At 37.6% G+C, this 103,209-nt stretch overlaps 1 protein-coding gene across 1 annotated transcript; it reads left to right on the top strand.

The window, feature by feature from the left end:
• Positions 1–4,439: 4,439 nt before the first annotated feature.
• Positions 4,440–91,491, top strand: polrmt (polymerase (RNA) mitochondrial (DNA directed)). The gene is made up of 21 exons (XM_030132543.1): positions 4,440–4,614; positions 5,062–5,157; positions 6,780–7,615; positions 9,279–9,412; positions 18,779–18,965; positions 21,799–21,948; positions 23,398–23,565; positions 25,196–25,366; positions 28,202–28,441; positions 31,349–32,134; positions 33,396–33,518; positions 35,140–35,262; positions 35,960–36,139; positions 38,082–38,168; positions 40,602–40,715; positions 60,628–60,680; positions 69,039–69,137; positions 70,431–70,503; positions 75,458–75,549; positions 82,500–82,573; positions 90,670–91,491. Exons 1-21 carry the CDS (start codon positions 4,473–4,475, stop codon positions 90,717–90,719), a joined length of 3,978 nt encoding a protein of 1,325 aa, XP_029988403.1. The 5' UTR covers positions 4,440–4,472; the 3' UTR covers positions 90,720–91,491.
• The last annotated feature ends 11,718 nt before the right edge of the window (positions 91,492–103,209 follow it).

A 103,209-nucleotide genomic window follows, 5' to 3' on the forward strand; every position in this document is an offset into this window, starting at 1 on the left:
TGTATTTCTTTGTTAAGTGTTTTGACGTGTGCAGCCGTGCTATTTTACAGTATGCATCTTTGATGTCGAAGACTACAGACATACTGTGTCAAGGCAAGATCAAGGATTAATAAAGCCAAGTCAACATTGTTTGCAATTTTTTATATTACATCATCTTTACAGTTAATGGTAAAGACTAGAAGCATATACACATATTAAAGGTGATATATTGATTGTCCCTGATGCCTTATTTGTTGCTGTCTATATGTGTAAGTTCATGTACAAAAACTGTGGACACACAATGCCTCTGTTCATCTTGGAACAGAGATCCATCCTCTGTGGCTCTTTGTGGGGTTTCTCCCATTTTTATCTGCCCATTAAGGTTTTTTTTCACCGGGGGTCATCGGAAATAGGACGTTGTATATTGTCCACAATGTAAAACCCCTTGAGTCAAATTTGTGATTTGCGACATTGCACTGTATAACTAAAAGTGACTTGAATAGAGCTGTGTTGAGTTGTGTTGTAGGTGTGCCCCTGAGCTGAAAACACCGCTCTGTGGCACCCAAGGAGGATGTTCTCAAGTGAAGGAACCTAATCTTTCCCAGCAGGGATCCAAGCGGCTCTGTAAGTGTATGAATAGAGATAATATCTGTATAATGAGGCCTGTTTTGTACCATCAAAGTCTTCAAAAGGGTCTGAAACCTGACCTCCCTCTTAGCACTGACAATCCCTCAGTAATAGCTCCCTTTTATTAATTGTTTTTCCTGCTTGCTAAGTCTTTGTCTCTCCGTTTCCCTCTCTAGCTCTTGTAGTTGTGTTTTTGCTTGTCACCCTTGACCTAGTGCTTTTATGTGAGCTGACACACAGCCAGTTTGAAAAGAACAAACTATTTCCAGATATACCACAGTTTGCTTTTTTCAACAGTAGGTGCTAAAATGCAAAGAGTTTCAACACTTGCATACGGAAATTATCACATACATATTATTCACAAGCTGTGTATTCTGATAATTTCAGTGATTATACAGCTTATCGTGTCAGTGCGTCCAGCGTTGCCTGTTCTGTTGGTTCAGATTCAACACAGGTGTGCCTGTCTGCTTGATATTTTTTGAGCTGTCGACTGCGGTTGGCTGACAAACATCCGGACATGGTTGAGCAACTGACCAGACCACCGCAGCTCAACTCCACTGAGGACATGGCCCTTTGCATATCCTGCTTCCAGACCATTCTAGACCATTGTCTATTGACAGTGGCGTAATGATAAGTGGCTCCGTCTATCTGATCTGTAAAATGTTCTGAGAGATCCAGCGCCTCGGTTCAGGAGATCTGTCAGACTGATAACGCCAGATAAAACAAATGTGACATGCCAGGAGTGATCGGATATGTGCTACTGCTAATCTGATATATCATATAAGAGAGTAGACACTGAAAAAACAGGATGCTGAATGTGGAGGAAAAAAAAACCACTCGACTGACTCAGCAGGTTTTCACTAATCAGAGCAGAAAGTGCAAGCTTAATTCGATGTTAGCGCTGATTTACAAATTGCTCAAATCTGAAGGATGATTTTCCTTAACTGTATTATCCTTGTATCATTTTGCATAATTCTATTAACAGACACTTGGAAATAGCTGCATGATGCATCCTAAGACACTTTAACTGACTCACTAATCTAGTCCGTATTAAAAAACATTTACAAAGAAGCCCAGTAAGAGCTATGTGAGTCATGGAAGTCCAGGAAAGGCCTGTCCATAAGCCTGACAGGGTTTATTTTCTGTTGTCTGTCTCAATATAATGGACAGTAATGGACATTAATTGTGTGACATGGTGAGTCATATTTTGTAAGTAACGTTTTATCAGTTTTCTGGAAGTTCACTGTAAAATGTGCTTTTCATCTTTTTTTTTTAACCTTTCATTAACTAAGAGTGTGATTAAAAATGTAATTAGGCGTATTTTAATGTCTGAATTCAGCTTTCTATAGCATTTCTTTGATGTCTTAGAGGTCATGTATGTGGGAGCCCATGAGGAAGTTCCTTAAGAAACAGTTTTTCCACATGGGACAGGTCACTAATTCCATGTAAGTGGTGTAGACACACACAAAAGCCTCTCACACAAAACACGCGTCAAAGGCGTTTAGCAACACATGCATCGCACACAGAAGTATCTCCATCAAGTATCCCTGGCCAGGTGAAGCAGTTTCAAAAACAGCCCTCTCTCCATCTGTTAAACAAATAGGGAGCCCCCCTACAAAGGTGTGCAAAAGAATCCACATGATCAAAGTGTATGAGAATGGCAGCCTTGTCCTGGCCTGGCCATTATCAGGCCCCATGAATGCCTGTCTTCTCCTCTTTTGTCGGCCGAGGCATTGACAGTCACTCACCCGGCAATGACTGTCACACCAGCGCAAAGAGCCAGCCGCCGACAGGGGCCAACCACATCAAACGAGACTGTCAAGGGGCCCTGCTCGTGAACCGTGGCAACAAACACCTCCTGATCCTCACCTACAGCTCAGCAGCAGACACCCACCGCTGTGCTCTCAGCCACTGCCTCCACTGAGAAAAGATGTACTGCCTGGACCTCATTTCCCTCTGAGCTCCCCCTGCCCTCCCTTCTCTCTCTATTTCTCTGTCAAGTAGTGCTTGTGTTAACCTCCAGCCTGCCGAGACACAAAGGGCTGCTAAAGTGTTTAAGAATGCTTTATGGATGCATGACAAGGGGAGGCTGACACTGCTGGGGGTCAAAAAGTGTACAGGATGTGAATGAGATAAATTCAATTTTACACTGAGCTCAGAGCTGAGTCACACTTTCAACTGTATGATGGTTGAACTTCAAAAGCTCATTGACTGAATTACAGCACAATCTATTCCAACGGACCCTGAGCAGCTCGGTAAGTATTCCTCTGATTGAAGTCATAGAGATAAACCTCAATTCTCATGAAATTGCTGCACAAATCATTATTTTATATGGTGTGAACTGTTTCAATCCTTCCAATTGGTCATAATGTGTGGTTATAGATACAGAATCAAAATTAATTTATCTGCGTATTAAGTACAGGAGAAATCCTACACTGGAAAAGCTGAGATGGCAACATTCAACCTGATTTGTATCATACATAACCAGAAAAAAAAAGCAAATAATGTCACCTGATCTTTTAAAACATACATAAAATGATAAAGAAATTCAAAAAATAAAATAAAATAAAATAATAAGACAAAATAAAATTGATGCTATATCATTCTGACTTTAGAGTCACATCACCTGTCTGTTGTTTGACTGCCATGCACCTTTTCTTGACTGTAGTAAGACTGCCACCTGTAGGTCAAATAAAAAATAAATCGAAATTAAAAATAAAATAAAAGATCAGAGCTAAGTCATCGAATACAATGTGAGCTCTTCAACTTAATCGAATGAAAATGCAAAATGAAGTGCTAACTTATTCTGTGTTTAATCACAGACAGAATTACTGAAAATGAGCAAATCCTGTGCTTAAGGAATTCACCTTTCCATATTTATCTTAGAGATCATCCAGCATCATGAAATGCTTTAAAGTGGTCTCTTCTATTTTCAGTGACCCCTCGACGTTTTATCATTTTTAACAGGAATCAGGAATTTCAGACTAAATTCACCTTTTTACACCAAATTGGAGCCGGATCACTCCTCTGAGGAGTCAGAAACTACTCAACTGCACAGGAGGGCGAGTAAATAACTACAATTTCACAGTTTAATTAAGACATAATAATGTGCTTTACTACTTTTTTGCTTCGTAGATGACAATAATAATAATAATAATAATAATAATAATAATAATAATAATAATAATAATAATAATAATTATTATTATTATTATTATATTTTAGCATTTAAAATATCATTCCACCTGAAGAGCTTCCACATTCGGGTGTATTAATCATTACAGAAACATGCAAACAAAAATATTTGATTTAGTAATTATTAATGCTGATATAACAGGGCAGCTGTGGCATAATCTTTATACTTTATACTTCTTCCTACTACTTTTCGACCGTGCAAAATTCAGACCTGCACGTACTTTGAGATAGATTCAGTTCATTTAAATGTTATTTTGTTTTTGTCTTAATTTGCTTCGTTTTGTTTTGTTTTGTTTCTTTGCACGTTCGAAATAAATAAATAAAATAAAATAAAAATAAATAACTTTACATTGGATGATGGTCCAATAAAGTTTGTAAGCTCTGTATATGTACACTCAGTAAAATGATGCAAATGAACAATACCATGGGGGATTAACAACTATTTTAACTATTTTGTACAGATTGATATTGGCTTGATTCTCCTCACCTTTGTCCCAATTCATAAGGGAAAAAAAGGAAAAGGAGGAGAAGGAAATGCGAAACGTCGCTCGATTTATCTGCGATCTGCTGAGGTTGTCTTACCTGACGATTAGCTCTTCGTGTTGATTAGCTTGGTCTAAATCAAAATGGCCGCCTAGAGTGGAGGAGTAACGCGGTTATAACATGTCAACATGTCACTTCTCAGAGTATGTGCCTTTGCTAAATGTCTGAATCGTCGCAGTTTGTTGGATAAGTGTGCAGTTCGGGCCTCCTTTGCGGACTATTGTCAGCTGTGTGTCTTCACTAGAAATGGCGCAGTCGGGCGGATTTCAGGTGAGCTGAAGGATATTCTGTGTGCATCTCTTAACCAGGGCAGCAACGGCTGTGTCATGGACATGTTTATATTATACACAAAGGACTGAGTTTAATACACGTGTAGGTACTACTTGTTAATATAACCTTAGTGGTCAAGGAGGACTGGTGTTATACATGGGAAACATTTAACCAAAATGTTGCTGGCTCTAATCCCAGACCCTCTTGGTCAGTTTTCAAATGTCCTTAAGCGTCAGACTGAACCTTAACATGATGCTGTTGAGTATTTAGAGGGAATAATATCTCAGAATTAATGTAATGTAAGAGACATTGACTTTTGAACAGTAAGATCCCAGCTTTAGGTGTTTATTATTGTTGGAGTGGAGACAGGTTGTGGAGGACATGGTGACCCCTTATGAAGCATTTGTGATCTGTTATGCTTCATGAACTGTATGTATTTATTTTCAGACAAACCTCTGACCCTGCAAAGAAGAAATGCCTCATTTGTAATCCCAAAGACTGAAGATGTAAAGAAACGTGTATTGGGACAGTCCCTAGTTGATGGTAAGTGCTTCCAGTAGACAGGTTTGATGCTACTATGTTTTATTTAGTCCTCACAAAACAACACACCTGTACAATGTCTACAGCAGGTCCAATGTGATACCAAATAATGATACTTTTACAACATTTTTCAGTTCTGTCATATCTGTAGGACATGATGGGCAATCTGGTCAGAAGATATCATAGTGTTTCTGATCACAATCATGATCCACAGTATGATTAGATATGTTTACACAGATTAGAAGCAGGTAATTGACTTGGCATGATGTTGGCACTATAATATAGCATTACATTAAAGATTCTACTTTTTCCACTTTAGATAATACATTTATCGTAAAACTAATGATTAATGGTTATGTTGCTGTATAATTAACATGAAAGCATGGAATTGGCATTGGAGAATAAGTTAAAATATTATTATAATATCATTGAAGTACTTAAAAAAGCACAGAGCCATCCTGGTGCACACTTTGGACAGGACTGGAAAAATATTTGTGGCTTGGCTTTTCAGAGCACAGTTGAATGGTAAATGGGATCGTACCTTTCAATAAAAGTTAATACTTCAGTCACTTCTCTTTTCTGCATTTGTGACTTTGGTCATATTTCATAACTTCCTCAAATGGCCTACTCAGCATCAACTGTTACATTTTTAAAGATCTCTGTCAAGTATCAGGATTGTACTTACGAATCTGACTCCATTTCTCTATCCCCCGTGTTTGTTACCATGGTTATTACCTTGACCATAAAACACACCTGAAACATGATTTAAGAATACCAATGAATCAATCATTTAATGAGCATTAATTAAACTTACACAGAACTGTGGTCTCCCAAGGTTACAGACAATCAGATTCCCTGGCCAACAGATATGAAGTCTCAAAGCAGAAGACCCGTCTCTCTGACCCCGAATTAAATTTTTCCTGCTTCTTTATACTCTTCTATGAGGTGTTGTCTTCCTACTCTCAATACCTTTGCATATCACCCATGCTACACCTGACCGCTTCATTCTTACCCCCTGTCCTTGCACCCCAGGCTTCATAAACTCTTATCTTTATCTGTAGTCTAACAATGTAACATCATACTCTTCCCTTATCCATTCTAATCCAACAGTCTTGCTGTATTTTTTTGTTTTACCCTTTGATTCTTTTAAACCTTCTAATGTCAGTATGTCACACAACTCAGAACAAATCAGCAAAACACAGAAATCATAGCTATATCATAATACATTCCGATTACAAAACATAAAAATCATGGTTATAACATATTGCATTCTAATTATATAATGCTTAGGTCTTTATATGTTCTTCAACTGTATAATTCCAACACTAGCCAGTGGTGTTATTGACATCATGTCAGGGAACTCAGAGAGTGTGACCTTGTTCAATTATCAGAGCCCCATATTGGGTTTAATATGATTATAGTATAAAACTGGAAAAAATAGATAGATGGACTCATCAATACACCATGTACTGATAAGTCTGAAGTGTATTATATCATGGTCCATATCACAGACTTTCTGCTTTCCTTTAACCTTAAATGTCATAGGTCTTTCTAATCTTTAAGATCTCTGTTAAAGTATTACTATGAAAAAGCAACCCATTAATGTTTTTTTCTTCGTCTGTCAGTGCTTGAGGCCAGGATCCAGCAACTCCAATCTGACGTCATTGTAGATGTCCAGCATGCAAAGGTGGAATTCATTAAAGCCCCCTCTTCTGGAACAGGGGTTTCATCTCTTAAGGGTCCCAAACGTACACTTAAGGGAAAAACAGACATTCCTAAACCAGGAAAGCCTGTTGCTAAAGCAGGTTTTAAATCTCAGCCCAGCCGATGGATAGAAAAACTAAGTGAGGAGAAAAAGATCAAGCTCAAGAAACAGCAACACCTTCGACAAAAAATACAAAAGAGTGTCAACGACAAGCCAACAACAGCATCTGAACAGAGTAAAAGCAGCCAAATGCTTCCTGGTACGTCACATAAAACAATATCGACCACAGCTAAAAAGACTGATCCTTTGATTAGGACTAATACAGATCGCACCAAACTGTCTGATGAAATCCGTGCTGCAGTTTCTCCAACGGTTACTTCCACTACTGCAGCAGGGGCAGCAACGTTATTGCGTAAAGTATCTAAAGGAAAAAAAAAAGGCTCATTACCCAGTGAACAGAGTGTAAGTCATGTCGAAGCCCAAGCCAAGGAGTTGGCTGAGGTGGAGGAGCTGGAGAAGAGACTCAACCAGCAGTCGAATCAGTGGATGTCCTGTAGTAAGACAGAGACCCCGAAGGAGAACAGTGTGTGTGTCGACATTCAGCTTAGCATCCGCTCTTACCTCGAGGCGTGTGTGTTTGCCGGGGACATTGATCGGGGACACCGTTTCCTACTCAGCCAGCACAGAGTTAGGAGTCGACGTAAACACCTTTGTACAGACATCTACAACATCATGATGAGGGTTTGGGCAAAGAAGGTGAGTTCAGCATGTTAATAACATTTTACTTAATGATTCAATGCCTTAATTGTTTTGTTTTGTTTTTTTTCATTTTTTGGCACAAGTATAGTCTTAAGTGTATAGACGTACAGTACACCCAATGAAGAAGACGAGCCATTTATTGTTATTGAACACTGTAACACATCAATAAAAACTACAGGACTGTTCTTTTAGGATTTTTGTAAACAGAAATTGCACCGGGTAGATTTGACCCACATAACTTAACCTATAAAGACCCAGTGCTACTTTTGTGGCAATTCCCAAATTATTTTTTCTCCATCTGTAACCTTTCTTAAGTGATTCATAAGCATTTATTATAATATTATTCTCTGTATTTTGGATTTTTTAATGAAAATAGTGTATTTTCCTATATTTGATTTAGTGACTGTAGACATTCATAAAAACTCTGTTTAAAGGTTAGGTTTATTATATGAAAAACTGAGAAAACCGATCAAAAAGTGACTTTTTCAGCAAAGATATCAATAACTGAATGTAAAATCAAGTGTCTCCATCCAGTGTCATTGATCCAACTCCATGGGTTTTACTGGTGAATCAATGTTGTAGAAGATGACGGTGTTTCCATGTTCACAACAGAGCCTCTGAACATCCAAATGGGTCATATCTGACGACCATGAAAAGATGAAAAATTGGATTTTACACCAAATATTTCAATGTATTAATAGGTATAGTAGTTCAGAAGTTATTAGATATTTTAGATCAGTAGATGTTTTTGGTTACCGATGGCTGTTTAGGTCTTTATGGTTTAAAAGTAGAAAGCTTATTACTAAAATATACAAGGAAATTAAATGAAAGGTGGCAGTAAAAGTTCTGCAGCACCAACAGCAATTAAACAATGTCAGTCAAATCTCAAACAGTGAAAAATAGTATTTGTTAGTTTTATCCAATGGTTTTATTACTAGTGAAGGGAGATGGTTAGCATTGTTATGCAAAATGATCACTGTTCACTCAAATGACTGCATGAAGGTGACTAATTATTGTACAGGGTTTATGAACACCTAGATGTCATTTTGTACATCGGGGCTCCATTCATTTGGCCTGTTATAAGATAGAAAGTAGTTTAAAAGAGACTGATTTCTCAGGGTTTTCTGTCCTATTATAAGACCAATGTGTTTTTACACAACACCTAAGCAGATTCAACTGAAGCTCCAAAATGTGCCAAGATTTTTCTTCCAGCCTGAAGAGAAAATGTGTATAAGCTAATATAGACATGTTTTTCTTGATTTTTTTTTTTAAAGCTTTGTCCATTATTTTACTTAAATTTAGTTCTAATTTATGTCCACTCTCATGCAGAAAATGCAGTTTTAAGTCAAACAACAATAAAAAAAAAACATCACTTCACCTAAGCCCAACAAATATAGAAACCTTTGGAAAACCCTCTTCCTGTTTTACTTACTGTGTTTTCCTTTTTGTTTTGTTTTTTGCACTAACCCAACATTTGTTGTCTAACTTTCCAGCCGACCATAATTTTTCACTTTTTAATTCTTACTGTCTGGGAATGTGCAAATGTTTAAAATACAAACATTCACATGTTCTCTCACTCTCCAACAGTTCCTTGACAGTATCTTGGAGAGCCACATCTCTTTGTGTGTCTGTAACTGTTCTGCTCTGTTTGTCTGTGCAGGGGACATTGAATCAGATCGGCCGTTTGTTTATTCTGTTAGAAGAAGCAGGTCTGAAGCCCAACGTTGGATCCTACTGCGCAGCACTGGAGTGTATGGGCCGCAACCCCAAGTGCCAACCACATATCATAACAAGGTATGTAGAGCACAGCACCTGTCATCAGGATCACTGTCATTAATATGCGTGCTGAAATGTGCTATGTACTGTATTATGATGGAGCCGTTGGTTGGCATTGGTTAGTGTACAGCGACATTGCAGAGGTTTACCAGCAGGGGTCATGATTCACTTTTATTTACACTTCCACAACAGTCTTCACTTCTGGCTTGGACTTTTCCTTCATCACTGTCGGTATTATTTGTAGTATTTCTGCTGCCTTTCTCTTTCTATATTTCATTAAGAGGACAGATTTTTTTTTTTGTAACAATTTTTTTAACAATGAACAATTGAACAACATACATACATACATAATAATATTACACCAAAGTAGGATAAAAAAAAAGTCACACTTCACAAAATATTTTACATTTACAATATATAAATACAAATGTAGGTAAAATAAAAAATAAATCAAAATAAAATAAAAGAGCTCTAATTATAGAAATTGAAATTATATAAATTAAATAAGATTATATACTTGACATAGTCTTGTTTTACTCGATTTAGAATTTATAATATTATTCAAATTATCTAAATAATTGGAGAAAAGGGCTTTTAAAACTATAATGTTAGGACAATGGTGTGCAAATTTAATGCAACTGATGTGAAATTTGGCAAATATTACTAAAAGGTTGATAATATATCTTTTTTCTGGATTTATTTTATCAATTTGTGAAAGGCCAAATAAAACATGTTGAAAGTTTAATTTAAGATGAGAACTACAAGTGTTTGTTGACAGACACGTTGTATCTCATTTCCTGTTCCTTTAACTTTTTAACATCATTGAATCCATAGAAACATCTTTGCACAATCATCTGTCAATTGTGTGTTTCCAGTTTTCCACTTAACACATCTCAACAAATCATTTACAATGTTACCATGACATCCAAGGCAAGTGGTTAGATTAAATGAATCCACTGACACACATTGTGCCATAGCGTATTTAACCCTTTCATGCATGAATTATGGGAACCTTAGTCAATAATTTTTTCTTGAGTGATTTTTTTCCTCTTTAAGCATGTGAAAAAAAAAAATGCAATTGAGATTTTTTTAATGAACCTATTTTTCATGGAGTTACATAAATGTCCACTCAGATCCACACCATACGTTTAATTTTTGAAGCAAAGAAACATGTATTTTAACCCATCATCAGAAAGTGATATACTGTGTGAAAAATATGAAATAAAAACATTTTTAATGCTGCTAATCTGATGTTTTCTCACATTTTATCATACTCTAATACTAGTTATTACTCACTTCATGGAGATAATATGCAAAAAAACAACTTTTTGTTTAAGGAAACCGGTAATTACTGTCTAATAACAATTAATACTTGATTTCCACTCGAACATGTTAGTGTAGATCAGGTTTATATAGAACAGTAAAGTTACAGTAATGGTATAAATGTTAGTGTATTATTATGGGATGGTGCATAAGTGTCCATTGTGTTGGCTGATATGGAACTAAACCAACAAAACTCATGAATATACAAGAGAACAGCTGGACAAGAACTGTCCACTGGAGTAACTACTATGCATGAAAGGGTTAAATATTTAATTTTTTTCACAAACGACAACTTTCATAGTTTGTACCTTAGTTGTGGCTGAGTAGTTACAAGGTCATCCTGACAAATGACTTTTAAGTTTATTAATTGAGCCGTTGTTGTCAATAACTGTGTATCACCCTCATGCCTGGACTTATTGCTTGACTAACTGTGCACAGTTGACATCTTTAGGAGGGGAATAAATGTGTCACAGTGTGTGGGTTTGTGTGCACGGAGTTTCCTAAACATAGACAATGTTTATACAACCTGTAATTACATAAGAGGTAAAGTTGAGTTGTTTTTTTTTTATATAAATAAAGAGCATGTTTGTGTGTGTGTGTGTACATATATCTATCTATCTATCTATCTATCTATCTATATATATATATATATATATATATATATATATATATATATATATATATATATACACACATACAGGGTGGGGAAGCAAAATTTATAATATTTTGAGGTAGGGATTGAAAGACAGTGTATGACCAATTAGTTTATTGACAGTCATGAGAATTTATTTGCCACAAGAAAATTTACATAATAGAAAATGTTTTTATTCTATGTGTCCTCCTTCTTTCTCAATAACTGCCTTCACACGCTTCCTGAAACTTGCGCAAGTGTTCCTCAAATATTCGGGTGATAACTTCTCCCATTCTTCTTTAATAGTATCTTCCAGACTTTCTCGTAATAGTTTTGCTCATAGTCATTCTCTTCTTTACATTATAAACAGTCTTTATGGACACTCCAACTATTTTTGAAATCTCCTTTGGTGTGACGAGTGCATTCAGCAAATCACACACTCTTTGACGTTTGCTTTCCTGATTACTCATATGGGCAAAAGTTTCTGAAAAGGTATGGATAATAGTGTTAGGTATGATTATGACATCAATATATGTTTGGTTTCAAAACAATTGATGTAGTGCCTGCTGAGAAAAAACAACTAAATGTTGTAAATTTTGCTTCCCCACCCTGTACATATATATATAAATATAAATATAAATATACATATATATATATATATATATATATATATATATATATATATATATATATATATATATGTGTGTGTGTGTGTGTGTGTGTGTGTGTATATATATATGTATATATGTATATATATGTACACACACACTAGACACAGATAAAAACACACTTTTACATGAAGCATATTGTCTTTGAAATAGTGTTAATAAGCTGTGCTCCAGTTCTTCAACATGACGCATCGCACCTCCCAAGGATAGTCCCTCATTTGTCTGCAAGAGATAGGCCAATAGTTAATAGTCGGCTTCTAAACTGGAAAAACTGGCTTTAAGGGTAAATAATCACTCAAAAAGATTAAAATCACTACCACTTCCATGCACATTTATTGATTATCGGTGACTGCGATTGATTTATTTAGGCATTTACTTCTTTGACGAAGACATTCCACTCAACAGTTATACAGTTTCTAAGAACATTTAAGACATGCAAAATGCAATATCGAGTTTGCATGTTCTCCCTGTGTCTGTGTGGGTTCTCTCCGAGTACTCTGGCTTCCTCCCACCATCCAAAGACATGCACTGATAGGTTAATTGGTTTAGAGTTGATTTTAAAATTCTGCTATTTGCTTTTAAATGTTTGAATGGCCTTGCCCCCTCCTACCTGTCGGACCTGATCCACCCCTACGCCCCCTCTCATGCTCTCAGGTCAGCAGATCAGCTGCAGCTTGTGGTTCCAAAAACTAAAAAGAAGCTTCGCGGGGTCTGTGCTTTTTCTGTTGTTGCCCCAAAGCTGTGGAACCAGTTGCCCTTAGATGTTAGACAGGCTCAGTCTCTGCCTGTATTTAAATCAAGTCTAAAAACGCTCTTTTTCTCATTGGCTTTTAATCAATGAGTGAGATGCTGTTTTTATCAGATTTTAATTTGTCTTTGTTTGTATGATGTTTGTATTTTGTTGTTCTTAGCCCACCTTGCACCCTGCCTTATCACTGTTTTTACTTATTTATTTACTTATTTAATTCCTTGTTTTATGATTCGTATACAGCACTTTGGCCAGCTGTAAAGTTCTTAAACTGCTTTATAAATGAAGTTGGTATGGTATGGTATGGTATGGTATGGTATGGTATGGTATGGTATCTAAATTGCCCATAGGTGTGAATGTGAGAGTGATTGGTTGTTTGTCTCTATATGTCAGCCCTGCGATAAACTGGCAACTCATCCAGGGTGTACTCCGCCTTCACTCATAAGTAGCTGGGATAGGCTCCAGTGACCCCTGCGACCCTAGTGAGGATAAAGCGGGTTCAGGCAATGAATAAATAATGCAATATCATTGTAAAAATGTATATGAAAAATTCTATCCCCTGATCACATTGATCAAGGTTGTCAAACTCATTTTAGTTCAGGGGCCACATTCAGCCGAAAATTATCTCAAGTGGACCGGACCAGTAAAATATTAGAAGTGAAAAAAGTCAAATTACATTATGAAAATGTTTACGTCTATAAACTATCCTTAAAAAATGTGATAAACTGAACACCCTAAAATTTCTTAAGACAAATAAGTATAATTTTAATAATATTATGCTCCTGCTTATCATTAATACAAGCGTATTACACTTTATATGTCACACTTGATCTAAAAATGCACAAAAAATGTAATAACATGCAGAATATTGTTAAAATTGCACTTGCTTCTCTTAAGACACTTCAGGCTGTCCATATTTGTTCATAGTATTCACATTTTTTGTGAAAGGCTGGTTTGTAAATTTACACATTTTCATGTAATTTTACTTTTTTATACTAAAACAAAGAGAACAGTTTGGAGTTGTCCTTACTTATAGGTTATTATGATTGTATATCACTAGTCCAATCCACTTTAGACCCGAGTAGGGATTTATATGATCCCTAAAATAAAACAAGTGATTGTTATCTTCAGTTCAGTGTAATTTTGTATTTCACAAATTCATGGGCCAGATTGGACCCTTTGGCGGGCTGGTTTTGGCCCCCAGGCTGTATGTTTGACACCCCTGTCATACAAGATAAATAGATGTTCATTTCAGTTCAGATCTGTTGACTGTGGAGGCCATAGATGCATAGGAGTCACATCATTTTCTTTCCCATGGCAGGTAATGTGCAAGTCAGCATGTTTATCCATCTGTCAGTCAATCATGAGTTCATTTCTGGAGCTTAACTAAGAAACCGTTGAATATTTTCCTGCCAGACTTGCTTAGATTTTCTGTTATATGTTGAAGTTGCTCTCTTTGCTATTTTGCGTATGCTCCCTCCATCTTTTCTGTTTGCCATCGTCTGGTTTCCGCTGTCACAGAGATTACATTTTCTATATCGGTTGTTGACTGATTCACGGTCCCATTTTTGGAAACTACTTTTCACTTTTGCAAGAACCACTGGCATGTGTCATCCTCTGCTGACATGTGACATACAAAAATGTATTACTTTACATCGTGTTTGTGCGTCAAGTATCCAGTCAGTCACATTTGCAGAAGTCCGGTGGTTTAAGAACTAAACTACAGTGTTAGTTGTAAATGTGTATGTTTATGGCTGTATGTTATAAACAAGGCAAAACCATCAGCACAACTAATGTTATCTACAGATTTGGGGGAGTAACTTGTTATGTAAAACAGTTAAATATAACAATTGAAAAAAAAAAATTGTAATTAAATGACAGTTACGTAGTCAATATTTTGGTGATTTGAAAAGGATTTACATCTGAATTTGTTGTTTTGGGCAAAAAGCTTTTATATAGAACAAATGTATTGTGTTGCACCTTCTCTTTGCACATTTTTAAACAACATGCATCAGCAAAGCCAATGGAAAAAAATAGCAAGATATAGAGATAGAGCTATCTCTGTATAAGGGTGCTTCTATGAAACTGGTCCCTAAAAACAGGACAGAGGGGCTAAAAATTCAAACTAGATGTAGACTAATGTTATGAAGCAAGTTTGGAAGCACTATGGGTCTTTTAAAAAAAATAAATATCTCCTGAGATAAAAGAGAAACTATTTTTCAGATGAAACACATTTTTATAGTTTTTTCTATTATTCTTTATACAAAAATCCACTTGTAACATGGTGAAAAGGACACAAAAATTACACGCTACTATTTTTTCAAATATCTTTTTATTCTCTCACAGGTGCATTTTGGGAATCGAACTAATTATGCAAGGCAGAGTGTTTCACAAAAATGACCGCTGTTGCAAAATCACTTGTGATTTATTTGTGTTTAAATGGGCAAGTTCTGCATGTAACGTGAGTGGACACAATGGGTTACACACAAAAACCTGGAATGGGACTGCAATTCATGAAAAACCCACGTCTGGATTCAAAAAACCACTAGGATCATCAAATTTCACAGCGTCTTTATTTATAATGATATATAAGACCATTTCAAGCCATGTTTTCCAGATCAAATGCACTGACACCTAGGGAGCTTTTCATGTCCTGATTTTGGTCCTATTTTTGGCCCCAATATTTTATTAAAAATTCATTAATTTTGGGATTGCTCATAGCAAGAGTATAATTTTTTTTTGGCATTTATCTGAGGTCATCATTCGGTACATCCTGGGGGAAAATATGTCTAAATTTCTCTTTGATTATTGGGTCTAAAAAGCTGGAAAAGTGCCAGATACCAAAATGAACCTAGTTTCATAGAAGCACCCATATAGATGTGAATCAGTATACTTTGCTTGAAAGCAATAAAAAGTAAGTTACAACATTTAAAGTAATTTCCGTAAAATAGATACACTTATTATTTGTTAAATCTGCCTGGTAATCTGTAACCTATTATGGAGGGAAGCTTCTCAACAGTGATTACTATTAAATCTGCAACTTCTCAGTCACAAATATCACATCAAATTGCACTTAATTAACACTTCATGTGTTTTCAAGGACTGGAAGAATGTCTCATTTCTTTTGATCACCATACAGTGGGATCCATGAGAGTATTTTAGGTTTAGTCCACAACCTTGAGTCTTTTAGTTTTGTCCTTGATAGGGTGAGTCCTTTTAAAGGAGTCCTCCGGTGAATTAGGACATGGCCACAGATTTTAATCAGCTCATGTAAAACAGACCACTCCTGCATCACAAGTCTGTCGTCAAGTGATGAGATATCATCATTTCTCTCAAGTCACTGCTGCTGGCGGCGTGATTAGTCGTCTAAGAGCTCTATCAGCCTGGTCTCATTGAACACTGTCACACAAACCACACACACACACACACACATATAGAAAAACACACATGTACTCTCCTCCTGGACCCCGGGGATATCGCCCTATGCAGCTTGATCCAATAGCAGCACACGTGAGAGGGCAGTAGGGTTGGCGGTAGGTATCTGGTTGGTCCATCGATCACTGTAAGCTGATGCTCTTATGACATTGTTCTCCAGTGGTGTACTCCGGCTCAGTCTGAGGCCAAGCAACCCTTTTTCTTTTTTTTTCTGACCCTCTATTACCTCTTGTCCTCACTATCACCACTTTCTCTGTCACTCAATATGTTTGTTGTCTGGCTGTCTCTTTCCTCACTGTTTTTTTTATGACCTGACTCTTGTACTCTAATATCCCTCTTGCCTGTGAAGTCTCCCCTGCAGCATCCCAGGCCTCAGTGTACCAGTCTTTTCCTCTTTCGTCTTTCACACACATGCTCTTATCCCTTGAAGTTTTCCCTTTGTAAGTACTGTGTCCCCCAGAGCTCTGTCCTCTCTGGGGTGCAGCAGAGCAGTCACCAGGCTGATTATGCTCTATCTCTCAACCTCTTTGCCCTCTTTGTTCGTCTGGACCACACTGCCAGCGCCCAGACTAATCCTTTCTTTGTTCAAGCCTCTCTCATTTAACTCGGACCAAAATTGCACATTGCATCACATGCGACTCCAAGGCACGGCTGAAAATACTTCAAAATCAGATCTCTTTGGTTTTCTGCAGAAATATTTCCAAACATACGCTACACGACACATGCCAGAAAAACAATACAGCATCCCCACCATTATATTCATTCACTGTGTGCAGAACCCTGCTCGTGTCTGATTAGATTAGGTCTTTGGAAGTTGCTGAGCCAGGGTTTCCACCGAAATGTAATTAGCACGCTGTTATTTATAATTGTCTTGAGAAAAGGTGTGCTGAGTGAAGCTGAGCTCCCTCACTGCTCACTGTGTAGTGACAAATTGGTTTCCTCAGCTTCCTTAGACATGCAGCCCTGCTATTAACCTCTAGGGAGCAGTGTAACCAAACACGGTCAGCAGGCTATTCAGACTGATGAATAGGAGCATTTTACCTCTGAGTATGCAAGACATTAACAAGGATTTACCCGGTAGAAGCAAATTTATAATTAAAATATACTAAGTACATAGAATACTGCATAGTATTTGAAGAAAATTAGTAAAGCACAGTATTTGGGTTATATCAAAATTGCTATTATGGCTAACAACAAAAAGAAGAAATTAAAAAATGCTAAAATATGCAGTTCCATCCATCCATTATCTTCCACTTAATGTGCTCCAGTCTACGGCTCGCATTCCTCAGACGTACATACATGTTTGGTACAGACTTAATCATAAAATTGTTATGTTAATATTTTGTTTCAGTGAAAATGAAATGAAATGAACAATTACCATTAGTGTTAAAATCATGTCTTTCATCACCATTGGAATATGATTTTTTTTCCCATATTGTTGTGCTCCATCCAGCATTTTTCTGGGTCACTGAAAAGGAGACATGGTAAAGTCAATATGTATGTGTAATGAACAAACACAGCATTCCAAGCCGTGACAAATGAATACCAATACGTAACATTTTAGTCATTAGACCTTGTATAAAAAAAAAAAAAAAAGAAACCAGCATGATTGTCATCCTCGCAGATTTTTTTAGGTGTCACATACCAAATTGAGTTATAAAATAATCATGTTACCACACCTCTCATTTGTATTCCAGTGACTGGTTTGCACATTATCTGTATTCTGCAGTCAGGTCATGGAGACAGTGCTCCGTCTAGGAGATTTCTATTTAATAAATATTTTGCAGATGCTGTCACTGTCTATGTGGCTACAGATCACCCTCTCAGTCCGTGGTGGAAAGGTCTGTCAGTGCAAATACTTGACATTGATATTCTACAACTGTCCATCAGGCTAGTGAAGACGTATACCAATTTCCCACATGCAGGGAGCTGTTTTTTTAACACTTGAATTAATCAGGGATCCAGCAAGTGATATGATTAACTGAGCCCCATTCGCATATCATAAAGGAGGTCATAAGGTTGTGAACCCTGAACTTGTGCTCAGAATCCAAAGCCTGTTCCATCATATTGGCTATAATCTCTTATGCAAATGAAAATCGACTTTTAATGTTCTCACATTATGACCAGTGCTAAGTGAATGCTAAATATAAGCATGCTTTTAGCTAACTTTTATGGGAAGAGGTACTACATTAATTTCTGGATCAGAGTTAAAAATAGGTTATGATTATCTGCTTCTATTGACAGTGTATTTTAAAACTGAACAGCATGGACATTAAAAAAAAAAGCTTGTGTTCTTCCTTTTTGTTAACACCAGATACGTTGCACTCATGGGTTCAACTAGGCCAGGATGAGACTTGGAGCCAATAACTGATTCCCATTTGCAGTAAAAATGAAAGTCTTGTTTTGTGTAACCAATAGATAATCATAAGAAGGCACAGATAATTATACGGGGCAATAAACATTTTACCTCCATCATAGAATAATTTTTTAGTTGTTGTTACAATAATAAAGTGCTGTAACCTACAACATTATGGGTCAATAAAAATGTGTTGCATCTGTGTATGTCCCTGTACGTCCAGGTGCCTGAACCAGATGGAGGAGGACGGCCTGTCTGTGGAGGATCTGTTCAGCCAGTGTGTGTTCAGACGAGATGAGAGAGACATGGTACTGAAGGCCATACGCAGCGTCCAGGCCGACTATCAGCCCAGCGTTAACCTGGATGCAAGTCAGTGCTTACCGTCTCTGGTTCAGGACTACTACACCAAGGTAACCTCTACCTTTACATGTACATGTCTGTATGCTTAACCGTTAAAGAAGATGTGATCTAAACCAAGTTTTATACACGTGAACATCTTCGAGAGTTGTTTTGAAAAGTGACAACAGTATTTACAGATCAGAGACATAGACCTCCACCAAGGCCATGAGTCCACTCTTCTTGTTCCACAGTATTCCCTTTTTGTTTGTTAGTGTGTCTTAGAGCTGCACAATATATCGTTTGAGCATCATCATCGTGAAGACTTGGTGCCAAAAAGAAAAGCAACGTCAGTTATCTGGAGTTATTTCAGCTACAATAAGAATGATACTGAAACATGTGTTCTGTGGCAACAGTGTCTTCCACCCATTATCACAACGAGATTTAACACAACTAATTTTAGGCCATTTCTGTTGGCACCACGCAGCTGTTATATCCCCCTGGGCATTTTTTCATATCACAATATATTATCACAGGGTTTAAAAAATCGCAATGTCAGTTTTTTCCAACATAGTGCAGCCCTAGTGTGTCTATTAGTTTATTGGAATGGTTTCCATATTCTGTCCAAGGTACTGGTCTTGTGGTGCATGAGATAACTCAGAAAGTCCAGGAGTTTGTATTCCATTAACATCCTATGCCACCTTGCAACTGAGGGAGCTTTATCCGAAATCCAATGCTGTAAAATATTTTTTCTAGCACAGAATGCCATAACATTATACAGTTTTATCTGATATACATCAGGTATACTAGGAAGGCCCAGAAGCAGAGAAACCGGGTTGAGTTCAAGCTCAATTTTGATAACTTTTTGACAGTATTCCCTTTTAATGGACCCCATATAGTATTTCATCTATAGGATTCATCCTTGGCCCATATCCTGCTGTTCCAACAAGTTTGACTGTTGTTTGTTTGTTGTTTGACAGTAGAAGTGTGACTCTTCCCTGACCTCATGACTGGATTCTGTTATGATTCACTTGTTAATGATTCTTGATGCATCTCAACCTCAGTTTTCTATATTATTGGACCTGGCATCAATTAATACAATCAGCTATACAACAATACCAAGGAAATCTAACTCTAATCCTTTTGCAGTGCATAACAAATAGTGTATTCAATGCTCCCCCACCCTTTATGGATTTGATTACAATTGAGATGAGAAGTGTCCATGTGTCTAACAGACAGATAAACGCTCTGATCGCACAACGTTCTTGGCAAAGGTAATAAATGTTATTGCTAAGGCTGAGCCTTGTGTATGTTTTGTGAGTCAGAGCTCCAGAGAGCTGGGAAAGCTGTCAGAATGCTCCAGCGTGACTTCGAAAGATTTGATCACCCCTTCACAGCCAGACAGGCACTGGCCTATTTATAGTGAACCAACTCTGCTTTCTAATGGGTCCTCCGTTTGCCTTGTGTCTCTGTCTTTCACCTATCCTTGTTCTCTCCCACCTCCCAGCCTCCTAGTTCTCACATGATTCATTAACAGCTTTTTGTACATTCGCAATATTTTTAGACCCAAACCTTACACCTTATTCACTTTGGCCTTGGCACATTTTTGTTTTTTTATATCTGATTATTGGCCTGTATTTGTGATGTGAGCAGCAGGCCCTGTATTTGGTCAAAGTAGTGAAATGTAAAAAGGGGTCAAATGTGATCGCTTCATTACTCATGCCTCTGATTAAAAGACTGACTAACTAGTCGGCTGGTGATCTGACTATGACTATGACTGTGACGTGTTGGCAGGCCCATTTACCGGTTGGAAGGCTGTCCAAATAACTGGTCCACATGATAACGGAGTAGCAGACTGGATGGTCTCTGGAGGTTTTTAAATCACTGTTTGCAACAGACACACAATCTAATTAGAATACTGTTTGTTGTTGTGAGATGGAATTTGATTAAAATGTGGTTCGTACAAAATGCAGTTTGATCTAGCTTCAACTTGTCACTAGAGATTGCGTGGTTTTCTCTCATTTAACTTTTTTTCCGGCAGGAAGGAAGGCTGTCTGTCTGTTTGTTACATCACAAATGTTTTCAACAACAGAAATCCTCCAGAGTAGTTGACGGATGGTTATGTGTCTTGGTCAAACTGGTAGAAGTGAGACTGAACAAACATCTGTCTAACATCTGTATTACTACAGTTCTTCAAATAGCCTTTTCTTTCTCTCCCCTAAATCTGCATGTTTGGATGTGTTTTTTTTTTAATGATTCTATCAGCATATTTTCACTTGCTATCTATTGATTTCACCACCATCTACTTATAATGACGTGTTAAAAGTCAGCATTATTGTACCTCCCCTGGCTGCCGTCCATGATATGAATGTGATCTTTTCTGCTCTGTATAAAATTATGTGTCGTACTGTTGTATTACATCCACCCCTCTTGATTCTACAGTGTGAGTGTGAGAGAATTCAGCTTTTAGAGCAATTTTTAAATTATCTTATACAAGAAAGGTGGCGATGTTATCTGCTGCTGACTTGGCCACTTGGTCAGTCCAAACCACGCTTATATCTTACATCGCCACTATTGTGATGAAAGGAATGATATTGAGACAACGCTCAAGGCTTTAAAGCTCAGTTTAACACTCCCTTGGCTGCAGTCTGAGATGGGAGTATGATTGGCCTTTGCCCACTGGCCTGAAAAGCCAGTTTCTGTTTCTTGAATTGATCATAAAAGACATTATTTCAAGGTGGTGTAGCTAGCAGTGAAATGGTTGTATTTAGGTTAGAGGGGCTTTAGCTTAAACCAAGGTTAAGACAAGTTTATCACAGGGTAGAGAAAATCTTACTGTTATTCCACAGAAATCAGTCATCATTTTTCTCTATCTGTCCTGTGTGTGTCTGTGCGTTCATGCTTCAGAGGGCAGGGCATCAATACCCCAAACTGGACTTTACTCAGGAGGAGCTCCAGGAGCGTTTCAGACAACAGCTCAGGATGGAACAAGCCTGCACCGTCACCATCGACTCTGTGGAGGCTGCCAAACCCGTCACTGAAAACATGGCCAAGATGGTAAACAAACAGTTCAGACTGCTGGAATTTTTAATTTATACTATAGTGAGTTTCAGAACAAAAGACCAAACTGTCATTGCTGACCCAGGTGTGCTCTAAGATCTACAGGTGGGTCACCCAAAACATTTGCATTTCAAAATAACTTTGAACAGTAATGGTTTTGATATTAGTGAATGTTCCTGTTGTTCAGATAATTATACTTAAAAGGTTGAATCTACTATGAAAGGCTTGTTTTACTCATGAGATGAAAAAAAAAAAAAAGATTGGCCCAACACTGAGTTTTACCAAATGTACTTCGCTTCACTGAGGCTGGCTTATAAATAAAAAATGATTAGTAACATTCCTTTATGGCCAAATTCACTTAATTTCATAATTTATAGCTTTATTATAATTTGGGTTGTGTTGTGTTGTCACATCTAAAAAGTAGGTCTGCTGTACTAGAGCATATATACATAATTATACATAATTATCAATGTGATGAAATGTGCAGTTGATTCTTGCTTCATCTGTGCTAGAGCAACACTAGCATGTTTCTAGTTTTTTATATGAAGTAGTAACTTGCTCCATAAGATTTTTTTTTATCCCAGTGGAAATGCTTGTACCAGATGTTCCTCAAATTGATTATAACATAAGAACATTACATACTGAAGGTAGTGAATGTTGGACCATTGCCTCGTAGCATAGCAATCAAAGTGCATCATGTATTGATATTGACAAAAATAAGCAAACTAACAGAGAAAGGCTGAATCTAGTTAGAGGAGAAGTATCAGATATCCTGCAAAAACCGATGCGTAGGCACATAATGTAAACTACAGACAGTGAAAGCTGCATCTCATCTGTTTTCACATTCCATTTCAGCCTTTACCTATGTGACGATATCGTAAAATATTTCACATAACCAAACATACCCTCTGTTATGTATTGGATTTTTTTTCCCTTCTAATGCAAACTTTGAAATAACACGCAGGATAAAGGCCTGACAGAACAGGAGAGGAGGAAACATTATATTCCCGCAGTGTGCCTCCTTTCTAACTCTGGCATTTACAGTCCGGCCTGGATCGTCTGCCTCTGCAGATGGGCTACGTGGGAAGCGAGCAGGCTGAGAGTCCCTGGTGGTCAGGAAGCATTTACAGACAGGCAGGCCAGAATAATAATGTATTGTAATGGAGGCCTCTGGAGAGAACGCAGTCACCTCTCCATCCACAATCCAGACTGTGTCTCTGCTTCAGTCAGATTGAAAACACATCTTCAACTAAAGAGAAAACATTAAAAAATGCACAGCCCACACAGAAATACAGGAGCTGCAGGTGCACATGTCACCTTAGTATGCAGTCACTATGAAAAAAAGCAAAACTCCATCCAGAATCTGATGAATGAGGATTGTTTTGGGGTTGCTGTTTTTGGATTTAGTGTTGAGGTGGAATATTGACAGTACTGTTGTCCTTTCAGAGGGAGATGCTGGCCGAGCAGCGGGCTCACTGGAGAAAGACCCTCCTCCAGGCCCTAAGGGACAGTAAGATGATCCTGGCTAACACCAACACCAAGGACTACAAGCTTAACCTTTATCCTTACCTCTGTTTGCTGGAGGATAACGAGTATGTTGACATCATGATACAGGTAATACAACCCACCTGACCCGGGCCATGAGTCTGGGAGATAACAAGGACTTCAAAGTGTTTTAACTGATGGCAGCTTTATTTAACTAGGACATTAAAATGAACATATCTAGTAAGGTCTGTCATATCTGTGTTTTGATTTCTTGACATTGCTACAGTGTAATATGACCCAACCAATCTAAGAAATGACAAAACAGAAGTATGACAATGGCACCAGCTGGAAAGTGTCAGAGTATCGGCAACAAATGGAGCTTTGATCAACTTTATTTATTTACTTACTTACTTACCTTTATTTAACCAGATGGTCCTATTGAGAATAGAAATCTTTTTTGCAAGGGAGACTTGGCCAAGGTAGCAGCCCTACAAAATCAAAATTGTTTATTTGTTTGTTTATTTTCAATTTAAAACCAAAAAATGCCAGCTCCACAAAATAACTCATACACATCACTCATATCAAAATTAACCTCTGTCCATTCCTCCACAAGACACAAAACATTACTCGTATTAAAAATAAACTCTATAAACTATATAAAATGTACACATGATACACAATGAACAATAAAACAGAATAATAATTATTTAACCATAATGGCCTCTTAAGAAAAGCAGTGACATCCCTCCTTCTCTGCATTCTCCATGATACTTTTCAAACCATGAACAGAGATGAATGTTTGTAGTTTAAGAGTTATTTTGAAGATTATTCCATGACCACGGTGCATGTTTTGCCAAAGTCTGTCAGAACTCAGGGAGCAATCAAGAGCAACCACTGGGAGGCACGTAGATGGTAACTACTGACAGAAAGAGGTATTCTGGGAGTTTACCCAGCAGAGCTTTATAGATGAGGGCTGTTTATGGATAATGTTGAATTGATAAATATGCTGCAATTATTGAAGAAAATTGTGGAACTGTTGAGTCTGTTTGTATGACTGTGCTGCCATGATCATATTGTTGTGTATAATTCAGTTACTGCATTATGTCTAAGTTGTGGCTGAATGCTAAAATGAGGAAAAAGGTATTGTTTGATTCTTGTATTAAGTTAGTGATAAAGGTGTAAAAGCAGTTGAGGGGTAGGATTAAATAAGTTAAACTTCTTCCTACTCCTTTTCGACCGTGCAAAATTCAGACTTGCACGTGCTTGAAGATAGATTCTGTTCATTTTGTTTTTGTCTTATTTTGCTTTGTTTTATTTTGTTTCTTTGCATGTTTGAAATAAATAAATAAATAAATAAATAGACATACCAGTGCTGTCTACAAATAGTTAATGATATCCAAGCCACTAAATCATAGAGAATGCAGTGGTGAGTGTGGGATTTTGCATTTGAAATTAAACATAAAGAAGCATAATACACTGAATCAAGACTCTTTAAAGTCGAGGTCGCTGCATGCCTGTACAGTATATCACTGTAATCAATTACAGACAGAAAGGTGGCTTCCACAAGTTTTTTTCTTTTCTGAGAATGTGATGCCTTTGGTTACAACATACTCAGGATATGGAGCTAATTCTGAAGGATTTTTTTTTTCTTTGATTCCTCCTGTGACTGAAAAATTTGGGTTTTCATTCAGCTTAAACACACCTTTGATGCTTTTTGTTACTGAAAATGTCACACATGTTTTGTCCTCCTCTTGTCCAGAGTGTTGCCAATCTACCTCCCACTGGAGAATCACTAAAGATTTTGGCCAGAGAACTGGGCGGCAGGGTCTACACCAAGTACTCTGTGCAACAGAAGTACCAGAATCAAATGGTGGAAAAGCTGAGCAACATTTACAACTCCTACTCAGAGGTTTTGGCCAAAGACACAAAGGTAGAGCAAACATATTCACTCTGTGTGCCCATCTTAATAGTTTTTATTTTTGGATATATATGTATATTCAGTAGAGAATTAAAGTGTCAGAATGTGAATCTAAGCTACACATTTATATTCATATCTCCATTAAGCCCACTCTCAGATGACTTACTCGAAATATGAATATAAATGTGTTGGCCAGACCTAGTGTTGGAGAAAATGCAGATATGCAGAATTAGAGTTAACATGAAACCACTCGGAGAGCACAGACCTCCACCAAAGCAGCTAAAGCCCCCACAGCAACATACCAACGCAAATATCACACTGGCTTGATGGAAATAATGATTCACAACAGTCTCCATACACTACCCTAACTCAGAGCACATAAACCTATTGATCCAGTACGTACAAATGTGAGCAAATTTGAGCAAGAAGTTAGTTTGCATGTTGGAAAACAATGACCAAAGATATGTCAGGTAAGATTTTAAAGAAATTTATGTACAAAATCTTCATCTATCAAGGTCAAACTTATTATGGCACTAGATTTTGATGCTATACCTCTCTCTATATATATGTTTACACACACACACACACACACACACACACACACACACTATCTGGACAAATGTATTGAGACACATTGAATTCGGGTGTTTCATTGCTCACAGGTCTGGGCTCCAAAATTATATAATTTTATATGAGGGAAAATATCATTGTAATAAACTTTTTTTTTTTTTTCATCTTTAAGTCTTCATCTTTTTACACTTTCATCTACACTTTGAAAGGCTTCTAAGTATGTTATTAATTAGTTTTCCTCATTGTTGATTTTTTTTTTTAGTGCTGGAATTGTTCTACGTTGAGATTTCTGGAATTTTTGCCATATTTTGACCATCAGTAATCATTGTCAACCATTTTTTATTAGAGAGGAAACATCAGCCTTTAAGAAGAAAAAAAGAAAAGAAAAATGTATATATACATATATAAATGCTGATTTGACAGTTTTATCATGATGATTATCAACAAAAACTGGCATGAACATTTTTTTCACGATAAAATTTCAAATTGGCAGAAATTGGAAGTTCTACAAGCTGTAGGTGTGACGTGGCCCAGTATTTTTGTCCATAAACTGTATGTGGTAAATTTAAATTAGAAATCAGGACTTTTATTCATTATATGACTTTTTTTTTTTTTAATTTGCCATATGTTAACTAATGTGAATGTTTGATATTGTGGGAATGTAATCTTCAGTCACCGTCATTAGGAACTTGCACAGAAAAATCAAAACACTTTGTCCGAAATGCAGAATGAAAGACTAATGACAGACATACACACAACTGTAAAAGCTATCCTTGTGGTAATAAAAGTGAAAGATGAATAGTGAATATGGAATGTGGAGTGGACATTACACAGCCCACTTGCATTAACTACACTGCACTTCACTGTAATGATGTGAACACACAGTCAAACCATGCTTTGTTTTACCTCTGTATGACAGTGCAGCTTGTTGCACTGAAAACCTGTCTTCACTGTTTGTCATCATGTAGTTTTGTCTTAAATTACAAATGGTTTCTGTTGTGAGTATTTTGCTGCACAGAAACCACAATGAATGAGCCACTGTTTTACTCTGAAGTGTTAAAATAAATACATTTTCTGTGGTCTAGAATGGAGTACAATAAAAAAATATATATATATTTACCCGAGAAGAAAACTTTGCAAAATTCCCTTGCAACTTTTCTTTTCTGGTGTTTTCTCAGACAATCCCACTGACTCAGTGTTCTGCCAGTGTTTTTGATGCTTTGGTACACTAGGGAAACACTAATGTCATCAAAAATAATGAGCGAGACCTCATTATACTCAGTAGCTTGTTCTAATAGAAGTTACTTAAGGTGTTTGTTTTTATGGTATTTTATGTGCCGCCTTTGTAGTTAAAAATTGAGCCTATTATCATGTTTTCTGTTGCTGTCATTAACATGGAATATTCATTTTAGTTACCACATACTTAACCGAGTTTTCCACATTTTTATGCCTCCATTTTTTAAAGACTGCACATGCAGTTCTGGTCAGGTTTATGCTTAGACCAGGGTTCCTATGCAGGTATGGAAAGCATGGAAAAGTATGGAATTTAATTCTATAAATTTCCAGGTCTGGAAAAGTATGGAAAAGGGGAACAAATGTATGGAAAAATATTTATGTTTCCAAGACTCTTACCACTGTTCTATTTTCTAAAACATAAAATTTTGAATATCTAAAAAAAAGAAATGAGAGATTTTTTTTTTAAGGCGCTTGCTAGTGCAGCTAAAATGTTTGTGTGAGAGCATATACAGAAGGCTACGCATCCCATAAAACATTTGGGCAGATTGATAACTTGAATGCCCAGACTTCTGTTCTTATCCTTCTCCAACCAATTTTAAGGCCCACCCAGATGTCGTCAAGTTTCACTGCTGCTTCAACAGACAGGTGATGTCCACACACTGTTTGTGAGCGAGCTATTCAACATGCCTTGTATGATCTTTGGCAGAACTCATAACGGGTAGATGTAAATTCTCTGACGACTGGCTCATAAATCTGAATTATAAAGATCAGTTGGCTGTTTGGAATTATTTTTACCAAGACACCTGGAAATTAAGGTCTGGAAAAAGTGTGGAATTTTGAGATTTCAAATGTGTAGGAACCCTGTTAGACAAGCATCTGACTGTCATCAGATTCTCCAAAGGACAAACAAAAGATCTTAAAAGTGCTGTTTACTTATTGTCTGTTTAGCTTTGTATAAAATAGCTGTATACAATCACACTCACAGAAATTCCTCTAAAACATTTAAATAGCAAAATAATCCTCCTTTTTTCCTCTCTGTAGGTGTATGATGTGCTGCCCAGAGAGCATTGGTGTAATCTGGAGAATGAGCAGACCTCAGGGCCCACTCTGCAGGGGGGCGAGTCCCACTGGCCGTACATTGTCACTTTGGAGCTGGGCACTTACCTTGTGGATATGATCGTCAAAAACCTAAAAATTAAGAGCAACATCCTGAACCCAGCCTACGAGAAGAAGCTCATTCCAATCCTCTACCACATGTACACCTTTCGCAGCACCCGTCAGGTACAGCAAATGTGCAAATCCTTCAGGTTTTTTCATTCAGTCAGTTCCACAGGGATTTCAAAGGAGCACACGATTTGCAGACCCAGAGTTGGTAATGATCCTGCTGCAGTGGGCTTCCCATACAGTGGGCTCTTTGCCCCCTAATAAAATTATTCGCATACAGGTATGAGAGAACTTGAATACCTTTGATCAGGTAACAGGATTCCTGAGCATTAATCCCCAGACCAAAGAAGATCATTTCAAGTGAGAATTACATGGAAAAAATTGCCAGGGATTAGACTTGAAGGGGTTTCTTGGAATCTAACATGAAGCAAAAGCATTCAGTTGAATTAAAAATAAAACTCTTAGCTGTTCTTTATGAGGATCCTCACTGTAAAGAATTGGCTACTACAGTGAATATCTGGGAAAAAAACTGTCAACAAAGTATTTTAAAACGGCTGAAGCTTACTGTAAAACTAGTAACACGCTATAACAGGACATCTTTAAATGTTTTTGACAGATAAAAGTTAAAAGAGTTTGTCATATTGCAGATATTATGACCGTGATTGAGGCAAGTTTATAGATGTAGAACTACTCAGTCTGAAAGGAGTCGTATGTAGGTTTGTGGCCAAAAGTGATACTGCAATCACATTCAAAATACTGTAGAGTGTGGTATCCCCTCCGCCTCCCTCCAGACTAGGGGTTGCCAGATCCAGCATGAGCATCTACTACAAGGAGCTACCATGGCAAGTAGAGATGCAAATTATCGATTAATCCATTAATCATTAGATGGTTTACCTTATCGATCGATTAACGATTAACTGATAAGCAGTGATTTTCCTGAGAACCTGAATTTCTCTTTCAATAGGGTCTATAATAATAAAAGCTAAATATTGTTTATATAGTTCATGAAAAAAGCATGTCATATTCCTTAATGATTGGTTTATTGTACCATTGGATACAGTACAGGCAATGACATTTATAGAGTAGAACTAAATAAATTCAAAAGAGAAATTCAATAAAATAAATGGAACTGAAGAGGGACAGAAGAAATGGGCATGTCTGACTTTGCATCACTGACACGATGAAGTGAGTCTCTTCTCCCGGGCTGGTGGTCTCTTCACCCGGGTCGCAGTCTCTTTTCCCGGGCCAGCGGTCTCTTCACTCGGGGCCAGGCCTCAGCCCGAACGCTACTGACTTCGAGATTGGGAGATGGATGATGGGTGAAGCATCAGACCAAAACACAAAATGACAACATAAACATTCCTTGTGGGCTGCCACTTGGCTTGTCAAATGTGAATATTCTGGCTGGACTACTACTGTCAGTGATATCAGTATTTCAAATGAACATGATTCCTTAATGTCTGGTAACGTTCAGGGCCATTTTATGATTACTTGGAACATAATTCTTACATACTTTAAGGTAAACATTAATCAAATTTGTAGTACAATATTTAAAAATGGGTTAAAAACATGCAGAAATATATGAAGCGCCTGAACACACTTGACCTTCACTGTGGACACTGTCACTCACTGTAAAGCCCGAGCTCCCTCCGATCCAGTGTGAGGAGTGAGAATTATAAAACCATTTCCCTCTGCGTGAATTGCCAGGGGGGCCGGTCGAGTAAGATGAATAGGTTCTAGGCTAATCCCTCTTTTAGTGTCCCTTTAATTGGCTCGCTGATTTACTGCCATGGGACTCAGTGGGAGAATGAGGGGACCATGTCAAGGGAGAAGGACAGAAAGACAGAGAAAGAAGTCTGGACTTTTGGATTTGATGCATTTTGACAGTGAGGTACTGTGTTGCTGAATTCAACAGTAGTGTATTTTATGTACACTACTGCATATAAAATATCCCTGTTTTCTTATTCTGTTTCTCTGAAGATTAGTCCAATCAGGGGTGCATACTAACGATTTTACAGCACAGCATGAGAGTATGCCTCATGGACGCATTGGTGAAGTGCTTTTATTTTTATGACACGTTACTTAACTGTTTCCTCAAGCTGTACTTTATGTTGTCTTTTGCATCACATATGTGCCAAGACTGAGGTAGAACACATTACTCATGCACATCATAGCCATAATATTGAACGTACTGTATGTGTTTGCTTGATTGATTAGTAAACAGACAGTTACTGTTATTAGTCAGGAATTACATAAGCCTCCCTCCACTTAGATGAATTAGTGTTTTTTTTCCATAACCAGCCTTTGAAAAGATAGGTTATCAACATTGAGCCCATTTACATGGACACTAATACTCTGATTATTACCCAATTTCTGGAGTTATGAGATTATTATATTAGATTATATATTATTACATTAGATAACAGTAGTTAGTGGTAGTGGTTCATAAAGCATCTTTAGTTTCACTTTGTATGGTTGTATGGTCTGCACATACTCATTGTGAGGGCCGTACGGCACAGAACGCACCTCCGTATAATCCCTGGACAGACCTGTCCGTAGACGTGCTACAACAGGGGTGGCAAACATACGGCCCGCAGGCCAAAACCGGCCCGCCAAAGGTTCTAATTTTGCCCACAGTATGAATTTGAAAAGTGCAAAAATTATACTAAAGTTAGTAAGAGTCAAAGGTGTTATACTTGTTTTAGTTCAGATTCCATATTCAGCCCAGTTGGGATCTAAAGTAAAATAATCGCATAATAACATATAAATAATGACTCCAGTGTGAAGTCCAAAGTGGAAGTTACATAGTCAAACTTGAGTGGAAAACTTTAACAGGAAGTTTGACTCTACCATCACGATTATCATATTTCTTAAGTGCATGTAAAGGTGTCAGATCTGATCCTTACAACCATCTGATTGCTCCCAGTTATTGGATTTTTATGGTCATGTAAACAGGCTCAGTGAAACTTTGTTCTCTGAAGCGTGAGCCTTTCATAATCAGGTTTCCCATGGTTTCCCCCTCAGGTCGGCTTCATCAAACCTCACCCGATCCTGACGCAGATGCAGCAGGAAGCAACGGAAACCAAACTGACTTTTGACTCCTATGTGATTCCCATGCTGTGCCCTCCCATCCCCTGGACCACTGCCAAGTTTGGAGCCTACCTGCTGACACCTGCCAAGCTGATGCGCACATTAGATGGGGCCACCCAGCATGAGGAGTTGTTGGAGAAAAGCCAGAACCTCTATGCAGTCATGGATTCCCTCAACCAACTGGGTAACTGTGCCTGGAGGATCAACAAACCCCTGCTGGACATTATAATCTCCATCTTTAATGACCGGGGTAGTGATAAACTAGACATTCCTCCTCCCATGTCAGAAGCCCCCAAAATACCCCACTTCAACCCCCAAGATCCGTCCTATACGGCAGCTGAGAAGGCCCACATGAAAAGGGAGGTGATCAGTGCTAAAAAGAAATGCGGTGAGATGAACAGCTTGCGTATGGATGCTCTCTATAAACTTTCCATTGCCAACTATATGCGGGATGAAGTCTTCTGGTTTCCTCATAACATGGACTTCAGAGGACGTACGTACCCCTGCCCCCCGTACTTTAACCACTTAGGAAGCGACGTTACGCGGGCGATCCTCGTGTTTGCAGAGGGGAAGCCCCTCGGTCCAAGGGGCTTGGACTGGCTGAAGATCCACCTCGTCAACCTGACAGGACTGAAGAAGAGGAGCTCACTAGAGGGGCGGCTGGAGTACGCGAACTCCATCATGGACGATATATTGGATTCTGCCGACAACCCTCTGAATGTCAGTATTCACCCCTTAACCAAGGAGTATTGCAATCATCTGTCTTTCTGTCTGTCTGTTAGTCTGTCCATTCAATGACATAATCACATTATCTGAGGAATGCATTGACATATTTGCTCCAAATTTATACTGTGGATGCATCTTGGCATGGAGCAGAAGCCTATTGAAAATAGGTGATCTTGACCTACTTTTTCAAGGTCAAATGGCCTTGTGCAGTTATAATATCTGAGTACTTTCAAACCGAAATATGTATGTAATAAGTTTTACACAAAGACAGTCTAATCCAGATTAGAGGGCAGTAACTTTCAACAGAATGTTACACTATATTTTGCCAAAGGGTATTAAAAGTGTGCAGCATGTTTTGTTTGTTTTGGTCTCTAGAGGTCATAGATAGGTAGGGCTGAATATGTTTTGGGCTTTTTCAGATACTGGGGTTAAAACAGTATCTGAATTGATCCTTAAAATCCAACAAAATGACCAAAAGGACAGTTTTTTTTATTGTTAGGGCAAATTTGTATCGTTAGCCTCATGGCATAATTTCCTAAGTCATACTTTTTTCATGTCATAGCCAATGATGAAAAATGTATTAGCAGTGTTAGATATCACAATTTGGCCAAAAATATGACTTAAGCAATTATGCTGCGAGGCTAATGATATATTAACTGTAGTCTGCTCTTAACACTCTACGACTACTATTGTACTACAGGCTGTTCTTCAGTCTCTTCAAACTTTGCTTTATTACCATATAACAGGTACAAGTGTTACCTTAACTGGCAAAGGCACATGCGGTGGTGCTTCTACTGCTTGTAACATTTGATTCAGAGCACCAGAAGGCAAATATTTCAATCACCAGCTCAGACATTCAGGTGGCGCTGAAATGTGGCACAGAACTCTGTAATACCATTTGGTTCAGTATGTACCAAATAAGAACTGATGCCATGTTGGCACTTGGCAGCAGGTTTAGTGCCCTTCACTACTGATTATGTTGTCCAACCTCAGTATCACAACATCATATAATACATCTTAGTTGTTGCTAATATCTTGTCAGAGAAAAAAATGCTGAAGCATGAACAATAACCTCCTAAAAATATAGACCCAGATACTATATTTAAAACAGAAGATAGAAAAATGCTGCCTTTCTCTCCCAGCTCAGTAACAACAGCTAAATAGGATATGAATGTCGGTCAAAACAAAGTAAAAATGCTTCTCTGGCTGATGTTTGTATGCGAGTGTGTTATGTGGTTGTGTTTGTCTTTCTCAGGGCAAGAAGTGGTGGATGAATGCAGATGAGCCCTGGCAAGCTCTGGCGTGCTGCATGGAGATAGTCAATGCAGTGAGATCTCCTGATCCGACACAGTTCATTTCTCATTTTCCTGTGCACCAGGTAACATGACATTCTTCAATTACATGTGTATTCGCAGTGGTTTAGAATGGTAAAATGCAAGGCAAGGCAGGTTTATTTATTTGGCACATTTCACGTACAAGACAATTAAAGTGCTTTACATAAAACATTAAAAGCATTAGAGCAGGGAAGCAACAAAAAGTATAGGCATGAGAAAAAAAGAAAAGAAAAAAACAAAAAAATGATAAATAGATCAAACAGATAAACAGATAAAACAGAACTTTAAGCTTAAAAGAAACAGTGCAGATCTGAACTGATGAATAAAAAGGGTAAAAAAAAAAATCATAGTTGATCTAATAATTTGAAAATGGTCTCAGTTTGAATGATGAAACACATTTTAGGGTGAAATTAAAAATGCCTAAATTAAGAAATTTGTATGGGCACATTGTATTTTTAGTGTGTATTTATATGCGAATCTGCACTTGTCTTAAAGCAAGTATTGCTCCTGTTTTCGGTCTTGTAAAATGGCACCACTCAGATTTTAATTTTATAGTGTTCACATCAAAGCTAATTAGGAAAGACCTCTTTAAGCTACAGGCCATTGTTGTTATCAGTCATAATCCTGTAGGCCTAAAGTTTCAGTGCACTTGAGACTCTGGCATTTCTAAGCACTAAGTGAAACAAGAAACAAGCCAAACTTCTACAGTAGTGTTGCTGTTTAAGACTTAATATGAGCCCGCCTGTCATAATGCTTGTGGTGATAAATCAAGCTTGAGGTAGAGAATAGAGTTCTTTCACATCCTATATAGGTGAAGTGAATTGAGTATTGTGGTTATGTTAGAAGAAAACATTGCATTTTGCAAGAGTATGGTCAGTGGCACCGAATTAACTGGGCCTTGTCCTCTGACTTTCAGTTAAATGGGCGGCTGTGGCTCAGTTGTTACAGCGGGTCGTCCAATGACCAACAATGATCGACATGTGGACAGTCGGCAGTTCGAATCCTGGCTCCGACTGACCACATGTCGAAGTGTCCACCAAACCCTAAATTGCTTTGTAAAGCGCTTTGGGCACCATGGAGGTGTAGAAAATGTGCTATATAAGTACAGTCCATTTGCCATTTAAACAGTGTAAACACCCAATTCCAACTAATCTCTTTCAAGGTGTTGTCAGACCTACATGTGTGGTGAGGGAAATGGGCTAATTACTTTTGATTCAGTGTGAATGATTTGAACTTTATATTATTGTTCACACTGAAAACATCTTTCCTTTGTCTGATACTAAATCCGTTCTTGGTGCTGAGCAATTACGCACTTAATTCAAGATGCCCATAAATGGTTTAATTGTCTGACATTAAGTTTTCATCTGTGGCCTCGGGCTGTGGGACAAAGCAGTATTTTGTTATGAATTAGGATTAAGTGCCTCAGTTATTTTCTCTCCTCTGCAGAGCTAATTCTAAGGTGATTCATTCATCTCTCGTTTCTGTATTATCTTTCTTTGTTGTACTTTCACACTCTTGAAGTCGCCCGCTCTGTTTTGTTCACCCCTCTCCATGTGCTGCCCTCTCACATTCTGCACTGATCCCCGTTCTTTTCTTTTCTCTGTTCACACTTCCTCCACATCACTTCTTTAATCTTTTCTTACCTTCTCTCCACCTCTCATCTAGGACGGCTCCTGTAATGGTCTGCAGCACTATGCCGCTCTAGGCAGAGATGTTATTGGTGCCACATCAGTCAACCTCATGCCCTGTGACGTGCCCCAGGACGTGTACAGTGGAGTCGCACAGCAGGTCAGAACCAGTGGGCTGGTTTTGATTGTCACTCTTTTATTCTCTTTTATTTGACCTGCCAAGACTTCACATTGGAGTTGATATAATTCAGACAGCGTGTTGTTAATACTCAGCCGTTAATATTCAGATGATTCACCAGATGCAATAGTTACTGACAGACTAGACTTTTAAAATGCATTTGAAGTTTCTCAATGCAGTATGTCTTGCATTTAATAGTGCTTAGTTGTTATGCCGTGCATCAAAATTCAGTCTTCCATATCCAAAAGCTCAAAGGGCAAGTGTACACACAGTGCAATCAAAGCAGTCAGCTTGCTGTGAACCAGTCTATTTATAGAGAGAGACAACGTGAAATTAATTGTGATGTACTGATATGTCAGCACTGGAGAAACAAAATGTGCCTACTCTGTTGGAGACCAGAACTTTCCAATGGCTGTAACTGTAAAACACTGTATAATCTCATGTTTTGCCTTAGGCCAGTGCACTTATTGTTGAATGATACTGTAGATTGTATCAGGCTTGTGAAATGGTAAACTTTCTGGATAAATATAGCTTGTTTACTCACAGGGGTTAGCTGTACAAGTGGTAATAATCTACAGATCTGCTGCAGAAATGAGAATGGATTGTGCAGTGTGTTATTTGAGGCTGTTCTACTGTTATAAAGTCTATGTGAATGTGTATGTGTGTCCACTTACTTCAGGTGGAGGAGCTCCGAGCACGGGATGCAAAGAACGGACTGAAGATAGCCCAGGTCCTAGAAGGCTTCATCAGTAGGAAGGTGGTCAAACAGACGGTGATGACTGTGGTTTATGGGGTCACACGCTACGGAGGGCGCCTCCAAATAGAGAAGAGACTGAAGGAGATTGATGAGTTCCCCAAGGTACAGCGGTGGTTGTGGTAGTGGGTGGGGGTTTGTCTCAGTAGGTGTTGTTTTATTTTTAGCATGGGATGACAGTTGGCTTGAAGCACAGGACTTGCTATAAGGGGGGTTCAGGTCTAGACGCATTTTTTTTCTATTATTACTCCATTGTGTTTTGCATGTATGTTCATTTATCATATTGCCAGTAGTGACACCATACACATGAGTGGCAAACCCAATGGGACCTCAGTAACTCTGACCTTCATATTAAGTGTCCCACCCCCCACATTGTCTCCAAATCAGCTGCTCGGAGCAAGAACAGAGGCTTCTAAGTTTATTTTTATTCATATTACAGTGAAATAAAATATTACACCAAAATATCAGGGGGGCAAGCAGTGTAAGACAACAATAGATATGTTTGATATCCTGCACTCACTTTTAAGAGTTTATATTTAGCTCAAAACCACAGCGCCCTTTTTGATGATTTGATGGACACACCCATCCTGTAGAATGACACCATGGTACAAATCAAAGCACTTAATCTTCCTGCAGCTCTGTAGTCTGTATTATCTGTCACATAGCTATATAGTTCCTTACAATAGCTGGTGGTAATCTCATTGTCTGTATAGATGGGATCAGATGGATCCTGCTGTCAGTGTATCTACTATCTCACAGCCACAGGATTGAGCTAAATGACTTCTGCATAATGTCCATAATTGTTTAAACAGGGAATTAGGAGGGAGTGTAATTGTGACTGATTATAGTGGGATAGGCGGGGAATGAGGCAGCTTCTGCTGTGGAGAAGATCATATCTGTGGACTAAATTAAGAATGCACCACTTACACTGCAAGCCTCTTTTTCTTTTACAAGTTTCATAATACATAATGTAACTTAAAGGAGTGATATTTTGCTTTTTTAAATGGAATTGTGCATTTTAAAACATTTCCCTGTGGTCTACATAAACTGTAAATGCTCTTGTTGGGTCTGAATTCTTCATTAATTCAACTCCACAGGTCCATCTTCAACCCTATTTCTGAGTATTGACACCAGAAAGGCCGTTTGAGCGCTGGCCCTTTAAATGCACATGAGCCAATTCAGGCCCCACCCCTTCCAGGTTGTTGGTTGTGCTGCTCTGTCCCGTTCAACCAACAACTGAACAAAATTTATTAATTCGGCTGGAAGGTTGGACATATTTTCAGTATGAACTACAACCGCTGCTGCTGATAAACAATTATGTCATACTTGGAGAAATGTTCATTGGAAGTCTTGACTTTATATGTGCAAATGTTGTGACGTAACTAGTTATAGACATAACAAATGAAGCAGGAATTAAAAACAGGATGTAGAAATCCTCTTGATTTTTGCCAGAATGAATATAAACATAGCTTTGCAGCACCTGGATGGTTTAAATTCCAACTTTATGAACTATTAGTGTCCAAATACTCAAATAAATGTACCAAAGACTAATAAAAGTGGGTTTAGCAAAATATGACCCCTTTAAAATACCTTTTCTTTAATTTAAAATTAGTAAATACATTAAAAGTTAAGTGTTTAAGGTCTAATATTTATCTATTAGCAAAAATTGAATTTAGTATTTGTTATTGAATTTTTATTTGTGTTTTATCATACAAACATGAGGTTGTCTTTGTTACCTTAAAATAAACCATTTGTATCTGCAGAGGGGGCAGTAACTCAAAATGGAACTCCTTTATTTTTTCTACTTTATAGTCAGTGGCATCCAATGTTTAAGCTCCATTACTGTTTCCTTCCATATCTGAGTGCGGGCCAAAGTTAATATTCATATTTGCATTTTTAGCAGCCAGATGAAGGTGGGGGAAGGAGTATTGATTTTGTCGCTATCTGAAAACTCACTACTAGACACCACTGAGAATTTCACACTCTGTCTATGAAGAAATATGCAAATACAGAAGTCTAACAGTGCATTTATTGTGTATATTTCCAGGAGCATGTGTGGGATGCCTCCCATTACCTGGTGCGTCTGGTCTTTAGTGGCTTAAAGGAGATGTTTACGGGGACCAGAGAGATCCAGGTGGGTTGGTTACATAATTCATAATACAGTACATACATATATGCAGTTATGACATCCAATAATGGAATATACTGACCTTTGTTACCGTTGCATAATAGGAATGATTTTTAATAATAGTATTGTTTCAGTTACAGTTGTTTGCCCATAACAATGTGAACTTTAAACATACTTTAAACATTTACCTCATACAGGCAGTATAGACTCGCGCCAGTTTCTGAATCCTGACCTACTACTGAATGTAGGATATGATTTTATTTTTATTAATGACTAGTTTACTCCACTATTACCCTGGCAGCTGTACCCATTCATCACGTAGAGTCCATTTATAGATTTGGGATGTGCACCTGGTAGGAGACTGTACATTATCTCCCCAGACAGAGTGGAAACGGGCTAGCTAATTGAACCACCACCCACTGTCGGTGCACACCCTTTGGGGACTGTGTGGGGACAGCCCAGTCTAAAATGAAAAATCCCCTTCCCAGCATACCAGCCTGTGCTCCTGTTCATATGTGTGTGTGTGTGTGTGTGTGTGTGTGTGTGTGTGTGTGTGTGTGTGTGTGTGTGTAAGTGCGCTCACCTGCTGCTTTGAAATAGGTCACATCCTGTCTGCGTCTCAACAGTGACTTGAAGTATGAGCGAGACAGAGAAATCGGATGCATCCCCCAGTGCTGTCATATCTGACCTCTGCTACGTTCTCTATACATTTACCATTCATTCTGTCAAAGCTGCTACTCATTCGGCACTCACACTCTCTGTCCACCCCTCACTCTTCTGCTCTGTCTGCTTCTTATCAACCTTCTGATTGATTTGTCAGTCTGCTCTAGCTATCTGTCTAGTTAATCACTCACTCCCCTTTCTTTGATTTCAAGCTATCTTTATCTCATTGTGCCTGGGACTGGATGGTTGGAGAGGAGTAATGATGAATGGAGCAGCTTTAAGCTAGGCTGGTACCTCAGCTCACTAGGACATACGTATTTATCTTTGCAGCAGCTCTCTGTGTGCTTTTGTGTATGTGAGAAGATGCTTGTGGGACAATAACAATTCTGGTAGATAAACTGTGCCAGCCATTTATGCAAACAGCAGGGTTTTATCTAGAATTTATTAAGTAAGCAACAATTTCTCACCTGTTCCTGAGCAAGTTCGCAACAAATGTTTGCAGCTCTATGAAGTAGAACAGCAGACCTAAATACATACACTACATGGACAAAAGTATTCGGACCCATTGAATTCAGGTATTTCTTTTCTAAGGGCCTAGGATACAAAACAATAATGGCGATTAGTCATAATATAGTTTTATATTGTGATAAATATTATTACATTGTATTGGTTAGTTTTGTTAAAATTGTTATATTTGCTTCCAAAATGCCTCAGATGGTTTACTTAATTTCTCTCAAAATTGATTTTGTTTGTTTTTTTTATCCATGAATATGATTTTAAATGTTCTACCTCTAAAATTCTAAAACATTTTTCATACTGTAAACAATAATTTTCTGCCATGATTAAGCATCTACTTTTTTCACATCTCAATTACAAAGAAAAATCTCCCATTAAACTTTAAAGAAATGTTGATGTTTTTATCTCAAATCATCATGAACAGGGGATCTTATGAGCTGTAGCCATAATGTGTCCCAATATTTTTGTCCATATAGTTTATAAATATAAATATTTCCTTAAAGCAGCGTATAACGTTCATCCCCAATTTTTCATCAGATCTGTAAAACCTGAGTGATAGCCTAAGTATCAGGAATCCGTTTGTCTTTCCGTGATTACGGACTTGAATCACTTCCCTCATGGTGAACAACTTTGAAGTATGCTCTACCAAAAACAGTCCGTTTGTGTACATACCAAACCGAAACCAAACTGCCACTTGGGCCTTTTCGGAATTCCACGCAACAGCAAGGAGCAATGAAGCCGTTTCTGTGTTTGTTGCTGCTGCGGCCATACTGCGGCTGCGTGGAATTTCCATTCCCACAATGCACTTTGCAACAAAATTTCCAAAAAGCCTGAGTGACATATCAGTTTGGTATGTAAACAAATGGACTGCTTGTGATGAAGTACACTTTCAAGTTGTTCACCGTCAGGGACGTGATTCAGGTGCGTAATCATGGAAAGACTAACGGATTCATGATACTTAGGCTATCACTTAGGTTTTACAGATTTGATAAAAAAATTGGTGGCGAACGTCATATGCTGCTTTAAAGTTTAACTGGAGATGTTTCTTAGCCCAGACCCCTGAACTCAACATGTCCAAATACTTTTGTCCATATAGTGTAGATCATCTGCACCACAGTGCCTTTATATTTATAGCATAATTTACTGAATGTTCCAAATGATCATCAGCCAATAGAATGAGCTACTCAAACATGCATGCTAAGTGTGCTCTCGAATCCATTGTGCACTCATGTTACCTCTCCTGGTATCCTCCCTTTACAGGACTGGCTGACAGAGAGCGCCAGGCTCATCTCCAAGTCTGGCCACACTGTAGAGTGGGTGACGCCCCTGGGATTACCCGTAATTCAACCCTATCATCGCACACGCAACCAAGTGGTAAGTCTTACTCACAAACAAACATGACAGGGTTAACGATTTTATTTTTTTTTTGTCTTTTATCCCCCTAAAGATGTATTTTTTTCTGTGACTAAACTGGTACCATTCATGTTAAAATGAATCTTTTCTGTGCTGTCAGAAAGTCACATCCTGACCTTTCTGATGTTCTTCACCTGGATGTTTTGCTCCCCTTTGCCTCATCTTTTAAGAGCATTCTCAGAAATATCCACAACTGACCTTTAAAGCACCCAAAATAAACAATTAATGTTAGCTCACACAGTGCAAGCACACAGTCCTCATTAATGTCTCTTGTGGCAGAAACACAGACCTTTCCCTCTGCTAACTCAGCGCTGTCACATATTTGAGATTTTATTTTGTGTTGTGAATAAGATTTTCATGAAATAGTTATCTTGGCTCATCACTTTTACTATAATCATTGTTGTACTGTATTATTTCTTCTCATTATATTTCATTGGATTTTGATGGAATTTCTGATGAAGATGATAGTAATATGATGACAATAAGTCAGAGTAGTTGGTTTGGTGTTTAGAGGGAGGAGGGTGGATGGTTTTTATCTATGGGCACACAGTAGGCTGACCTGCAACAGCATTTACACATGAATACTATAAATACCAAGAATAGCATTTCCAAATAGTTATGAGTTTATCATTACATTTATTTGACGTAGTGCATATAAAATGTGAAGCCACATTGTCATCCTACACTTTCAGTTCCTCAGTATAACTTCACTCATTGTAGGTTAAAAGGTTTTGTCAGTATTTGCTGAACTGCGGTTTGATTAACATTTTTTTTTATTATTCAGTATCAAGTTCAGCAGTATCAAGTTAATCTCCAACTTAGCAATTATATTATATTATATATATTTTGCATTATTATTATTATATTATATTATTATTATATTATATTTTACACCCACTGAATCGTCAGTATCCTCATACACAGCTTTAAATTGCACCACTTATATTCCTGCACAGGTTGATATTGTAGCTTAAAGACATGAACTGAATAACCAGGGGTGTAAATATAGGACAAACAAAGGTTCAGATGGTTTCTGATTTGTCTTCAAAAAGCCTTTTGTTGTCATGTTGTTTTTTAAAAAAAAATGTGTACCCTCCCCTCCTGAGAGACACTGATGCATATATCTATCCTCCTTTTACTCTGACATATTCAGCAGTTTGACAGTTTTAATGTCAGCTACGAATCATTACATGCATTATGCACTTGGTGGGTGGGTCTGTGTTGGAGTTGGGTCTATGCATGGTTCCAGCCGTTTGTTGATGTTAACTAACTCTGTATCTAAGCTACCTACTGTCTTGGTTTCCTACATCCATAGTAACAGCCTGTGCACTGACACTGAGTCCTATGTAAGAAAAAAAAAAAAAAATCAGGTCATTTTTTTTCTTCCAAAATCTTTATTCTGGCTCCTGAGTTCTTCATTGCATCTCCTTCTTTTGCGGCAATGTTAATAAAAAGTGGCTCCCAGTATAACACACACTTCACATGAGCACACAAACACAAAAGCATTTTTAAAGGTGAAGCAAAATTTAGTTCAAACAGTCAACACTGCTTCTTATTTACTTACTCCTTCTCTTTTTTTCTTTTACTTTTTCTCCATGTGAAATAACATTTGTATAAGATTTGTCTCATGTCATATGAAGGACCACCAGCATATCACAAAGCTGGATGCCTTGTGAGTGGAATGTCCCAGCTGGGCTTTCCAAGTTGTGATAGGTTTGGTGTAGGGGGACGCCGCTGATGGTGTATTGTGATTGCTGTGAGTGGCCGAACTGTAATGGAGCTTAACAACATCACTAGAGTTCTCAGAGTTCTCCGGTCACTCTGGACATTGCGATAGTGGCATGTCTTAGAGATAACATGTCTGTGTACCAGCACGTCTACGGATAATGCGCCTTTGTTCGTGTGTGCACATAGAAAGATAAAGCCTTCATATGTGCATGTGTGTGATTATATAAAACCTGTTTGGACCTCTGACATCCAGGATCTCACAGACTAAGTGAAAGGAGGAGTCAAATGTAACGCCACAGGCACTGACAGATACTGGACCCATAGGCTGGCCCGGCATGTGGCCTGCTCTTTTGGTATGACATCAAGCAGAAGGTTGGCTTAGAGGGGGAGTGACACCTCATAAGCAGGTGCAAAAGAGCGAGGGTGACAGATGGTGGGTCCCCTGTGGGTACTGTAGGCTATGTCCCTTGATTTGATCTGCTTCTTTTAATGTACAGAGACAAGGGAGCTGATTAGCCGTGCCTTTCTCAAGGCCCTTCGATGAGTAAATAAGTGAATGAAGCGGTGACTTCATGGATCAGTTGTGGAGGTTTTAGCTCATGTTTCACAGATAACTTCATCCCCTGCTATAATTCTCTAATCCAGTTGCATCATTGGGCAACAAAAATTAAACTAACTTGCAGAAAGGTCACCTTTTCACTGTATGGTTGGATTAAATTCAATCTCCCAGTCTCCTCTCTGCCTCTTAAATCCAAGGCCACCGGATTTCTGGGGGTCGTTAGTAATTATACTTCAGAATGAACAGCAGGATGAAGTGTGTGAAGAAAACCAATAGGTGAGGAGAAAGTTGCTGAAGTGTCAGGTACAGTATCGGGTACAAATGTGCACCTGGGAGCATTTTCGTGTTTTGTTTGGTATTGGTTCTTTTCAGTTCCAGTAGGAGGAAGAGTACGAGTGTCACGCTGTGTAATGGAGTATTTTCCACATCCGATGGGAGCAGTGAGAATTAGAGTAGGATCGAGGAGCTGAAAGGAGCATAAACATACATCAGGGAGGCCGCCTAACAGGATTGGCAGATGCTAATCGGATCAGAGGTCACTCCAGCTCCCGTTTCTTGTTTATTTTCATCCTCCTCCATTGCAAGGTTACAGTGAGCTCTCACTCTCAGCGGACAGTGACACAAGGGAGTTATCAGTTGGATTGGCTGGATTTGAATGGATTTGCGAGTTTATAGTGTGACTAAAAGCTTGTGATATAATGTCCTCTGTGGGCTAAGAATCTGTTGGGTTATTTCAGGTTTTTAGTGGCAAGTACTGATTTCCCTCATTGGTCCAGCATTTTACATTATTACTTACCATTAGTGTAGAAATCACAATTCAGTATTTAAAAAACCCCACAAATTTAAAGGAAAAAGACAATCAAATAAGTCATAAAATTGCAAAACAAAAACCGGAAAAATACTGATTTTGAAGAAGTGCGAGTTTTTCTCTTAGGAAGTATTAACTCCTCCTGGTTGTATTTTTTTCCTTCAATGGCCCTAATATGTTGTCGTAGTTCCAAGCCATAAATTTAAAAAACATGCAGTACATCCTAACGACAAACTGGGTCAGTTTTCTGTTCCTCTTTGCAGTCCTGTGTCCCACCTCGCCAAACAAATGACACACTCGTCGCCTTTGTGCAGAGGCAGGATTAGAGCAGAGTTAGTGAAAGTCTCACAGAGCCTGTAAGATCACAATGAGTCGGCTTTTCAGTCTAATTTTAGGGAACTACATATCTCTAAATGTCGGCGTGATGCCCTCCATGCTTCCTTTTTGCCTCGGAACAAAAGCAGGCCGTTCCCAGGGGTAGCATGATGATTCGTTGATCTTGCAGAATCTTGTGGCATTTTGGGGTAAAATAATAAATGCAGTTTGAGTTTCAAGGACAACCCCCGAAAGGTAGAGAAAGAAAGTTTAGGAGAAAGAAGGTCTGGAAAAGGTCAGTGGAAGTGTGGAAAAGACTCCAGGGGCGAGTGTGTATGTGAGAGACCGTGAGTGTGCAGCTGTCCTCATCCTTCTTCGGGGGGAGGAAGCGAGGTGACCCGGAACACCAGAGGAGGGAGGCGTTGGGGTGTCACCGCTACCGCTTCAATGGGTGAGACAAGCGCCGTTAACCACTATGTGATGAATGGGGATTCCCCTCTTGGCAGTGGAGTTTCCTTCTATGAGGTTACTGATGGCTGTTGTATCTGCGGCCATCTGTACTGTAGCTCTCAGGTGTTCCACTCTGCAGGTTCCTATTCCCCACAGATCCTCCGTGGGGTCAGCCAAGGTCCCATTCATCACTGCCTCAGGGTTTGAGTCAGGTATCGTATACAGATCAGGCACGCATGAATAATAATGAACACGTTAGCGTGAGCACAGTGCACATCACTGACCTCATTTACAGTGTGGCAGTGTATTAATCACAACTAAGGTAACCTCCATTCCTATGACCTTCGACCCCTATTACATCACAGCTTCTGCTCTCCCTCTTTAGAACGTGTCCACTGGTGCACAAAGAGGGGATTTAAAAAGCAGATTGATGGACAGACTCGGGCCCAAAGTGCTCCTCCAGCAGTGATGGATGAGATAGAAACCATGGCAGAAACTAATGGGGTTTTACCCCCGTACACTTATATTTTAAATCCGTTTCTTGATAAGCGTGTGATTCTGTCATTAATCACACACTGACCTTCGAGCGGAACCACCAACCTGAAGATCACTGACTCCTTGATATACTTTCATCCTTGTGAAGTCACATCATTTAGCCCTTCTTCACTGTCAGGGCATATATTTTCTGTTAAAATACCGTCCAGTAGAAAATATTAATTACCAAGGTGATATATAGTATAATCAATGAAGCTTTTTGTTCTTGTTTTGTACTGTAGCTAGTGCAAAGACACACTGAAAGCACCATTTGGCATAAAATTGTAACTGAACTCAATGTGATGTGAGTAACAGAGAGGGGGTTTGTTTAGTACTATAAAACATCTAAAAGCAAATGATCAAAATTGTATCAAAATCTGCATTAATCACACTATAACAAAACCAAACCAATATTGGACCACTGGCCACAAATACAAACTGTGCAGCCACAGTCTCTTTCCTTACTTACAGCAGCTTTTATTAATAATAAGTTTAGAGGGTCTCTATTATGATTACCGTGGATAAAAAGTCTACACACCTCTGTTCAAATGCCAGGTTTTTGTGATGTAAAATAATGAGACCAAGATAAATAATTTCAAAAAATGTTCCACCATTAATTAGACCTATAACCTCTGCAACTCAATTGAAAAACAAACCGAAATCTTTTAAAGGGAAAAATAAAAAATAAAAAACTTACAATAACCTGACTGCATAAATATACACACCCTGAAACTAATACTTTGTTGCAGCTCTTTTGGCTTTTATTATTGCACTCAGTCTTTTTGGATAGGAATCTATCAACGTGGCACATCTTGATGTGGCCATATTTGCCCACTCATCTTTATAAAAATCTCCAAATTTGTCAGACTGTGGGGTCGTCTCCTGTGCACAGCCCTCTTCAGATCACCTCACAGATGTTCGATTGGACTCAGGTCTGAATTCTGGTGGGGCCATTCCAAAACCTTCATCTTCTTCTGGTGAAGCCATTCTTTTGTTGATTTGGATGTGGGCTTCGGGTCACTGTCGTGCTAAAATATGAAGTTCCTCTTCGTCTTCAGCTGTCTAGCAGAAGCCTGAAGGCTTTGTGCTAACACTGACTGGTATTTGGAACTGCTCAGAATTCCCTCCACCCTGACTAAGGCCCAGTTCCAAAGCATGATAGTGCCACCACCATGCTTCACTGTCGGTATGGTGTTCTTTTGGTGAGTAGCAGTGTTGTGTTTGCACCAAATATACCTTTTGGAATTATGGCTTTTTTATATCCACTGTAGCTGTATCTAATATAGATGGATGAGAATTCAACAAGGTCTGGATGGAGAACATTAATAGATCTTAACCCTTTTAAGACTGCCATTATAACAGACCGCCTAGGTGTCTTCATGTTTTCTTTGCAATAAAAGTGTCATAAAATGACTTTTTTACACCTTTGTTTTCAGGAAGAACTTAACTTTCAATATATGGCCATTAATTAACATTATTATAAATCATAAATGCTTAAAACAGCGTGTTTTAGTTAAAAAAATAAAATAAATAAAAATTAGCATATTTATTGTCAGAAACACCTGTAAATATCCATAATGAAACTTTTTGAGATTACAAAAATTAACTTTCAACTCTTTTCCATCTGCTCAGACATGTTTGGTCTTTAACATTCTGTATCCATATTAGAGTTTCATATTTTTTTGTTATTTCCAGGCATTTTTTTTTACCTCTGTGGAAGTCTCTGGAACAGTTCCTTTGTCCTTGTAGTATAGTCCCACATTGTGACGGGTCAGAAAACTTAGGATCTCAGCTTTCTGATGCTGTTTGAATTTTGTGGATAGCACAAACAGTTCAGGAGTTACAGTAATTTGAATGATGTAAAGTGCAAAATTCAGCGCTGGAGAGATTGCTGTTGTTAAAGGGTTAAGTTGTTTAAGGAAGATTTAGGATGTAACAGCAGAAATGGAATATAAAAATTATAATTATGTTTTCATTAGTGTATAATCACATAAAAATGAGAATTTTTGTGTTTTTGTTACCTTAGAATGAGCTGTTTATATCTACAGAGGGAGTGGGTTGCTATTTATAGTCTGCTGTGTTGCTTTGCCATTTCTACAGTTAGAAGAACAGACTTCTTCTTTCTTTCTATTTTATAGTGTGTTAGAGGCTATGTTTATGTGCATTAGTATCACTTACTATATTTAAGTGAGAATTTTTTTCCCATTAACTAAAAAGCCCGGAATGGACAAAACAAACCCTGACTCTGACAAGGCCCTACATGTCACTAAATATAACCCACCAAACCTTTAGATTTAACTTGCTGAATCCTACAGAAGCTATGGGCAAAAATCTCCTGTAATAAATCATAGACTTTGAAAAAGTAGAATTTATGCTATTTTTATACCATTGTGCAGATATGTTTTGTTTTTCACTCCTCACGTCGTTACTTTGCTTATACATCTAAGCAAAGGGTGTCAATCTCATTTAAGTTCAAGGGCTACATTCAGTCCAATCTGATCTGAAATGGACCAGACCAGTAAAATTATAACATAATAGCCTATAAGTAATGACAACTCCAAGTTTTTCTTTGTTTTAGTACAAAAAAAAAATGAAATTAGAAAAATATTTAAATTTACAAACAAAAATCTATTCACAAAAAAGATGTGAATATCCTGAAAAAATAAATAAGTGCTATTTTAACAATATTATGCTTCAATTTATCATTTATACATGTCCATTGCACACAATGTTACACAAACATTTAGTTACAGACAGAATATTATTAAAGTTGCACTTATAATTATTTACTTATTATCATTTACATATTTATTATTCACAATTTATTGTTTAAGGATAGTTTATAAATGTACATATTTTCAAAATACAATATTATTTTTTCCATATTAAACCAAGAAGAAAATTTGGAGTCATTATTTATAGGTTATTATGCTGTTATTATTTTACATGAGATCACATTTGTCTGTATGTGGAACCTGAACTAAAACACCCTTGACTGTTAATATCTTCAGTGTAATTTTTGCTTATCATAAATTCATCTCACAGGCTATATTGGACCCTTTGGCGGTCCGGTTTTGGGCCACGGGCCGTGTGTTTGTCACCCCTGATCTAAGCTTTGAGCAGTGACTTCATCTTTTAGTCCTTCTTTAAAACTGAACAAAGTGACTGTAATATTGAAGCCATATGGAGAGGCATGCCAGAGTTTCTTTGTGGAAACTAAACAATGGATCATTATCACACTCTGTAATTTTGCTGGGATATAAAGGCCTGCATTCACAGCTGAGGACTTGACATCAATTAAAAGTCACTTGGATATAATTTCTCAAACAAAGCATTAATTAACCCACAGCCTCTGTCAATATATCAGTGGACCAACTCCAATGAGTGCCACCTAAGACTGTTATAAATGAAAGGCCTGATGCCCCGATTTCAAGCTCTGTGTGTGTGTGTGTGTGTGTGTGTTTTATCAGTACAGACTTTACTCAAATCAATAAAATCATTGTAATAAGCTAGTATTCTCTCAAGGGTGCTTTTTTCCCCCTTCAAGCATGTGAAAGTATAGCGACCACAAAACATTTCACTCCTCCTAAAACCTCTACAGCACCCAAGAGAGAAAAGCCCAGTGAACTGTTTGGTTTCCATCTTTCCAGGAGGTCATTATAGACTCGTAAGGAGCATGAGGCTGAGTGGGGAGTAGTTAGAATTGCGGAGGGATGAACGCTTCAAAGAGTCTCTGTGTCCTCAGTGTTCATCCCGCAGAGAGGCGAGCAAGATCAAATAAAAGAGCTGTACATTAGCACCAAACACATGGTTATTAAAGCCTCCAAAGGCTGTCAGGATGACAGTGGTCATGCTGTGAGTCAGTTGTGCTCCTCCGGATGGGCAAAAAAGGCTGAACTGCAAAGGCACTATCCACCAACCAAATGAGAAAATTTGTCAGATTTTACAGTCAGTCAGGAGTAATTTAAAGTCAGTGGAATGAGTGCAGTATTGGCGAAACAAAACAAAATATGCAGGATGTAGCTTGGAGATGTTTCTAGTAAGCCTGTCAAAATTATTACATAATTGCCTTGTCATAACTATTGGATTAAACCATGATTATTTTGCATAATCATGATAAAACTTTCCATTCATCTTTTTAAAATAGCTGGATGAATGTGACTGAAATGCTATATTTAACCATTTCAACATAATTTTCTACTGTTTGAGATTTGACAGGCGCTCTCTTAATCCTCTCATTTCAACTCCTTTTGTGTTGAGCTGCTTAAGTTTGACTGAACTGACACATATCATTAGCATTTTTTTTTTATCATTATCATTTTTTCAGTAACAGGCTTTGTATATTTAAGTCACTACTATTTGTGTGTTTCATTAACAATCCCTAAAAGGTTGATAGAGTAAATCAATATTATTTCAGTCGCCAAAAATCACAAAAATCTCAAATATCTTTATTGTCACAGTCTTAGTTGCTAGTCTATAGTATCATGGTGAATGCAAATAACAACCAAATGACCTACAAAGCCCACACTGGAGGCTCCATTCTAACTACTGATTAACTATGCGCTCCAATATGAACTGATTTTTTTTTTATTTTCACTGTTTATGATGCAATCATGTGGATTTGACCTAAAAACAAGAAAATGAATGTAAATTTATTCTCGTGCAGGCCTGCTAATAACTGGGAATAAACAAATCCACAAACACTTTTTCTCATTTATATTATCGTGGTTAATTCTTGTTCTGAACGACCAATAATGATGTCTAATGATGGTTGTGAATCCAGACTTAAGTGTTTGCAAACTTCTGAATATAAGGAGAATCAGAAGTGCTTTCCATCAACACAAATAAGTTTAGACGTGTGTCGAGGCAGACTGATGGACTGATGGTGACGCTCTGATGCTTTAGAGAAGCCTGAGCGTAAGTTAAACAGACTAATGCAATGCGCTCGTGTTGTCGAGGAGCCGAATGCCTGATGCCATTCATATCTCTAGCTCGATAGCAGCCTGTCGTTCCCACCCAGGCACGGTTCCAAGGGTCAGGGAAACACTGCCCTGTCACAGAGGCCCAGCCTTGGCTGAGTGAACAGACCCTGCAGGCCTAGGAGATTAGAGCTCTAAGTCTTCCCTGCACGGGAAAAAGTATCAATAAAGGCTTTAGTCTGAATATGAAAAAGAAATCAACTCAGATCATCAGTAGGCATGTATACGGTGGCCCAGAGGTGCAACAGGCCAAAAAATTATCCACTAGACGAAAAAAATTATCTACTACAAGAAAAAAAAGAGAACAGCCTAAAAAAATTATCCACTAGATGAAAAAAATTATCTACTACAAGAAAAAAAAGAGAACAGCCTAAAAAAATTATCCACGAGATGAAAAAAATTATCTACTACAAGAAAAAAACAAAGAGAGAACAGCCCAAAAAAATTATCCACTATAAGGAAAAAAAAAAAAGAGAACAGCCTAAAAAAATTATCCACGAGATGAAAAAAATTATCTACTACAAGAAAAAAACAAAGAGAGAACAGCCCAAAAAAATTATCCACTATAAGGAAAAAAAAAAGAGAGAACAGCCTAAAAAAATTATGCACTAGACAAAAAACTTATCTACTGCAAGAAAAAAAGAGAACAGCCTAAAAAAATTATCCACTAGATGAAAAAAAAAATCCCCTATAAGAAAGAAAAGAGACCAGCCAAAAAAATTATCCACTAAAAGAAAAAAAAGAGAACAGGCAAAAAAAAAATATCTACTAGCCCAAAAAATTATTCACTATAAGAAAAAAAAAGAACAGGTGAAAAAAATTATCTACTGTGAGAAAAAAAAAAGAGAGCAGCCCAAAAAAATATCCACTATAAGAAAAAAAAAACATCATCCACCCTTTCAATTACGGGGGCGCTGTTTACCCGAAAGGTGCCTTGCTTTAAAATTAAGGCCACCACAAAAAATAAAAGGATAGGCTGAAAAATTTTAAGGCTTTCGGCTAATGTGGCTAATGCTAAGGAAGTACCCCACCGGAAGTGGAGGTCGTGCGCTAAAAAATAAAATTATTTTAAAATATAGATATTTACATTAATATAGTTTGCAAAGCAGTTAAATGATTAAATACGGTTCCAGTGTCTGCTCAAGGGTAGGCATGGGCGTTAAATGGTTAAGGTTAGGGTTAGGGTATGGTTGGGGTTAGTTTTCAGTGGTAAATGGCCCTTGTGTGCACTGTGTGAAGGTTCGTTGCTAAGCTAATGCTAACACGAAAAGTTGACGGCAACTTTGTGAACTACCAGTGCGAGTAAACAATTGTGTGATTATGGTGTTGAATTGTTCAACTGCCTGACATTCAATATCATTTTTGATGAATATTCGCTACAAGAAGTTCTAAAATTATTTTATTTTGAGAGGAGGAGAAGAGGAGCTTCCTGTGGAGCTCCACTATCATGGCATCGCCCATTTGTTGAGAGACAGCAAGTGCATATTGCGGCACCGACACCTGGTGCCGTGGCACCTCGGCTGGTGCCGCGACATACCGCGGTACCACGGCTCGGTGCCAGGTACCCCAGCACGGCACCGCGTACCATGGCTCGGTACCACAGCTCAGCTCGTTGCCAGGTGCCGAGGCACTGCGGTACCACGGCACACATCTTTATCTCCACAAAATGTCCTTCTTGATCTAGTGTTAGTGAAGACACTCCGTTTGAGTTGAGGAGGAGAGGTCTACCTGCAAACAAATGGGCAATGCCATGATAGTGGAGCTCCACAGGAAGCTCCTCTTCTGCTCCTCTCAAAATAAAATAACTCAAAGTTGCCGTCAACTTTTCGCGTTAGCATTAGCTTAGCAACGAACCTTCACACAGTGCACACAAGGGCCATTTACCACTGAAAACTAACCCCAACCATACCCTAACCCTAACCTTAACCATTTAACGCCCATGCCTACCCTTGAGCAGACACTGGAACCGTATTTAATCATTTAACTGCTTTGCAAACTATATTAATGTAAATATCTATATTTTAAAATAACTTTATTTTTTAGCGCACGACCTCCACTTCCGGTGGGGTACTTCCTTAGCATTAGCCACATTAGCCGAAAGCCTTAAAATTTTTCAGCCTATCCTTTTATTTTTTGTGGTGGTCTTAATTTTAAAGCAAGACACCTTTCGGGTAAACAGCGCCCCCGTAATTGAAAAGGTGGATGATGTTTTTTTTTTTCTTATAGTGGATATTTTTTTGGGCTGCTCTCTTTTTTTTCTCATAGTAGATAATTTTTTTCACCTGTTCTTTTTTTTTTTTTCTTATATTGAATAATTTTTTGGGCTAGTAGATAATTTTTTTTCCCTGTTCTCTTTTTTTTTTTCTTTTAGTGGATAATTTTTTTGGCTGGTCTCTTTTTTTTCTTATAGGGGATTTTTTTTTCATCTAGTGGATAATTTTTTTTAGGCTGTTCTCTTTTTTTTTCTTACAGTGGATAATTTTTTTGGGCTGTTCTCTTTTTTTTTTCTTACAGTGGATAATTTTTTTAGGCTGTCCTCTTTTTTTTTCATGTAGTAGATAATTTTTTTCATCTAGTGGATAATTTTTTTAGGCTGTTCTCTTTTTTTTCTTATAGTGGATAATTTTTTTGGGCTGTTCTCTTTTTTTCTTGTAGTAGATAATTTTTTTCATCTGGTGGATAATTTTTTTAGGCTGTTCTCTTTTTTTTTTCTTGTAGTAGATAATTTTTTTCATGTAGTGGATAATTTTTTTTAGGCTGTTCTCTTTTTTTCTTATAGTGGATAATTTTTTTGGGCTGTTCTCTTTTTTTTCTTGTAGTAGATAATTTTTTTCATCTAGTGGATAATTTTTTTAGGCTGTTCTCTTTTTTTTTCTTGTAGTAGATAATTTTTTTCGTCTAGTGGATAATTTTTTGGCCTGTTGCACCTCTGGGCCACCATACATGTACAGGCAGATAGCTTATTATGTTTATCTGTGTCTTTTTCTGCTGATGTTTTGTTATTAGCATTAACCCTTTAACCCCTGAGATATTATTTCAGGCAAACGTGCTGCTGTGAATTGGCGTCTGTTTCAGTGTCATAAAAGCTGCTGTGAGCATGTGCTTGTGTTCCTTTTTTTCAGTAGTTTTGCTTTACTGTGTTGTTTTAGGGTCCAAACAAGTAGATTAACAGAAAAAGACAAAGAGAGGAATTTAAGTTTGACAGGTTTTTACTAAATAAGGCACTCAGAATGTACATCAATAATAGATTTAGGATGTTGAACATGAACTGTGAACTGGAACACACTGAACAACAAGGATTTGAATTATGCTCCAGTAGTTTTTGTTTTGGGGCTCTTTTTTTCTAAATCAGTCCAGCTGCTTTTTGGAACCTGGTTGAACTCTAAAAAGCAGTTACATGGTCAAAACTCTGTAAAAACACAGCAAAAAAAAAAGAAAGGAAAATCAACTCAACTCTGCAAACAACAGCAAAAATGACAAGGAAGACAGTGTAAAACTAGAAAAGCACTTGGAGAGCGCAGATCTTTGCCAAGGTAGATCAGCCCCCCCCCCCCCAATCACCACCAAAATTTAATCATTTATTCCTTGTGCCAGTATCAACATTTCCTGAAAATTCCATCAAAATCCATCCATAACTTTTTGACTTATCATGCTAACAGACAAACAAAGCAACCCTGATGAAAACATAACCACCGCTGTTCTTGGCGGAGGTAAAAAAAAAAAAACAAAACACACAGGAAAGCATCCATGGAAAGCACAAGGTCTACTCTCTCACCACATTTTGAAATCTTTCTTATTGAGCAAACAGTTGAAGGAATATTTAAAATCAATCATGCATACAGAACGAGCCCCACAGACGCATTAGGGGTTAAAGGGTACTTGTAGTGAATTTTCATTGCTAGCTATCTCAGTAGATCATGTATAATACTAGTGGTTCTGTACGGTAACTTAAGTCATAGCCTTGTCAGCAACATGTTGCCTCCTTCACAGGCTGTTCCATCACTGGTAGTGACGATCTAATGTTGTATTGTCTGATTATCTGGGCTGCGATGTACTAGTCACATGACCCCGTACAGCAGACACCAGTGTAAGATGACACATTATCGGCCAGTGCTGGGTCACATCTCTAGGGCAATGGTGGAATACTAAGCTTATGGCCACACAAACAAGCGCGAACACATACTTTCCACTCAGTGTCGCTCACTGACTGCTGCTTGTTTACTCAATCACCTGGAATCAGCGACAGGTACGTCACTTACAGCCGGTAATGGCTGCTCTCCATAGGCTCTGCCCACACGTTTTGACTGAATTTGTACCTCTCTTGCTTATAAGTGATGCACAAAGCACAGTTAATGTCAAAAGCATGACCAGTACAGGTACACTTTAAGTCAGTAGCTGGCCTCTACTTGCTTTGTGAAGTTTTTGTGAAAGAAAGCAGCACTGAGGTATTAGTTTGTGTTAAAGCAGCTGGAGCCGAAATCAGGGGAAAAACACCAGAATTTGTCTCTGTCCAAATCGTAAGACTAAATTTAAATATAGATGACCTGATGCTGTTTCACACCGCTGTGGGGAAGTTAAGACACAGTTTTCAAGCTTCATTGTTGAATTGTAGTCGAGCAGCAGAGTCACGGTTGACCCAGTCTGAACAGCGATCAGTAATTACACCTGTCAATCACATATTTAACCCCCTACTTCTCTGGAAACACATGAGCAGACAAACCGTGTCATGGGGTAGAATTTCTCCAGCCTGAAAAAACCCAACCGGAGGTCTCATTTCCTCTCAGACCACTTTAGTTACAATATACAGAAAGGCAGTTATGTCATTTTTGCTTAGTGACACAAAAAAACCCTGTTGTTCAGTTTGACACACAAGCTCCTATTGTAAACTGTAACAGATCTTGAGATGTTCATGAATCACTGTTTTGATACTGTCCAGATATTCCTCAGGTGTCATTTTGACATACGCAGTGACTGTTGTGTGGGTTTGGTGTCATTTTCTTCTGCAGTATTACCCTGTCCCCTGTCACGTTCACTCTCCTCCTGAGTGTGAATATCTACACAAACCACCTGTCCAAGATGACAGTTCTTCACAATACACTAACTCTACATCTTGCTCCTCCTGTGTGTGAGCGTGTCATGTATTTTGAGTGAGTGTTTACGTATGACTGCCTACGTTTTTGTCTGTAAGAGTAATGTGAGTAAAGGTGACACCACGAAATAATGACTTCACTTCCTCTAAGTCAGGGGTATCAAACATATGGCCCGTGGGCAAAAAATTGGCCCACCAAAAGGTCTAATGCGGTCCTTGGGAGGAATTTGTGACATGCAAAAATTACACTGAAGATATTAACAATGAAGGATGTTGAATTTGAATTTGAAATCTTTATTTCGAACATGTAGACAGTGAAATCAAAACAAAACCAACCAACAAAATAGCAGTAGTGATACATAAAAATCTGATAAGTAAACCAAAGAGAAAAAATAAATAAATAAAAATAAATAAAATTAAACATACTTGAAAAGGAGCAGGAAGAAGTTAAAACTTATATACTCCTACCCCCAATCTCTTTTCCATATGATCTTTATATAAATAATAGCAATTATTATTTTATATGAATGAAATAATAATAATAATAATAATAATCATCATCATCATCATCATTTCTTGTGCCAGTATCAACATTTCCTGAAAATTTCATCAAAATCCTTTCATAAGCTTTTGAGTTATCTTGCTAACAGACAAACAAACAAACAAAAAATCCCACTGTAAAAAACAGAGAAACATTTGGTGTTGACAGTATTAATAGGTAATTATGTTATTATTTTACTGGTCCAGCCCGCTTGACATCATATTGGTCTGAATGTGGCCCCTGAACTAACATGGGTTTTGGTGTTATGTATTATTAAAAAGGTTTGTGGGGGAATGACTCAGAGTAACAAAATGACTATTGTCCTGAAGTGTAAACCAATATCATCAGTGGAGCAGAGACGGAAGGTGAGGTGGTATTTGTTTAAAAGCTGTTGTGGGCCTGTTGGCAGGTGTTCTGTTTACACTTACTTCTGCAGGATGAGGTCGACATTAAAGATTCATCGTTTTGTAGTGTGACGGTTTTCCTCAAAATGAGCTTGCTCCCGATTTCACGGACTCTATAAAGAAACCGGTGAAGTGACGAGGCCATTGAAATGCACACACACATTTATCACTGACCAAATAGAACCCTTTGTAGACGTGCTTCTTTAAACCCTTTATCGGGCAAGTGACTATTTTTAGTCATTTCTGCATACATTACAAGACAGTGACAACAACAGTTACAGTGAGTCAACAATCTCAGGTCTAATGTGGTCTACAGGGTCTGTGGGGTCCACCTCTGCATGAACAGTGAGTGGACCTGCTTTGTTAGGTACCATGAAGTAATGGTACTAATGTAAGGAATGATGTTCAAAGGGATAATGTGGATGTGGACAGGGGTCTGGATCAGCACTTATGTTGGTCTAATGTTCTAAAAGTGATGTTCTAATCAGGGTGCTTGTGCAGGTCTTGAAAGTCTTAAAAAGTATGGGATTTTGAAACAATGTTTTCCAGTCTTTGAAAGGTCTGGAATTTTGTGTGAAAGTCTTAATAAAGAATGGAAAAAGTTTCTCTCATAGTCGAATTTTAGCGTATGCTCAAAGGCACATAGTCTTCTAAGACAAGAAATGCACAAGGAAAGCATATTAGTTAGTTCCAAATATGTAACAAAACAAAGTAATCCTACTTTAGTCTGTAGAAATAACGCAGATTGTAAGAAAACAGGAAAAACTTATATGTATGTACGTGAAAACAAAATAAGACTTCATTCGCATATTCAAAAAGGAGTGGGAAGTATAATTCATGACACTTATAAAACATAAAAAAACTGGATACGATTTCACTAACTGGTCAGTACTGGAATGATTCTAGTGAAAGTTCTTTGTGTGATATCTACACACTTTGTTTTTTTCATATGTTTTGAAAAAATTTCTGTCAGTAAAACATAATGTTCTTTGAATTATGGATTCATTCATTCACACATTTATTAAAATTAACTTTTCTACTATACACAATCGGTACAATCTCAGTCAAAAAAGTAGGGACGCTAGTGGAGAAGTACATAAAGTCAAGGTCTGGGGGAAAGTAGCAGTTTTGAAAAAGTCTGTCTAATGTTCTGAAATACATATTCCTTTCATCTTACATGTTTATCTTGTATTTGTTTTATTTGGTTCTTTTTTTTGCCACTTACAGGTAAGGAACCAAATATGGTAACTTTATTGACCTTGATTTTTACATAATAATCCAACATTTGAAAAATAATACAAAAGTAATAAAGTCTTGTTAGGTCCTCCAATAACACACTAAGGTTGAAATGTTGAATTTCGGAGTATTCTGTGAGTGACCTATCAAGGGTTAATGTAAGATGCCAGATGAGCAGGCAGTGACACACTGCACACTCTGCACCTCATTTAAGCTGTTTTTTAGCTGAGATCTGTGTCTATTCCTGATGCTGAAATGTGCAGATGTCAGGTGCTGTGAAAACTATTGGGGTCGTCAGGAAAAAGTCGATTTAATGTCACAGCATTAATCCCTATGTGAAATGTACAGTGTCTATCAGGTCCTGTGTTAAATCCCTTCAAAACACCCTAAAAAAGATGACATGAACAGTTATTTTTAATATATATAAACTAGAGCTGAACCTTTGAAGCACAGTCAGATCTGTAGGAGTCAAGTGGCCTGCATCGGGTTTCCGTGTTGTCATCCGTGACCTGGATGAGCCGGTGGGGAAGGGATGCATGTATGGATAGTAAATAGAATGTCCAGTATGTAGGACGTGAATTTGTGTCACTGTGCATACAAATGAAGGAGGCTGAAGATCCACCATGAACAACTGTAGACCAGAACGAAGCATGAAGTAACTAGTGATGTCCCGATCTGGATTTTTTTGCTTCCAATCTGATCCGATTTTTTTTTTAGGATTAGTTTTCGCGATACCGATCTGATACCGATCTGATACCGACTTTTCCCAATAAAATTTTGATTTAAATTTGGAGTCATTATTTATAGGTTATTATGCTATTATTTTACTTTAGATCACAATTGGGCTGAATGCGGCACCTGAACTAAAACAACTATGACACATTTGACTCTTAATAATTTTAGTATAATTTTTGCACTTTCCAAATTCATATTGTGGGACAAATTAGAACCTTTGGCAAGCCAGTTTTGGCCCACTAGCCATGTGTTTGCCACTGCTGTAGCCGGTCTATGGACAGGTCCGTCCATGTATTATATGGGGGTGCATTCTGCACTGTACGTTAATAAGGAGCACATCATCGGGTTACTCGCACGTTGGGTTGAGAAGGGTCAAAAGAGTGTCAGTTTATTTGTGGGTCGGGTTGGGTTAGTCAAATAATTCTACAAAAGCCCCGCCGGATGAAAACACTGGATTTAATTTGACTTTGATTGTATTCCTTGAAGACCTAAACAGTCACCATCAGCCAAAAGCATCTACTGGTCTAGAATGTTTAATAAGATAAGATTTTATTTATTGTACCGTGGGGAAATTTCACAGTTAACAGTAGCAAGATACAACAATGACTTTTGATCCACTAATTCTAGCAATACATGTAAACAATTCAGGTAAAATGCAGTTTATCTGCATTTTATGGTCATCAGATTTGACCCATTTGGACATTCAGAGACTCCGTAGTGAAAGTGGAAACACTGTCATCCTCTGAAATACTGACTCACTACTAAAACCCATGTAATTTGACAAATGACAGTGGTTGTAGATGTTTGTTTTTATGTTCAGTTAATGGTATATTTGCTGGAAAAGTCAGTTTTTCCTCAGTTTTCATATAAACACCTTTGAATGTACTCTGAGCTTTTATGAAGCTCTAAATCATAAGTAAATTAAATATTGGAAAAGACCTGATTTTTACTGAAAAATGCAAGATGAAGACGATAATGTAGAGCAGAATTATTTTGGAAATCACCACAAAAATCCTCTAGGTCAGGGGTGTCAAACTCCTGTCCTCGAGGGTCAGTATCCTGCATCTTTTAGATATTTCCTTCTTCCATCACACCTGGAAGCCATTACATTGTTATCGGGCTTCTGCAGAGTGTGATGATGAGCTGATCATTAATTGAACCAGGTGTGCTGGAAGAGGGAAATATCTAAAACATGCGGGATACCAGCCCTCGAGGACCGGAGTTTGACACCCCTGCTCTAGGTTCTAAGTCTTAAAGGGGTCTTATTTTGCTAAACCCACTTTTATTAGTCTTTGGTACATTTATTTGTGTATTTGGACCCTAATAGTTCAAAAAGATTTAATTTGAACCCTCCAGGTGCTACAAAGCTAACTTTATATTAATTTTGGCAAAAATCAAGTGGATTTCTACAACCCGTTTCAATTCCTGCTTAATTTGTTACGTTTTATAACTAGATATGTCACGACATTTGCACATATAAGGTCAAGACTTCTGATGAACATTACTCCGAGTACGCCATAATTGTTTGTCAGCAGCAGCACTTGTAGCCCATACTGAAAACGTCGAGCCAATTATCTAAAATGTTCAGTTGTTGGTTGAACGGGACAGAACAGCACAGCCAACAACCTGGAGGGGGCGGGGCAAGAAGTGGCTCATGTGCATTTAAAGGGCCAGCACTCAAAACGACCTTTCTGGTGTTATTACTCAGATATAGGGTTGAAGATGGACCTATGGAGTTGAATTAATGAAGAATTCAGACCCAAGCATAGCATTTACAGTTTATGTAGACCACAGGGAAAGGTTTTAAAATGCATAATTCCATTTAAATAAAAAGCAAAGTATCACTCTTTAAAAGGGTTGAAGTGAATAAAATAACTTGTAGTGAGACTTGAAGTAACAGGTTGTAATCTCTGCTAATTATATTTAGATCTGACGAATGACACTAATGCTCTAATCATCCTTTACCTTTCCTCAGCAAACTTCTAGTCTCAAAAAAAATGTAAACCTTGAATCGTGTGCAACATGTTTATCTTAAATAGGTTATATTCTCCATTTCCAGCCCCTTTAGTTTCTTTTAAAAAGCATCTTTACTTTGTTTCTTCTGGTGTTGGTGTATGAACGATACATTATAGAGTTCAGAATATTTTCCTCCCACTCTGTCACATTTGTTTCTTAACATCATCGGAGCTACTGTATCCATGCTCATATGGCACGAACTGTCTTTTTTTTTTTCTTTTCTTTCTTTTTATGGCATAAACTGTCAATTCAATGCTTTGTTTTTCATAAAAGCTGCGTCAATACATGACATGAAGCGTAGTCACGTCATCTCACAGTTTACATGTTTGTAGTTAACCTCCCTTCAGTATGGCATATTTTATTACCGTTTCTGACTTTGTATTCTCGACTAACATCTGAAAGTTCGGCAGGTTTGTGTTTTTTATATTTACATAGTAGTGACAGCTTGTACTTGACTTGTCTTTTTCTTTGTTTTGCAGCTGAAGAGTACCATGCAACACATCAGCCTTCAGATCACCCATGACACCAAAGAGTGAGTCCTTGTACAAGTGGCATGTGTTTCGCTTAACTTACAGCAGATGTAATGCCGCCACATTATTCTCTCACGCTGCTCATTGACATTTTGTGTGGATATGTCACTAGTTACTTTATATTAGTGACCTGGAATGAAGACGGAGGAAAAAATTACAATGAGCCATTTTTTAAGAAGTGCTTGGCAAGTTTGAAAATGTATTTGAGACATATTCGATAACTTTGTGTTGCTTAAAGAGGTGAATGAAAGCAGAAAGTAGTGCCCTCTCAAAGCAATTAGCTCATATTTCCGCCAACAGCAGATGCACAAAGGCGCTGTCCCCTGTGGATATTTTCACTAATTGCCCACTAAGAAGTGAACATAACTTTTCATGTGTCATGAAGTAAGAAATCCAGTATTTAGGAGCTTTGAAAGTGTACTTTTGTGCTTCTACTTTAAATTGGAAGCAGCCGACATGGGATTTGATGATGGATATTAAAAAAACCCTTCATAATTATTGATCTGTAATGCAATGAAAACTCAGATTAATGCTGATAACACCTCATTATGAACAGAAGAAGGGATGGGTTTGGAGGCCACAGCAGCCGTAGGATGAATGAAAAAAGTATTACACCAACCTCCAAACTGATTTTAAGAGTTTTTTTTCTTAGAGCACTTACATTGGTGATGTCCAGCAGACACAAACAAGGTTCATTAACCCCAAACATGTACTGACAACCGAAAATATCTACTGATCTAAAACTCTTTACCATAATGCTGGAAGGTCTCAGAACAGCTGTCTGTCTATCTGTGTATCTGTCTGTCTGTGTATCTGCATGCTTCTGAAAAATTTACACATTTTTTAACTGGCCAACTTGGTACCTACAGTTGAGGAATAGTCCCATCTCCACATGAAATATCTTTTTTTCTTTAAAATTCCCTTTTTTAAAGTCAAGAGGGACTGATTTAATTCATGTTGCTAAACAGTTGCCAGGGGGAAGGACAGGAAGTAGCCTTGTACGTCAGTAGACAATGGGCGTGATACACGATGATACCGCACTGCATGACGGGAAATGAAATTAAAAACAGGAACGACACATTTATTAACTTCAGTCCTTCAGTATCAGCATTAATATATGAATAGTTGTTTAAATTTTAAAAGGAAGAGACAAGCAAAACTGGCAAGTTGATAGGACCAATATTTTGGGAGATATTAGTCATTTTGGAATACAGTAGCTTTACAATCATGTTGCTATGGCCATGACAGTTGACAGGAAGCACAGAACCATGCTGCATGATGGGAAATGAAGTTTAAAACAGGAATGATGCATTTACCAGCTTCACTCCCTTGATATTGGTATTAATATATTATTTTCGTTTAAATTTTAAAGAATGATTTACCAGGTAATTTTAATGTCAATATTTATAAAATATAGACTAACATGTTTTCCCAAAGTCAGCTCTCCCCAGCATAAAAAACTACCACATTTAGAACCCGAGGTTCCCCACGGGTCAACGTGCTAGTGTTCAATAACTTTAGAACCACTTATCGTATCAATGCATTTAAATAATTCAGGTAAACTGCAGTTTTTGAGCTTTTCAGCAGCATCAGATGTGTCTTTTTTGTATGTTCAGAGACTATAGTGAACATGAAAACACTGTCATGTTCTGTAACATGGATTCATCCAATAACACTCATGTAGTTTTGACAAATGACAGCTGTTACAGATGCTTGTTTTTATGTTCAGTTAATGATATATTTTGCTGAAAAAGTTGCTTTTTCTTCAGTGTTCTGTTTTGATATGGTAACCGTTGCATTTACTATGAGCTTTTATGAACATCTACATTATCAGTAAATTGAATGAGTGAAAACAGCATGACGCAACAATTTTTCCACATTTAAATTTTTTTTAAGGATTTGTTATTTTTTTTATTTTTTGTTGTATTAAATAAAGCTGTGAAACTCTTGTAACTAAAAATGAAAAAAAACCTCATAGTTGGGTCTCAGGAGGGTGAATAGGAAAATACCACAATGGATAGTATAATAATAATAATTAATAATCTAATAAATGTTGATCACTCACTTAGGAAAGTTAAATGCAGAGATCATTTGAAGGCAGGTAGTTTTAGGTCTCAAACTGTTAAAACCTTGTCTCACGCCTGCTAAATAGAGTTAAACTAAATTGAAATAAATAATGGAACAGTCTCTAAAAGAAGCTTTTGGTAAAGTGTGAGCGGCGGTGGTGAGGCAAGACATGGAAATGTGTGGACACAGAAAGAGGGCAGAGGAGGGGCAACGGAGGTCAGCAGAGAACGAAAAGAGTCAGGATGAGAGACAGAGGGAGAGAGTCGAGGGAAGACTGAGTGAGAGCACTGGAGACAAAGATGACAAAGACTGACAGCCGTCGTCCTCAATATGACATCCACAGCACAGCACGGATCCAACTGTGTGAATACTGAAACATCAGCCAAAAGTAAAAGGAGAGAGGGGGAGGAGAGATGGGGGGGCTCAGAAAGGCCATTTCACCCAAAACTTGAAATTTGCTGTCAGAGCATGCATCAATGTTTAAGAGGCTGACATCCTGAGCCAAACATGACACAAGCGCCCAGGCCGAGTCTCCTCTGCTTTTCCTCTCAGTACACTGATGTACACACACACATACACACACACAAAAATACACAAACGCACACACAAAACAGGGACACACCATTGCACTTGCAGCAATTAAAGATCCTGGAAAAAAGCTTGTTCAGCATTAAAGTATGTAAATGGAAGCGCAGGCGAAGTTTTTTTTCCCCTTTCAAAGTGACAGCCTTCAAGCCCTGCTTCTGCTTTCTAGCTTATTTGTTTGTCCCTCTCATCCCTAGACTGACGCTGATGATCCAGGTCTGTGGGAAAAACATTAACCCTGTATAGGGCACTCATAGAAATACTCTGAAATTCAAATGCTCAACCTTAGTGTGTTATTGTAAAACATAACAAGACTTTATTACTTTTGTGAAATTTTTCAATTTTTTTTATTATGTAGAAAGTCAAGGTCTATGAAGTTACCAGATTTGGTTCCTTGCCTGTAAATGGCAAAAAAGACAAGAAAATATCCTAGAGGTATATATGAAAAATGTAAGGTGAAAGGAACGCATATTTTAGAACATTAGAACATCACTTGTAGAGCATTTCAACATCGTAAGTGCTGATCCAGACACCTGTCCACATCCACATTATCCCCTTGAACATCATTCCTTACATTAGTACCATTACTTCATAGTACCTAACAAAGCAGGTACACTCACTGTTCATGTAGAGGTGGACCTTACAGACCCTGTAGACCACATTGGACCTAAAATTATTACCACATTGTCCTCACTGTAACTGCTGCTGTTGCTAGTCACTTTTCTGTTGCACATATGCTGAAAACTTTACCGATATCTCCAAAAGGTCAAAAAAACAGAAGTGTATAATGTCGTTTTTTTTACATTAAATCACAAATGGGATGATTTGTTTATTCATTATCGCAAGAGATCGTCACGAGAAGTCATTCCATAAACATGGCAATGAACATAAATACCTGTTGTTTTGAATAGAGAATACTCGTTACCCCTCTATCCTGTACTAAATTCAAAAATGATTTGGTTTCCTCGTATGTCCACACATTCCGCGCCATGTTTGTTTTAAAACTCTTCTTCTTCACTTGTTGCAAAATCCATCAACATCCATTTTTTTTTTTTTGTTCACATGACTCTAGTTGTGCAAAAAGGTCTTTCCATTGCAGTTTTGTGCAATATACTAATTTGGCTACGCCAGAAAAAACACTTCTTGCAAGCACAAAATCTTTTTATCAAAAAATTAGAGTTTTGGTGAAATTGTCGTTTTTCCATTTGGAAAATTTTTATGCGCAAGTTATATTTGCGCAGTTTGGAGGTCAATGGAAAAGCGGCTACTGTCTTGTAATGTATGCAGAAATTACCAAAAATAGTCAGTTGCCCATTGAAGGGTTAATGCTAAAACCCATGCCAACTTTTCATACCTACTGTGAACCCTCAGACGGCTTGTGCTGCTCTATAGGGGCAGCAGTTCCACTTCAGAGAGCTGTAGTAACCCACAGGACTCTGCACCTTTCTGGTGAGCCTAGCCTGTGGGACTTCAGGTGACATGTTTATTTGAGTGTGAAAGGAAGTCTTGTTCTAAACATAGATAGTCGAGTGTGCTTACAAAATATGCTACGGGAGTCTCAAGTTATGTACAGCTCAAACCCAAAAACAGTAGAGCTGGAAGTCCAAAAATAAAATGGACAGAAGGAAAACAAGACTGACAGACAGAAATGGTGTGTGTCTGTGTGTGTTTCAGCTTTGAGTCTGGTCCAGATTCTCTGTGCTCCATCTCGACTCCCATTAGAAGAGCGTTCTGCTCCTTGGCAGCACAATGGATTTCAGTGGCACAGGCTCAGTGGAATGGGAGCACAGGGATATAGATTACTTTTGCAGTTGGCACAACATTGCATTTATATTACCTTGACTACTTTAATACTGTCCTCTAAAACTGACAGTTAGCATTTTCTAATCAGGGTCGTCTTTGGAAAATAGTGTATCATATCTGTGTATATCTGAGGTCTGTGAAGCTGTATTTAATGAGATCACATCAGTGGAATAAATGGATTATTGATTATACCTGGACTTTTCCCGCTAGTATCATCACATCCACGGTTATGTCAAAGTATCAGCAATAAAACATATAAGGTATTAATACTACTGTAATACATTTTTCTGTATATATAAGGCTGCTCATAATGCTTTAATGGTCTAAACTAGGCTTGGCCCTATCTCCACACTTCATTAGCTCTGTGTCAGTGCTGTAGATCGGTGTAGCAGCCTCCGCAGTCGTCATGGAATAGGGGTGACAGTTATCTGGGTGGTTTGGCTCGTTCTCAGGCATCACTAAGCACACGATGCTGCAACAGTGCATTTGCAAAATAGTGTCAGGAGATGAAGTTGTTTCAGTGGAGCCAGGGTTCCCGCGGGGTCTTAAAATGTCTTTAAAGTTTTGAATTTACAAATCTGCATTTAATACTTTTAAAAAGTCATTAAAAGGTATTACATTTTATATGGTAGGTCTTAAGTTATGTTGCCATAAACATGTTGGCTGTGTTGTATTTAAATGTCCAAGCTGCAAAGAAAGTAATGTTATTCTACTCAGTTACACCCTTTCCAACCCGACAACTTATATTGAAATTAGGAACCAATTGTCTCTGACTTTGCTGCCCCTGGAGAGAAATGACTAGTGGGAATCAAGGCGTTGGAATAAGTAAATACATCTTGCTAAATTCTAAAAGTGAATTTTTGCCAGTATGGCCGTGAAATAGGCTTTGAAATGGGCATTAAATTCTGTTCTAAGCGGTCTTTAAAAGGTCTTAAAAAGTCTTAAATTTAACATGTAGAAAATTGTAGGAGCATATGTGCACAGAGAAGGGGTTGTATTATTAAAACAATTAAACCCCTAAAAAAACTTTGTCAAAACTTTTAGCCATTTTCAGGGAGCAGATGGAACTCAGAGCTTGTTTCTTGTAGGTTTGGTATCAACACACTGGGTTGAATTGGTACGTATGTAGAATTTTACCGCTGCAGGTCATTGAGAGTATATCCAGCCCACTTGTTGGGAGTAATGCACCTCTGACCTAGTTTGATAACCACCAATTTAGACAAAAGAGAAGAGGCAAATGCAAAGCAGGATGTTTCGTCATTTATATTTGTATACATTTTGTACATAGATATACCAGGAATTCCATCTGAGATTTTTATTCATCCCATTTCTTGGACGCTGTTCATCCAATTCTTTTAAAATTTCACATACATGTTCTTTACATCTAGGAGATGTGTAGTGCACAGTTTGATGGCTGAATAAATTTTTATATATATATATACATCTATATATATATATATATATATATATATATATATATATATGTACTTCTGTTTTTTTATTTTTATTTTATTTTTTTACAAAATTTTGAAAAGTTTTTAACAGATTTAAAGTCCAGACTCAAAATTAATCCCTGGGTAGGGTAGGCAGGATATCAGTGACTAGAAGGGGTGAAGTGTTGTGTGACGGGGCGGGGCTATTAGTAAGCTCTGCTCTTTCGTCAGCTTCAGATCTGCTACCATGTGTCTACCATGTAATGTTCATTTTGTCAGCCTCGACTCAGTTGTAAATTGCTCATAGCTGCTGAGATGCTAGCAGCTCTGTTTGTCTCTTTATAACAAGCTTAATATTATCTTATGTTATCATATGGGTGGTTACTGTTGCAAAATAATGTATATCTAAGATAAGATGTGGCTTTATTTTTCCCACTGTGGAGGAATTGCAGAGTTTACAGCAGAAAAATACAAAACACAAAGTGCAAAAAGACAGGCAGAAATATTTGACCGTGAAACAGAACATATAAATGAGAATCTTGTATTTATATAACTGTACATACATACATATTATTTACATATTTATATCCCCAAAATGGAGATTGGTAGATATAATGGTTTTACCCCGAATGCTGCTGGATCTGCCGCCACTGGATATCCTTCATGTGAACGTGATAATTAGGACAGATTTGGTTGGAGTTCTTCTCCCTTGATAACCAACATGTGGACCCCTAGTGGAAGAACCCTATTAGTTTCAGCTTCTCTATGAGTATTATAAGTCATCCAAATGGGGGCGCTATAGTTGAAAATCAAGTTGATTTGGACATAAATCAAGCAATAGTAGACTGATTGAGATAAAATTTGGTTCATATTGATTGTCGTACAAATGTCCATTTTTTGCTACCATTCAGAGTTCATATGGTGTTATTTTCATTCACTAGGTGGAGTTTTGTGGTGAAAAACTGGTTCTCTGACCAATTTTTCTGCCACTGTCAGGTCAATGTAGCTCAAACTGACTTCATATCGATTGTCTAACAATTCTCTTTCTTCATACCACTGCCTTGAGTTTACATGATGTCATATTTTGACACCAGGTGGTGTAATTTTTTTCCAAATAGTTGGGAGAGCTTATGTTGAAAATTCTGTTTTTTTGGACATTATTAAGGAAATAGTCAGCCATTCAAGCTCAAACTTGGTTCATATTGATTGTCCAACAAATATCTAATATCTTTTCTGACATTATTCAGGCCGCATATCCTTTGTGTGAATGTGATAATTAACCCCCTTTAGCACCAACATAGGTGACCCGTAGGGGAAGAACCCTGTTGATTTTGGGTGTTCATGAATATTACCACTTGTCCAAATTGGGGCGCTTCTGTTGAAAAATTCAATTTTTTGGCCAGTCAAGCTCAAATTTGGTTCATATCGATCATCCAAAATTAAGTTGGTATCTTTTGCACATTGTGTCATTTATTTGCTTTATTATATAGCAGAGGTTTGGGGGGATTTCGGGGATCTACTGTTGCTGTCAGCCCCCGACAGTGTAAGCCTTGTTGCAGTATGGTTGCACATGATGTTGGTGTTAATGTGATATTTGGGAATCTAGTGCCACGACAATGTCAATATACGTTGGTGATGTAGGACCCTTTTTGTTTGGACCCGACCTGTTATAATTATGTTTGTTCGGTCATTTTGAACAAATCAAACACCAGTAAAGCCAGAAATCGACCAACTCTACTTAGCCTTTCAGTACATTTTCATTCATGTATCTGAATGAAAACAAGACTTTTGTACATCCCTGTGGCTCTGTTTTCATTCTTTCAGATAATGAAGCCTGGTGGCAGATTTTGGCCAATCACATCTTTTCACAAAGCTTACACAGTGGCTCCTTAAAGACCCCCCCCCCCCAACTATCACAATCTGATTACACTGTTCTGCAGCCACAGGAAACAGCGTCAATTTTTTCATCTTTTATTATTATCTTATTATTAAGGCTGAGGGGAAAGAGCTACAGGAGATGTGTGGGTATTTTCAGCTTCAGCGTGGTCTTTTTCTGATTCCTTCCAGCTATAACCATAAGTAAAATAAGTGTAAAGTAAGAGTTCCTGTGTGATTATTGTGGAAATTACATTTATGCCCAAACACATCTCCTGGTCTATAATTTATGTGCCCAAACACATCTCCTGGTCTGTAATTTATGTGCATATAGATGCCATTGACAGGCACTGTTTGCTTGTTTTTTTTTTCCCAACATATGCACAGTCTCCTAAGTAGTGTACAGACTTGAAAAGGAATCAAAGTATGGTATCGTTAACTGTCCCTGGGAATTATCGGCACAGTTTATAATGAGCCCACTTAAATAACTTTCCTGAAACATCCCATTATATTAGAAAGCGTCAAAAGACAGGAACCATTGCAGAAGGAACAGAGCTGTTTTCTAACGTATCTGCTCGACTCTCTGCATGTCTTTAGGAGGCCAGACACGGTGAAACAGAAGAACGCCTTTCCACCGAACTTCATCCACTCCCTGGATTCTACACACATGATGCTGACGGCTCTTCACTGCTACAGGTACCACTTAAACTGCAGCTGCTTATCTCTCAAAAATCCACACTTAATTCCTCTCAGTGTCACAAGAGTCATGATTTTCATCTTTTATTACCTTTCACTGTTTTCATTGAAACCTAACCTTGCTAGGGAAAGAGTTAAGGTTGCATTTCAGCCATGTTTAAACTGATTTAATTTAGGTTGTGTTTCAAGTACATGTTAAACATAAGACTGTGTGGTTTTTCCTTTCAAATGACGTGTAATGCAGGCATATTGCACTTAAAACCAAAGATCATCCTTATACAAAGTGATGCAAAATATGCTTCATGATTCGTATAAAATAGTGCACTTCCTGTTTCCGAAGTGGGTATAGTGACATTATTCTGTGGATGGATAAAAGTAGATGAATAAGTCCAAAATAAAATAATAAGATAGATGCACTCATATGGTATTACTGGTAACTAACTTTTTTTTTTTTCAAAATTATCACGTACTCTATTTTCCTGCTCATGTTTTTTACCTCCTGCAGATGATAATTATGTTGCCACATCTTGATATTGTTGTTGTTGTTAGTGTGTCTGTAAAATAACAGCATACGGTCGCGGAAAAAATTTTTTAGACCATCAAAAGTCATCAAACACAATGGTTATGCAATCAAGTACTAACTTGTGTGTATCATGTGACTAAAACAGACAGAAAAGAAAACATGGAATGCCTAAAAGCACTGTTTTTGTCAGTACAATGCCATAGATATTGATGAAAGAACTTAAGTGATTTTGGATATAATTAAGAAAACATGGAAAATAGCTAGATATCAGGTCTTAAATTAAATTCTTATCAGTTATTTTTGTTGTTATCATTATATTTGTCCAAATAAATGTACCTTTAGTTGTACCATGCATTAAAATGAACAAGAAATCGAAGAAAACAAGGGGTGGTCTAATAATTTTTCCACGACTGTATATGTCAACGTAATGTGATTTTCAAGTGTTCAGAAGATATGTGGCTCATGAAAAATGCATCAAGTGTTTACTGGGTGAGAAACATATCATTTAAAACCTGTAAATCACATGCACCTCTCCAAATGGAATGAATGTTTATCATCAGCTCAGACAGGCCTCGGTTGTTTTTACTAAATGTGGCTCTTTGACAGGTGTTGTAAGTCACTGGGGAAGGGACACAGCCTTTGAATAACAATTATAGCCTCCACTAGAGTTTCCGTCATCATTTTCTGTATAAATTACTGTTCTCTAGGCTTAATTGTTTGTTCTGTTTTCATTGTCTGTCCTTTGACTCGGGTGTTCTCCTGTACTCCAGTGCTGGTCTGACATTCGTCTCAGTTCATGACTGTTTCTGGACACATGCTCTAACTGTGGACATCATGAACAAGGTAAAGTTCCTTCTTCGTATTATCACATGTTCCTCCAAAAGTGTTAGTTTTACTGTTTGATTATCATCTTGGGTAGGAATTGTATTCTTCATGCTAATTATTTAAAAGCGATACTGCAGATAGACGAGTCACTTTTCTTCACTATTCATCATCACTTTGCCTTGTTTTAGTCTTTTTTAGCTTACCGGCTGACAGGCCGTAAGCTATTGTCGTCATGCAGTGTCTGGCGGCGGCGTCTGTTGTCGTCTGTCGTCCATTACAAAAATTTCAATCGTCTTCTTCTCCGAAACTACAATTCCGATTGACTTCAAACTTTGTATACAGCTTCTTTATGATGATGTCAACAAAAGTTAGGGAAATTATTTGGATTCGGATCTGATTCTGGATTTGGTGCGATTTGGTGCAAATTTCCCCATTATAAGAGATAGGAAGTGGATCGATGCAATAACTCAGTAAATATAAATGATATCCAGTGTAAATTTCTACAGTACAGCCCTGATGGGGAGATGACAAAAACGTAATGGCCACATGCTGATCAGGATTTTCTGGATCCGGGAACTTACGGAAAATTTAAAGGTCCCGTATTATGCTATTTTTCAGTCACGTCGTATAGGTCTCAGAAGCCCAAAAACATAGTATTTAAGTTTGTTCGCCCCAAAATCATCCTTTTTTGGGAGTTTCAGCGGTCGAAAAAGTCACTCTCACCAGCCCTCCACAGAACAGGCTGTTTCTGGGCCTGCTTCCGGGTATGCAAATGAACGCATCTGTCCACGCCCACTCCCCCTCCCCTCTCTGGGAGAGGACGCGGCTTACGCTAGCGGTACTACGCGCTAATGTTGACTGTGAAGCCATCATACACATGTCTCAGACAGAACGTCTTTCCAAACACTGGCTTTCTTTGCCTTGAGGCGTGATTGAGCCCCGACGGAAAACAGTGGAGTTGTGTCGGGTTCGTGGGCCTGACACGGAAAGACGCCTGCCACCACTAATGCAGGCAGCTACTAACAAGCTTGATGCTAACTATACTGATGCCAACCACAAAAGGCCCGTGTTCAAAGTAGTTATGTTGAATGTCTCTTGATATTATCAGCTCTTGCATGTTAACGGGGACGTAAACGTTAGCAGCAGTAACCGAGCTATGTTAGCTGCCATGCTAACGTTAGACGTACACATCAACAACCACCAGCTTATCCGTAATGTAGGGTTATGCAGTAAAGATACAAAAAAAATGATAAGAACTTACATCTCCCACACTTGTACTTGGGTCACGAAGCATTGGTACTGCGTCCTTCTTGATTCGGAGTCTTTGTGCTAAGCCGGAGCTGTATGGGCCCATGTTCGAAAAACACTCGTCCGTGAAATGCCGGGCACACACATACAAGCGTTTGGGAATGTTGTTTGGTACATGACCATCACAGATATAATCCAGCCACTTTTTACGGAGAGGCTTGGAAGTGGGGAGCAAAAATAAACTATCGTGTCGGTGTGTGCAGCCAACAACACCACAACTTGCGTGTCTGGCCTTCGCCATGTTTGTTGTCCAAGACGTACTTTGCCAGGGCGGGGCTCACCTTTTCATGCAGGGTGGGGGCACAGTCAGGGGGAGGAGTTAAATTCGCTTATGTCGTCATAAGCGGACCCAACTCAAACTCGGCCGTTTGAGCAGGCATTTTCACAAAATGTGGTGTAGCAAGGCAGGGAGGAAACAGACAGTTTTCAAATTCGAACCTCATAATGAGGCTACTGCAACACACACTACTATAAGAAAACTTTCACAAAGTGAGATTTGCATAATACGGGACCTTTAACATGGGCTCTTATGGGGAAAAAATTTCAATCGTCTTTTTCTCCAAAACTACAGTTCTGATTGACTCCAAACTTGGTATACAGCTTCTTTATGATGATGTCAACACAAAGTATTGCAATTATTTCGATCTGGATCTGATTCTGGATTTGGTGCGACTTTGACAAATTTTCCCATTATAACCGATAGGAAGTGGATTGATCCAATAAATCAGTAAGTATCAATGATATCAAGTTGGAATTTGAATTTTTTACATGTCTGATTGGCATATGACCAAAACATGGGCTATTTCTGTAATATAATAAATATACATAACTGGGTGATAATAAATGGCATCTGGATACATTTCCCAAAGTTTTTAATTTGGCCGGTAAGCTACAGGGCCATTGGTCCTATTTTTTTTTTGTTCTATGATCAGGTACATTTTCCTTAACTTTCTGAGCTTTTCTTTGTACTTTCATTGTGTTTACTGTGGAACATTAGAGGCATGTGTAATTAATGATTTTGTGCAACTAGTAGCATCTGCTTAGTAATGCCTGTTTAATAAAAATAAACAAAAAAACATCTTCACTGCTTCATACATTTACAGGTAGCTAGCAAGCTGCAGGTAGCTCCATTAAAACGACCCTGTTGTGCAGAATAAATGACTGCTCCTGCCCGGTGAAACTAGCTTGTCAACAGGCACAGAATGAGACACAGTCTAGAATAAAATGGATCAAATTACCATATAGCCCCAATTTTCAGTCAGCATAGCTTTCACTGCACCGTCACAGTTTTATGTCTTCACCCAATCTCAGAGGAGTTACAACCAGCCAAGCAGTTCCCCCCCAGTGCATTTATTCTCCTTAATATTCTCCGTCTCCTGATAAGTGTATACCCTCCTCATTACACAGGTAATTGAACACAGCAGCACACGGTGTTAAATATCTTAATCAACACCTAAGCGCATGAAGCAGGACCTTATTTAATCCAAACTAATTCTTCCCTCTTACATCTATTTTTGAAACAGTCTATCCTGTTTAGGGGTACGGGGTTGGACCCTGTCCCATCAGGCTGGACAACCAAGGGGGACAGTTGAAAATGAAGCCAAAGCAGAAGTATCTTAACCATATTGATGGGCTCTAAATGCTGGTTTTAAAAAACAAACAAGTTTCCCTGTACAATGAAAATTTTACTTTGCCATCCACACTGAATAACAAGAGAATCTAAGATGTATAAACATTGAAATAGAATAATTCAACAAGGAAATTAAAACAAACAAAACAAAATGGCATTTACGAATGGCATGCAAAAGAAAGAACATAAAAAATATAAACTACTATTACTAAGAGAAAAATATATATTTACAAAAATGTACAGTATCTGGGTAATTGTCCAGACTGTCAGAGGTAAATGGTCTCATTTGTGTTATCTGGTCATTAAATGTACCAGAGCTGGTGTGAACTCATTGGAAGACAATATGTCATTAGTCCTCTTAACACCATCCAAAACGTCAGCCCTATAGCTTCACCGGTTTATGAGATACTGGGGTTTGGACAGTGGGGTGTGACTGTAAAAAGGGTAAAAAGAGTTGTTCAGCATGTACAAGATGTCTTCATCTTCTGTAAAGAGGATTCATAGTTGCAAATTTGCCAAATTATATCTGAAAACTGTCCAAAAAAAGTGTGCTTTGCAGTTATTTCAACCTGGTGTATCTTCACAATGAAGCACATCAATCTGTTGAATTTAAAACATTTCCCACATTGACGAACTAATGTGATGACACAGTAGTTTTCTAAAAGAAATTAAATGTTCTGATTTATATGCCATTTAAAATGAAAAAAAAAAAAAAAAAAAAAAAAAAAAAATATATATATATATATATATATATATATATATATATATATATATATATATATATACCCTTATTTCAAATGCTATATGAAGTTGGTATCTTTAACCAATGAGTGCTTTGAGGATTGACCTTGAACTTAATTTTCAAGGTCAAATTTGGTGGTTGCCACATCAAATTTTGATGACACGAGTCATTTTTCCATTGGAGATATGCACAAAACTTTACTGATATTTACTAAATGTCGAAAAAACAGCAGTGCGTAAAGTCGTTTTTTCCATTAAATCACAAATGTGATTATTTGTTTATTTATTATCGTGAGATGATATGAGAAGTCATTCCATTAACATAGTGAGAAATGTAAATATTGTGTTGATTTACAGATATATTCATTATCATTATATATTACCCCTCTATCTTGTCCTAAATTTAAAAGTTATTCAGTGTCCTGGTGTGTCCACAAATACCGTGCCATGTTTTATTTAAAACTCTTCTTCTTCGCTTGTTGTAACATCCCTCAACATCCGTTTTTTTTATTCATATGATTCTAGTTGCGGAAAATGGTCTTTCTAATGCAGTTTTCCATGATATACCATTTGCACTACACCCGAAAAACCACCTCTTACCAATGCAAAAACTTTTAATCAAAAAACAAGAGTTTGGAAAAATTGTCGCTTTTCCATTTTCAAATTTTTATGCGCAAGTTATATTCGTACAATTTGAGGGTCAATGGAAAAGTGGCTGCTGTTGACCTACATTTTTCAGGTCTTTCTGGGATATCTGAGGGCAGAGAGGAGAAGCTAATGCAGATGATGTGGGGGGATGTGATACTAATAGAGGAAGCATTTCATTGGTTACAGCTCTACTGGAGTTGTGGATTATAAATGACACTAACAAGCCACAACGGTTTCATGAAGTTAACTGTTTTATCATGTCTGTGTCCTCTGGTCTATCCTGGTTCCACAAAGTCACGATGGCAGTGATCGCAACTCAAAACTGTAGTCCAAAAAGTAGTTTGTGTTTTCCTCTGTTACATCAGTAGGGCAAGTTGGCAGTCTACATTTCTTTACATTTGACCTTAGTTTGTTTGCAGTTACAGTTCTTGTAATTCAGGCAACAACTGAGAGGACCTGCAGCCACGACACTGAGTCAACACTGTCATCTCATGTGCTTTACTCATTTCAAGGGCTCTTGATCCACTTTTTATCCTTCTAGAACCTTCTTTCAGTTGGTCAGCTGGCAGAACAGACAGGGGAGCTTCTTGGTCAAGTGTTTGCGCTCATAGTCTGGTTTTCTCTGCCTCTGCTTCCTCCTGTCAGGTCTGTCGGGAACAGTTTGTCGCCCTGCACAGCCAGCCAATCCTCCAAGATCTGTCCAACTTCCTGCTGCTGAAATACTGCATCAATCTCCCGTGAGTAACACAAACACACACCATGTTTGTCTATCTTCTCCTGTTTATTCAGTGCATTCCCTGGCCCTTTACCGTAACCATAACCATCACAACTAAGTCCCTAATCGTAAAATTCACCCTCAGAACATCTGTGAAAGTTGTAACAACAGCGTCAAAAAGTCATCCGAGATAGATAAATACTTAAATGTTTCCAACATCTTTACAAAGACAATAAAAATATGTACACACACAGTTTAAAGCTGTCACTTTGGAATATTGTGCGGCAAGGATCATCTCTCCTTTGCTGTTTGGGTTTTTTTCTTGCACAACAAACCATTATTACAGTCAGTTTCTGTCTTTGTGTTTGTGCTGCGTGATCTTTATGGACTTTTACGGTATAAACAAAAGCCAAAGCCATCGCGCGCTAGAATGCAACTCCCAGCTGATACATCATTAAACAGTCTAAACAGACAGTAGGATATTAAACCACCCCATCAAACGTACTTGTGCTAAGAAGTTATAAGACTGTAAAACTTCTATTAGCACACCAGAGTTTTTCCCCCCACTTGTCAGTGACAGTAACATAAAATGATTTTTTCTCTCCCTCCCTGCTTGTGTCTGTCTAACTGGCCCCAGGCGGAGTTAGGCTCATCATCTCGCTGTGTTTTTCTCTTTGGGATAATTGGATACCTTCTCTTCAGCCTTTAACTCCACGGCAGCCCTCGCTCACTTTGTCTCCCTGTCCCCCTCTAACACACACTATTCTTCTGTGAGTCTGCAAAACCCATTATTCATAGTTGTAGGCATTTGAGAGACGGATGTGTGGGACAAGAGGGGCATTTCGAGTTCCTTTACATCTCAGTGTGTAACTAAACTCACTCTTCACCATCGCTACTGTTAGAATCTGAATATAATATAATAGACACATTAAACTTTTTTGGTCTGCCTAAATTAATACAGATGCATTATTCATGATTGTCATACCTTCTCAATGATTTTGGACACACATTTTTAATGATAGACAGTTGGACTGCTGAGAACGTAGTTAGAGACCATCTTGTTATTCAGGTTTCCGTTCTAGTTCATCTCCTCCCACTCTAGGTGTATTTGTGGAGATGCATTTATGACAAGATTTTATGGACCATAATCTGTCAAGTCAAATTACAGCCCAATATACAGTACAATAGTACAGATAGTGTAAGAAAAAGAACCAGACAGGCAAAAGTAGAAGAACCAGACATAAAGGCTCTGTAATGCACTGAGAGTAAAGAGTAAACCCTAATTATTGTGAAAAAATAAACAAACCTCATATTAATATAATCTGAAGCGTATCTGAAACTTCAAATCAAAACTCTGAACACAATGAACATAAACTTTGTTACACAGAAAAATCAGCTCCCCATTGGGGCTTTTCCACTAGCCCATACACTATACGGACAAAAGTATTGGGACATGTTGAATTCAGATGTTTCTTTTCTAAGAGGGGTCTGGGATACAAAAGAATAAAAATGAAAAAATGCCATGATATAGTTTTAAATTGTGATAAATTTTGCATTGCATTGATCAATCTCCCATTAAAGTTTAAAGCAGCGTAGGGCTTTTATCACTAATTTTTCTTTAAGTTTGTAAAAATCTAGTGATAGCCTAATTATCACTAATCTATTAGTCTTTCTTTGCGTACGCACTTGAATCAATTCTCTCACAGCGAACAACTTCGAAGATGACTCTATCACCAGCACTCTATTTGTTTACATACCAAACCAATGTCAGTCGGGCATTTTCGGAAATTTTGTCACGAAGTGCATAGTGGGAATGGGAATTCCACCTCCACCACCACTTCCAACTGAAAATGAATATGAGGTCATCAGTGATGTCACCAACCGGATTATTAAAGGTGACAGGGTGGGCAGCTATTTCAAGGAGATGCGTAGAATGTAAAATACAGTATTATTATGAAAATAAAATATAAATTATCACCATTATGACTTGTGATGATCTAAATGATCTAATGATCTAAAAATTGTATATTTTTTTTCATTTAAACACTTATCAAACTCACTAAAGTTAGAAAGGCAATGTGAGGGACATGCACAAATCATGTACATTCCCTCAAAGAAAGTTGTACAAAATAATAAAATCACATTTCAACATATATACAGGGGTTGGACAAAATAATGGAAACACCTAACATTGTGGCATCATAGAAGGTGTTTCCATTATTTTGTCCAACCCCTGTATGTGCGTTTGCCAGTTCAAAATAAAACCCCAGGAATTCATTATTTTGCGTCGTGTTCATGGTGATAGTTAGATTCTGCTGGGGGACACCAAAGGAACCTGATACAGATACTGACCCTTATACTTAGTTACTATATCTCATGAATACACACCATGGTGCTTCCTCCTTCAGTCACCAATGATAACTGGGCCTCAGTGGTGTTTACACTCAGTTCCATGTACAGCATCCTTTGTCCTCAGCACACAGTTAGAGTACGGGAAACTCCCCACTGGTCCATTGGGTTTGATCAAACATTTACAGTGTTGAGGGGGTATGCACAGTGGAAAAGTTATAGTAGCTAAAAATCAGGAAATCAAATCAAAAATCAAAAATGCATATTTAACCCTTTCATGCATGCTGGTCACTACAGTGGACATCCATTCTGCAGCTGTTCTCGTGTATATTCATGGGTTTTGTTGTTTTAGTTCCATATCAGCCAACTCAGTGGACACTTATGCACCATCCCATACACTGCAATTCATACCATTACTGTAACTTTACATTCTTGATAAACCTGATCTGCAGTAACATGATTGAGTGTAAATCAATTGCTAATTGTGATTAGACTGTAATTAACAGTTTTCTTAAGCAATTTTTTTAAAATATATATTATCTCCATGAAGTAAGAACTAATATTTGAGTATGATAAAAGGTGGGAAAACATCAGATTAGCTGCATTAAAAATACTTCTGTTTCATAGTTTTCACACAGTATATCATTTTCTGATATTGCATTTTAAATATGGGTTTTTTTGCTTCAAAAATTAAACACATGGTGTCCAAATGAGTGGACATTTTTGTAACTCCATGGAAAAATAGGTTAATTTAAAAAAATCAATCTCATTGTTTTTTTCATGCCTAAAGAGGAATAAAAACACTCAGGAAAATAACCTTGACTAAGGTTCTCATAATTCATGCATCAAAGGGTTAAATGAGAACATCTGACATGGCACTACTCTGTTTTGATGCACGGATGTTTCATTTATTCGTGTATAACCACAATGTGTTGTGACTTTGCGTCTGAATGCCTTCTCATATGCTATGTATTATAAATAAATGTACCTTGGCTTATCTAAAAATATTACCTGATAATTGTTTTAAACCCATTTTTGCAGTGGCAAAAAAACCTAATTCCCATTTCTCTTCACAAAGGATAATGAAGGATCTATAGGGGCATCCTTGAAAATGTTCCAACAGACAGACGAAGTCCTTGGAAGGACCCTGAACACTGGAACAGATCTCTGACGAAATATTATGACATAGCTTTATGTAAATGAATCTTGTAGGATCCCACCTTGATTTTGAGAAACATCCCCAGTGTCTGCACAGTAGAGATACGCCTAATAGAGTATTGACAGGTCGTTACAGCTGTCAGTCACCGTTTTTATATCTCCCCTCTCTGAAAAGACCAGTGTTTGACCAAAACCTTCCATTCCGAGGGAATTTTTCAAGCTTCCTCTTAGACCTCTTCAATTCCAACATGCTGAAAGGGTATAATTTTTTTTCCTGGTAGATAGATTAAGTTAATTTGCCATTTTTACACATAATCGGGTACATAGGAATTCTTCTGCAGAGGTGTCTAAGCAGTATCAAACCAACATCCGCAGTATAAATACAGCTAAATGACAATAACACAGTGACTTGTAATAAATATCTACAAATAAATACTTTCCACAAATTGCACATGAGAACATTGCTTTTGGTGTTTTCAAAAAGCACAGCCTACTAAACATTAATGGGTTATTCTTTGGCACATTTCTGTATGTAATCGTGCTGACAGACTGACAGACCAACAAAACACCAGAGGATTGTGGGACTTTGTAGAGGTATGTGCTGTTGGAGGCACCCTCATGCCCCTGTAGTGATTTATTTAGAGGTGCTCATTTAAATGCAACCAGAGTTACTGGACTGGCTGACAGCTCCCACTAATGAAACATCCAGGTGTGACCAGCACCTGCAGAGAGGTGAATTCCCTGGACCCTCAGTCTGTCAAAATAATAAATCCATTTGGATGAACTGCTAGACCAGTCCAGTAATCCACTTCAGTTTCAAGACAATCATTTTGTTCTCACAGAGAGCGGTACTGAATGAAAAACGAACCAGTGTTTTTCTGTGTTCTTCTTAAATCTGAGGTTACAACACCTACTCTGCGTTCACCCTCCAGTGTACACTCAAGGGATTTAAAAACGCACCACTCAGTTTTGAACTTAACCCATAAAGACCCAAACATCCACTGGTGACCAAAACCATCTACTAATCTAAAGTATCTAATACCTGTTGATCCACTAATCCTATAAATACATGTGAATAATTGGTGTAAAATACAGTTTGCCATCTTTTCATGGTCATCAGATTTGACCCATTTGGACGTTCAGAGGCTCCGTAGTTACTGTTGAAACACCGTCATCTTCTACAGCACTGATTCACCAGTAAAACCCATAGAGTTCGATAAATGACGGTGGACGTAGACACTCGGTTAATGTTTAGTTAATGATATCTTTGTCTTCTAGTTTTCTCTGTTTTGATATAATAACCTTTTCATGAACATCTGTATTAAATATAGGAAAATATATGATTCACCGTGAAAAATGCAAAATACACAGGATAATATCATAACGAATGGTGGTAAATCACTTAAGAAAGGTTAAATAGAGAGAAAAATTCATCTGAGAACTCACATGAAAGTAGCAACCCATAAAGTAGTCTTTATAGGTTGAAAAAAGATGAGAATTTTTTGTGATTAATTTTCCAATACCCTCACAGTGAGTAAAGGCAATGTGCAGATTTTCAACATGAAAAGTTGTGTCATGCTTCACTGGTTTTTGGGTGCAAGTCTTGAGTCTAAAAACAATAACTGTGGACCTGAAGACCCTACATTGGCGCCATCTTAAGTTTTGTCATTTGTGATACTGATTGTGCTTATGTTGAATGTATTGTTTCTGTAATGTTTTTGTTAATGGGATGATAACATTTCCAATAAAAAATCAATAAGGGACAAATTCTTTCTTGTTTTATTACATCTTAAAGGGGTCATATTTTGCTAAACCTACTTTTCTTAGTCCTGATAGTTCATAAAGTTTGAATTTGAACCCTCCAGGTGCTGCAAAGCTATCTTTATATTCATTCCGGCAAAAATTGAGTGGATTTCTACAACCCGTTTCAATTCCTTCTTAATTTGTCACGTTTTATAACTACCGTACTTTCCGGGCTATAAGGTGCACCGGAATATAAGCGTCACCTGACTATAAGCCGCGGCTGACTTTAAGTCGCACCTGACTATAAGCCGCAGGTGTCCACATTGTGACATGAGATATTTACACAGAAAGATGGTAAACAGAAAGTTATTTAAATATTTATTTCCATACCTTAACTGCTTTTTAACAGTGCCTGTAACACAGCAGTAAACGGCAGGAACACGGCTGGTTAAAAAACCCAGAAAAGTCATTGATCTCTGTCTTCATCTTCCTTCTGCTCATTGAAACCACTGCAGTCATCTTCTTCAGTGTTGGAGTTGAACAGCCTCAGCTATGTCACACACCTTCTCAGTCTCTCCTCCGTTGTTGCTCAATGGCACTTCCGTGCTGCAGCTTTATTTCCTTCTTAGACAGACGCATCGATTGGTTTTAACTTAAAAGCTGCAAAATATGCATTTCTTCGTGTGTTTTCCATGATGAGGGTTTGTGCATGACACGTAAAATGATTGTTAAAATTAAGCTTAAAACTTCTCCTCTTCATCACCTCTTCCACCTGTCTGTCTCACTTTTGCGCTTCCTGCTAGAGCGCCCCCTGGAGGCTGTTAGCCCGTATAAATCTATACTCAAGCTGCATCGCTGTATAAACCAGGGGGTTCAAAACGAGAAAAAAGTAGTGGCTTATAATCCGGAAAGTACGGTAGTTACGTCACAACATTTGCACATATAAGGTCAAGACTTCCGATGAACATTTCTCTAAGTACGACATAATTGTTTGTCAGCAGCAGCAGTTGTAGTCCATACTGAAAGTATGTCCAAACTTCGAGCCAATTTCCTAAAATGTTCGTTCATTCATTTTCTGAACCCACTTTATCCTCACTAGGGTCACGGGACATTTCACCAGTTCATCGTAGGGCTGACATGTAAAGACAAACAATCACTCTCACATTCACACCTATGGGCAATTTAGGTTAACCAATTAACCTAACAGTTATCTAAAATGTTCAGTTGTTGGTTGAACGGGACAGAGCAGCACAGCCAACAATCTGGAGGGGGTGGGGCCTGAATAGGCTCATTTGCATTTAAAGGGCCAGCACTCAAAACGACCTTTCTGGTGTCATTAGTCATAAATAGGGTTGAAGATGGACCTGTGGAGTTGAATTAATGAAGAATTCAGACCCAAGCATAGCATTTACAGTTTATGTAGACCACAGAGAAATGTTTAAAAATGCATAATTCCATTTAAAAAAGCAAAATATCACTCCTTTAAATTGGTCCTGGAAAATTTGCAGAAATTCTGGCAATGCATCTTTAAATGCCTTAAGTGTATATGCACCTTGAAAGGACTTTTTAGGGGAAACCTCATACTAAACATGGACAAGTTGGAGAGGATCTAATTTTTTGGCTTCTTCACAGGGTTTCTAGTGAACTTTTTCTGCTCTTTGCAACGTGTCTGGAGAGGGTCATTAAGTTGTGACTTGTTTCTGTTCTCCTCCTTTGTGGCAGGACTGAGGCCAAGAATAAGAAGTACCAGGAGTACAGGAGGCTGCTGCTGCTGCTGTCCAAAGTGCCCCAGACAGGTTAGTTACACGGCCGTCTGCCTCGACACAACTGGATAGTGTTGTTTGAAGCCGGGCCAACATACAGGGTGCTGACTTTTTTTTTTCTAATTGGGCAAAAGAGAACCTTTTATGTCCTGAAGCTTTAGTTAACAATGGGTCTCACTGATAGGAATGATACTTAATTGGATTCTTGTGCGCTGTCTGTCTTGTCTGTGTTGTTGGGAGATGGAGGTGGACCCAGATAATTGCTAATTGTTGTTGCCGGTTGTTATCTGTATCCCCTACCGCCGCTGCTGCTGCTGCTGCTGGTGTGTGTCTGCTGCTGGTGTGTGTCTGTTGTTGGTGTGTGTCTGCTGCTGGTGTGTGTCTGTTGTTGGTGCAGAAGCCGGGGCTCAGTCAGTCAGGTGGATGCTGGCTTTGCTGTTATATAACCCCCCGCCTCTCCATCTCCATCTGTACACTTACTGTCTGCTTGGCTCTGACAGCTGGTTGTAGAAATTGATTGCTGTTAATTGTGTCCCTCCTCTGCATAATCAGCTTATGTGGCCGAGGCCGGTCAGGTATGCTCCACAGGCATCTGTGTGAGTGTGCACGTCCCTGAATTGCCCACCGTATTTACAGTTCAATACCAGACTCAATGGGACTGAAATCCATTATAATCTTCACCATGAAGGATCCTGAGCCTGTTATTAAGGTGAATCAGGTTTCAGTGAGTGTAATCCAGCTGAATCAGATGCATCTATGACCACAGAGTTAAGGAGAAAAGGCTTAGAGTGCCCATCAGGTAACCTTACATCCATTACTGTGAACACAGACTAATGTTTCCACGGCTACAGTCTGTCATGTTTTGTTCTGTCCTTGCTCTGCTTTAAATTTAAACTCTGCTTTTTTTCTGCAGTGACTTGTTATTCCATTAAGGCAGCAGCACAGCTTGTGGGGCTCAAACAGAGCTGGTTGTCAATGTCGACAAGAAGAAAAATGTGTTTTCATTTTTATGTGCGATGCAGGACATTATATCATCAACAGTCTGTGACCAAGATGAGATAACATTCTAACACATGACGTAAAGTCATTTTAGTTCAGGGGCCACATTCAGCTCAATATGATCGAACCAGTAAAATAATACCAATGAAAAAATTACAATTACATTATGAAAATGTTGACAGCTACAAAGTTTTCTTAAAAATGTGAATAACATGAACAACTTGAAGTGTCTTAAGAAAAATAACTGCAATTTTCATATGTTTATCATTTACAGATGTACATTACAACTTACAGATCACAGTGGATCTAAAAATACACAAAACATTTAGCAACAGGCAGAATATTGTTAAAATTGCACTGACTTCTCTTAGGACATTTAAGGTTGTTCATATTTTGTTTGGGTTATTCACATTTTTAATGAAAGGATAGTTTTTAAATGTAAGCATTTTCATGGAAATGTACTTTTTTTGCACTAAAACAAAGAGAAAAATGTGTAGTTGTCATTATTTATAGGTTATTATGATACTACAAGTATGTGACCTGTGGAGAACCACGGGTTGAGGGTTGTAGTGCAGAGAGCAGATTTTTGAGAGAAGATGTTAGTCTGTATTTTGTAAATACTGACATCAGAATTGTTTGGTAAATCATTCTGTAAAATGCAAAGGACAATTTATATATTAATACACATGTGAATGATTTAGTGGGGGTCCGTGACACGCCACAGACCATATGACTGTAGCTACGTCTCCTGTTTGAATTTGTGAAGTGAAAGTGAAACTTAACAGGTGTTACTAATTCCTCTACGTCTCCTGTTTGAAAAATAAATAGCTTAAATGAAAAAAAAAAAAAATGTTATCTGGCTTGTTAATCTTTATTCCCCATCGAAGTTACACAAAAATCTTGTGTTCAGATTCATTTTTTATCTTTATTTTTTTTCTCCATTCTTTGCTTATTTGGAAAAGCATGTCATACAAAACTTCCCTTTCGGATACAAATCCATATCCACACGTCAAATTTGAATGAAGATGCAAATCCAAGATTTTTGGTTGAATATAGAACAAATTAAAAAAAAGAAAGAAAGAAAAGTGGGTAGGAGGAGAGGGCTTACTCTGCTACTTCATCAACAAGAGAAAACACACTAAGCTGTGTATGTTTACATTAACCTAAACGTTCAGATGCATTTTAAGGTACATTTTAAGGAAAACATGGATGTAACGGGGACAGTCTAAATTGTGATCAGTTATCACCAAATTTCATGTGGACATCTCTAGTCATACCCACTTGCACCTCTCCTAAAATCAAAATGAAAACCCCACTTTTATGGATGCTATATGCATTAAATTTTTCCTCTCCAGATGTTTGTATTTTGTAAATACTGACACATAAATTGTTTGGTAAATCATTCTGTAAAATGTGAAGGACAATTTATATTTTCATACGCATGTGAATGATTTAGCGGAGGGTCTGTGATACGCCACAGACCATATGACCGTAGCTACGTCTCCTGTTTGAATTTGCGAAGTGAAAGTGATACTTAACAGGCGTTATTAATTCCTCTATGTCTCCCCGCTGTTGTGAACCTCATTTACACCCCCCCCCAATACAATATGTCGGGACTGTTGGCAGTAAATGTAGCATTCCTGTTTTTAATTTAATTTCCCGTCATGCAGCGCACTTATTGTATTCCAAAATGACTAATATCTCAGAAAACATTGGTCCTATCAACTTCCCAAGATATTTAATGTGGAGAGCAGTAGGTAGCAAATTGTCCAGGTAAAAATTTCTCAATTTGTCAGAATCATGCCGATACACACACAGACGCTCTGAGTCCTTCTAGTATTATGTTATAGATTTGACTCTTCTGACCCACTTGAGATTCTATTGGTCTGCATGTGGCCCGTGAACAAAACTGATTCTTAATATCTTCAGTGAAATTTCAGCCCTTCACAAATTCATCCCACAGGCCAGATTGGACCCATTGGCAGGCCGGTTTTGGCCCGCAGGCCATATGTTTGACCCCTGTGACCTAGAGAAAACAAAGGGAGGTCTGATGTCTAATTCAGGGTCCACCCGTGTGTTTTACAAATACTCCAACATATATTTATTTATGTTTACGTTCTCTTCAGGTTGGAGATTAGCATGGCTCTGCAGCTACAACTGTAAACTAAGCTTTTCATTTCCAACTTCTCATGCTCTCGCCTTAATAATTCAGAACGTCGCTTCCACTGGTGCATGCAGCTGTCAGAGGCAAAGAGCACACGAGGCAAAGCAGAGTGGAAGACAGGACCTCACCCACAGCTAAAATTAGTATTCAAGCAGTGTTTAAAGTTCATAGAACATTTACCGGTTCCCTGTACGACTCAGAGTAATGGGTGGTGGAATGGAGCGTAGTACTTTTACCCAGGTATTGTACTTAAATACAAATCTGAAGGATGTGTTCTGTACTTTTTTCATTGACTGTTCCAGTGAATCCCCAAATGTATTGATGTAGAATTTTATGATAAACTGAAGGTTGAAGTGTTGTAGAAACCTTCCACTTTAAAGAGGCAGAAGCTGAAATCAGACGAAAACACAACAGAATTTTAAATACACACCTTCTTCTGGTACAAATCAAAAGCCTCATTATCACACACACACACACACACACACACACACACACACACCCTTTGTTAACACTGTAGCAGCAAACCTATTGGTTGAATTCATACCAAATTGGGTTTATAGATTGCCAGTGACCCAGAATAGATGTCATTACATTTTGGGAAAAGTAGGTCAATGTTCAAATTTTTTCCCTTATAATAGGCAAAATTTCAAATGCCTATAAAACATACATTTTGTTTCAGTTTACTTCAAAGTTGGCTCATATATAATTTTTATATTTAACAAGTATTGAATATGAAGGAAAGAGGGGATCGATGCCAAAATAAACTACAGTACGTGTGAGGGGCGGGGTTTGTTGTGCCTGGCACCACTTGTTTATATAAATGAATCCGATTTCATTTCATGCTGTTGTGTGAAATCACAGAGTAGAAGAGTAGTGTTACGTTCCCGTCGCATCTGACAAAACCTGAGCAGCGGTTGATACTAATGGCTGTGAGTCACTTAATTAATGCTCTTACTTGTATGAAAACACCTATGATTAGATAAAATCTGCACATTTTTCTACAGCATGAAAACATAGTCCTCTCAGAATCATGGATTTCTTGCCCAGCGAAGCTAAAAACTATCCCTAACTGCTGCTTTCAGTGAAACATATGGTGGTCTTATAGGATATGATACACTGTATGGACAAAAGTATTAGGATATACTGATTCGGATGTTTCAGAGCTAACAGGAGTGAGGTTAGGATTGATTTTGTTTACTTTGTCATCTACACTTAAAAACTGTCAGGTTTTTTTTACTTGATGTTACTAAACAGTGATTTTTTTTTTTAACACAGCAGAATGATTTGTGGATGTTCTACATCTAGATTTCTGAAATATTTAGCATGTTAAGATCATGAATTATCACATTAAACCTCAAGTTACTAGTTTCTTCAACTCTCACACGGGAAGAAAAATCAACTTTTAAACTTAAAATAAATTTTGATTTCATATAGGGATGTAACGATATGAAAATTTCAAATCACGGTTATTGTGACCAAAATTATCACAGTTATCATTATTATCGCGGTATTATTGAAATTTTTCTCAAAATGTTCAAAAAGTACTTATACACACACTGAAATAATTTAACCAAGTTGTATTTAAAAATAAATAAATAAATAAAATAAGACAATAGGCACAATGTACCTTCTGTTGGCAGAAACACTCAAATATTAACCTTTAGTGATCTGAGCCTATTTTGTCCGTTTTTCAGTACTTTTGATTTTGCCTTTATATACATACAAACAAATGTTTACTGTACGCATGTTTGGTATCTTTGTTTTCAGCACAACTTCATCTATATCATCTGTCTATTATTTTTTTCACTTTAACCTACTATATCAACATAAAAGGCCAGAAAACACAAAAAAAAATATAAAATCCGATTTGAAAAATTTATATGCTTTATTGCATAAATAACACAAAATTCCTTAACGAACCTTTTCAAAGACTTTAAAAGTGACTATTGGTTCCAAATATTAGGTATATACAATTAAAATTGTAATAAATTAAAACTATACTTAAATATTTGGCATAAAAACAGATTTTTACATAGGGTTTTTTCCCCTAAAAGTGTGGTAATCAAACACAGTTATCATGTTAATTAGAATTTTAACGGTAATACTGTCTGCAATTTTACCACGATTTATCGTTATACCGGTAATCGTTACATCCTTAATTTCATATTTATCGTGACAGTTATTGACAACTGAACATTTTCATCATGATAATATTTCAAATCAACAGGAATGGGAAGTCCTATAAGCTGTAGGTGTGATGTGTGCTCATGTTTTTGTCCATACATTGATGTACAGTAGTGTGCTGAAGTCCTAGACCAACATTAGGTTTGTTGGTTCAGGAAAATTATGACCACACATATTTATTTCTCAGTCTCCACATTTTCAAGATAAAACAGCTTCTATAAACTGAAGTGGTCGTATTTAGTGTGACCTCCCTTTGCACTTAACATGTCTTTAACCCTTTGGTTCAGAAAATATGACATTTATTGCATTCATTTTATGCTGTTTCATTCCAGGTTTCATTCAACACATGTCAGATGTTTTTAACTGTTTGTTCTGCTCCTTGTCATGAGCTCAGGGATCAAACTAAATAGTGACTTTAACCTTTCGAACCCATTTCATTCAACTTTTTGTGCGGCTTTTAAGGTTGTACTCACATTTCCTGTATTTCCTGTAGAAAAAAGAAGAAGAGATAAATATTTATGCTCATTTCAACCCTGCAAAACAACAAAGCTAAAGGTGACCTTAGAGTTTTGCACAGTTCTGTAGATTAACTACACAACAGTATACAAAGCAGTTAGAATGAGCTCAACATTAAACAGGCACAGCTGTAAAATGCAGCATGAACGTGAACGCTGCAGCAGAATTAATTCAAAAACATTATATATCCTCCTGAGACCCAGGAAAGTGAAAATTGTAGCTTTTTTACGTTAAACAATTGTCTTGATTGCAAACTGCATAATCCAACAGTTTTTTCAGATACATTTTTAAAATTATTTTTATTTATTTATTTTTTAATGGCATGTCCTTTGCAATGGATGGCATTTTTTTCAGTAAAACTGTCAAGCTTTTGTCCCCTACAGAGGATAAAAATACATTACTGGGTCTCAGGAAGCTATAATAGTAAAACAGTAATAGGCGGGGCTTAATTTGAGCCGGATCCAGCACCTCCAACGTCGGATCCGGGACCTATTTCATTGGATCCGGCACCTGTATGAAAAAATAAATAGCCTAAATGAAAAAAAAAAAAAAAAAAGAAGTATGTTGTTATCTGTCTTGTTAATCTTTATTCCCCATTGAAGTTACACAAAAATCTTGCGTTCAGATTCATTTTTTATCTTTATTTTTTTTCTCCATTCTTTGCTTATTTGGAAAAGCATGTCATACAAAACTTCCCTTTCGGATACAAATCAATATCCGCACATCAAATTTGAACGAAGATGCTAATCCAAGATTTTTTGTTGAATATAGAACAAATTTTTAAAAAAAAGAAAGACAGAAAAGTGGGCAGGAGGAGAGGGCTTACTCTGCTACTTCATCAACAAGAGAAAACACACTAAGCCATTTATGTTTACATTAACCTAAATGTTCAGATGCATTTTAAGGTAAATTTTAAGGAAAACATGGATGTAACGGGGACAGTCTAAATTGTGATCAGTTATCACCAAATTTCATGTGGACATCTGTAGTCATACCCACTTTCACCTCTCCTAAAATCAAAATGAAAACCCCACTTTTATGGATACTATATGCATTAAAAGTTTCCTCTCCATAAGCGCACATTGTAGGAAAAAAAGCTTAACGTAGCTTAATGTCCGAAAGCAGTGATCAGTCCTCACCAAATTATGCATGGACATCTGTAATCATGTGCACTTTCACCTCTGCAAAAATCTAAACGAAAACCTTAATGTTATGGATGCTGTCTGTGTTAAGTCTTATTTTTCTGTTAATAAAACACTTTCCCTTCAGCACCCTTACATCTGAGTCCAGTCATTCACTCTGTCTGTGTATACAACAGTTTTTGGACATTAAGCTTTTTTACATTAAGCGTTTTAGACTGTCCCCATTTTGAGTCGCCAGATGAACCCCCCCTCTGCGTTCTGGCACCTCCCACTTTACAAATTAAGCACTTGTAATAGGAACCATTATGCTGCACAGTGCATGACTTATTGTGTGCCATTAGTACTTAAACTGCAGTTAAAGATCTGAATACTTTTTCCACCTCTGACAGCTGCATATAACACTGGTCAACAACAAATTTATTGTTTAAGTTTTTTGAGCTGATTTAGGATAATTTTGGTGTGCTGAATCCAAAAATCACATGAATTTTGCTCAATCAGGTCAACTTTTTGAACTATGCTACATATTGGCTTTTTAACATTTTTGCTTACATTTATGGGCATTTTCACATCATATGATACAAAATTCTTTCATATTTCTTGCAATAAACGAGTTCTGAAGATTTTACTTTTGCCAATTTATGATTAATGTTTTTTTTAATATTACAGGTGAATGAAATGGCTTTGACTAGAAGATCTTGCAAAAATAAGCCTGATGTATTCTGCTACATCTGTGGTGAATACACCATTGTACCTAACAGGAATCAAGTCACAAGTTTCATAAAGTGTGCTTACCAATCTTATTTTGGTATTAATTATTATATTTTGTGAGAAGATCAAATTTTTCAAAATCAAATTAGCAAAAAAACCTGACCTGATTGAGAAAAACAGATGTCATTTTTGGATTTAGCGGTGCAAAATGGTCCTAATTCAGTTGAAAAAACCTAGACAACTTGCAAAAAACATTTTTTTGTAACCCAGTGTAATTTGATGTGAATGTTTGTTTTTTTTTGGTAATGTTTTCTGATGCCGGTTTGACTCGTGCACTTGAACATGTAACGAACTCCATTCAGCAGACCTAGCGGTGAACCTAACCTGCTCTTGCATTTTCCCTCTCGCCTCTTTAGGTGATTTTGATCTCCATCGGGTGAAAGAATCCACGTATTTCTTCAGCTGAGGGCTTTGAGTAGGTGAGTCAGCAGAGGGGAGATGAGTGGAATTGACAGACCTCAGCAGGGAGACCCCCCACACACACACACCTCAGATATCAGCTCATCGATCTGGCCGCACCCTGCCTTCCTGCCTGCTTTCGTGGTCCACGGGCTTGGAGCGACTGTGGTCATCCTCATAGAGATGCAGACGTCTGAGGAACTGACTGCTGAGCTTCATCCATGCAGAAAATAAGAGAATCAGCACTGGATGGAAACGTTCTCAATCAGTGAAAATACCTCTTGTAATGGACTTGTAGGCAGTATCTAAGTAATATATATATATATATGTATGTGTGCGTGTGTGTGTGTGTGCGTGTGTGTTCATGAGCTGCGCTGCAAAAATCACACGTGGCCTGTGTCGATCCCTCATCGCTCAGAAACAATTGTGCTGCTTGATTAGACCGAGCAAAAACCTCGAGTGGACACAGTATGGGTGTCGAGGGCATGTGTGCGCATCTGGTTGTTCCTGCAGCGAAGACCAGCCTCCGCCATCATCCCACCTAATCATCAAGTCCATCTCTCACTGGATGACAGGATGCTCTCTGACAGAATATTCCACCAGCTCCAAACTGAAAGGACTCAGCGGAGATGAGACATTTACAGGCCATGAATGACTTTACTGAAGTGTGGATCTTGATAGTATTGTGTCTCTGTGTCTTGACTTTCACCCTTTTTTTTTTTTTTGGAATAATTAAGACACTTGACAATTTCTGTTAAATAAATATGTTTCTTAAAATGTCTCCTCATTCATGTGACGTTTCAAAGAAATATCCGACCCTCTTGTGCTCAACTAGAATGGACTTTTATTTAGATATATCTGTACATTTCAATCCCATTGTGTGTCGTGAGATGAAGGTCCTCTTTTAGATGTACGACAAAAGGCTTCGCAGGCTTTGCTAATCAACTCAGATCTTATTTTTCTGGGCCAGTGCCGCATCTCGAAAGTAAAAATAGCAGAAGTGCTATCTGATGATTGCTAGAAACGTTACGGCAGTTTGAGACAAAAGGTGCCGTTGATGTTCAAAGGCAGATGTAAGCTCAGCCAAACAAAGCTGGCCCAGTGACTAAGAAAATGGAAGTAATTATTTAAGGGGCGTTAATTCTGAGCCAATTATCTTGTAGGTTTCACAGTTTTACACGGCAGCGTGAAAACAGACGTGGTCTTCATGGTCTGACATGCATGTGACTCAGTTTACAACCAGTTATTTCATTATTTAAACACAAATGATAAAATAGATACTGACTGTGTCTAATCTTGAACCACTGTATGCTAACATGCAGCACCAAGAAATGAAATAGAAAATTAAACCTAAAATAGAAAATAAAGAAAATTCCGCCAGACCCTCACAGGTAATATCCAGTCTGCTGAAATTATGGAAACTAGCGCACTGACCCGTGGGGAACCACGGGTTCTAGATGTGGTAGGTTTTATGCTGGGGAGAGCTGACTTTTGGGAAAAGGTATTAGTCTATATTTTATAAGTAATTGTTTGGTAAATCATGATCTTTATTGCTAGCTAAAGACGTTCATTTTGTCTTGTTTATATAAATATACTATTTTCTTTTGTTCAGACAAGGTATAGTAACATCTAAAACCTATACCTTGTCTGAACAAAAGAAAATAGTATATTTACATGATCTTTATTATTTTACATATGGGTGCTTCTATGAAACTGGTCCCTAAAAACAGGACAGAGGTGCTAAAAATTCAAACCAGATGTAGACTAATGTTATGAAGCAAGTTTGGAAGCACTTTGGGTCTATTTTGAAAATAAATATTTACTGGGATAAAAGAGAAACTATTTTTCAGATAAAACACATTTATATTTTTTTTATACAAAAATTTGCATGTAACACGGTAAAAAGGACACAAAAATTACGCACTATTTTTTCGAATATCTTCTTATTCTTTCACAGGAGTGTTTCACAAAAAAGACCGCTGTTGCAAAATCACTCACCATTTATTTGTGATCAAATGGGCAGGTTCTACATGAAACGAGTGGACATGATGAGTTACATACAAAACTTGGAATGAGACTTACGTTTCATGAAAAACCTGCATGTCTGGATTAGAAAACCCACTAGGACCGTCAAATTTAACAGTGTCTTTATTCATAGTGGTATATAAGATTATTTCAGCCATATTTTCTAGATCTAGGCCTAGGTAGCTGGGATTGCATTTATTATTAAGAAATAATAACAAATTTAAGATGAAGGAAAGTGGATGCTTCTATGAAACTGGTCCCTAAAAACAGGACATTGGGGCTAAAAATTCAAACCAGATGTAGACTAATGTTATGAAGCAAGTTTGGAAGCACTTTGGGTCTATTTAACAAATAAATATTTAATGTGATACAAGAGAAACTATTTTTCAGATAAAATACATTTTATATTTTTTATATTATTTTTTTATACAAAAATCCGCATGTAACACGAAAATTACACGCTACATTTTTTTTGAATGTCTTTTTAGTCTCTCACAGGTGCATTTTGGGAATCAAACTAATTATGCAAGGCAGAGTGATTCACAAAAATTACTGCTTTTGCAAAATCACTCACAATTTGTGTTTAAATGGGCAGATTCCACATGTAATGCAAGCGGACACGATGGGTTAAACACGAAACCTGGAATGAGACTGCCAATTCATGAAAAACCTGCATGTCTGGATTAGAAAAACCACTAAGATTGCCAAATTTAACACAGTGTCTTTACTTATAGTGCTATATAAGACTATTTCTAACCATGTTTTCCAGATCAAATGCACTGACACCTAGGTAACTTTTCCTGTTCCAATTCTGGTCCTATTTTGGCCCCAATATTTTATCAAAAATTCATTAATTTTGGGATGGCTCAGAGCAAAAGTATAATTTTTTTGTATTTATCTGAGGTCATCATTTGGTACATCCTGGAGGGAAATATGTCGAAATTTCTCTTTTATTATTGGGTCTAAAAAGCTGGAAAAGTGCCAGATACCAAAATAAACCCAGTTTCATAGAAGCACCTATATGATAGTTGATGTATTTTGATTACAACAGTTTGAATTGTCATAATTATCTTCCACTTCCTGGACTTCATCATTATCAATACTGAGGGTGGAATGTGAAACGGGGGGGGGGGGGGGGGGGTGTTAAATTCCACATTCTGACCCAGAGGGGCAGAATCCTGGTCCCCCAGCATGTATATTTGTTGTGTATTCGTGCATGCTGTACAGCATTTTTCCAGCAGTCACGGCCAAAGCATTCTGGGCATAGCAACATAATTGTACAGTTATCTAATATCTCCCAAAATATTGGTCCTATTAACTTGCCGTTTTTTCTAGTCTCTTCCTTGATCAAAAATACATTAGTATGCCAAACTGCAGTAATCAGATCTTTCCGGATTTTGTGTGATGCCCAAGACACTCACACACAAACACACACACAGGGTCCACTTCCCTTTTATAATATAGCATTCCACATATTTCTATCATATACATGTCAGAAACCAGTCAGTTCTGTGACGAGTAATACTCCTATGATCTGGATTCACATCCCTATCCCAGATTTCAGCATCAATAATGTCAGATCTATTATCAGACGGAATATGAAAATTAATGGGCATCAGATATGGATGATCTAGAAATGAGAATAATGTCACTGCTGGGTAATCGTCCACATCAGTACAGAATTGTTACTGATCATGAGAAACCATATTTATTGTGAGTGTTTCACTGGGGCAAATGGCAAAAATGTGCACAAAGCAACGATGTAGATCAGTGTTTTTCCACCTTGGGGTCAGGACCCTACGTGGGGTCGCCTGGAATTCAAATGGGGTCGCCTGAAATTTCTAGTAATTGATCAACAAAAAAACCCCCAAACAACTTACTAATGAAAAAACTATGGTGAGTTAAGAGAGACAACCACAATATACAGGGGTTGGACAAAATAATGGAAACACCTTCACCTCAAGATGATAATGCCCCAATCCATACAGCTAGAATTGTTAAAGAATGGCATGAGGAACATTCTAATGAAGTTGAACATCTCGTATGGCCGGCACAGTCCCCAGACCTCAACATTATTGAGCATTTATGGTCAGTTTTACAGATTCAAGTAAGATGTCGATTTCCACCGCCATCGTCTCTAAAAGAGTTGGAGGGTATTCTAACTGAAGAATGGCTTAAAATTCCTTTGGAAACAATTCACAAGTTGTATGAATCAATACCTCGGAGAATCGAGGCTGTAATTGCCGCAAAAGGCGGACCTACACCATATTAAATTCTATTTTGTTGATTTTTTAAGGTGTTTCCATTATTTTGTCCAACCCCTGTAGTAAAGACAAGATAAACTGTGAAGCTGAAACTGAAGCACTGTGGTACTGTTTATCTTTCAAATGTTCATTGTGGTGGGTTTCAGATGCTGCAGCTCTTTCATAATTCATAGTTTGAGTTCTTGTTTATTCAGTATTAATTGTCAGCCTTGTAAATACAAGCTGGACTGACCAAGGAAAATAAAATTGTCACTTTGTGCAGTAATCTACACCTGGCTTTTCTGCCTCCGTCCATAATAATATACATTATATAGACTAAATGTTGTCTAAAATTAATGTTTATTTGCAACATAGTATAGCAAACTATTACATGATCAAAAACAAACTTATTTTAGCAAAAAAAATGTCTGGGGTCACCAGAAATTTGTGATGTTAAAATGGGGTCATGAGCCAAAAAATGTTGGGAACCACTGCTGTAGATAAATGTAGAGGAATCTTACTTATCAAGGACCGGACTGGGATGAATCACCAAAACCCAAAAAAAGGCAGAAACCCAGACAGCAAATATTTTGGCAGTATTATGGCATACATTTGGCATTTTTGGCTTTCTTTTGGCATTATGAAAACCTTTAGGCTTAACTATGGTGTGATTAAGGTTATCCATAACACTGGGTTACAAAAAAAATGTTTTTTTCAAGTTGTCTAGGTTTTTTCAACTGAATTAGGACCATTTTGCACCACTAAATCCATAAATGACATCTGTTTTTCTCAATCAGGTCAGGTTTTTTTGTTAATTTGATTTTGAAAAATGTGATCTTCTCACAAAATTGATTACATTTTTGTGACTTTATCAGTTGATTTTTTATATAGTTCTCACCCAAAATAGGTTTTAAGAGAAAAAAAATCATTTCACCATTGTACCTGTTAGGTACAATGGTGTATTCACCACAGATGTAGCAGAATACGTCAGGCTTATTTTTGCAAGATCTTCTAGTCGAAGCCATTTCATTCACCTGTAATATTAAAAAAAAAACATTAATCATAAATTGGCAAAAGTAAAATCTTCAGAACTCATTTATTGCAAGAAATATGAAAGAATTTTGTATCATATGATGTGAAAATGCCCATAAATGTAAGCAAAAATGTTAAAAAGCCAATATGTAGCATAGTTCAGAAAGTTGACCTGATTGAGCAAAATGAATGTGATTTTTGGATTCAGCACACCAAAATTATCCTAAATCAGCTCAAAAAAGCTAAACAATAAATTTGTTGTTGACCAGTGTGATAGATATGGAGGCACCAGCAATACATGGCTGAGTTCTGGCATATGTCTGGTTAACCAAAAGACTGGGCAAAGAGTAGGATCAAGTATAGGGATGGTATGGCATGTTTTGGCTACTTTTTGGCTGGATTATGGGGATTTAGGGCTTTTCTGGGACAATTATGGCTATATTTTGGAAGTCTGCAATTAGTTTTGGGTGAATTTTGGCTTCCTTCTGGTTTGATTTTGGCTTGCCTATTTTGGGCCATTTAGGGCCCATACATCTGCCCAGAACTTTGTCAAATGGCATGCCAATTTTGGGCCAGATTTAAACCATAATGATTTTGCTATCTGGGAAGTGTCACAAATGACTATCAAAAGCCATCCAAAAAAATACATTTAAAGGTGCAGGAGACTTTCGTGACCAATTTTTCATCAAATCTGTCAAACCTCAGTCATATCCTCAGTATCATGAATCTGTAAGTCTTTCTGTGATTACTCACCTGAATCTCTTGCATTACGATGAACAATTTCGGTGTGCCATCCACCATAAACAAACCATTTGTTTACAAACTGAGCCAGGAGGTCACTCGGGCATCTTTGGAAGTTTGATGTTTTGGACATTTCACATGTTGACCCCTGCCAGGAAATAAAGCCAGTGCACCAGCTGACCTGAGTGAACACTGATCTGTGGTTGGATGGACAGATGCTGAGGGCGTTAGTGGCCCTAGGTGCAAAAAATTATTTTCCAAATATGTCAGACTTTATGTTTCAAAAACAAATGATGTCCAACAAAAAGATTTTTAGATTTTTACCTTTTTCAAGTTGGCTAATGGAAAGCAAACAAACCTAACGTGGTATAGCATTATTTTAGTGCCTTTCTTAACTTGATTGTAAAACAGTTCCAGTCCTATGTGTCTTGTGTTCCTCTGCTGCTGGTGTGTGCCCACGGCCGTACGAGGCAGTACCTGACCATAGTTAACAGTCTCGTTCCCATGAATGTTAAAACAACTATGATTGGTCTTCCCAAAAACATTCAGCGCAGTGATTGAAATGTCCCATTTCTATATGGATGCTTTATGATGTCAGTTTGCTCTTGATCAGTTAATGCTGTGCTAACAACAGAAAAATGACTGGTTTTTTTTTGGTTTTTTTTCCTAAACCTGCCACCACCACCCCTCTTCGGAGATCAACTTTATTTTTAATTACAGCTTGTGTTTAAGCAACAATCTCCAACTTCATATTCACATATTATTTTTACATATACATAGAGGGAGGAGTCACGCTGATGACAGTGTACAGGGACAGGACAAAACAAGACAGTGGGACAAAACAGACATGCCAAACAGATAAAATTTTTAAAGTTATTTTTATTTCTTATTTTCATATATTTGTATGGAAGAGAGCAACTGTTTAAAAAACACAAATAAAGAAAATTTGTGGGGAAAATATAATAAAACCTCACATTTTAGATGCTCATGTGATTTTATCCATATTTTTTGGGAATAAATTACAATAACAATAATAATTGAAAGTAAAAGTCTATTTTGCTTAGGCAATAACTGTACAATCAAACTCTATGATCACTGCATCTGTTCATATGTCATGCATCAACATATTTATGTCAGGTGACAGACAGTAGAGAGGCAGGAGGAGGTAGAGGAGGAGAAACTGGAGGAGAGGCTGGAGATTCACAGGTGAGGTTAAATAATAATGGATATGTTCATCATGAGAATAACTTTGCAGAATGCATTAAGTTCTTGTATTGTCCTTAGATATTCAGGTATGCATTCTAAACATGTCAATTACAGATTTTTTTCTTTCTGACTATGATTGTTTGCTTGTTTGATCAGCTCTACATGACGTGAAATTATGATTGCAAACACAAAAAAACATCAACTTTTCAGGAGTGCTGCCTTGGAGCACTTTTGTGTCCCCACCAATGTCAAAATCAAACCTACTGCCTTGGGCCCAATCAATAGTCATAAGAGGGGAGACTGGGATGGATGAAAACCAGTCTGAAGATGCTGGTGCTGCAACTCTTAAAAAGTAACAGAGGAACACATACTTAACCCATAAACACCCAGTACTGCCTCTGTTTAACCTTTATGCACTTATTTATGACCATTTATGATTCGATTCGATTCGATTCGATTCGATACGGTTCGATTCGATTTGATTTGATTCAATTCAGTTCAATTCGATTAGGTTTGATTAGATTAGATTAGATTAGATTAGATTAGATTTGTTTCGATTAGACTTTATTGATCCCACAATGGGGAAAGGCAGCAACAGATTAAAGTGCAAGGAAAAAAAGTCATCCTCTGTATTTCACACTTTTTTCAGTGAAAATTGTGTATTGTCCACTATGTAATGTACTGATCATGTAGATATTAGGTCAGCGAAAAAGCTCAGAGTAAAGCTGAGAGTATTATATCAAAAACAGAGAAAAATGAAGAAAAGGTGACTTTTTCAGCAAAAATATCAATAACTGGTTGTAAAACAAATGTCTCCATCCACCGTCATTGATCCAACTCCATGGGTTTTACTGGTGAATCAATGTTGTAGAAGATGATGGTGTTTCCACGGTAACTACAGAGCCTCTGAATGTCCAAATCGTCAAATCTGATGACCATGAAACTGTATTTTACACACATGTATTGATCAAATTCATGGATCAACAGGTTTTAAACATTTTAGATCAGTAGATGGTTTGGTTGCCTGTGGATGTTTGGGTTTTTATGGGTTAATGTATTGTTTTTTTCATTATTTATGAGATAATGTATGTTGGAGGTAAACTACGCTGACTTTGACCGAGGGGAGTGTATAGGATGTTGAAGATGTCCTTACAGCAAATTGCCGTTGCCCTGTAGTCTGATGGGCCCGTCTCAGTTTCTCTGGGGTGATTCCAAGGATGTCTGCCGTTAGACCGAAGCGCTACACCGACCCAACCTGCTGTAATGGAACACGCGTACGAGCAGGAAACAGTCCGACAGCTTCCATTACAGGCTTTCTCTGGAGGTTAGCCCATGCTTTTGATTATTAGTTTTGTATTAGGGAAGTGTGCGGGTGGATGGAGTTGCTTCGCAGACACATACTTTTACAGCTGAAAGCCATCGCTCTGCCTCTCAAGGGAAAAACAAGCAATTATTCACTTCTTTATGAAGCTTTTCAACATTTTTAGTACACAGGTTCACATTGATTGGCCAGTGTTTGTTTCTAAAAAGCTGAAAGGTTTTGACGTATCAGTGTTTGATATTCCTTTTAGAGTAAATGTGCCTGAAAGGTCTGTTTCTATAAGTGTACGTATTGATTGAATGAGGCCATAGAGGTCCACATCAGCATTACTAAAGTGCTCTCTGAAGGAAATCCAATTTAGACAGGATGTTTATTTTGTTAACGTCACTCTGATGTTGAGTGAAGTCACTTCCTGCTCATATTTTCCCAGGGAAAAATTATTACAACGCCCCCTGAAAGGGAGGCAACGGGTATTGTTTTTGGTTCGGTTTGTTCCTGTGTTTGTTTCTTTGTTTGATTGTTAACACTCTAACAGCAAAACTATTGGTTGAATTCATACCAAATTTGGTTTATAAATTGCCAGTGATCCAGAATAGATTTCATTACATTTTGGGAACAGCAGGTCAAAGTTCAAATTTTGTATGAATTTTTCAAATCTTTTTTTTTTCTCCCATTTACTTACAATGAGTGAAATTTAAAGTGTCTGTAGCAGCAAAACTCTTGCTTGAATTCACACCAAAGGCCCACGGTCGTACGAGGCAGTACCTGACCATAGTTAACAGTCTCGTTCCCATGAATGTTAAAGCAACTATGCCAACTTTAGCAGAAGATTGGGCTTCCCAAAAAAATTCAGTGCAGTGAGTGAAATGTCCCATTTCTATATGGATGTTTTATGATGTCAGTTTGCTCTTGATCAGTTAATGCTGTGCTAACAACAGAAAAATGACTGTTTTTTTTTTTTTTCCTAAACCTGCCACCACCACCCCTCTTCAGACGACAACTTTATTTTTAATTACAGCTTGTGTTTAAGCAACAATCTCCAACTTCATATTCACATATTATATTTACACATACATAGAGGGAGGACTCACACTGATGACAGTGTACAGGGACAGGACAAAACAAGACAGTGGGACGAAACGGACATGCCAAACAGATAACATTTTTAAAGTTATTTTTATTTCTTATTTTCATATGTTTGTATGGAAGAGAGCAACTGTTTAAAAAACACGAATAAAGAAAATTTGTGGGGAAAATACAATAAAACCTTGGTTTGGTTTGGAGACTTCCAGCGACCTAGAGAAAATATCATTGAATTTGGTAAAAGTAGGTCAAAGTTTAAATTTTTTTTATGAATTTTTAACCCTTTCATAGTGGTCACTACAGTGGACAGCTGTTCAAAGGCGTTCTCTTGTCTATTCATGGGTTTTGTTGTTTTAGTTCCATATCAGCCAACACAGTGGACGCTCATGCATCATCCCGAACACTGCAATTCATACCATTACTGTAACTTTACAGTTCTAGATAAACCCGGTCTGCACTAACATGTTTGAGTGTAAAAAAAAATGCTAATTGTTATTAGATATATAATTAACAGGTTTTTTTTTTTGCTTTTTTAATCAAAATTTATTTATTTTTTGCATATTATCTCCATGAAGTGACTAATAACTAGTATTAGAGTATGTTAAAATGTGGGAAAACATCAGATTAGCTGCATTAAACATGTTTTCATTTCACAGTTTTCACACAGCATATCAGTAAATGCATGTTTTTTTTCTTCTAAAATTAAATGCATGGTGTCCAGCTGAGTGGACATTTTTGTAACTCCCAAAAAATTAAATTGCTTTTTTTTTTTTCATGTCTAAAAAGGAATAAAAACCACTGGGGGGGGGGGTCTTGATTAAGGTTCTCATAATTCATGCATGAAAGTGTTAAAATATTTTTTTCCCCCATTTACTTAAAATGGGCAACATTGCAAATGTCTGTAGCAGCAAAACTGTTGCTTGAATTCACACCAAATTTGGTTTGGAGACTTCCAGTGACCTAGAGAAAATATCACGGAATTTTGGTAAAAGTAGGTCAAAGTTTAAATTTTTTATGAATTTTTAACCCTTTCATGCATAGTGGTCACTACAGTGGACAGCTGTTCAAAGGCGTTCTCTTGTCTGTTCATGGGTTTTGTTGTTTTAGTTCCATATCAGCCAACACAGTGGACGCTCATGCATCATCCCGAACACTGCAATTCATACTATCACTGTAACTTTACTGTTCTAGATAAACCTGGTCTGCACTAATATGTTTGAGGGTAAAAAAAAAAAATGCTAATTGTTATTAGACATATAATTAGCAGGTTTTTTTTTTTTTTTTTGCTTTTTTAATCAAATTTTTTTTTTTTTGCATATTATGTCCATGAAGTGACTAATAACTAGTATTAGAGTATGTTAAAATGTGAGAAAACATCAGATTAGCTGCATTAAACATGTTTTTATTTCACAGTTTTCACACAGCATATCAGTAAATACATGTTTTTTTTCTTCTAAAATTAAATGCATGGTGAGTGGACATTTTTGTAACTCCCAAAAAATTAAATCACATTTAAAAAAATGTTTTTTTTTGTTTGTTTTCATGTCTAAAGAGGAATAAAACCACTTGGGGGGCGTCTTGATTAAGGTTCTCATAATTCATGCATGAAAGGGTTAAAATCTTTTTTTTCCCCCATTTACTTAAAATGGGCAACATTTCAAATGTCTGTAGCAGCAAAACTATTGGTTGAATTCAAACCAAAGTGGGTTTATAGTTTGACCCAGAATAGATGTGATTACATTTTGGGAAAAGTAGGCCGAGGTTAAAAATCTGGATGAAGTTTTTACATCTTTTTTTTCTCCCCTTTACTTATAGTGGGCGAAATTTCAAATGTTTATAAAAACATTAATTTTGTTTCAGTTTACTTCAAACTTGGCACATATACAGAGGCAACTGATATGCTGACATCAGCACACACATAGACATGATGACATCAGCTGGATCCATGCCAAAATAAGCTACAATACGTGTGAGGGGCGGGGTTTGTTGTACCTGGAGCCACTTGTTATTCCTGTAAATACAGCTTATGTCTTATCCATGTGTTTGTCTCTACAGCTAAAGTAAAACTGGAAATTGTATCCAGGTGATTAAAAACACCAGACTGTTGTGTTTCTGTACCTACTTAATGTCCTCATTCAGCGGTTCTGCTCTGTGCCAGTCAGATATGAGTCAAGTAGGGGTTCTGTAAGTGTGAATGAGACTGTCTATGAAGGCCTGGGGGGGATGTTTCCCTGTCTTACACCTAGAGCAGAGAAATAAAAATAAACTATAATAAGTAACTGCGAATGAACCAGGTCATGAAAGTCATAATCACACTGTAAAAACAACAAAATAAAATAACCTAAATATAGTTTTAATATCAAATTGAATTAAACATAAATAAACAATTATATTAATTCAGTTTTAACAGTGAAAATTTTAACTCTGTAATACTGAGTAGACTTTATTAATAGATGACTAAGGTGATGAATTTATTTTGTTACAGTCCAAACACAGTCCAATCTTTATGGTCTCTAAGAAATGAGAAGCTTCTCACTGCATCAGTTAAGGTTATGAGTTTATTTTGTTTCTGTTTTTAAGATTCACCTAATTGTGTTACTTTTTCTTGGTTAGAGTTTAATGATATTTTGATAATTAACCCATAAAGACCCAAACATCCACCAGAGACCAAAAACATCTACTGAGCTAAACTGTTTAATACCTGTTGATCCACTAATCCTATCAATACATGGAAATAATTGGTGTAAAATGCAGTTTTTCATCTTTTCATGGTCATCAGATATGACCCATTTGGATGTTCAGAGGCTCCGTAGTTACCATGGAAACACCATCATCTTCAACAACAT

Source organism: Sphaeramia orbicularis, chromosome 4 (genome assembly GCF_902148855.1).
Source record: "Sphaeramia orbicularis chromosome 4, fSphaOr1.1, whole genome shotgun sequence".
Classification (NCBI taxonomy): domain Eukaryota; kingdom Metazoa; phylum Chordata; class Actinopteri; order Kurtiformes; family Apogonidae; genus Sphaeramia; species Sphaeramia orbicularis.

What these genes read in the sequence shown, in the direction of transcription:
- polrmt (XM_030132543.1), top strand. Translation starts at nt 4,473, where the DNA reads ATGTCACTTCTCAGAGTATGTGCCTTTGCTAAATGTCTGAATCGTCGC. An exon ending in CAACCACATATCATAACAAG is followed by an intron (nt 9,413 to 18,778) that starts GTATGTAGAGCA and finishes CTGTACGTCCAG; the next exon opens with GTGCCTGAACCAGATGGAGG. An exon ending in CTGCCGACAACCCTCTGAAT is followed by an intron (nt 32,135 to 33,395) that starts GTCAGTATTCAC and finishes TGTCTTTCTCAG; the next exon opens with GGCAAGAAGTGGTGGATGAA.